The sequence below is a fragment of the Tachyglossus aculeatus genome, chromosome X1, assembly GCF_015852505.1.
Source record: "Tachyglossus aculeatus isolate mTacAcu1 chromosome X1, mTacAcu1.pri, whole genome shotgun sequence".
Lineage (NCBI taxonomy): Eukaryota > Metazoa > Chordata > Mammalia > Monotremata > Tachyglossidae > Tachyglossus > Tachyglossus aculeatus.
In genome coordinates this window covers 118,177,130-118,303,403 of record NC_052101.1, presented here as the reverse complement: position 1 = coordinate 118,303,403, position 126,274 = coordinate 118,177,130, and the positions used below count along the sequence as shown (strand labels likewise).

The 126,274-nt window shown below is 45.1% G+C and overlaps 4 protein-coding genes and 2 pseudogenes across 8 annotated transcripts; 4 read left to right on the top strand and 2 right to left on the bottom strand.

Annotated features, from left to right (window-relative positions):
• Positions 1–12,612: 12,612 nt before the first annotated feature.
• RAB8A (RAB8A, member RAS oncogene family) lies at positions 12,613–33,728 on the bottom strand. Its single transcript, XM_038773064.1, has 8 exons — positions 33,454–33,728; positions 29,185–29,245; positions 24,883–24,943; positions 23,412–23,489; positions 21,583–21,672; positions 18,640–18,705; positions 15,296–15,346; positions 12,613–14,247 (listed from the first exon to the last, which is right to left on the bottom strand). The coding sequence occupies exons 1-8, from the start codon at positions 33,575–33,577 to the stop codon at positions 14,155–14,157; spliced, it is 624 nt and encodes a 207-aa protein (XP_038628992.1). The 5' UTR covers positions 33,578–33,728; the 3' UTR covers positions 12,613–14,154.
• Positions 33,729–38,516: 4,788 nt separating this feature from the next.
• On the top strand, positions 38,517–38,664 carry LOC119920197 (annotated as a pseudogene).
• A 4,522-nt stretch (positions 38,665–43,186) lies between these two features.
• On the bottom strand, positions 43,187–77,182 carry TPM4 (tropomyosin 4). 5 transcript variants are annotated; one of them, XM_038771926.1, is made up of 9 exons: positions 76,858–77,181; positions 62,110–62,235; positions 55,352–55,485; positions 52,692–52,809; positions 51,682–51,752; positions 49,785–49,860; positions 48,505–48,567; positions 48,353–48,422; positions 43,187–43,692 (listed from the first exon to the last, which is right to left on the bottom strand). In XM_038771926.1, exons 1-9 carry the CDS (start codon positions 76,969–76,971, stop codon positions 43,610–43,612), a joined length of 855 nt encoding a protein of 284 aa, XP_038627854.1. In that variant the 5' UTR covers positions 76,972–77,181; the 3' UTR covers positions 43,187–43,609. The 5 variants fall into 5 exon arrangements, with proteins under 5 accessions (XP_038627854.1, XP_038627856.1, XP_038627858.1 ...); XM_038771927.1 differs by lacking the exon at positions 43,187–43,692 and adding an exon at positions 46,974–47,251 and having other exon boundaries at positions 76,858–77,182; XM_038771928.1 differs by lacking the exons at positions 62,110–62,235; positions 76,858–77,181 and adding an exon at positions 61,044–61,265.
• A 17,864-nt stretch (positions 77,183–95,046) lies between these two features.
• LOC119949943 lies at positions 95,047–96,759 on the top strand (annotated as a pseudogene).
• A 6,267-nt stretch (positions 96,760–103,026) lies between these two features.
• LOC119919862 (olfactory receptor 1G1-like) lies at positions 103,027–103,962 on the top strand. Its single transcript, XM_038740646.1, has one exon. The coding sequence runs from the start codon at positions 103,027–103,029 to the stop codon at positions 103,960–103,962; it is 936 nt and encodes a 311-aa protein (XP_038596574.1).
• Positions 103,963–114,338: 10,376 nt separating this feature from the next.
• Positions 114,339–115,274, top strand: LOC119919814 (olfactory receptor 1G1-like). The gene has a single exon (XM_038740557.1). The coding sequence runs from the start codon at positions 114,339–114,341 to the stop codon at positions 115,272–115,274; it is 936 nt and encodes a 311-aa protein (XP_038596485.1).
• Positions 115,275–126,274: the final 11,000 nt, after the last annotated feature.

Here is a 126,274-nt window from a genome sequence, read left to right as displayed (position 1 = left end):
AGCACTCTATAAATATGATTGATAATAATAATAATGATGGCATTTGTTAAGTGCTTACTATGTGCCAAGCGCTGGGGAAGATACAAGGTGATCAGGTTATCCCACGTGGGGCTCACAGTCTTAATCCCCATTTTACAGATGAGGTAACTGAGGCACAGAGAAGTTAAGTAACTTGCCCAAGGTCACACAGCTGACAATTGGCGGAGCTGGGATTTGAACCCATGACCTCTGACTCCCAAACCCGTGCCCTTTCCATTGAGCCACGCTGACTGTTTTGCTGCAGTGGTTGGGGGAGGGAAAGAGAGCAGAGATGTTTAACTCCAAACTGGGGGTAAACCAATCCCCCCCCTTTTTTCTCCCTTCGGGCACTGATCATAACTATTTTTGTGAATGAGGATGGATAGAAGACCCTACTTTAAGTTTCATCTGCTCTGGAACTTTTTACCGGGAAATAAATGTGGTTCTCAAAACTCAAATTTAGAGAGAAAATTTTCTTACACAATCATACTTTGAACAGCATAACAGTCATTAAGAGAATTTATTTATGAAGCCTAACATATCTAATTTTAGAAAAAGAGGTTGTGAAGAATTGAGAGAAAAGCACATTCTACAGGGCCCTCAGGAGGCAGGGTTTGCAAATATCCTGAGTTTTGTATTTGAATGTTTGGCTTCCTGGTGAAGACATTTCTTACCCACAGAACTTCAGCAAAATACTGGCCTACTCCTACCCCCATTGGCACCTCCCTGTGTTCACTGTTGAGGAAACAAAAGCCGTAGATTGCAGAGAACATCTGGACATCTTAGTAACCCGGTGCAAAAGGGTATAGGGGATACTGAACAGCCGGCCATTTCCCCTGGAGTTAAATGGCCTGATTGGAGCTGGAAAAGAACACTTTCCTCATTGGGTACCGGACTTTTAAAAGGGTCTATAGAAATGCGATTGTTCATTGATGACGTTCTTTCCAAAGGGGTGTCTATTACTTCTGCCAAAGGACTACTTGCATTACTCCTCTCCAGGTCTCTGTGATGGTACTCGGGCTTCTGCCCAATCACTGCAGAGGAAGAGGAGAATACAGTCGGGAGATAACTGTGTCCAACCCGATTTGCTTGTATCCCCCCAGGATTTAGTACAGGGCCTGGTAATAATAATAATAATGATGGCATTTGTTAAGCACTTACTATGTGCAATGCACTGTTCTAAGCACTGGGGAGGTTACAAGGTGATCAGGTTGTCCCACGGGGGCTCACAGTTTTAATCCCCATTTTACAGATGAGGTAACTGAGGCACGGAGAAGTTAAGTGACTTGCCCAAAGTCACACAGCTGACAGTTGGCGGAGCCAGGATTTGAACCCATGACCTCTGACTCCAAAGCCCGTGCTCTTTACACTGAGCCATGCTACATAGTAAGCACTAATACCACACATTATTATTATGGCCAGAGGTACCACTGGGGGTGGCAGGGGAGGGACTCACGCATGGAGATGGTTGAGAAATTTTGCCTTCTGTTCAGCTATCCCAACTTTGGTTGGTAGAACCCATAAAGCTCCCATTTGTGGCCAGGATGTGGTGGGGGTAAGCTAGGCTCCCTTTGGGCAGGGAATGGGTCTTGTGGCGCTTATTTGGACTTCCCAAGCACTTAATACTATGTGTTCCAATCAGTAAGAGCTCAGCTAACACCTTACTACTCCAGGGATGGTGCCCACCAACTTTCTCGTCTTCTCCACACAGTGCTCTGCCCAGCTCGATCAATACTATTAATGATGACGATAATACATAATTACGGTTCTCGCTAAGCGCCACCCCAAGGACTGGACCAAGCGCTAGGGTAGATACGAGATAATCAGATTGGTCACAATCCCTGTCCCACATGGGGCTCACAGTCTAAGTAGGCAGGAGTAGGACTTACTCCCCATTTTACAGATGAGCAAACTGAGGCCCAGAGAAGAAGGTGATTGATACTACTGTAGCTGTGATTGAGGTGCCGAGCCTTCCTCCTGCAGCAGCCAGTGGTCCAGTGTAGTAGCAGGGGAGGGGGGGAAGCTGTGTTCCTTGCTGTCACATTCCCTGCTGTCAAGCGCCTAGTATTCATTCATTCATTCAATCATATTTATTGAGTGTTTACTGTGTGCAGAGCACTGTACAATTCATCAACAGATAATAATAATAATAATTTTGGTATTTGTTAAGCACTTACTATGTGCAATGTAATGTTCTAAGCACTGGGGAGGATACAAGGTGATCAGGTTGTCCCATGGGGGGCTCACAGTATTAATCCCCTTTTACAGGTGAGGTAAGTGAGGCCCAGAGAAGTTAAGTGACTTGCCCAAAGTCACACAGCTGACGATTGTCAGAGCTGGGATTTGAACCCATGACCTCTGACTCCCAAGCCCAAGCTCTTGCCACTGAGCCACGCTGCTTCTCTTAGAGACAATCCCTACCCAACAACAGACGGCAGAACCGGGCCCCGGGGCTGGGAGATGCCGCGCACAGACCCAGAGACCCTGATGAAACACTGTGGCGGTGGTCCAAAGCGGTGGCGGCTCAGGCCCTTGGCGGGCACCACGGGCAAGAAGCGATGAGGGAAGGGCGTCGTCCGCAGGTCGGAGCCACCTGTGTGCTCTGTGGGGCTACTTTGGACCGCAGGGGCAACAATGCTGCTTGAATCTCCCTCCTCGAACCACAGCGGAGCTCAACCCAGATCACGGTTTGGAGCCAGGGAGGGGAAGGAACAGTAGGGGGGAAAAGCGCCCTCGGCATTCATTCATTCAATCCTATTTATTGAGTGCTTACTGTGTGCAGAGCACTGTACTAAGCGCTTGGGAAGTACAAGTTGGCAACATATGGAGACGGTCCCTACCCAACAGTGGGCTCACTGGCACAATCTCCCCAAGGGACGGTCTCTATGGTGTGTCCCCAGTTTAGCCTGACTAGAGGAACAACAAATTTCTGTCAATACACGACGTGTCATGTCAGTTTGGGAGCACAGAGCTGACGGCAGATGCTTACCTGTTTCTGAGGTTTATACTTCTTAGGTGTGTTACCCACACTATATGTACACACCTTATCATCCATCTCACTTCCAGTCATATAGGACTTGCATTCTTATTAATCAATCAATCAATCGTATTGAGCGCTTACTGTGTGCAGAGCACTGTACTAAGCGCTTGGGAAGTACAAGTTGGCAACATATAGAGACAGTCCCTATCCAACTAGTCTGCTGCTTTACAGCTAAAGAATTAGCGGTGTTACACCGAGTCCAAAAGGTGAGTGACATCAACCCGGACTGATCGGACACTCAGAAATGATAAGCTGCTCAAAAAAGGATAAAATACCTTAAAATCCCAGACTGTCATCGCTCCGTCGATGCTGGGGTGCAAAACTTGCGGCAGTCCTGTTTGTCCACCTCATAAATAGACACTTGGGTGATGCTGTTCTGTTCTCGGTAGTGGGGCTCACCTCTGCCTCAGAGCCCAGGCTAGAGGAGGGCAAGGGAAACAGTAAGCGCTTAACAAATACCATTAAAAAGAGAGAGAGAGAGAGAGAGAGAGAGAGAGAGAGAGAGTGTGTGTGTGTGTGTGTGTGTGTGTGTGTTTTGTGGGGGAGACAGTGGTTGTGATGTCCAGGGCCTGCCATGGACTAAGCAGTGGGAAGAAGTAGTGGAGGTAGGTTGAGTACTTTTGAGTGCTTATGGGTGTATGTATGTATTTGTGTGTGCACAAATGTCCCTCATTCATACTTAATTGGCCCCACAGAAACTGGAATGAGTTGCCAAAGAGAGTTGGTATCTCCATGGCATAGTGGACAGAGCATGGGCCTGGGAGTAGGAAGATCTCTGGTTCTCATCCAAGCTGGGTGACCTTGGGCAAGTCACTTCACTTCTCTGGGCCTCACTTACCTCATCTGTAAAATGGGGATTGAGACAGTGAGCCCCACATGGGACAGGGACCGTGTCCAATCTGATTTGCTTGTCTCCACCCCAGCGCCTAGTGCAGTGCCTGGCACATAGTAAGTGCTTAACAAATCCCACAATTAATATTATTAGGAAGCATGTCTACCAACTATGATACAGTAGTCTCCCAAGGGTTTAGGACAGTGCTCTGCGTACAGCAGAGAAGCAGCGTGGCTCAGTGGAAAGAGCACGGGCTTTGGAGTCAGAAGTCATGGGTTCAAATCCCGCTCCACCAATTGCCAGCTGTGTGACTTGGGCAAGTCACTTAACTTCTCTGTGCCTCAGTTACCTCATCTGTAAAATGGGGATTGACTGTGAGGCCCCCCCGTGGGACAACCTGATCACCATGTAACCTCCCCAGCGCTTAGAACAGTGCTTTGCACATAGTAAGTGCTTAATAAATGCTATCATAAACACCCAATACAATGGAATCACTTTCAGCAAGAGCTCCAGTTCCCTCTAGTGGCCGTAACCAGTGTTGCAGCTGAGTGAAAATTGCCAAAAGAGAAAATCTTGGATCACCGCTAGGAACCTAATTGATTTAAATGTCTGTCTCCCACTGTAATCTGTAAGCTCCTTGTAGGCAGGGATCGTGTCTGCCAACCTTATTGGATTGTACAGGGAAGCACTGTGGCCTAGTGGAAAGAGTGTGGGCCGAGGAGTCGGAGGACTTGGGATCTTAATCCCAGCTCAGCCACTTCATTCATTCAATCGTCTTTATTGAGCGCTTAGTGTGCAGAGCACTGGACTATGCGCTTAGGAAGTACAAGTCGGCAACATATAGAGACGGTCCCTACCCAACAACTGGTTCACAGTCTATAAGGGGGAGACAGACAAAACAAAAGATGTAGATGGGTGTCAAAATCGTCAGAATAGAATTACAGCTACATGCACATCATTAACAAAATAAACAGAATAGTAAACATGTACAAGTAAAATAAAGTAATAAATCTGTATAAATATATACAAGTGCTGTGGGGAGGGGAAGGAGGTAGGGCCGGGGGATGGGGAGGAGAAGAGGAAAAAGGGGGCTCAGGCTGGGAAAGCCTCCTGGAGGAGGTGAGCTCTCAGTAGGGCTTTGAAGGGAGGAAGAGAGCTAGCTTGGCGGATGTGTGGAGGGAGGTTTTCCAGGCCAGGGGAAGGACGTGGGCCGGGGGGTCAATGGCGGGACAGGAAAGAACGAGGTACAGTGAGGTTAGCGGCAGAGGAGCGGAGGGTGCGGGCTGGGCTGTAGAAGGAGAGAAGTGAGGTAGGAGGGGGCGAGGTGATGGAGAGCCTTGAAGCTGAGAGTGAGGAGTTATTGCTTTATTTGTAGGTTGACAGGCAGCCACTGGAGATTTTTGAGGAGGGGAGTGACATGCCCAGAGTGTTTCTGTCTGCTGTGTGACTACGGGCATGTCACCTCAGTTCTCTGTGCTTCAGTTCCCTCATCTGTAAAATGGGGATTGAATCCTACTCCCTCCTACTTGGATTGTGAGCCCCATGTGGGACAAGGACTGTGTCCAATCTGATTGTTTTGTAACTTTCCCAGGGCTTGGCACATAATAGTAATAATAATAATAATGGTATTTGTTAAGCGCTCACTACGTACCAAGCACTGTTCTAAGCGCTGGAGTAGATACAAGGTAATAATGTTGTCCCACGTGGGGCTCACCATCTTAATCCCCATTTTACAGATGAGGTAACAGGCACAGAGAAGTGAAGTGACTTGCTCAAAGTCACACAGCAGACAAGTGCCCGAGCGGGGATTAGAACCCGCTACCTCTGACTCCCAAGCCCAGGCTCTTTCCCCTGAGCCACGCTGCTTAATGACTACCATAATAATAAATCTTCTAAGCACTTAGGATAATGCTCTGTACACAGTAAGCGCTCAATACCATTGATTGAATCAACCAACGACTAGGGTTTCAATATACTTTATTATTGACAAATTAGCAAAGCGACAAATATCGGGTAGGAGAACAGCAACAATTGCCTGTATGTGCACGTGTGTTACGGTGCATTCAAGAATACTGAACATGGAGACGCACATGATGTCGCCAGTGTTTTGCAGGGTATGCAGCATGTGATGTCATGCTCGCCGCTGCTTGGAAGTATACCGAGTTCCCCCAAAGCTAGACCCCTGACCCCCTGCCATTTGTTCCAGAGCCACTGCGTTCCTTTCTCAGGTCCACGTGAACTCGGATGCCACTTCCCAGCCACGGAACTCGCCAGCCGAAGCCGAAGCAGGGGGAGGTTGAATGCTGAAAATAAAGATAGCGGACATAAAGGCGTCCATGCTGTATCTCTTCCGGCCAGGGGCCGGACCAGCTGCTCACCAGATTGTCTGGTAATGAAACCCTAGTGTGTGTGTAGCCCCAAAGTAATCCTATCTTCCCTTTCCTTTCTCTCTTCCCCTCTTCACCCCCTCCAAATCTTCTTGTACTCACCTTAAAGACCATTGTGCCTTGGGTTAAAATTGGAGAAAAATACCCATTAAAAAAAAAATGACTACAGTAAGTAGTGCAACGAAATGGGCACTAGTAAAACCAATCCCAGAACAGGACAGACACTCCCAATGGTTTACTCATCTCATTAAGTTGCATCTTTGAAGAAATGAAGATCACTATAAACTTTTCCCTCCCCAACCCCCAAATGGCAACACAATTTCTCTCCTCACTTAGGAGGTCGGGATCAAGTTTAGAGCATCAGGTTAGAGACCCCGTTGACAGGGCTGGAATCGTTGCACATTTTACCTTTGGATGGCAATTATCCTGGAAGGAGAAAACCACCCAGATCGCTTCCATGGCCATTGGAAAGGCTAATTATTAAGTCTACAGCAAAGTTGGTCGGTCTGGGTCCGTCTTCAGACTCTTGCAGCAGCAGGCTTTCTAAAGAATAAAATGCGTTAAACCAATTTTAGGGATGCGTTCTGCATATACGGATTTTTCTTTTGCTCTACCTGATAAGAACAAAGCTCTTTCCTGGCCTACGTTTAAACAGTATTAATATCCCAAGCATTTGGAAGACTCAGTTTTAAATCAGGGTTCGGCAGCCGCTGCCTCCATGGAAGCCCCAGCCACTTTCCCGATGTCTACGCTTCTGTGTCAACCGTCAAACAGAATCGTGCTGGCGTATAAAAATCTCCAAGTCCACTTGGGGGTTTTCGTTTTTTAAAAAAACAAGTCTGCCCAACCCTGAGGCTACCCAGACCACACACACGTTTGCTGGATCTTCACAGCACAAAAGAACGGTCAGACTGTTAAGCAGAGGCAGTCCGCAGCTCAGGACTGAATAATGACTGACGGCACTTTCGACGTTTCGGAATTCACACATCAGGTTTATAACTTCGGGTCGGATTCCATGACCCCCAGGTTTACCTGGTATTACATAACCCTGCTCCCTCTCTCCTTGCAGCTCTCTTGTTCTTCCTTTCCACACTCACCCCTCCTCACCCTTTGTGTCCCCCACCAGCCCTTCCCGTGGCCTGCAGTCCCTGCTTCCTAGGGCCACTAAGCTGGGGGATGGGTAGAGAGCTGGTTTGGCAGAAAAGGAGGGATCGCCACACAGTCCCTCATTCCCTGAAACTGGCAGAATCGGTGAAGGTAGCGGCAGCTATGGGGATCACGAAGCAGCCCCCTCCTCCTCCGCCAGCTTTCACTTTAGCTCCATCCAGAAGGGGCACAGTGGTGGCAGAGTAATAATAATAATGGCATTTATTAAGTGTTTACTATGTGCAAAGCACTGTTCTAAAGCTGGACCAGTGGCAGCACGGGGGCAGGAAAACGCCATGCCACTACTCTCCCCTTCTCCTCCCTCCCTTTCTCTGCCATAGCTGCAGGCACCTTGGGCCAGGGAGAGGGCTGGTGGCAGCAGAGGATGCTGCCAAATATCGATAAGACTCCAGAAAACCCAACAGCAGAGACCCCCGAGAAGATTGCAGCCGGGAACCTCTTCCCTTTCTGGTCCATACTTCACTCTGCTGCCCAGATCTTTTTTTCTACAGTGTCACCCTGGACACAGATCCTTAAAAAACCTCCAAACTGTTTCCCGCTTCTTTTGGCATCAAACAGAAAGTCCTGACCATTGGCTTCAAGGAACTCCTTAAGCACTCTCCTTCCAACTCCCATTTATTCATTCTTTTTCCACGACACCCTAGGTCGTACGCTTTCTGTCAAGCCAACCTATTCATTATGTCTCATTCCCTTCTCTCCCGCCACTTTCCCCAAAGAGTACGTCATCTCCTCCTCCAACTGCCACTTGGGTATTTCCGTATCACCTAAGCAATCGGGTGCTCACCGCCCCTCCCCTTGGCCACCTCATACCATTTATGTACATATCTTTATGCCCTATTACTTCCTCTTTGTAATTTAATTTTAGTGCCTGCCTCTCCGGCTAGATTTTAAGGTCCTTGAGAGCAAAGATCACACCTACTAATTCTTCTGTGTTCTCCCAGGCACTTAGTACAACCCTCCACAGACAGTAGCTGCCCAATAAATACCGTTCGAATCCCCTGAAAACTTCACCCCTGAAGCCATTTTCAAAAATAAAATGAAGTAAAATTTCCCTAGGCACTTTATATCATTTGTCGCTAGGGATAATGAACATTAAACAGTACTATATTAACTTGCCATGTGACTTTTGTCAATGATTGCTATTTACAATATAAATACATTACATAGCTATAGTATTCATCTATAGTTGCTTTTTTGACACAATTCTGGGTCATTTTGATAACAAATAGAGTATCCATCCGGCTTTGGTTCAGAAACCAATCCCCATTTATAACATGCTTCCTATGGGAAGACTGGTTCTGATTTACCATTTAAGACTCAGGTTTCAGGAATCAATTGTGATATCAGACCAAGGTCTGCCTGTAGTTGGTTAATTTGATTCATGCAGACAGCCCGATTGGATCATTCTAAACCTTAAAAGTGGGTATTATCTTCTCATCTTCCCACCCAAACCCTGGCCTCCCACTGTCTTTTCCATCACTGTAGATGAGATCACTACCCTTCCCGTCTCAGAAGCCTGTAACCTTGGCATTATACTTGACTCATCTCTCCGAGTCAACCCACATATTCACTCTGTCACCAAACCCTGCCGGGTCTGCCTCCACAATATTGCTAAAATCTGCCCTTGCCTCTCCATCCGAACTACTACTACACTGATCCCCCTCCTTCCTCTCCCCCTCATCCCCCTCTCCATCCCCCCGTCTTACCTCCTTCCCTTCCTCACAGCACCTGTATATATGTATATATGTTTGTACATATTTATTACTCTATTTATTTATTGTACTTGTACATATCTATTCTATTTATTTTATTTTGTTAATATGTTTGGTTTTGTTCTCTGTCTCCCCCTTCTAGACTGTGAGCCCACTGTTGGGTAGGGACTGTCTCTATATGTTGCCAACTTGTACTTCCCAAGCGCTTAGTAAAGTGCTCTGCACACAGTAAGAGCTCAATAAATACGATTGATTGATAATTGATTGATCTGAGCACTTCTAAGCCCACTTTGACTACTAATTACATCAGCATCCTCGCTGACCTCCCTGCCTCTTATCTCTCCCGACTCCAGTTACTTCGCTCTGCTGCCAGGTTATTTTTCTAAAAAACGAAAAAACAAAACATTCAGTCCACATCTCTCCACTCCTCAAGAATGCCAATGGTTGCCCATCCACCTCCACATCATTCAGAAACGCCTTACGATCATCAGCTTTAAAGCAATCAGCTTCCTCCCTACTTCACTGATTTCCTATTATGCCCCAGCCCACACACTCTGCTCCTCTAATGCCAGTACACTCACTGTACCTCAAACTCACCTCTCACCGCCGACCCCTGACCCCTTGCCCACGTCCTCCCTCTGGGCTGGAACTGCCTCCCCCTTCATATCTGACAGACCACCACTCTCCCCACCTTCAAAGCCTTAAGGTCACATTTCCCCTGTGAGAGCTTCCCCAACTAAGCCCTCATTTCCCCTATTCCCCTCTCCTTTCTGCATTGTCTGTGCACTTGGATCCGTACCTTTTAAACAGTTGACATTCACCCCATCCTCAGCCCCACCGCACTTATGTACCTACCCATAATTTATTTTAATGTTCACCTCCTACTCTAGGCTGTAAGCTCCCTGTGGACAGGGAAAAATGTTTTCTAAATCTGTTGTACCTTCCTCTCCCAACCACTTAACACGGGGCCCCACAACCACTAGGTGCTCAATAAATACCACTGATTGATATTTTGGCCTGAATCAATGATCTCCTTACACTCAAGCAACGTAACCAGGGAACTGACATGTCCACTTTGTGCTGTTTAGATACTGCCAGAATACAACAAACAAGAATTCACATTTTTTTTTTATAAACACAACTGGCCCACCAAAAACTGTCAATGATCCTAGGCAGGAATTTAGCTGCAAGGCTGCCATATGACATGTTGAGCTACTTTGCCACATCTGTGGCCTGATTTGTCACGCTCTGAACAAGAACACTCCCGCTCAGTTCTCTCTCTGCTCCGGCCTATTCAGAATGAACCCGCACTCACAATGGTGTTCCATTTGTCAAGGTTTCTCGTGAGAGTAGGTAACCCCAAATCAAGTGCCTTAAGGGACAGGACACCAAAGCAGGGTCCTCTTCCCCCAACCAATCACTAAGCCAGGAATCAGGTGACAAGAGACTTGCCTCGCTTCCGGACCTTGGCAGCACCTGAAAATTCATAGACACAAAACAAAACTCATAAGATTTTTGTTGCTGCAACCCTTTTGTCAACTGCTTTTCCCAAACCATTCGATAAGCTCATTAAAAGGTAATAAGCAGGCTTGACAAGTTCTCCCTTGGCATAAGAAGCTTGGCCGATATTACATTGGCAAAAAGTCAGGTTTGAGCATATCTGCTCAGTTGGTTTATAAAGGCAGAACAAGGAAGGTGTAAAACGGGATAAGGGGGTTCAAAGGTTGAAGAAAACTTTGGACGGAAACTTTTATGACTTGAAATCACCCAGGCCAAAGTCACGGTCTACAGAAGCATTAACAGATGTTATCCGAAGCCCAACTTCAGCAGTTTTTTCTCAGCTGCGTTCTGTACAATGCAATGAGCTCTCTTTGTATTTTATACCGGGAGTTTTACTCCAGACCCCTTGGGCTACTTTTCTGGTTCAGAGTTCCTTCACTAGAAAGAGGCTGCCATCTTGATAATGTATAGTCCTAGATTTCCACTCTCCACATCGACGGGTGGATCTTGTCAGAGGAAAACTATGCAGTCAGAGTCCCAGGTCACAAATGCACGAGATGACAACTCTAAGTTCTTTCGACTCTCGGCTCCTTCGTACAATTGATTGAAAACAAAATGCTGAAAACCAACCTCTCCACCGGTGAGAAGGCAAATAGTCCGATCGTTCCAAGACAGTGTAAGAGTGTGATTCTGCCATTAACTCAAAGCTCCTCTTTTTCGTTTCTCACCCTTACTTTGTAAAGCAGCTGGAAAACAGCAATGAAGACACCCAATCTATTCCCAGCAATGTGCTGGACACTATAATCATACAGAGTACTGTATTTCCAATTGCCCTCATCATCCTCCCGTCAGGTAGGGCAGAGCAGGGATTACCCGCATTTGACAGATTAGGATTCTAAGGCCAAGAGAGGGTGAGTGCCGTACAAGGGGTCAACCAACAAGGCTGGGACAGAGCCAGGGCTAGAGCTCTCATTTCCTCCTAGCCTCCTGCCCTTGCCACTAGTCCAAATGGCTTCCTGCCACTGTCACTAGCACCACACAAATGAAGCTTTTGCTAATCTAGCAATGCTACTTAGCCACACAGACCATAACATATCGTCTTTCGAAGCTAATTCTGCTCCCTAAAACGTGGAACACATAAAACGAATCCTGTTTAGAGGCAGGGTGTTCAAAATGTCTAACATACACAGTGGATCTGAAATAAGTGGGCCTAAGAACTTTTTTGGATCATCAAAAGCGTGGATAAGAGAACTGAATTGAGTTTGGCCATCTTGGAGAGGCACATATCCAACTTTGTTTGATTATCCAAACTAGCCAGCACTCAGTCAGCTTGCTATGCAGTCACTGTGGCCACTGCACAGAAGTCTCAAGTACATGTCAGAGTATTCCGAACATCACCGAAGAAATAAATGCTAGTAAGGAGCATTGACCAAAGACCTCAACCATTCGGGATGACCTAAATCATCACCTTGGCTTCCAACAATGCACACCCAGGAAAAATGTACTTTTGTTTAGATTGAATATAGCTGACTTTGCTTATGAAAAAAACCAAAACCACCTTTCTGGCTTCCACAGCATCCGAGCTGGGCTATGTTTGGGGTCGGAAATCAGGGTAGAAGTCATTCTGAGATAGAAAAAAAGTGGGTCATTCTCTTACTCTTTCAGACCTTGGAATCCTCAAGAGATGTAATGCACACTTATAAAGAATCTGTTCAGGTGCAGATTCCTGTACTCTCCCCCACACATAGTCTAGCTCAGAATTGGCTCCTGAATTATTTATTTATTTTTTTAATAAAAGAAACACTTTGGATAATTGACCAGAGGGGCAGGAGTGGGAGTGATCCCAAGTCACACACATAACTTCCCAAGCGCTCAGTACAGTGCTCTGCACACAGTAAGTGCTCAATAAATACAACTGAATGAAAATGAATAAAAGCAAACAACTGGGAGTAAAAGTGGATTTGCTTTAAAATGAGCTTTAATTTTTTTCCTTAAGTGCATTTATCAATGTAAACAGAGCATGTTAAAGAGTCCAGTGAATAACAGGATGTTGATATGTTTAATTCAGAAATCTTGAAACTATTATGCCAATGACTTAACTGAGACAGCAGTTACGTGTTGACATCACCTCCAACCTACTAGCTACAATCAATTTTACAGGCCCTAGACTAAAAGCCACTAGCTGTCTGTCATAACAGAACTTTTCTTAAAAAACAAACAAACCAAAAAACCTTCAGTTTTTTCACAGGTTGGATTTTTGTATTGGAATGCATTGGGTGTATACATTTTATACACAGGCATCTGTATTCTCTTTGTGAGCCATTTCAAGGTTCTTTCACTCTATCTATAAAGATGCACTTTGTTCAAATCACCTATACTTGCCATTTGAAATTTTCCATTGACTCATTTCATGGCACTAAGAATTTAAAAAATAAATCTCTGCTAAAAAGGATATCCAATTTGGCGCTATTGGTAATTAGCTGTGTAACATGTGCCAAGTGCGTTTGTCTACATGAGGGGAAATCATATCAATGCCACACAACCTTTAGGGCATGAGGGTAGAAGGTGAGAAGGCTGCAAGGGTCTTTTTAAGAGTTACCCATAAATCACAAGCAAAAGCAAACTCATAACGGATTTTCTTAGGAAGTTCCCCATTATAGACTGTTTTTCTCAAACCAGACCAGAATGTTCAAAAATGTCTTAAGTCTGTGAGTATTCTCCAGTGTGCATGAGGAATTTAGAAAACCAGCCAAAGAAGTTTGATCGGTCAGAGACCAAGGACGGAATCACGAAATAGTTATCGACCTGATTAGCAGGAGAAGAAACACCAAACGCTTTCTATAGGATCCGATCCATTTCTGCTGCACTTTAAACGGGTTTGCTTAACTCGGGAGATCATCCAGAAAACTCCTGGGTAGATAAAGAACTATTTGGAAAGATTTGGGTTGAAATAAGATTTTTTTTTCCCTCCAGTCTAACAGTAAGCTTCGCTGCTATTTAAGAGACCATTTCACGGATTGAGACACAGTAAAATGTGGTAACCAATACTTTGGACACTAACTTCAATGCACACATAGGTCCCGTATTGAAACACTGTTAATATTGGCATTTCAGTGTAGTGTCTTAGGACAGTTTGGGTCAGACTGGTTTTCTTGCTGGATGTGGGAGAGGTTACAGGTATTAAACCACCCCCTAGACAGAAACCTGACAGGAAAGATGGTACTGTACGTCACTTTGCAACTGCCTTTCTCTATTACTTAGATAGTGTGTGTGCCACATGGCAAACATGAACAGGAAAAATATTAAACTCAACTTATTCCATCTCCAAAGCTGAAAAAATCACACATACTAAAATAAACATTTTTCAATTTTTGTTCCAGCAATGACTGTAACATGGGACATTTTGAAAGGTGTTAAGTCCACAGATAGAGTAAAGCTCACTCAGAACAGGCACAGTCCAATTCAATTGAGCAGACACTCAGATTAAGGTAGCGTCCCTCACAGAAGAACGCATCGGAAAAAGCTGCTTTTCTTTTGCTGATCCGTTGTGATTCTGACTCCGTGGTTGCTGCCTTGTGGACTATTGCCTTCCTGAAGAGGCAAAGAAGTTTTCCAAGGTTATTTTGGGATGTGCAACACCACCTATTTTAGCACAATCAAGATCATTTCTCCTCTCCCCCTCACCTCCCCTCATTCCCACTGAAGGGGAAAATCTTTACAGAGAACGAAAACATTCCCTGCTCCGACCTCTGCCCTAATAACACCCTCTGCCTCCAAACAATCCACCAAAATCCAAACCCAGAAAGTCACACACTCGACAACCTTCTGGACTCCCTATCATTACCTACCGGCTCCCTAAAACCACAAGGCCACAGCCCAGGTTGCCCTAGTACAGTTGTGGCCCCGACTTCAAGAACCTCTGTATGCCAAGGAGGAGTGGGGTGTCAAGTGCATAATGCAAACTATGCAATAACTTCACTGAGGGGGATACTTGGTGCAATGTGGGTCCCAAATCCCAAATGACAATTGAGTTGTACGAAAGCTTAGAGGAGACAGTAGCTATGGTTGGTCTTTTTTTTTTTTTAACAGTATTTGTTAAGTGCCTAACTATGCGCTGGGATATTTACAAGTTAATCAGGTTGGACATAGCCCATGTCCCACATGGGGCTCACAGTCTTAATCCCCATTTGACAGATGAGGTAACTGACACAGAGAAGTGACATGACATGCCCAAGGTCACACAGCAGACAAGTGGTGGAGCCGGAATTAGAATCCAGGTCCTCCTGACTCTCAGGCCTGTGCTCTTTCCACTAGGCCATGCTGCCTCTTTTACATTTCTGACAGACAGGAAGCAAGATTGTTGGGCCAAACCAGGGTCTTTCCCTTAGCTTCCAGTGAGTTAAGAGAACAGAGTACCTCTGTCAGTAATTTTACAGAGGCAGCCTAGCTGTATCAAGTGCTAGCTCTCTTCCCAACTTAACCTTCCCCAGGTATTTGAAGAGCCCCTGAAGATTTACTGACAGGGAGTTCACTTCTACTGTTTCATCAAAGATGAAGACCAGTCACAAAAACAACACTTCCATCTGGCTTGATACTATGGAAAATTACAGAGGTTTTCTTATTGGGTTTGAATACTTACCAATTTTTTGTCCATTTTTGCTTTGATATCTCGTGCGAGAGTGTAAAACGCCTGTAACCATTAAAAAAAGTTAAAACCTATTAACACAGGCAGTTAAAAGTTTAGTTTTCATTGTTTGAACATATTTTACAAGACCCTGGGTTTGAGCCTTCTTATTTTGAAAGGTGAGTTCAACAATGAAGGGTTGTGGGGGAGGGGGAGAGGAAGACCAAGGTAGTGAAGATAGTGGCCATTTTCCTGTGTGTTTACAAACCTTTGCCTAAGGCAGCCCTAAAGGTAAATTCACATGGTTTTCAATAGAGACCAGAACCAAGCTCACAATATAGCAGTGAGAAGCAGTAAACTGGAGGAAGAACATCTCATCTACATGCATTAAGAGCTTCTGAAATTTGAACTTCGGTCTCCATACCCAAACTACCTTCTCTTGTTGCACAAACTGACACCCTCAACTCCGCCCTCTTCACTGAACTCAACTCCCTCTTTCCCCCGTCCCTCTTCTGATCTTGTACCAACCCACAGCCCTGAATCACCTCCACAGAACTCTTCACACGAATTGCGGTGTGCTGCTGGCAGAAATCCAGACACCTGGCTGACTTCATCCATCTCAACTTCATCCCCAGCTGGTTAAACTCTGTCTGCCAACATTATTTCTCCTCTTTTTTTATGGTACTTGTTAAGAGCTGCGTGTCAAACACGGTTCTCTATGCCTCACTTTCCTCATCCATAAAATGAGGATAAGATACTTGGCTCTCCCAACCTCAGACTGTGAGCCCCAGGTGACCCAGTGATTATGTCCGATTTGATTATTTTGCACCTGCCCCATTGCTTGGCCATATAGTAAGGGTATCGTGCCATGATTATTATTAATAATAATGACAACAATGCTCATTTTTGTCCAAGACACAGAGAAGTAGTCTTATTGAATTAGTGCTAGCATTACCACTTGGAAAACAGTTTAGGGCAAAAGCCATCTCAGTTTGAAGACACTGGAGCCTAAATCTGAAAAAGTGGTGGGCGATGCCAACAGAAACATCCCGGGGAAAATTTTCTGTCAATAATATCATAGTTTCTAGACAATTAATTAGTTCTTCCCAACTTTCATAGACAGCTGTTTAGCATCAAAAAGGACCTGGATAAAAACTTAAGAAATGCCATCAATGGCTCATTAAGCACTGGACAATGGCAGAAGAATGCTTTGGAGGAACAGTACGGCAATGGCTCATCTTGAAACCACCCCCCGAAGTTAGGGATGGAGAAGCAGTGTGGCTCAGTGGAAAGAGCCCGGGCTTGGGAGTCAGAGGTCATGGGTTCTAATGCCAGCTCCGCCACTTGTCAGCTGTGTGACTTTTGGCAAGTCACTTAACTTCTCAGTGCCTCAGTTACCTCATCTGTAAAATGGGGATTAAGACTGTCAGCCCCATGTGGGACTACCTGATTACCTTGTGTCCACCCAGCACTTAGAACAGTGCTTTGCACATAGTAAGTGCTTAACAAATACCATTATTATTATTATTATTATTATTATTATTACTATCCTTAACTTTTCCCTCTAACTCACTGGCTTTCCTATTAGTAACCCTTTACACACCAATTTTTTTTATGGCATTTGCTAAGCGATTACTATGTGCCAGGCACTGTACTAAGTGCTAGGGTAGATACAAGATAATTGGGTTGGCCACAGTCCATGTCAATCATTCATTCAATCGTATTATTGAGCGCTTACTGTGTGCAGAGCACTGTACGAAGTGCTTGGAAAGTACAATTTGGCAACATGTGGGGCTCACAGTCTTAATACCCATTTTACATAAGAGGTAACTGAGACCCAAAGAAGTGAAGTGACTTGCCCAAGATCACAGCAGACAAGTGGCAGAGCCAAGATTAGAACCCAGGTCCTTTTGACTCCCAGACCTATCCACTAGGTCATGCTGCTTCTCAATCCATTCATTTATCCCAAATTCTTTTGAACCTGCTGATACTTTTTCCCTGCATAGGCTCCTCTGGTAATGAACTTCAAATATTTGCCATTCACTGGATAAAGAAAGGTTCAAGCCAAAAGAAAACCTACCATTTGCAAGCTCTTTGTCCCAGTGTTGTGAGATTTAATGCACTACAGTTTTGCATTCACTTTGTCTACACCTTCATGACTTTGTACACTTCAATCACGTTCCCTCTTAGATTCCATCTTTTCAGACTGAAGAAGCCTAACACTTAGAGAAGCAGCGTGGCTCAGTGGAAAGAGCCCCGGCTTTGGGGTCAGAGGTCATGGGTTCAAATCCCAACTCTGCCAATTGTCAGCTGTGTGACTTTGAGCAAGTCACAACTTCTCTGTGCCTCAGTTACCTCATCTGTAAAATGGGGATTAAGACTGTGAGCCTCCCATAGGACAACCTGATCATCACCTTGTAATCACCCCAGCGCTTAGAACAGTACTTTGCCATAGTAAGTGCTTAATAAATGCCATTATTCTTATTATTCTTATTCTAATGTATCTTCATATGGAAGCCTCTTCACGCTCTGATCATCTTGTTGACCACCTCGATGCTTTTTCTGGCTCTTTTATGTCTTTCCTAAGATGTAGCCAACAGAACTGCATGCCATGGTCCAGGTGCAGATATACCAGTTTTATTTAGTAGTAAAACTATGTCTTGTTTTCCATCCAGTTCCTTGACGGATTGCTGATTATGGTCAGCGTTTGGTTGCCATTTCTGCCGCCGCTGCTGCACACAAACCAGTGATTGACAAGAAGGCAACAAGAACGCCAAGGTCTCTTTCTTGAGTTGAATTTGAAAGCTCCCAGACTCATCATCGTGAAGGTATAATTTGGATTTTTCCCTATGTGAAATTCCTTGCACTTGCTCACACTGTCATGCACCTGCCATTTAATAATGATGGCATTTGTTAGGCACTTACTATGTGCCAAGCACTGTTCTAAGCACTGGGGGGATACAAGGTAATCAGGTTGTCCCACATGGGACTCACAGTCTTAATCCCCATTTTCCAGATGAGGGAACTGAGGCACAGAGAAGTGAAGTGACTTGCTCAAAGTTACACAGCAGACAAGTGGCGGAGCCCATTTCTTGGTTCACTCACTCAACCTTCTGAGGATTGTGCTAAAGACACAACCCTGAGCTGAGGATGACAAATAAAATGTGAGTCTAATACATCAGAAAAAAACGTGTCCAGTTAGCATGATTTTTGAAGTGCTGACTGTGGTGTCACTTCAGTTAATTAAAAAGTCAGAAACATTAATTATTCAAAAGGCTTATGCTGCAGGGGAGAGTTTATGTAAAGCGGAGAAAATTGTGGTACAGAAAGGGTGACCGTATTTCCTATCTTGTACTTACATTCTCTACATTTATATTTGCCTTTGCACTGGTCTCCATGAATTTAATTCCATAATCAAGTGCTAGCTGGAAAGAGAAAACAAACACAGATAACATGTCAATTATGAAGCTTGATGAAGAATCACTCAAAACAGAAACCACATGTGGTGAGGAATTAAGAAACTAAGTTTCAGAGAGGCCATCAAGATGAATAAATATTTTAAGACTGAAATAATAAGTCCCTCAGAAGACTGAACCTTCAAATGTGGTGCTCCAATTGACTGTTTTTAGAAATAAAGACTAATAATAATAATAATTATAATAATGGTATTTGTTAAGCACTTATTATGTGCCAAGCATTGGGGGAGATACAAGGTAATCAGGTTGTTCCACATGGGGCTCACAGTCTTAATCCCCATTTTACAGATGAGGTAACTGAAGCCCAGAGAAGTTAAGTGACTTGCCCAAGGTCACACAGCAGACAAGTGGCAGAGCCGGGATTAGAACCCATGACCTCTGACTCCCAAGCCTGTGCTCTTTCCACTAAGCCACGCTGCTTCTGTGTGTTCGCACAAACATCTGCAGCTCAAAGAAATTAACTTTACTGATACACCCCAAAATGTGGATGATTTTAACCTCTCTCAAGGGAAGACAACTTTGAATTGACCTGATTCACTAGTCTTCACAACTCTTTGAAACAGTGAGGACAGTGGGCAAATGGGGGCATCCTCGCTAAAAACCATAAAGACTTTTCATGAAATGATTCAGCCATCTCTTCTTTCTGGTTGCCCATTTGAACCCTTTATGGGTTTTGCTGCTGTCTAGCTTCTCCCCCTCCCACCCCCTCCATCTCTCTCACTACTTGTCTCTTCTTGGCCATTCTGAGCTCCTTTCCTGATGTTCCTCTGCTCTACCTGAGCTCCCTCTCAGCTCTGCTTCTTTCAATTCGGGCTCTGATTTGAGCCTGTTAGAGTCCAAGCTAGGCTAGCCCCACCCATGGATGAGTGGAGGGGAAAAAAGCCAGGCCCCCTCTCAGGGGAAAAGCCGCTATGCATAGAATGTCAATCACTTACCTCGTGACAGCAGCTGGAGCCCAGACAGTTACAGGGGAGGATTTGGCCAAGGAAGAGGGCTATGGAAGTGGGGAAGAAATTCCAGGGCCATAAGAAGAGCGGGAATCAGCAAGGTGAGCTACCAAGCAAGGATGTGGACAACATGCCCACAAAGGAGTTGCTAAGGCAAGCATAACAGTGGGTTCAGGAGGTAGTGGGGAGGTCAGGTATTGGGGTGTTATGACTGCATGACATAGTAGGGAAGCAACACGGCATAGTGGGTAGAGCACGGGCCTGGGAGTTAGAAGGTCATGGGTTCTAATCCCGGCTCCGCCACTCGTCTGCTGTGTGACCTTGGGCAAGTCACGGTTCTAATCCCGGCTCCGCCACTCATCTGCTGGGTGACCTTGGGCAAGTCACTTCACTTCTCTGGGCCTCAGTTACCTCATCTGTAAAATGGGGATTAACACCATGAGCCCCACGTGGGACAACCTACCTTGTATCTACGCTAGCGCTTAGAACAGTGCTTGGCACATAGTAAGTGCTTAATGAATACCATAACTATTAATTATTGTTATTACTCCTGGGATTTAAGTTAGGAACAAGTTCCAGATCAGGAATATGGATGCTATTCCTGCGTCCAATTTCAGATTTTGTTGTGCAACTACTGTGATTGTTGAAATCTAAGTAAATACTGAGATGCAGCACGGCATAGTGGATAGAGCACAGGTCTGGGTTCTAATCCTGGCTCCGCCATTTGTCTGCTCTGTGACTCTGGGCAAGTCACTTCACTTCTCTGTGCCTCAGGTACTTCATCTGTAAAACGGGGATTGAGACTGTGAGTCCCACGTAGCACACGGACTATGTTCAACCCGATTTGCCTGTACCCACCTCAGGGCAGAGTACAGTGCCTGGCACATAGTAGGCGCTTAACAAATACTAAATACCGGTTAGCTGTTTATAACCAAAGAGCGGGGCGGAGTGATATCTGTGTGTGGAACCTGTAAATCTGGAGGCTTACTACAACAAGGGTCAAGTGGGCATTTAGTGTTCTTCTAAACCTCAGTGGCCAGTCCTTCAAGTGCAGAATTGGCTAGCTGAACTACCCGCTACTTTATTGGAGGGTGGGGTGGGGGAGAGGACAGGAGGGAGGGGTTCCAAATCTAAGAGTCACAGGATATAGTGACACCTCCTCCTGGGGCAATAGAGTTCCTATGCTGTCTGTTGAAAAGCAGATGGCACTAGGACCTGGGTGTTATAAACATTACAATGCCTAGTTAACTTTCTCAGGTACCTCCCTTCCTCTGCTGCCAACATAGGCTCAGCTGAGGTGGGACAGAGCTCACTGGAATCAGGGATAGAAATAAAAGTTTGACAAGTTGCAGCAGTCTGAGGTAACATCTTGACACGTAAAGGTTCTGAGGGAAGAGCAATTTCTTCCGAGCCACGTCAAGATATTTAAGAGATCTAAGCATCTTCTAGCCTCTAGTCAAATACAAAGATATCTAAATTCACTAATTTCTTAACCATCTTCTTTAACAAATGGATTTCCACTTCAAGCCAAATAAAAACTTTTTCCTGTTTGGCCATGTAACTCCTGGTCTACTTAATAAATTCATGAGATCAGGTATTGGGGTAGCAATAGGTTGAGAGAAGAACTGATGACTAGTGCTTAGAACAGTGCTTTGCACATAGTAAGCGCTTAACAAATGCCTCATTAATATATTCACCTTCTACAGAGTAGCATGCGGCAATTCTAAAATTGCAGTAATTCTAGTTTACTTTCCGCAAAAGAATATTATAGCAGATTTAGAAAAAGATGCCCATAAATGAAACACTTTCTAAAATATTGAAGTGAAGCCGAATCATTTCATTTTCAAATAAAACGATCAGGATAAGTCGCCATTACCACCTTTTCTCCTCGTTCTTTAGAAACTTGTCTTTTTTCATTCACATCGCATTTGTTTCCAAGTATCATCTTTTCAACATCGGCGGAGGCATGCTAGGGAGCGAGAGAGAGGGAGAGAGAGAGAATGAGTACAAAATACTCTAGTTGAGCATCCACTATTTAAAAAAAATAATAAAACAACTTTACTCTAGCACTAATACTGAATCCAAGGCCAACAGAGATGCAGAAAACAAGCAACCAAATAAAAATCAGAAGCCCCACATGCAAAGTTTGCCTTCAAATACCCAACTTTTTTTTTTTACCTATTTTATAATTTGAGAAACAGAGGCCCCACTGACTCCTCTATGTTTTAACAGACTCCTGAAGGGTACCTATGGCATACAGTATAGAAAGTTACTGCTGCCAGCTATAACACATAATAATTGTAGTGTTTGTTAAGTGCTTACTACGTGTCAAGCACTGTACTGAGCACTGGGGGAAATACAAGACGATCAGGCTCAACCCAGACCCTCTCCTCCATGGGGCTTAAGAGTCTAAGCATGAGGGAGAAGAGGTACTGAATCCCCATTATACAGAGGAGGAAACAGAGGTCCAAGGAAGTGAAATGACTTGCCCAAGGTCACAGAGCAGGCAAGTGGCAGAGTTGGGATAACAACAGAGGTCCAATGACTCCCAGGCTTGTATTTCTGCTAACATCCAAATAACAGAAAAACAAGGGTAGGAAGATGTGGTAATGACAGCACTTCAGTTCTGTTGATCATAGCAATAGACTACCCAGCATTTCCCCAAAGATTTATAACTGACTGAAGTCCTCCAGTTAAACCATAAACCAACACGACCTTTCAATTAGTCATCAATATTCAGAAGATACTTTGCACGGAGGTCATTTCTTTATGGTATTTGTAAAGCACTTTTATGTGTCAAGCACTGTTCTAAGCACTGGGATGGAAAAAAGTCTCTCAGGGGACAGTCCCTGTCTCACATGGGGCTCACAATCTAAGGAGGAGGGAGAACAGGTATTTAATCCCTATTTTACTTATGAGGAAACAGGCACAGAGGAAGTTAGGTGACTTGCCCAAGGTCACACAGCAGGGAATTGGCAGAGCAAGGATCAGAACCCAGTTCCTTTGACTTCCAGGCCTGGGTTTTGTTTTTTTTTGTCTAGGCTATGCTGCTTCTGGCCCAAGGATACGCCTGTAACAGCAATATGAATCTGCTGGAAATCTGTGCAGTAAGAAAGACAACAGTTCTAATGAATATTCACCTCAAAGCATATTTAATCTTTTTATTATACTGGCTAAGCACTTACTATGTGCCAGGCACTGTTCTAAGTGCTGGGGTGGACACAAGCAAATCGGGTTGGACACAGTCCCTGTCCTATATGGGGCTCACAGTCTTATTCCCCATTTTACAGATGAGGTAACTGAGGCACAGAGAAGTGAAGTGATTTGCCTGATGTCACACAGCAGGAAAGAGGCAGAGCGATTAGAACCCAGGTCCTCTGACTCCCAGGTCCATCCTCTTTCCACTAGGCCAAGCTGCTTCTTTTACTACCTGAAATTACTGTTACTGTACTGGAAGAAAGAAAAACCTCCAAACCCTAGAACTGATTTTTCATTAAAAAATAGGGGATCAAAGAATAGTTGGGGATTTCATAATGAAAACAGGGACCGGATGATCCCCATAAAAATTAGGGAATATACCAGAAGTCTTTTTTCCCCGTGAACTCAAAGAGGTTCTGAGCCTCATTTAAAAGACACTGTAAAGATTTAAGTTTGTAAGTTTTGAGGCGAGACAATTTTTAAACACCAAGAATTCTGTAACCAACTTACCTCTTCAATGTTCCGAATCCAATTCCGGATGTTATCAAAAGACTTCTCATTGGTGATGTCATATACCAACATGATGCCCTAAATCAGAGAAAAGGACAGCAACAAATTAATCTGATTGAAAGCTGCAATTTCTCAAGGATTTATACACATCCAAATTTAATCCATGTCTCTCATTTATTCAATAGTTTCTTGTCTGTTCAACCTTCACAACATTGCTAAAATCCACCTTTTCCTCTCCATCCAAACTGCTACCACGTTAATCCAAGCACTTATCCTATCCCGGCTTGATTACCTCATCAGTCTCCTTGCTGACCTCCCGTCTCTCCCATTCCAGGCCACGCTTCACTCTGCTGCCCATGTTTTCCCTCTCCTCAAGGACCTCCAGTGGTTGCCTATCCACCAGAAACTCCTCACCGTTAGCTTTAAAGCACTCAATCACCTCGTCCCCTTCTACCATACCTCGCTTTCTTACTACAACCCAGCCCGCACACTTGGCTCCTCTAATAATAATGCTAACCTCCTCAATGTACCTCGATCTCATCTATCTCGCCACCGCTGCCCACATCCTGCCTCTGGCCTGGAATGTCCTCCCTCTTCATATCTGACAATCACTCTCCCCACCTTTCAAGCCTTATCGAAGGCACATCTGCAAAAGGCCTTCGCCAACTAGGCCCTCATTTCCTCTTCTTCTCCCTTCTGCATTGCCCTTGCACTTGGATTTCCACCCTTTACCTTTATGTATAGATCTATAATTTATTTATATTAATGTCTGTCTCCCCCCATCCCCAGACTTTAAGCTCGTTATTGTCAGGGCACGTGTCTGCCACCTCCGGTATAGTGTACTTCCCGAGGGCTTAGTACAGTGCTCTGCAAACAGTAAGCGCTCAATAAATACAATAAGATTGACTGACTGACTTTGGGCAAGTCACAACTTCTCTGTCCCTCTGTTCCCTCATTTGTAAAATGGGGATTAATACTGTAAGCCCCATGTGGGACATGGATTGTGTTCAACCTGATTAGCTTGTACCTACCCCAGTGCTTAGTGCAGTGCCCGACACAGAGTAAGCGCTTAATACCATAAAAAATGGGGGTTTGTTGTATTCATAGGCTTAGATTCACTTTCTCCCACACTATAATACACTACTAACTCCCAGGCGCTAGACTGTGAGCCCGTTGTTGGGTAGGGATTGTCTCTGTTGCTGAATTGTACTTTCCAAGCACTTAGTACAGTGCTCTGCACACAGTAAGTGCTCGATAAATACGACTGAATGAATGAATATAACATTTTATGATCCCTTAGTTCTTTATCTTCCATGTTTTCCTCTGCTCTAAGGCCAGCTGCAAATGGGGGTTAGGGGTGTGCTTTGATGTAAGACTATCATATCCCCATTTATCCAAACCCTCATACAAGTTACACTGCAAATCTGGCCTGGAAGATAGTTACGTTTTTTTTAACAAAAATCGTAGTTACCATTGCCCCTCTGTAGTACGCAGTTGTGATTGTCCGAAACCGCTCCTGTCCAGCTGTGTCCCTACAAACATGAGAGAAAGAGATTTCTGTAGTTTTTAGGGACGTAAAGTTAGACTTATTCCAAAATTAGACATGAAGAATAGGAATTTCCTCCTGCCAAGTTTAACCGCTTTCTCGGGCACACCACACTTTAGAAAATAGATTACTCACTGCATACCCAGGGTCGTGCGTGTTAAGGCTACTCATGTACACCCTCGTTTATGATGAAGAAAGTCCGAAACTAACTTGCTACGCTAGCTGTGCCCAATTCACATGGCAAAATCCACACGGCTATTCCTGCAGAAATCTTGACTGTTGGTCACCTTGACAGTAAACCACAAAGATACACACACACACCCCTAATTGTACTGAGAAATCATTTTTTTAAAGCCTTCTTCATGCCACGATTTACCACACTTACTAGTTACGTATTAATCATACCGCAGAACCGCACTTCTGAAGTTTTCAGAAAGCAAGCCAAAATGCTATCTAATCTTTGTTTGTGGATGTCAGGCAATTGGGGGTCAGAAAGAATGTCAGAAAAAGGAAGGAGGAAATTTTGATCCGTCACGTCGGTAGGATCGGAAGGGTTTCTCCTGTCACGTCTCTCCCTCTATGTGTAGCAGGCAGCAGAACCACTAATGACAAAGACTTTTCTCCAGCTTCCTTAAAGTCTCTTCAAGCAAAAGGAAGTGCCAGCATCCGAACTAAAGCAATGAAGAGAAAACACCTAAAGCAAATCAATTACCACCGACCAAACCTACAGGAAAGTGTTCTTCAAAGCAAGCCGGTGCTAAAGCTTAAGGTTCAAAATTGCCCAAATATGATCAGTTTTCCTACAATTCGGGGGTGACCTCCTTGAAGAACCTCACATTAAGGAACATTCCCGTTACGGTACCTATGCCTTAATCGATGCTGCGGGCATTGTGCGCATTCGTTTCTTCTAACGTGTTCTTCCCAGACAGATGGCGCTTGATCGGAAGAACAATCCCTAATTCCCCAACAGCATTCTACCCAAAACTCCTCACAGACCTGATCGAACCCTAGCCCTAAAGGTCGAGAAAACACAATCGAGACTTGTATCTCTAGAATCCCCTGAATATAGTACAGTCAGTTCTTCTATAAATGTAGGGGGTTGTGTTCCGGAAGAACCCAGGATTACATAAGCCTCACGTTACAGCTGGTTACGTAGTTCTCTTTTGTGCTCAAAGATGACACCCCTGATTTTTTCATTAGTGGGGGAAGGTGGGACTGGGCCTTTCCAACTTTCTCATCCAGACACCCGTCGATCTACCCATCAACGATATTTATTCAGTGCTCACTGGGGGCAGAGCGCCGTACCAAGGGCTTGGAACGGTACGATACGATGGAATTGGTAAATATGATTCCTGCCCACCGGGAGCTTACAGTCTACAGGGGGAGACGGACATTAAGATAAATTATAGATAGGGGAAATAGTAGAGTACAAGGATGTGTACATCATAAGTGCTTTGGGGCAGGGGTGGGTATCCAGGTTCTTCAGGGGCACACAGCCGACCCAGTGCATAGTGTGCACAGGAGCACCGTTGACACAGGAGGAAGGGGGGCGGGGGGGGGCGAATAGGGGAAATGAGAACTTAATCAGGGAAGGCCTCTTGGAGGAGATGTGATTTTAGGAAGGTTTTGAAGGTGGGGAGAGCGGTGAACTGTCTGCTCTGAAGGGAGAGGGAGTTCCAGCCCAGAGGAAGGATGTGGGCGAGTGAACCAGTGTGGCCTAGTGGAGAGAGCACGGGCCTGGGAGTCAGAAGGACCTGGGTTCTAATCCTGGCTCCACCACTTGTCTGTGGTGTGAACTTGGGCAAGTCGCTTCACTTCTGTGCCTCAGTTACCTCATCTGTAAAATAGGGATTAAGACTGTGGGACGGGACTGTGTCCAACATGATTAGTTTGTATGTACCCCAGCGCTTAGTACAATGCCTGGCACATAGTAAACACTTAAGTACCATTTTTAAAAAAGGAGGGGGGAGGAGGGGGGGAGGAGTCGACGGCAGGATAGATGAGACTGAGGTAGAGAATGGAATAATAATAATACTAACAACTGTGGTATTTAAGCGCTTACTATGTGCCAGGCACTGTACTAAGCACTAGGGGGGCTACAAGCAAATCGGGTTGGACACAGTCCCTGTCCCACAGGGGGCTCACAGTCTCAATCCCCATTTTACAGATGAGGTAACAGGCACAGAGAAGTGAAGTGACTTTCCCAAGGTCACACAGCAGACAAGTGGCAGAGCCAGGATTAGAACCCACGACCTTCTGACTCCCAGGCCTGTGCTCTATCCACTAAGAGGATGGCATTAGAAGAGCAAAGCGTGCAGATTGGGTGGTAGTAGATCAGTGAGGTAAGGTAGAAAGAAGGGAGAGCTAGTTGAGTGCCTTAATGCTGTATGATACAAAGGTGGAGGCTTTTGAGTAGTGAGGAGATATGAACTCAATGGTTTTTCGGAAAAATGATCTGGGCAGCAGAATGTGAAGCAAGGACTGGAGCGGGAGAGACAGAAAGTAGGGAGTTAGGATGGTCGGCTAGGCGGCCAATACAGTAGTCAAGGAGGGATGTAAAAAGTGCTTGGATCAGTGTGACAGCAGTTTGGATGGAGAGGACAAGGTGGATTCTAGAAATGTCGTAAAGCTAGAACAGGATTTCATGACGGATTGAATGAGAGACATACGTCATGGATAATGCACGGTTACAGACTTCAGAGACAGGAAGGATGGTGGTGTTGTCTACAGTGGTGGGAAAGTCACGGGAAAGACGAGGTTTGGGTGGGAAGATGAGGGAGTTCTGTCGTGAACATGCACAGGTCAAAGGCTTGGGAGACAGGAAGGGTGGTGGTGTTGGCTACAGTGGTGGAAAAGTCACAGGGAAGACAAGGTTTGGGTGGGAAGATGAGGGAGTTCTGTTTTGAATACATCGTTTGAGGTGGCCGCGGGACATCTCTTTAGCCAGCATTCCACACTGTGTCACAGTGGTTAGGGTACTGATGTAGGATGTGGTCACAGAATAACATGGCTCCGTATATTCTCTCAGCAGTAGACGCTGCTGGGCCACCCAGTGGGGTTCACGTATTGGAAATGGACGGGGACTGCATATGGAAGTGTCAGTTGTGTATATTGTGAAAGAGTGAAATGGAAAAAGAGATGCTTAAGGTCACTCCAGTGAGGCACACAGAGGTTGAAGGATGAAGCCCACACAGAGAGAAAAACGGCTTACCTTGCATGCTGCCCTCCTACTGCCTGGATCTGAGTCTGGCTCCAGTTCCAGAGAAGTTGCCTCGTCCCTTTTGGATCCAGGCCCACCCCTCAAATCCCACCCGTCCCTCTGTGGGGTGAACCTCCCGACAAACCTGGTGTGAACATGCGAACAACCGCTCCACGTTAGCTAGGAGGTTAAGGACAGGGAGCCACCATTCCCCAGAAGCCCCGTTCCCCCCACCGGGCCCTTTTCCTTGAAGGGTATGGAGATTGGAGAGCCGTCACGAAAATCGAGCCGTGTGTCTTTTTAGAACCCCGGTCTTGACTGATGCCACATGTGTGTGCACAGTCATTTCTTCCAACAGCACATAATATTTTATCCAGACACACGCTGAGGGACAAACACACCCCCAATTCCTCAAGAGTGTCTTATCCAAAACACAGACCAAAAACACCTGTTATAGAAGAACTGATTGTTCGGGACTGATGCCTTGCGTACAAAGCACTATACTCAGAGTCTGGGGGAGTTGAATAAAAATGGAAGACAGTCCGTTCCCTCAAAGACCTTACAATCTAGCTGGGGGGAGACAGGTGACAAATTATTTAGAAACAGGGGGAGCAGGAGAAAGAACAAAAACTACACCTGGAAATAGCGGGAGAATGGAAAGATAAATGAGTGAATGAAAAAAGAACATAAACCACTAGGTACCAGAGGGCTACGGATTATTGCATAAACCTAAATAAGGGTGGCTGTTAAGCTTGACTGGAGATTAATCGGGGAACGTCTTTTAAGGATAAGAGTTCATCTGAAACAAGGCTCTCAAAGAAAATCTACTGTTCCAATGATAGACTGCAGTTGTTTACACAATCAGAAATGTTCAACATATTTAGGGAAAAAACACAATAAACAAGAAAATCTATAAGAGGTGTTTTAAAGCTTCCTGGAAGCTACATTTTGAACTCACTAGATAACAAATATTTTACATATTAAAAAGGTAGAGTATTAACCATACATAATAATTTTAAAAGGCTTACCATATCTGTAATTTAATTCTCTTGCCATCTAGCTCTATGGTTCTAATTTTAAAGTCAATTCCTGAAAGAAAAATGTTATACTCCTGTTAACAAGTTTTCAAAATTAACCACTGATAAAGTCGGGGGGGTGGGGGGGGGGGGAAGCTAAACAAACAGTGCCCACAGGCCCCAATTGTATCTTATAATGCCACATGAACCTCACTTCACACTTCCACTGAAATAAATCTCACAGCCATAACTCACTTGCTGGCCAAATTGTCCAATCAGCTACCAGTTTTCACAGTCCCTATCAAGATTTTCCAACAATTAGCAAGATACAACAGACCAACTCCAGTGCTAAGTATACTCAACAAATACATGTTGACTGACTGAACAAAACCATGGAGCCCAACAAACAATATGGAAAACTCCAAAAGGTGAAAAAAGTCACAAGAAAATCCAAACACATTTAGCCACATTAAAGGCAATCAATATATTCCTTTATGATACATTCCTTAAACATGCATTCTAGGATGTGACAATTAAATGTTAACAGTTTATTCTGTTAGTACTATTAATAAAATGTTCTTTATTTTTCAATTTAAACGTTATCATTAAAATTATCAGACCTGATAGCTGCACTCCTTGTAACACTAGGTCTCACCCCAGAGAAGCAGCATGGCTTCGTAGAAAGAGCACAGGATGAGAAAATCAGGAGACCTAGGTTTTAATCCCCTTCCACCCCTTGCTTGCCGAATGACCCTGGGCAAGTCACTTGACTTCTCTGTGCCTCAGTTTCCTCACCTGTAAAATGGGGATAAACTATCTGGTCTCCCTCCCGCTTCGACCGTGTGCCTTCATGTGAATTAACTGTACTGTACCTATCCCAGTGCTTGGCACGTACATGCTTTAACAAATACAGCCATGTTTATTATTTTCTTAGGTTTTACTAATCACGTACTCTTCTTATGGTATGGCATAGCGTTTTAGAAGACAAAAAGAATTACATGGCCCAATTCCAAGGTAACAACTGATGAAACACACCTTGAGAGAAAGAAAACGATTACTGAAAGGGAAACCTAATCCTTCCTCATCTGTAAAACACCAAATACCTATTTTCGGTCTTCCCTGTTGACTGAGAGTCCCATGTAGGATAGGGGCTGTGCCCAATCTGATTATCCTGTAACTACCTCAGTGCTGAGCACACAGTAGGCACTAAACAAATATCGCTATTATTATTACATGTTTGATAAATGTCAGTAGCACTCATGAAGATTCGGGAGTTTCTAACATTAACCTTTTTGGGAGAAACATGAAACAGTTCTTGGATTGAAGTCAAGTTATATTTTCGGACTAAGGAAGCCGCACCCGAAGGTACCAACTTTCATGAGGATTTGGGGGATGATGAAGGGGGATATTTTAGGTGGGGTGGGAAGAAATGGCCCTGGAAGGAACAGACTTCAAAGAGCTAATAGGCCTAAACCCCACAATTTTGGATCTTTTCAGCCCCGAACAATAATAATAATAATGATGGTATTTGTTAAGCGCAATGTACCAGGCACTGTATTAGGCGCTGGGGTGAATACAAGCAAATCCAATTTGGACACAGTCCCTGTCCCATGTAGGGCTCACAGTCTCAATCCCCATTTTACAGGTGAGGCAACTGAGGCACGGAGAAGTGAAGTGACTTGCCCGAGGTCACACAGCAGTCAAGTGGCGGAGCCGGGATTAGAACCCATGATCTTCTGACTCCCTGGCTTGATCCGCTATGCCATGCCGCTTCAATGGAAACTCTCAGATATTTTCAGACACCTGGGAGACTTTCCAGTCCTGGGCTCTTTCCACTAGGCCATACTGCTTCTCAACATGGTTCGTTTTCTCATCTTTGGATAATAAACATACTTCACCTAACTTCAAAATTGCTTGGGGTTTATTTTGTTGTTGTTTTTTTGGCTAAAGAGAAGAAGCTCTTCAAAGTGGCTAGTGGAAAGAGCACAGGATTTGGGAGTCCAAAGACCTAGGTTTCTAACCCTAGCTCTGCCACTTGAGTATGTCATTTAGCTTCTCTGTGCCTCAGTTTCTTCCTCTGTAAAATGCGGATTCAATACCTGTTCTCTCCCCTTTAAGACTGTGAGCTTCATGTGGGACAGGGACTGTGTCTGATCTGATTGTCTTGTATCTACCCCAGGGCTTGACACAGAGTAAGTGGTTAACGAATACCACTATTGTTATTATAAAGTGACCATGGTATTTTTTTCTGGAAATGGAAATGGAATAGCTTCCTGTCAGGAGCTAGTCAAGTTGTTTGTTTATTTTTGAATGATAAAAATCAGGAATCTTTTTAGAACAATACTGTACTTAGAGTACTTTAAAGTCATCCCACTGATGGGAGGTGAGAAGAGTCTAGGTTCCTCAGGTAAGATCAGGTTATTGTCTACCAATCTGTTTTGTGGTGGGTTTTTGGGGGTTTGTTTTTGCTTTTATCCTCAGAAGAGGCTGGCCCTTGAAAATGGCTGGGAATAAACAAGAAGCAGTACAGCTATTGGAAAGACGACGGGCCGGAGATCTGGGTTTTAAACCCAGTTCTGCCACTTTGCTGTGTGACCTTGGACAAGTCACTTAACTTCTCTGTGCCTGTCTCCTCATCTGTAAAATGGGGAGTAAAACTGTGAGCCCCATGTGGGACATGGACTTTTAGTACAGTGCCTGGCACACAGTAAAAAGCTTAAATACCATTTTTTTAAAAAAAAGGGGGGGGGGGGGGGAAACAACAGAACAACGTCCTCAATGGTTTGTCCTCTTCAGTGGGAAGAAGAGGAGTAGCACTCTCACATCCCCTCATCCCTGCCATCCCAGCCAAAGGTCACTCTGGGCTTTTGCACCTCATGTATCAAGGGGTGGGCCTAATGTCCAGGAACATCCTCTCTCCACCTCTTCTAACCAAGGATGGGGGCAACTGACAACCGACCCTCAGGACTTGGGGGGGGGGGGCGGGGGGGGCGTGCGCAGAGACAGCAACAGACACGGTGAAGAAGGGAGAGAGAAGGGGGAGAGAGAGAGAAGGGGGAGAGAGAGAGATGGGGGGAGAGAGAGAGAAGGGGGAGAGAGAGAGAAGGGGGAGAGAGAGAGAAGGGGGAGAGAGAGAGAAGGGGGGAGAGAGAAGGGGGAGAGAGAGAGAAGGGGGGAGAGAGAGAGAAGGGGGGAGAGAGAAGGGGGAGAGAGAGAGAAGGGGGAGAGAGAGAGAAGGGGGAGAGAGAGAGAAGGGGGAGAGAGAGAGAAGGGGGGGGAGGGAGAGAGGGGGGGGCGAGAGAAGGGGGGAGAGAGAGAGAAGGGGGGAGAGAGAAGGGGGAGAGAGAGAGAAGGGGGGAGAGAGAGAGAAGGGGGAGAGAGAGAGAAGGGGGAGAGAGAGAGAAGGGGGAGAGAGAGAAGGGGGAGAGAGAGAGAAGGGGGAGAGAGAAGGGGAGAGAGAAGGGGAGAGAGAGAAGGGGAGAGAGAGAAGGGAGAGAGAGAAGGGAGAGAGAAAGAAGGGAGAGAGAAAGAAGGGAGAGAGAAAGAAGGGAGAGAGAAAGAAGGGAGAGGGGGAAAGAGAAAGAAGGGAGGGGGGAGAGAGGGAAGGGAGAGGGGGAGAGAGGGAAGGGGGAGAGAGAGAAGGGGGAGAGAGAGAAGGGGGAGAGAGAGAGAAGGGGGAGAGAGAGAGAAGGGGGAGAGAGAGAGAAGGGGGAGAGAGAGAGAAGGGGGAGGGGGGGAGAGAGAGGGGAGAGAAGGGGGAGGGAGGGAAAGAAGGGGAGAGGGAGAGAAGTGGAGAGGGAGGGAGAGAAACGGGGGAGGGAGAGAAGGGAAAGAAGCGGGAGAGAACGGGGGAGAGAGGGAAAGAGAGGGAGAGAGAAGGAGAGAGTGACAGAGAGTAACAGAGAGACAGCGCGCGAGCCGGAGCAAGAGAGCGTCTATCGCGGGGCCAGGCGTTAAAGCGAGAGGTGCAGACTAGACTAAGGGGCGGGGGGCGCGGCCAGTGTGGGGCGCTTGGGAGGAGAAGAAGAGGGGGCTTTCCTCGAAGCCCCTTTCCTTTCCGCCCCGGGACCCCGGCGTCCCACCGGAGCCGAGGTGAGGTGGAGAGGGCTGGCCCGCCGGACGGACGGAGGGAGAGCGAAGAGTCCGCCGGCTCGGATCCCCCCGCCTCCCCGGCACCAACGGTCCAGCCGTTCTCTCGGCCCAGTTCCACCCCGCCCGGGGGTGGTGGTGGTGGAGGTGCCCGTTCTCCCGGTCCCTCTCGGGCCGAGCCGGCCCCGTTACCTATGGTAGAGATGAAAGTGGAGTTGAAGGCGTCCTCGGAAAAGCGGAACAAAACACAGGTTTTTCCAACCCCAGAGTCTCCGATCAGCAGCAGCTTAAACAAGTAATCGTAGGTCTTCGCCATATTACACTTTCTCTCCTCGACGGGAAGCGCCGGCGATGCTTCGACAGTGGCCGACGCCCCTGTCAGTCTAGGTCGCGACCGCCGGTGACTGGTGGAGATCGGGCCGGGCGTCACGGAGACAGTCGCCTATCCCTTGCCCCACTGCCCGGAGCCGGGAAAACGACGGGGGAGGGGGGAGAGGAGGTGCCAGACGAAGAGCCGCAAAACGAGGAAGCGACTGGGACCGTTCCCATTTGTCGGGGAAACACGTCAGTCTGATGTGACGCTCTGCGATTGGCCAGCGAGAACACTGAATGAAGAAACAGAAGGGCGAGGGCGGGACAGCCAATCGGAGGAGCCGCATCTCGAGACTCCGCCCCCTCCTCCCGGGGCTCCTCCCTCCGCCCCGTTCCCCTCTGTCTCAAAGGGCGGGACGGTGGCGAGCGGGACGCCCAAGTGGGCAATGTCTTCATCATCATCAATTGTATTTATTGAGCGCTTACTATGTGCAGAGCACTGTACTAAGCGCTTGGGAAGTACAAATTGGCAACATATATGAGACAGTCCCTACCCAACAGTGGGCTCACAGTCTAAAAGGGGGAGACAGAGAACAAAACCAAACATACTAACAAAATAAAATACATAAAATAATAAATAAATAAATAAATAAAATAAAATAAATAGAATAGCTATGTATGTCTTCTCTCCCTTATCCCGATCACAGTCTCCAACGCCCAAATCCCCGAGAAAGAGCTTGTGATGGGTGGAGAGGAGCCCGCGGAAGTTCGTTGGCTCGTGAAGGGGGGGCGGAGCCTTACTGGCCCCACCCACCGGGCATTTTGTCATTCACTTTTCAACCGCCCGCCGTCTCCCGTTCTCCGTTTTTGGTTTCGCCGGCCCGCGAGCGAGCGCGTTAGTAATCCTAATAAAGAGAATAATAATAATTGTGGTATTTGTTAAGCAGTTACTACGTGCCAGACACTGTACTAAGCGCTGGCGTGGATCCAATCAAATCGGGTTGGACCCGATCCCTATACCACGGGGGGCTCACAGCCTCAATCCCCATTTTCCAGATGAGGGAACTGAGGCCCAGAGAAGTGAAGTGACTTGCCCAAGGTCACCCAGCAGACAAGCGGCGGAGCCCGGATTAGAATTTATGACCTTCTGGTCCTCGGCCCTTCTGGTTCCGCCCAGAATCCAGGAACGGGCCGGAGGGGGTTGAGGATGCGGGGCGGGGATTGGTCAATCAACCCCATAGCGCGGTTTGGGGAGATAACAACGTAAAGCCGAGATCCCGTCCTCCATTCAGGAAAGCTCACTTCGGGCCTGGGAATCAGAAGGACCTGGGTTCTAGTTCCAGCTCCGCCACTTGTCTGTGGTGTGACCTTGGGCAAGTCACTTCACTTCTCTGTGCCTCGGTTACCTCATCTGTAAAAGACTGAACCCCAGACTAAGCCCCCCCTCTGCTCCCAAGACTGAACTCCTTGTCTTCCCTCCCAAACCCTGCCCTCTCCCTGACTTTCCCATCACTGTTGACAGCACTACCATCCTTCCCGTCTCACAAGCCCGCAACCTTGGTGTCATCCTCGACTCCGCTCTCTCATTCACCCCTCACAACCAAGCCGTCACCAAAACCTGCCGGTCTCAGCTCCGCAACATTGCCAAAATCCGCCCTTTCCTCTCCATCCAAACCATTACCCTGCTCGTTCAAACTCTCATCCTATCCCGTCTGGACTACTGCATCAGCCTTCTCTCTGATCTCCCATCCTCGTGTCTCTCCCCACTTCAATCCATACTTCATGCTGCTGCCCGGATTGTCTTTGTCCAGAAACGCTCTGGGTATGTTACTCCCCTCCTCAAAAATCTCCAGTGGCTACCAATCAATCTGCGCATCAGGCAGAAACTCCTCACCCTGGGCTTCAGGGCTCTCCATCACCTCGCCCCCTCCTACCTCACCTCCCTTCTCTCCTTCTACAGCCCACCCCGCACCCTCCGCTCCTCTGCCGCTAATCTCCTCACCGTCCCTCGTTCTCGCCTGTCCCGCCGTCGACCCCCAGCCCACGTCATCCCCCTGGCCTGGAATGCCCTCCCTCTGCCCAACCGCCAAGCTAGCTCTCTTCCTCCCTTCAAGGCCCTACTGAGAGCTCACCTCTTCCAGGAGGCCTTCCCAGACTGAGCCCCCTCCTTCCTCTCCCCCTCGTCCCCCTCTCCATCCCCCCGTCTTACCTCCTTCCCTTCCCCACAACACCTGTATATATGTATATATGTTTGTACATATTTATTACTCTATTTATTTATTTACTTGTACATATCTATTCCATTTATTTTATTTTGTTAATATGTTTGGTTTGTTCTGTCTCCCCCTTTTAGACTGAGAGCCCTCTGTTGGGTAGGGATTGTCTCTATATGTTGCCAACTTGTACTTCCCAAGCGCTTAGTACAGTGCTCTGCACACAGTAAGTGCTCAATAAATACAATTGATTGATTGATTGATTGCTCCCCCTCCCCTCCGGGTCTCCTGACTCGCTCCCTTTGCTCTACCCACCCCACCGCCGCCCCACAGCACTTGTGTATCTATGACTCTATTGATTTATATTGATACCTGTTTACCTGTTTTGATGTATATATGTTTGTAATTCTATTTATATTGATGCCTGTTTACTTGTTTTGATGTCCATCTCCCCCCTTCTAGATTGTAAGCCTGGTGTGGGCAGGAATTGTCTCTGTTTATTGCTGAATTGTACTTTCCAAGCGGTTAGTACAGTGTTCTGTACTATACAATCAATAAATATAATTGAATGAACGAATGAATGAATAAAATGGGGATGAAGACTGCGAGCCCCACGTGGGACATAGACCGTATCCAGCCCAATTTGCTTGTATCCCTCCCAGCGCTTAGTACAGTGGCACATAGTAAGTGCTTAACATTCATTCATTCATTCATTCACTCAATCGCATTTATTGAGCATTTACTGTGTTCAGAATACTGTACTAAGCGCTTGGCAGAGTACAGTACAACAATATAAATTCTGCTAAGTAGTCTAGAATAGGGGAGCCCCTGGGTCAACCAACATGCTCTCTGCCTACATCTGTGAATCACTGATCAATCAATCAATGATATTTATTTATTCTCCTCAACGCGCTATCCAACCTTGGCTTCACAGACTCTGTCCTCTCCTGGTTCTCCTCTTATCTCTCCGGCTGTTCATTCTCAGTCTCTTTTGCAGGCTCCTCCTCCCTCTCCCATCCCCTTACTGTAGGGGTTCCTCAAGGTTCAGTTCTTGGTCCCCTTCTGTTCTCGATCTACACTCACTCCCTTGGTGACCTCATTCGCTCCCACGGCTTCAACTATCATCTCTACGCTGATGACACCCAAATCTACATCTCTGCCCCTGCTCTCTCTCCCTCCCTCCAGGCTCGCATCTCCTCCTGCCTTCAGGACATCTCCATCTGGATGTCTGCCTGCCACCTAAAACTCAACATGTCCAAGACTGAACTCCTTGTCTTCCCTCCGAAACCCTGCCCTCTCCCTGACTTTCCCATCACTGTTGACGGCACTACCATCCTTCCCATCTCACAAGCCTGCAACCTTGGTGTCATCCTCGACTCCGCTCTCACGTTCACCCCCACATCCAAGCCGTTACCAAAACCTGCCGGTCTCAGCTCCGCAGCATTGCCAAGATCCGCCCTTTCCTCTCCATCCAAACCGCTACCCTGCTCGTTCAAGCTCTCATCCTATCCCATCTGGATTACTGTATCAGCCTCCTCTCTGATCTCCCATCCTCCTGTCTCTCCCCACTTCAATTCATACTTCACGCCCCTGCCTGGATTGTCTTTGTCCAGAAACGCTCTGGGCATGTTACTCCCCTCCTCAAAAATTTCCAGTGGCTACCAATCAACCTACGCATCAGGCAAAAACTCCTCACCCTCAGCTTCAAGGCTCTCCATCACCTCACCCCCTCCTACCTCACCTCCCTACTCTCCTTCTACAGCACCAGCCCACACCCTCCGCTCCTTTGCCGCTAATCTCCTCACCGTACCTCGTTCTCGCCTGTCCCGCCGTCGACCCCCGGCCCACGTCACCCCCCTGGCCTGGAATGCCCTCCCTCCGCACATCCGCCAAGCTAGCTCTCTTCCTCCCTTCAAGGCCCTACTGAGAGCTCACCTCCTCCAGGAGGCCTTCCCAGACTGAGCCCCCTCCTTCCTCTCCCCCTCCTTCCTCTCCCTCTCCCTCTCCTCCCCCCCCCCACCCCCCACCGCCTTACCTCCTTCCCCTCCCCACAGCACCTGTATATATGTATATATGTTTGTATGTATTTATTACTCTATTTATTTATTTATTTTATTTGTACATGTTTATTCTATTTATTTTATTTTGTTAATATGTTTTGTTTTGTTCTCTGTCTCCCCCTCCTAGACTGTGAGCCCACTGTTGGGTAGGGACCATCCCTATAAGTTGCCAACTTGTACTTCCCAAGCGCTTAGTATAGTGCTCTGCACAAAGTAAGCGCTCAATAAATAAGATTGAATGAATGAATGAATGAATGAATGAATGAATTTAGCGCTTACTGTGAACTACGTTCTTGGGAAAGTACAATATGGCAGAACTGGTAGACGCATTCCCTGCCCACTGTGATCTCACAGTCTAGTGGGGGAGACGGACACTAATATAAATCATTAACGAAGCACAAAAAACAGTTTGAATGTTGAACAGTGCAAAATGGGAGGTAGGGCTACACACAACTGTCAGACACCTTTAACATTTGTGTGCATCACCCTCAACCCCACACCACTTTTGTCCATAGTCCTAATTCATTTTATTTCCACTAATGTCTGTCTCCCCCTCTAGACTGGAAGCTCTCTGTGGGCAGGGAACATGTCTACCCACTCTTGCAGGCTCCCAGGCACTTAGTGTAGTGCTCTGTAAGTGCTCAGTAAATACCACCGATTGATTATCATTGTGTCGTATGAAAAGAGAGAAGGTTAGCACTCCCCTTGAGAAGGACAGAAGGGGTCCTAGTGGCCTTTACACCACACAAGAAGCAGTATGGCCTAATGGATAGAGCATGGGCCTGGGAGTCAGAAGGTCATGGGTTCTAATCCTGTCTCCGCCACATGTCTGCTGTGTGGCCTTGGGCAAGTCACTTAACTTCTCTGTACCTCAGTTACTTCATCTGTAAAATGGGGATTAAGAGGCCCAGGTGGGACAGGGACTGTGTCCAACTTGATTATTTACTTGTAGCCAAACCAGTGCTTAGTACAGTGCCTGGCACATAGTAAGCACTTAATAAATACCACAATTATTATTATATACAAGTAAGGCATTGCCACCTACTTCATAGCATCCAACCAGGCTTTTCCCCCCTCTAGAGTAAGCTCGTAATGGACCAGGAATATATCTACCAATTCTGTTATGTGGTACTCTCCCAAGCACTTAATACAGTATTCTGCACATGGTAAGCCTTCAATAAGTACCCTTGATTGGTTAGTACCCACAATCTTCCTGGCACCCTCCAAAGAATTGCATACAAAACAGCATACTAAACAACGTGAAAGTCATCGCCCTCGCCCAGGGGCCTTGCAGTATACAGCAAGAATAACGAATGAGTCAGAAGCAAATTCGAAACAGAATATTAAGCAAGTGGAAGTAATCCAGGCAGGGGACTCCCTAGACTTTTCATTTCACGCATTCTCCTCCCCAAGACTATAAACTCATTTTGGGCAGGGAACACGTCTGCTAATTCTGTTATATTGTACTCTCCCAAGCGCTTAATACAGTGCTCTGCGTGTAGTAAGGGCTCAATAAATACCACTGACTGACTGAATCATAATCATGATGTTTTGTTGCAAGAATATTTCACATGTGGGTTTTGCTATAGCAACGATTATCTTTCCACAGAAACGTTCTGGGCATGTCACCCCCCTCCTCAAAAATCAGTAGTTGCCTATCAACCTCCATATCAAGCAAAAACTCCTCACTATTGGCTTCAAAGCTCTCCAACACCTCGCCCCCTCCTACCTCATCTCCCTTCTCTCCTCCTGCAGCCCAGCCCACACACTCCGCTCCTCCGGTGCTAACCTTCTCACTGTGCCTCGTTCTCACCTTTCCCACCGTAGACCCCTGGCCCACGTCCTACCTCTGGCCTGGAATGCCCTCCCTCGTCAAATCTGCCAAACTAGCACACTTCTCCCCTTCAAAGCCCTACTAAAAGCTCACTTCCTCCAGGAGGCCTTCCCGGACTAAGCCCCCATTTTCCTCTGCTCCCCCTCCCCATCGCCCCCACTCCCTGCCTCTGCTCTACCCCCCCTCCCTGCCCCAAAGCACTTGTGTGTATATATGTACATATTTATAATTCTATTAATGATGTGTGTATATATAGCTATAACTCTATTTATATTGATGCTATTCATGCCTGTTTACTTGTTTTGATGTCTGTCTCCCCCCTTCTGGACTGTGAGCCTGTTGTGGGCAGGGATTGTCTCTATTTCTTGCTTAATTGTACTTTCCAAGTACTTAGTACAGTGCTCTGCACACAGTAAACGCTCAATAAATATGATTGAATGAATGAATGAGTTGTATGGAAGTAATCAATCAATTGCATTTATTGAGCACGTACTGTGTGCAGAACACTGTACTAAGTGCTTGGGAGACTAGAATAGAGAATAAACATAGAAGTCTCTTGTAACAAATACCCTAAAAGAAGCAAAAAAAGGGAATACGATCTCTGACCCCAAGGATTTTCAATTTAGTGACGGAGACAGACATTGAAATAAATAACAGGTAGAGGAAGAAACCAAGTATAAGAATATGTAGATAAGTCCTGTGAGGCTGGGAGTGGGGTGAATATCAAAGTGCTGTGGACTCAAGGGCATAGGTGAAGTAGTAGGGAGGGAAATAGGGAAGGGAGGGGAGAGGTTTAGTCAGGGGAGGCTTCCTGAAGGAGATGTGATTGTAGTCTCAATAAATACCATTGATTCATTGACTGATTGATAGTAGGGCTTTGAAGAGGGGGAGAATGGAAGTCTGACTCCAGGCTTGAGGACTTTTATGAAAGTTCTGCTATTGGTGAGGGGCAAATGCAAATTCAGAATTAGGACTCTTGAGGATTAGTAATTAGATTGCAAGATCCTTGAGGGCAGAGACTGTGTTTCTATGATGTTGTGCTCTCCTGAATCCTTAGTAGAGCATTCTGCTCACTGTAGGACTACAGAAAATACAACTGTATTGATTGAATAATTGAGCGATCTTTCTCAAGATAATGTGCCAGGAAAAAAAAATCCATGTAGGTAGACTTGTAGGGTTAGAAAAGTCTCAAGTCCTCAGACCATTTATTTGGTAGTCGATGAATATCTATTGATGGTCCATAGTGTGCAAAACTCCGTTAAGTGCTGGATCGTATATTTTGGGTGTGCAATTTGGGTTGTGCAAAAGCCTAGGATGGTGGATAGATGGTCCTCAGAGATTTAAGATCTGTCTCAATTGACAGCAATTGCCACGAGGATGGTCTTTTGGTACCATCTCCTGTGCTAGGTCCTAGTGGTTTCTGGGATAATAGTGATGGTGTTTGTTAAGCGCTTAACTATGTGCCAGGCATTGTACTAAGCGCTGGGGTTGATACAAGCAAATCGGATTGGATACAGTCCTTGTCCCACGTGGGGTCTAAGTCTCAATCCCCATTTTACAGACGAGGTAACTGAGGCCCAGAGAAGTGAAGTGACTTGCCCAAGGTCACACAGCAAACAAGTGGTTAAGCCGGAATTAGAACCCTTGACCTTCTGACTCCCAAGCCTGTGCTCTATCCACTACGCGGTTGTCAAAGATAAACCCCCCTCTAGATACAAACTCCACTCGGCTTCAAGGCTCTCCATCACCTCACACCCCTCCTACCTCACCTCCCTTCTCTCCTTCTACAGCCCAGTCTGCACACTCCGCTCCTTTGCCGCTAACCTCCTCACTGTGCCTCATTCTCACCTGTCCCGCCGTCGATCCCCGGCCCACGTCCTCCCCCTGGCCTGGAATGCCCTCCCTCTGCACATCTGCCAAGCTAGCTCTCTTCCTCCCTTCAAAGCCCTACTGAGAGCTCACCTCCTCCAGGAGACCTTCCCAGACTAAGCCCCCCTTTTTCCTCTCCTCCTCCTCCTCCACTCCCCATCGCCCCCCGCCCCCCGCTTGGCCCCATCCCCTTCCCTTCTCCACAGCACTATTTATTACTCTATTTTACGAATGAAGTATATATAGCTACAATTCTATTTATTCTGATGGTATTGACACCTGCCTACTTGTTTTGTTGTATGTCTCCCCCTTCTAGACTGTGAGCCCGTTGTTGGGTAGGGACCGTCACTTTATGTTGCCGATTTGTACTTCCCAAGTGCTTAATACAGTGCTCTGCACACAGTTAGCACTCAGTAAATACGATTGAATGAATGAATGAATGAATGATGTACCATGGCATTTAGTTCTACCGTGTGCCAAGAATCACGTTCAGGCCTCTGCCCACAGTGGATGCTCAATACATGCTGTTGATGAGGAACACCATAGGAGTAGAAACATTCACTTCAGGAAATTGTTCGTTTTAGATTTAGAAACACATTAAAAAACCACCACCACAGAGCTTCATACAAACAACCACTATAAAATTAGTTTATGTAAAAATTTATTAGACCAAAAGCTAGAAAAGGTGATACTATTACATATGATACACTTATAGGAATCTAAATGAAAATAATTGGTTTCATTCATCTTCACATTTTGCAAGTGTATTTCCTGGGTAGTGTAATGCTTAATAAATAGGAATCAGGGACATGAGATTATGATGCTGAAAGTGGGGCAGTTTATAAACAGAACTGTAAACTTGAGGCTCTGATGTTTACCCCACATTTCTTATAATGGGCAATTATTTATCACTGAGCTGTAAACTGAGGAAGCAGAGATTAACAACACCAGCCAGACACGGTGCAGTCTTTCAGAGTCTCCACTTCCAGTTGAATCAGGAATTACTTGGTCATTATTGACTTGGTCCCAAAGTAGGAGTAACAACCCCAAATTAAACTAAATTCTACAGCAGGAAGACTAATGACAATAAGCAAAACCAATTATATTTTCATTGATATTAGAGACAAGCAAAACACCTCCTGATTCTGCTTAATGAAATTAGAACACTTTTCCATCCCTCGATTTCTTTTAACTAGCATCCTAATAACGTAGCTATTTCCAGTATCATTTTTAAGATTATTTAAATTACAGATGGAATGCAGTAAAGTCATTTAACAATCATTTAACCATAACCATGACAGGCTGCCGTACCCTTCCTGTACGTATGTTAGCTGTGCAGGTTTCTGTAAGGAGCAGGCAAATATTTTTCATGATTTGGGAGGAGACTCGGTTTCTACTCAGAGACAGAATGGTAGAATGGTCTTTCGTTAAGCATGAATCGAGAAGATGGCTGGCTTATTTATTTAGCATTCTCATAGTGACATTCACTGGATGTTTGCATTGGATAGTGGAGCATGGACAAAGGCCAACAGGATTAGGTGTTTTATGACTTCGAGATGATCACTGGATAGTCTCCACCCACTTCATGAGATGGTTTTGGCCTTGCTGCATAATTGACCCAGGATGGCCCAGAATACGTGTATTTCTTAGCCATGTTTCATAAATCCACCTAAATGTGACCAGGTACCCCAGCGAACTCTCTCTCTGCCAATGGGGAAAGAATGGTGCTGTTTTACAAACGCTGATAGTTTCCACATTTTTACAGTAACATAATGCCCTCAATCTTGGAGGATTTGTACTATGTTACATACCCCTGCCTACCTAAGAAAGAAATGCAATTTAAGGATAAAAATAAAGCTGACTAGATGCTATTGTGTGCATGTGCAAGAAAGAATTAGATTTAACTGGTGGCCATAGCCTCTCTGATAGCAAATATTTGGTCACATGTTCATAATTCAAAATTTCCAGGAAAAAGAAAATGCAATAATAGAAGACATTTGGTACAAGAGAAGGGAATGACAGAGAGTTCTTCAGTTTCTGTTGAGAGTCTTCCTGTTGGCTTATATACAATTGAGTTCGTTTAATGTTTGATCCAGTGTCTGATGTAATCCCACGTTCTCTTCTTTGGCTTGGGCAAGTTTTTCTGGTGAAGATTAAGAGTGAAAAACAATCAAATAGATTTTTGTTATTCTATTTTTTAACGACCACCGCTTGTAAATCACAGCCACTGTGAGACATGAAAGCATAAAATGTACTTCAACTATTATCTGTAATCATATGTTGCCCTTTCGTTACAGAACTAAGAAGTGATTTCAAACCAATTCCTTTTCAATCCAGCTATGAACCGATTTCACTTTTCTTTCAAGGTTAGTTATTATAAGGAAAATCCATGGGATTTTCATCTGAAATTACAATTCTATTTTCTATGGTTTGCTTTGAAGTGAGAGTCAGAATTTTAATCATTATTCATTTCACTACCTAGATACAGCCATATTTTATTTCACTGTATATATAATTACACTCCATCTCTATTTCAAGCCTGGGAAAATACAATTTTAAAATGTCTTAGTCAAGCAATATCATGTATGAGATTTTTAACTACCTTATGGTCATAAAGTACACTGTATTTTCAGACAGTGCTATGTTCAAATGATTTTTTTAAGAACAGGATTCAATAAAGTAGCAGTTTGGAAAAGATTACAGCTGAGGGATGTAGAAATAATGTAAAGAACACACCTTGTGGAGCACACTATGACATTTCTGAAGCAATTCTCTACTATATTTGTAATTCTAGAATAAATTCCATTTGCTTACAAAGTTTGCTGAGTTCACCCTCTGTTTTAGGCTAGGGACCCCAGGTGAAATAAAGAGTCTGTCCAATCTGATTTGCTTGTACTTTCCCCAGACTTTAGCATAGGGCTTGGCACATAGTAAGTACTTAATAAATACCATCGATATCATTACTATTATTACTGAACAAGATTTTGGAGATACTTTCACTTTACATGCTATGTCTGGTACAGTACTGTATTTTGCTCTTGTTGCTCTGAAATTAAGTTTTGGTGCTTGCTGATGTTTGGCTACTGAATAGCAGCACCCATAAGTATAATTTCCTACTGCTAATTTCGCAAATAAATTCCTATCTAAATGCTTAATAGTGTAGAACAATTGACTATGCATTGTTGTGCAGTTATTTTAAAGGGTGAGCACTTCAGATGTCTGGGAAGATTCTGAGGATAAATCTCCAGGAGCTGCAGAGCTGGTTCTACTTCCCGTCATCAAAAAAAAAAATCATTACGGGGATTAGGTGATACGTTCAAAGATATAGGAGGTAAAAAGACTGTAGCCATTGGAAGGGTGGTTAGAGAAGTAAGAGATTTATTTTGGAGTGTGTGTAGAGGATGATCGGGGAAGTAAAAATGCCTAGTGGGAGAAGGCATAACATTTTGACAAAATCTGCAAAGGGCAAGAGGAGAATTCCTTCTTTGACCTGAATCTACACAGGCAAATCCAACCTCCGGTGTCCGGCTAGAGTTAGCAGGGATTGCTCCGTGCAGACAAGACTAGGATTTTGGGGCGAGACTCCTCTCATCACAACACCCACGTGACTGGCGGATGGTATTTTAGGTTTTTCTACCCACCCCCTCTCCCCAGCTCTTGAGTGGCCTTGGGGCATACCCCGGAGTCCAGGAAGGCTGGTGGTAGGATGGAGGTGAGAAGAAGCCTGGTTTCTTACTGCCCAGATCAGAAGAGACCAGACAAGATAGCTACAGCAGCAGCTACTGTTGTTTCTCTTCTTTACCCCCATGTGAAAAAGTAGGGTGAGAGGCAAGAGCTGTTTTGTTGTTGTTTTTTATAAAGAGCTTTTTTAAAAAATAAAACAAAACAGTGTATTTCCTTTTCCCGCCCTGGCCCATCTAAATAGCAAATTCTTATAAATCCTAAGCAAATAAGAAGAAAAGAATCGGCACCTCTGGGCAGTAGCTGTCAGACAGGTAATCTCCTGGGTGAATCAGGAGCCCTGAGGGGGTAATCTTGGTTGGGGGGGAGATCCCTGTCCACATGATCTAATGATTTTTAGTCATCCCATGGCAAAGTGTGATAGATAGAATTAGTAGTGATTCCTCCTTGGTTTGAAAATGAGGCTGATAATGTTAGCTTCATTAACCAATATAAATTCTGGACTGTTTTCAAGTAGCTGTTTGTTTCGCATTATGTGATTTTGGCCACTAACTATTATCTGCCAGTACTGCTCGTTCCTACTAAATAAAGAGAAATACTAATATTTTGGCTTGCTAAAGCAGCAAAGGGTCGGGAATATTTTTCCATTAAGTTACTGAGCCATGGGCAACAATCTGGATCTATTCAGGAACCAAAGGGAGAAGAAAGTCTCCCAAACACCCCCCACTTTTCTTCCCTTGGTAGCAGCATATTCATTAATTTCTAGTGGGTTTGCTTTCTGGGGCTCTGTGGAGTGATTCATTCATTCAATCGTATTTATTGAGCGCTTAGTGTGTGCAGAGCACTGTACTAAGCGCTTGGGAAGTACAAGTTGGAGTGATGTGGAGAGGTAAGGCTTCAGGGTAATCTAGGGAAGCTGTTTTGCCTTTCCATCATGGTTTCTAAATGGATTAATGTCCAAGTCAACTTTGTAAAATGCCTGGAGAGCCTTAGATGCCAAATTAACAAAAATTATAACAAGATTATAATAAGGAAACTAAAATGAAAAGCGGAGACAAAAATGCCATTGAAAATGTCACTCTTCGTGTAGTTTACGCCTACTTTCTGATCGGTGCGATCGTAACTGCCCAGAACTGTAGAAGCAAAACCATTTGTGGCATAAGCTCGTTGTGGGCAGGGAATGTGTCTGTTTATTGTTGTGTTCTCCTCTCCCAAGTGCTTAGTACATTGCTCTGCACACAGTAAGCGCTCAATAAATACGATGGAATGAATTTCCTTAAAATGACACTACATATGAGGATGCAGCCCCACTAAATTACTGCAATTGGTGGCTTATGTGAAAATGTCTTATTATTTTACTTAAGACCAGCAGCAAGGCTTCAATCCCACTTAAAGAGAAAGCGCTAATTTTCTCTTACTCTGTGAGTTGAGAGAGAAAAGCTGAGCTTCACTTTGAACTAGGTATTGCTAATAAGGTCAGTTCTCCTATAACAGGGAGTGTTCCTCTAAAACCTCATGTTCCCAAAAACATGTTGTAATACATGAGTATTACATACTCATACTGATACTGCATTGCATTCAGTGCGCAATATTCAGAAAGATGCACGTTGTCAGAAGAATATCCCCTAATCCCTTAACTGTGTTTTATCCAAGACACATAATGAAAACACCCATTATGGCAGACCTGACTGAATTTTAAAAATGGTAAATGGACAAAAAGAAAAGAAAAAAGGAAAAAGCATAAAAAACCTAGATTGTTACTTTTATTTCAATAACAGGTTTACAGAAACAGTTGGAGATGAAAGGTACTAGAAAACCAAGAAAATGGAGGCTAAGCTCCTGGCTGGTTAGATCAACAAGAAACCCAGTCACAGTGAGAAGGCAGAATATTACTAGGAAAAAGTGCACCAAAGCAGAAGCAGAAAAAGGAAATGCCCGTTAGAGAGAGGTCATGTCGTTGAGAGCGTGGTCGAGCTCTTCACTGATAGCTTTGTACTTCAGCTTCTGAGCATACAGCTCATCTAGAGATCAGAGGCCATAGTCGGACAGGTTGAGAGTTCACAGGAAGAGGCGCAGGAAACAGAATGAGCGGTTGGGATGGAGTGATAATGGATGAGCGGTGGAAAAAAAGTGGGAAAGAAATGCATAAATGAGTGAAAAAGAACAGATGTTTTCCGTAAGCAAAACTGGAAAAGTTCATGAAAAAACCTCTCCACCATTTGGAGGTGGAGATGAGAGAAATTTACTAGGTATCTAGGGAGGATACGCACCATCTAAGCAAGAGCTTCATGAATTTGAATGGTGTCCCTAAATAAGTAATTTTCTTTGAGAGAGAATGGATGAACCAAATCTGAAGGCCCAAGGCCTGTCCTGGTCTTTTCCACTGACTCTATTTCAGTTGGTAACCTGTCAAGTAGAAGCAGTATGGCCTAGTGGAAAGAGCACGAGCCTGGGAGTCAGAGGATCTGGGTTCTAATCCTGCTTCCGCCACTTATCTGCTATGTGACCTTGGGCAAGTCACTTCACTTCTCTGTGCCTCAGTTCACTCATCAGCAAAACGGGGAGTCAATATCTGTTCTCCCTTTTTCTTAGAATGTGAGCCACATGTTGGACCTGATTATCTTGTATCTACCTCAATTCAACATTCAACATTACAGTATACAGTACTTGGCACAGAATAAGCACTTAACAAATACCACGATTATTAAGTCACCTAGCCTCTATGCACCTCAATTTACCTGTCAGCAAAATGGATAATAATACCCTCTGAGATTATTGATTCAGAGCACTGAGCTCTTTGGCATTACATAAATTCAAAGCAACACTAATTAATCAATTAATTATTGGGAAAAAGTAGGACATATCTACATTTAAACATGAACTCAAACACTGAAATAATTATATAATAGAAAAGCTTTAAGAAAAAAAGGCAAGAGTAAGCCTTGATGTTTATATCTCTAACTTTCAGATGCAAAAGTAACTCCAGATTTTTAGTTTCTCTCACAAAATGCCATCCCTCTGTAGACCACCCTTCAAATCACTACTGAGACTAAATCTAGAAAACAGTATTTTAATTGGTAAAAAGTTTTTTTTCCAAAAGCATCTAAATGGGAATTGCATACCTTCCAGATCATCAATAGTCTTCTCCAGTTTGGCAACTGTTCTTTCTGCAAACTCAGCACGAGTCTCAGCCTAGAAAAGACAAAAAGAATGCTAAACCCTGATACAAGTTCAATCGCTAAAGAAATAATGTCAGTGGGCTCAACAAACTAACCTCTTTGAGTTTGTCAGACAAAAGCTTGATTTCTTCTTCATATTTATCCTCTTTTTCAGAGTACTGTAAAATGAGAACATGGCATTTTAAGAGAAGGGGTAAAACCACAAAAAGATAAAAGTGTAATTTTTTGCACAGAGATAGAAAGAGGCTCCAGAGCTCCTGATTTTCTGAAGTGGTAAAGGAGCAGGACAGAATCATGTCATGTTGGAATGGAAATTCTTCTGCCTGCCACCAAGTGAAAGGAGGAATTTGCCAACTTGTCCTGAGGAGGCTTGCTCTCACCTATATTATAGTAGGCCCGGGGCTTTCCTTGAATAATAATAATAGTAATAATGAGAAGGATATTCTTCTCCTTTTCCTTCTTCTTCTTATTACTACAGGAGTAGTATTTGTTAAGCCCTTAACATTTGTTAAATGACTTGCCCAAGGTCACAGAGCTAACCAGTGGCACAGCCAGGGTTAGAACCCAGATCTCCTGACTCCTAGGTTCATGCTCTTTCCATTATGCCATGCAAGCTGCTTGCATACATATTTTGTGTATGGAGAGAAAACCTATCTAAGGGCAAAAGGGAACTAAAAGGGTTCCTAAGAGATTTTGGCACTAGTATGATCTCTAGTCCCCTTCCCTCCCTTGAGGCTGAGCATTTGAGTAATTCTGTCCAATTCCACATAAATGATATATGTCTGTGGAAACCCACTGTCCTTCCCCCGAGGGATGTGGAGAATGGGGCTCTATGATTCTGCTTTGTACTATCATGTGAAAGACCCATTTTGATTCTCTTTTTATCTTTTCTGGTTAGGAGAATGGTGTGATAACAGATGGAGTTGCACACTGATATGCAAGAGATGGACCAAGAGGAAGCAACAAAGGCAGTTTCAAATTTTAGTGTTATTTTAAGGGCACATCGTGGGGTTCAAATCGTAATTGGAAGTGACAGAATCAAACCAAGGACAACCGACCCTGATATTTCCCCCTTTTCTACTGATTTATTCTCAAATGACAGAGGGCTACCAGTACAAGTTTCACAAATTAGTATTGTTTCTATGTTTTGTTTTCTGGAAGAAGGAGGCTAATGGAATCTTGTCCACATTTTCTAGGCTCATAGACACCTTTGTCCCTAAGGATACGTTGGAATCCCTACGATTAACAATTTGACACTTCACCTGAATATAACTGTTGATGCTCCGATGCATTTTCGATCCTTAACCTATACAATAATATTCCTTTATGAACTAAATCCAAATCAACTACCAGCAAAACCGAGCTAATCACCAACCTTTTCAGACGCAGCCTCAAGGGATTTCAGATTGTTAGTTACATTTTTAAGTTCCTCTTCCAGGTCACCACATTTTCTGCATGAAGATAAGGGCAAATTAGCTGTTGCTGGATCTATATCGAGCGGGGAGGTGGGTTTTTTTTCAACATCTTAAAATACATAACTTGCCAAACTATTTTCTTGATCCAGAGCTCTGCATATTCATTAGTGAACAATTACGCTGTTTTTAATGGATTTCCTCAGCTGGGTTGCCACAAATTTGATCAAAATTGGCACACCACCCTCTAGACTGTAAACTCAATTTGGGCAGGGAATGAGTCTGTTTTGTTTTGTTGTCTGTCTTCCCCTTCTAGACTGTGAGCCCGTTGTTGGGTAGGAACCATCTCTATATATTGCAGATTTGTACTTCCCAAGCGCTTAGTACAGTGCTCTGCACACAGTAAGTGCTCAATAAATACGATGGAATGAATGAATGATTGTTGTATTGTACTCTCCCAAGCTCTTAGTACAGTGCCCTGCACACAGTAAGCGCTCAATATATACAATTCATTCATTCATCCATTCAATTCACTCGTATCTATTGAGTGCTTACTGCGTGCAGAGCACTGTATGGTTGACTGAATGATTAAGCAGTGGCAAGCAGATAGGTATTATGAGGGTTGTACCCAGTGCTCTTAGGCCTCTGCCAAGGTGAGCTAGGAAAGCAGAAATCTGTGATTGATAAATTCTAACTCTGGGACACGGAGGTGGAGAGTGTGTATTTTTTTTCCCAAAAGGTGTAAGCATTTGAGTACAGTCTGAATCTAGAAGGTAATGACCAGACCTTTCGCAAGAGAACTCCAACGAGAGTTATACTAGATGGGTGGGAGGACCAACTCAGAATGAATTCACAAAATAAAATCTCTTCAACCCATTTGAGAACTTTTTGCAGGTTAGGCATTCTGATCGGAGTGCTCCTTTTTTGATGTAGCCCCCTTCTGATACTGCCTCCCGCTCTTTCAGGGATACGTCAAAGTTTGCACTTGGATTTGTACCCTTTATTCACCTCTCCCTTAGCCCCACAGCCCTTATGTACAGAGCCATAATTTATATTAATGTCTTCCTTCCCCTCTAGATGGTAAGCTCGTGGTGGGCAAGGAACGTGTCTATCAACTCTGTTATATTGTACTCCCCCAGGTGCTCAACACAGTGCTCTGCACACAGTAAGCACTCAATAAATACCATTGATTGATTAAGTAGACAGGGCCAACAAAAGAGCAAGGAGCTGCTTTTAATCCCACTGACTCAGTCAACTGATCATGCCCTCAACAGACAATGTATATGGGCAAAATGGAGTCATCCAATGGGTCTTTTTCTCTTAGAGTTGCCGAGATTTCTTGGATGAACCTGGCTTCCATTTCCTAACTCTTTATTCCCTATTTCCCAACCTAAGTAAGAGCAGAGTCAATATGTGGGCTGGGCCACCCAGGGAAAGAACAACAAACAGTTGAATTTGCTAAAATATTGCACTGCCTGGATTCTAATCTCACTAAGTAGGTGGTATTGCACCATTCACCCACAGTGCAGTATTTGGTAACGCAGAGACTAAGATGAGACCACCACTTTTTGTGACCCTGATGACCTCTAGGCTCAGTGAAAGTTAGATTTAGTAGAAGACGGCCTATCAATCAAATCAGTGGTATTTAGTCGGCGCCTACTGAACGTTAAGCAAGACCCACATCTTTTCTACATTCCTTGAAATTGCTAGTGTAGTTGGTGTTCTGCTAAAGGAAAAACAGTATTGAGACCACCCTGAAGGAATGGGTTCTTTGGCTATTAAATGATCTCTTCTTCCCCACACTGCATTCCCCTTTCACCTCTCCCCAGCTATAACAACTCACTGGAAACCATCACTCACAGTTCTGACACCTCAGCCCGCTCTTCTGCACGCTCTAGCTCACCCTCCAGGATGACCAATTTACGAGCCACCTGCAGAGACAGGAAATAACAGTTGAGTTCACACACACCACACCACACACACACATACAAGTCCTCTTTATATGAGTATTTCCTCCCTTCCAAAAGTTCCCATCCCATAATCCCTGCTGAGGCATCAAAGGCTAAAGTGCTACGCAGTAGCTATAATAATAATGATAATAATAATAATGGTGTTTGTTAAGCGCTTACTATGTGCAAAGCACTGTTCTAGCTATCTGTAGGGAAGATCCTGATATAGGGCCTTCTCCTCCCTGAATTTGAAATTCCCCATGCTCCATGCTGACTCATAAATTGGAGCACCAAACTTTGATAACTTTAGGCCTTTGACTTAGATATGCCTTAGAATTGAACAGCTGGCTCCCTGAAGAAGTGAATCCGAAAGCAGGAATGAACAAAATACTAAACAAGAACTTGCTTTAAAAGATGATGATCATGATTATTATTGTTACCTTTGTTAAGTGCTTACTATGTGCGAAGCACTGGTCTAAGCGCTAGGGTAGATACAAGTTAATCAGGTTGGACACAGTTCCTGAATGACATGAGGCTTCACAGCCTAAGAGGGAGTACAATTTAATCCCCACTTTACTGCTGGGGAAGCTGAGGCCCAGAGAAGTTAAGTGACTTTCCCAAGGTCACACAGAAAGCTTTCGGCAGAGCCAGAGTTAGAACCCAAGTCCTGACTGCTGAGCCCGTGCTCCTTCCACTAGGCCACACCGCTTCTCTTAATATTACTAATGGTACTTGTTAAGCACTTACTATGTGCCAAACACCGTTCTGAGCACTGTGGTAGATACGAGTTAATCAGGTTGGACACCGTCCCTATCCCACCTGGGGTTCACACTTGAAGTGGAAGACTGTGAGCCCAAGGGTTCTCAATCAGAATCTTGATTTTCCACCACTCCTGCCCTCCTCACGCTTCCCAGACCTCACCTCCTCATATTTGCGGTCGGCCTCCTCAGCAATGTGCTTAGCTTCTTTCAGCTGCATCTCCTGAATTTCCATTTTCTCTTCATCCTTCATCGCCCGGTTTTCAATCACTTTCATTCCTCTGCAGAGAGCAATGGAATGGAGAGCAATGGTTACTACTGACTTCTTTTTCAGAGTGGAGTCGATTCCAAAAGGACAATACCTCATTACCAAAGGCAGTTAAATAATAATGATAACAATAATGGTATTTGGTAAGCACTTTCTATGTGCCAAGCACTGTTCTAAGCACAGGAGTAGATACAAGGTAATTGGGTTGTCCCCATTTTATAGATGAGGTAACAGGTGCAGAGAAGTTAAGTGGCTTGCCCAACATCACACAGCAGACAAGTGGTAGAGCTGGGATTAGAACCCATGTCCTCTGACTCCCTAGCCCACGCTCTTTTCACTAAGCCTCGCAACTCTCCCACTTTGAAATAAGCAGCCTCCAGTTTAGAGATTAGTACATAATAATAATAATAATGATGATGGCATTTATTAAGCGCTTACTATGTGCAAAGCACTGTTCTAAGCGCTGGGGAGGTTACAAGGTGATCAGGTTGTCCCACGGGGGGCTCACAGTCTTAATCCCCATTTTACAGATGAGGGAACTGGGGCCCAGAGAAGTTAAGTGACTTGCCCAAAGTCACACAACAGACAATGGGCGGAGCTGGGAATTGAACCCATGACCTCTGACTCCAAAGCCCGTGCTCTTTCCACTGAGCCACACTGCTTTGATATAGGTTCTGAGATGTTGGATTTCCAGTGGGGTGCCAAACTAAACCCAGCTAGGAACAATGCAAACTGCAGATTCCTTCCCATTTTCTTCCCAAATCAAGTTACTCAGGAAAGGATCAGGATTCTCAGCTTCCTCTTGCTCATTAATTACCTGCACTTTTTGCCTTCAGGACTGTACCAGGTGCTCTAAAGAGACACAGCTGGATCAATGAGTAACGAGTAAATACACAAATAAATTGATTTCCAACATGGTCTTTGTTTTCCTTTGGGGAGGTGCTATAAGTAAAACTTTACTCCTGTATGGTATGCTTTAGTTGGTAAAGGAGAAACTTTATGTTGGGTGTTTCTCAAGACAGTCAGCCCTGATACAACCCAATTCTTTATCTGAAACTACTGGTTTTGTAAGCATATAAATGTGAAGACTTTAGCTATGGTTTCTATCAGTGAATTTCTAACTCAACGCAATCATATGACAGATAAGCAGGGCAGATTGGCTAATGCAGTACATCCGACATTGTTATCACAAAAGGAATTCAATTAACACTAAAAAGACTTTTTCCTTCTGTGAGTCACATAATTCAGTCTCAGTTACTTAGAGCCAAGCTGGGCAAGAGAAGTATTCAACACAAAGAAATGGTAATTACTTCACACAGTTTGAACCAAACAATAGTTACACTAAGCAGGGCACTTTATTACATGAAATAGTTGTATATTTGAATGGCGAATACTTCTCTGAATATCTTGGCATCAGTTCCCACAGAAAAGACAAAGAAGAGTATCAACATAATAATTTACTCAAAACCTTTTAAAAATTGTACTTGCTTTCTCAACTCACAGTGATGGTTGACAGTTTTGGGCTTAAAAAATTTTTTTTTTATGGTATTTGTTAAGCACTTACTATGTGCCAAACACTGTTCTAAGCACTGGGGTAGATACAAGGTAATCAGGTTGTCCCACGTGAGGCTCACAGTTTTAATCCCCATTTTACAGATAAAGTAACTCAGGCAAAGAGAAGTTTTAACAAAGACAATCAAAAGATACTTGGAGAGGGAAATGAAAGGAAAAGCTAGAACTTTTAAACTAAAATTTGGAGACGACGTCCACTACTACCGATACAGCAAAAATACATTTTTTATGGTATCTGTTAAGCTCTATATGTCAAGCACGGGTCTAAGCGCTGAGGTAGATTCAAGTTAATCGGATTGGAGACGGTCCCTGCCTCCACATGGACTAAGTAGGAGGGCAAACAGGTATTGAATCCCCATTGGCAACTGAGGTGCAAAGAAGTGAAGTGACTTGCCCAAGGTCACACAGCAGGCAAGTGGCGGAGCTGGGATTAGAACCCAGGTCCTCTGGCTCCCAGGCCCGTGCTTCATCCACTAAACCATGCTACTTCCCTAGTCATTTATTTATTGTTATTTAGTCATTTTTACATACATTCATTCATTCAATCGTATTTATTGAGTGCTTACTGTGTGCAGAGCACTGTACTAAGCGCTTGGGAAGTACAAGTTGGCAACATATAGAGACTGTCCCTACCCAACAGTGGGCTCACAGTCTAGAAGGGGGAGACAGACAACAAAACAAAACATATAAACAAAATAAAATAAATAGAATAAATATGTACAAATAAAATAAATAAATAGAGTAATAAATCTGTACAAACATATATACATATATACAGGTGCTGTGGGGAGGGGAAGGAGGTACAGCGGGGGGGATGGGGCCACAGAAATACTGTGCCCTGGACCCGCGAGACCAAAAGGGTCCAAAGTGGGGGCCTACCCCGGCAACCCATGTCCCACCCAGGCCAGGGCGGGGAGAAGCTCCAGTACACCCCCCACTTGTTACAAGTCTCCTGAAATATTTTCTTCATGAACTGAACCTACCTCTCGCTTTCATCTGCCGCCTTCTCTGCCTCCTCCAGCTTCTGCAGGGCTGTGGCCAGCCGTTCTTGAGCACGATCCAACTCCTCTTCAACTAACTGGATACGGCGATTCAGAGCTGCCACATCGCCCTCGGCCTAAGCAAAGTTTACACATACATTCCGGTTAAATTAATGGGCTAGGATCCAATTAAAACGATCTCATCTAAGTAACTCTTTTCAACAAGTTAAGTTTGCACTACTGCAATCCAGCCCAGGAGCTCTGGAGACATGTGAACAGAATGTTCTGTTGGTAGGAATTGTGTTTCCACCAGAACAGAGATATACTCTGGAGAGAACATTTTAACCACCTGTGTATGCACTCTTTACCATCAGAACATGTAATCTTCAAGAAAGAAAAAAATTACCCTCGAATTATGGTTAGAGAAGGGAGAATGAACTATTGAGTTGGCAGGTAGTAGGTTCTGAAGAAAGACGGTTGAACGATAATGGTTTTTATACTTATCTAGCACTAGAACTTTTCCAGTTCTCATTTGTTGCCCATTTCCTAAGCTTTATGCATCCAAATGCCTAAGATAAGGTTTTCCACAACTTTTTTCTACAAAAATGAAACACTGCAATTAATAATCATTACAGGTCATATTGTGGGGTTCCTACATAATTCAGCTTTCTGCTACAAAGGAAAAATCCTTTTGACCTAATTGGGTTATATGGAAGATTGCTCATTGCTTTTGCTGACTGGAAAGTATCTTACTGCAAGGCTCATACATTCCATTTTCTCCAGTGCAACTTCCTCTTCAGAATGTAACAGTGTAATTTTATGTTTGAGGTTTTTAAAATATCCCCTGATTTGCCTGTGAGCTGGCAATGCAAAAGGTAACAATTTTTAAAAAGGATAAATGTGACAGCTACTGATAATAATAGTAATAATAATAGTATTAAGTGCTGGCTAGGTGCCAAACACTGCTAAGCACTAGGGTAGATATAAGATAAAATAAGATACACTCCCTGTCCTACATGGGCTGACAGTCTAATTAATAATGATATGGAATTTCTTAAGTGCTATATTAATCGCTGGCATAGGTACAAGATAATCAGGTTAGACACAGTCCCTGTCCCCCATGGGACTCACAATCTAAATGGGAGGTTAAACAGGTATTGAATCCCCACTTTACAGATGAGGGAACTGAGGCACAGAGAAGTTAAGTGACTTGCCCAAGGTCACATAGCAGACAAGTGGCAGAGCTGAGACTCAAATCCATGTGGGCCAGGGACTTGTGTCTGATCTGATTATCCTGTATCTACCCCAGGACTTAGCACAGTGTTTGGTATTTAGTAAGTGCTTATCACATATTATTATTATTATTTTTATTACTATTATTATTTTGTCACCATAGTCCCTGTCCCACATAGGGCTCAGTTCTTTTGGGTCCAGAATTACAGTTCCTCTGTTTGACACTACTGAGTCTGCAGTATTTTAAGCATATGGTTTTGGTCACCTTAGTAATCAAAAACTTACAGCAATTTAGGGAAGACCAACAGATGTTACTAAAGGGGAAAGAGGACTGAACCATGTGGCTAAAACAGAAAGATGGCATGTGAATAATTTTATTTGAGATTCAGTAAAGTCATGTAAGATATTAGAAACTTCAGGACAAGTCTTTTGGGATGGTGTAAAAGTCAAAGGGAAGAGGACCATTCAGGCAATACAGTTTGGTGTAGCAGGATAATAATAATAATAATAATGGCATTTATTAAGCACTTATTATGTGCAAAGCACTGGGGAGGTTACAAGGTGATCAGGTTGTCCCATGGGGGGCTCACAGTCTTAATCCTCATTTTACAGATGAGGTAACTGAGGCCCAGAAGTGAAGTGACTTGCCCAAAGTCACACAGCTGACAAGTGGCAGAGTCGGATTTAAACCCATGACCTCTGACTCCAAAGCCCATGCTCTTTGCATTGAGCCACGCTGCTTCTCTGTTAATGAGAACAGGATGAGTCTGTTAATGAAAAATACTGCCTATCAGGATACCTTTCCTAAGCCCCCTTGGCTGTAAACTCATTATAGGCAGGGAATGTGTCTCCTAACTGTTGTCTTGGACTCTCCCAAGCGCTAAGTACAGTGCTCTGCACATAGTAAGCGCTCAATAAATACCATCGATTGACTATAGAGTGACCTCTCAAAGTAAGCAGTGAAACCTCTAATAATTTCAAACCTGTCAAGTCAGTCGGTGGTTACTTAGCCAAGAAATACCCTGAACTGACAGAGATATAAACAAAGTCATCAAATAGCTCTTTGGGATCCCAATTTTCTACAAATCTATGACTAGTGGTGCTGTTTCATTGAAACAGATGATCAGCTACTTTTGGAAATGTCAACTGTGGGAATTGGGAGATGAATTTTTTTAGTCTACAAAAACTAGAACTCCTTCCATCATTCCAAAGCAACTGAAGCAGTTTCTTGGCCAAAAAAAAAAAATCGGTCAGTATGTTGTGTGCTTAACTCACTAGCTGAATAAAGGACAGAAATCCCTAAGAAAAGAAGATTTATTCATTCAATCATATTTATTGAGCACGTACTAGAAGGCAAGCCAACCTATGCATTTTAAATATTTTCCAATAAACAGCATTTTAGAAACTGCCTAAAGATAGCTAAAGAGGGCTGCTGAAAAACTGCTAGTTAAGGGCTAGTCATTTTTTTTTTTGGCTCCACCTCTTCCTGCAATCAAAGCTTTCCACATTCTACAAAGGATTTTCCTTATAAGGTAAAACAGACTCACTAGATACATGTGGTAGAGTCACAGAAGATGCTGGCTAATCACACAAAAATCTAAGTGAAACCAGCTGTTTGAATCCAGAGCCTGGAGTCAGCAGTCTATAAAATGCTTCGATCAAATAGCTTTCTCTGCAAACACCAGTAGTTTTTTACTGCTATTTGTCACAAAAAATCAGCCTCGGTCAGGCTAAAGTTTTAAATGAATTTTTAAAATATTAGCAAACTGCCTACAAATTTATTTCCTTTTAATTGGAACTTCAAATTCCTGTATGTTGGCTTTCAGTTAGGTACATTTTAAGCAAAAGTAAGTAATTCTTTAGAAAGAGGGCTTGCTGTGAGATCATGACCATGCTATGACAAGGAAAACAGGATTCTGGAAATTTAGGAACATTGTCTGTGTAAGAGTCCAAGGCACCTACTGGTTCAGTAATAAAGAATGTTTCCAAGTGTCTAGTGTTCTTAAAAGAGTGGAAATAGTATAGCCTCAGCATTACTGAAGGCTTTTGCCAGATTGGGCCCAAATTCAAACTCTTTAACAAAGTCCAGAAATTCATTTCTTTTTCCCTTCCTCATTATTATGTGCTTAGTACAGTGCTCTGCACACAGTAAGCCCTCAAAAAATACCACTGATTAGAAAAGCGATTAGTATGGTGCTCTGCACACAATGAGCGCTCAATATGATTGAATGAACTGTAAAGGAACAATGTAATTGCACATTGCCTATGTACCAATCCAAATAGCATCCCTCATTCACAGCTTTCAGCTATATGAAAACAAGGGCAGAAAAGACCCCTACCACAAGTGTTTTTCAGACCTCAAAGTATTTCCTTTGATATGAACTTTTATTTCAAGTCATATATTAGTCTTTGGGTTCCCACATTTTCTTGAGGAAATGGACAGAAATACATGAAATGGGCATTTTGACATGGACTAAAATGGGAAAATGATGACCAGTAGCATTGCAGGCAGTTCGGAAACATCAGCCAATTTAAATTTTGGGTCCTGGACAGTTGCAACAATTCCTAGAGTCAGAGGAATTTCTGAATTAGCTCAGGAGGCTGCAGATGCTGCAAACCAACAGGAAGCTGTGAAAATTCACACAAGTCGTAACAGATGGCTAAAGAGGCCAAAAAGAAAGCAGCCCAAAGCAATAAGTGATGCTCTTAAGGGGAGTGGTAGGAAAAAGGGTCTGAGCTAAACAAACAAACAGATAAACAAATAAATAGGTCGATGAAAACTCTACATGTGATCAAAGTAACTGAACTTGTGTGAATTCCTTCGGGAGTGATTGGATTTTTCAAAGACTTTCAAAATAAATCAATTATTTCTAACCCCCAGGATCATGGGCAACAAAGAGAGTTTGGGATTTTTCCATCATTCTGATGAAGTTGGGGCAGAATCAGACATGAAAAAAAACCAAGATGAAAAAACCCACCCTGCAACTCAGGCCTGAGTTCTAGATCAGCTCAGGCCTGACTCGATGGGAAGCGGGCCATTCCCTCTGAGTCATTTGCCCCACTTCCTGTGCTGCCTGACAAATCCTGGAGGATTTCCTGTACCAATGGGTGGTAAAGGAAAGGAGGGGGGAAGTGGGGGTGGCATTTCCCAGCTGCTCCATCCCCTTTCCTTTATGTAGGACGGGAGTTTCACCCAAGTGGTCGAGGGGAGGGGAGGGGTAAGGGTGTGGGGTGGGGGCATCAGACGATACCTTGTTTTCTTGTGCCGGAGCAGTTTTATACCCGTCGTTGGGATGTGGTTCGAAGATGACTACTGAATTTGGGAAGTCGAATGTGGGGGTGTAACCCAAGAGGTTTTTCTGGAACTCTGCTAGGCCTCAGCTGAGAAGCCCATTCCCCAGATTTCCCAGTCCGCCTGTCTTTGGACAGGTATCCCTCTGGAGGTAGGCCCCTCCGTCAGACCCACTGCGAGCAGTTTCCAGACCAGGCGGCAACCACCCTCCCAGGTTCTTGCTCTGGAAGCGGCCAGTTAATCCCCCCCCCCTCAAAGGCGCAAAGACCAGTCGAGGGGGGAGTCGTTCTCGGGGGGGCCCAGCCCAGAGGGGGGTACTCGGATGAATCATCTCGGCTTTAAGGTTAAAATTGCTGGAGTGGTCCGGGCTGAGGGATCCTGGATACGGGCAGAAGAAGGGACAAGAAAGGGGAAACTAAAGCTACCGAAGAAGCAGTGTGGTCTGCGTGGCTGATGGCCCTAGTCTTCAAGTGCGGGCTCCAAGCAGAAACATCTCCGACCTTCAGGGGGGAGCGGGAGGGGAGAGAGAAAGCCAGGGGAGAGAGAAAGCGGGGGAAGAGAGAAAGCGGGAGGAGAGAGCGGGAACGAGGAGAGGGAGGGGAGGGACGGAATGAAAGAGGGCGGGGGGCGGGGGGCGCGGAGGGTAAGAAAACGAGGGAGAAAGAGGAAACCACGAAAATGAGAAGGGAGTAAGATGAGGAAAGAAAAAGAAAGAAAGGAGGGAGGAAAGAAAAAGAAAGAAAGGAGGAAGGAAAGAAGGAAACAAAAAGAGAAAATATTTATTGAGCGCTTACTGTATGCAGAGCATTGAACTATGCGCTTGGGTGAGTACAATATAACAGAAAGAAAAGGAAAGTAAGAGAGAAAGAAAGAGAGAAAGGAAGGAAGGAAAGCGAGGGGAAAGGAGAAGAAAAAGAGGTAGTGTGCGTGTGTGGGGGGGGGAGAGAATGGAAAAGTGAGGGAGTTGAGAGGTAGAGACAGGAAGAGAAGGAGGGGCAGAGGAAGAATGGAGGAGAGAGGAAGAGAAAGGAGAGCCAAAGAGAAGAGGCGGGAGGAGAGCGAGAGCAAAAGTGGGGTAAAGAGGAAGAGAGGGGAAAAGAGAAAAGCCAGTGGAGGGGGGAAAGGAGGGCAGGGTGGGTGTGTGTGGGGGGGTTGGGGGTGCTATCTCACTTTCTCCCGCTGCTCTCGCTCGCTGTCCAGCTCCCGCTGCAGGCTCTGGGCTCGGTCCTCCGCCTCATCCGCCTGCTGCTGCAGCGCCTGGATTTTCCTTTTCACCGCTTCCAGGGAATTGAGCCCGGCCATGGGGACTGGGATTTGGGGGCGCAGGGCGCGAGGCTTCGGGGATTGCTGGCCCTGGCGGGACTGGCGCTGCCGGTTTGGACTGGGAAAGGAGCCGCCGCCCTGGTCCCCGGTCCCAGATCCCGGAGCTCCCGCCTCTTCCCCGCCCCCCGCCCGCCGGACCTCCCCCTTCACCCCTTCCCCCCCCTTCCCGTCCCCCAGTTTTCTCTCCCCCCCGCCCCCCCCCCGCCGGCGGGCCTGCGATTTTCAATGGGAGATTAGGTCACCGCAGCTGGAGGCCGGTGGCGTCAGCCCAGTGACGTCGCACCTCTGGCCACTACTGCCTGGAAAATGCCCCTTTTCGGGACTTATTTGGAGAAAGCGGGAGCGGGACTCCTCCTTCCCCGCCGGCCCCACCCGCAGGCAGCGGGAGGCAGGGCCGCCTGGGTCCGGGGGAAAGTACGGGGCCTCTTTACGGAGATACCGGGGGGCCGGGCCGGGGGGGGGGGGGGGGACTGAGTCAATCAATCGATTCCCGGGAGTTATTGAGCACTTACCGTGTGCAGAGCACTGGACTAAGCACTGCGGACAGGGCAATCCAACAGAGTTGGTAGCCACGATCCCTGCCCACAACTAGCTGACCGAACCCCCTCTTCCACTGTCAGAGCCCGCCTATTGAGGTTGAGGCAGGAACAGCCCCGAGGGGTGACCTAGGCCCGGGCGCATCCTCCGCCAGAAAACCTGACGCCCCTCTCCAGTGTGAACAGGGTGGGGGTGGGGGGACGAGATTTCGGTCTCCCCCCACCAAGGAGGAAAAAGTCCACACTCGGGACACGGAAATGTTCCCACCCGCTCCCCCTACTTCCCCGTGAGAGAGTCCCTGGAGTGGAATATTCACGGGGTTCCGTCCCCAGGTCCCAGGCCCCTGGCCAGCCGGCAAGTTGGCAGTTGTACGTACGTCAGTAGCTTTCTTCTCCGTCTCTTCCAGTTTCTCTTGAGCATCTTTCAGGTCCTCCGAGTATTTATCCAGCTCATCTTCAGTCGCCTTCAGCTTCTTCTGCAGCGTTACCAGCTCCTCCTCTACCTGGTTCATTCAAACGGAAAGAAAGTTTGCTAAGCCTTATTATTATTATTTTTGGTCAGCAAGAAGCAGTGTCTTTGGTTAGTTCAGTGATACCTTTGTTATTATTAGCAGATGCTGTGTCGTGGTGTTTACTTAAAGCGATTCCCCCGGGGCTCCATTTTTAATGGTCAACCAATCCAATTTGCCCCTTTTCTACAGTCACCCCTTGCTTGTTGATAATCATCATCATCATCCTAATTATGGTATTTGTGAAGCGCTTACTATGTGCCGAGCATTGTTCCAAGCGCTGGAGTAAGTACAAGGTAATCAGGTTGTCCCACAGGGGGCTAACGGATTTAATCCCCATTTTACAGATGAGGTAACTGAGGCACTGAGAAGTCAAGAGACTTGCCCAAGGTCACAGAGCAGAAAGAGGCCGAGCTGGGACTAGAGCCCATGTCCTCTGACTCCCAAGCCTGTGCTCTTTCTACTGAGGCACGCTGCTTCATCATCACCATATTTCTTAAGCACTTAACTGTCACGCGTTGTTCTAAGCACTGGAGTAGATACAAGTAAATTAAGATGGACACAGTCCCTGTCCCACATGGGGCTCTCAGTCTAGGTAGGAGGGACAACAGATATGGAATCTCCATTTTACACATGAGAAAACTGGGGGACAGAGAAGTGAAGTGACTTGCCCAAGGTCATGGGACAGGCAGCAGCATCGCGTAGTGAATAGAGGTCGGGCCTGGGAGTCAGAGGACCTGGGTTCTAACCCTGACACTGCCACCAGTCTGCTGTGTGACCTTGGGCGAATCACTTCACTTCTCGGTGCCTCAGTTACCTCATCTGTAAACTGGGGATTAAAACTGTGAGCCCCACGTGAGTCAGGGATGGTATCTGACTCGATTCACTTTTATCCACCTCAGCTCTTGGTACAGTGCCTGATGCATAGTAAGCACTTAGCAAATACCATCATTATTATTATTAAGTGGCAGAGCTAGAATCAGAACCCATGTCCTCTGATTCCCGAACTCATGTGCTTTCCATTAGGCCACACTGCTCCCCGTCCTTGATTAATTAATTAATTAATTCATTCAATCGTATTTATTGAGCGCTTACTGTGTGTAAAGCACTGTACTAAGCGCTTGGGAAGTACAATCATTGCCCTCCAATTTATTTCCTTAAACTCACCATTAAATACTGTGAAGAACATGGTTTTCTGAGAAAATTCCAAATCAATTTTGCATGTAGCTGGATTAATATTCTCTATGATTTACGATAAAGCTGAAATCATCTTTTCTTAAATGGTCAGTCAGTCAATTGTAGTTATTGATTGCTTACTGTGTGCAGAGCAATGTACTAAGTGCTTGGGAGAGTACAATATAACAATATAACAGACACATTCCTGCCCACAAGGAGTTTACAGTCTAGTGTGGGAGACAGACATTGATATAAGCAGCGTGGCTCAGTGACAGCTGAAGTGGCAGCTGAAGTGGCATGCTGAAGCAGCGTGGCTCAGTGGCAAGAGCATGGGCTTGGGAGTCAGATGTCATGGGTTCTAATCCCAGCTCCACCACTTGTCAGCTGTGTGACTTTGGGCAAGTCACTTCACTTCTCTGTGCCTCAGTTCCCTCATCTGGAAAATGGGGATGAAGACTGTGAGCCCCACGTGGGACAACCTTGATTAACTTGTATCCCCCCCCAGCGTTTAGAACAGTGCTTGGCACATAGTAAGTGCTTAATAAATACCAACATTATTATTATTATATAAATACATAAATTACATATATGTACATAAGGGCTGTGGGGCTGGGAGGGGAGATGAATAAAGGGATCAAGTCAGGGTGACGCAGAAGGGAGTTATAGAAAAGGAAAGGGCTCAGTCAGGGAAGGCCTCTTGGAGGAGATGTGCTTTGAAGGAGGGGAGAATAGTTGTCAGTCAGATATGAGGAGGGAAGGCGTTCCAGGCCAGAGGCAGAGGCATGGGTGAGAGGTTGGCTGTGAGATAGACAACACTGAGGTAAAGTGAGAAGGTTAGCATTAGAGGAGCAAAGTATGGACTGGAGTGGGGAGAGACTGGAGGTTGGGAGGTCAGCAAGGAGGCTGGTACAGTAATCAAGGTGGGATAGGATAAGTGATTGGATTAACTTGGTAGCAGTTTAGATAAGCACTTAGTACAGTGCTTTGCACACAGTAAGCGCTCAATAAATATGATTGAATGAATGAATGAATGAATGAATGGAGAGGAAAGAGCAGATTTTATTGATGTTGTGAAGGTCGAACTGACAGGATCTAGTGACAAGATTGAATGTGGTTGAATGAGAGAGATGAATCAATCAATCAATCGTATTTATTGAGCGCTTACTGTGTGCAGAGCACTGTACTAAGCGCTTGGGAAGTACAAGTTGGCAACATATAGAGACAGTCCCTACCCAACAGTGGGCTCACAGTCTAAAAGATGAATCGAGATTAATGCCAAGGTTACAGACTTGGGAGACAGGAAGGATAGTGGTGCTATCTACAATCATGGGAAAGTCAAGGGGAGGACAAGTTTTGGGTGGGAAGATAAGAAGTTCTGTTTTAGACATGTTAAGTTGAGGCGACAGGAAGACATCCAAGTAGAGATATCTTGAAGGCAGGAGGAAATGCTAGACTGCAGAGAGGAAGAGAGATCAGGGCTGGAGATGCAGATCAATAAATAAATAAATAAATAAATAAATAAATAAATAAATAAGTATGAATGAATGAATGAATGAATAGACTTGGGAATCATTCGCATTGAGGTGGTAGTTGAAGCCACGTGAGTGAATGAGTTCTCCAAGGGAGTGGGTGTAGATGGAGAATAGAAGGGGACCCAGAACTGAACCTTGAGGGACTCCCACAGTTAGCGGGTGGTAGGCAGAGGAGCAGCCTGTGAAAGAGATTGAGAATGAGTGGTCAGAGAGACAGGAGGAGAACCAGGAGAGGGCAGTGTCAGTGAGGTCGAGGTTGCATAATGTTTCCAGGAGAAAAGGTATTTATTACTACTACTTCTACTGTATGCCAACCATCAAACTAAGCACTGGGTAGATACGAGATAATCAGATTGGACCCAATCCACGTCCCCCATGAGGCTCAAAGTCTTAATTCCCATTTTACAGATGAGGTAACTGAGGGACAGAGAAGTGAAGTGACTTGCTGAAAGTCACACAACAGACATGTGGCCAAGCAGCTGGTATTAGAACCCAGGTCCTCTGACACCCAGGCCTGAAAACTTTCCACTAGGCAACCCTGCTTCTCAGTTAGAGTTCACTCTAAGTGGGGAGACAGACAAAAAAATATTTTCAACCAGAGTGGTCGTGATAAATTGAATAGACATATATACATTAGTATGACTATGGTAAGTAGCATGCCCTAGTGGATAGAGCATGGGCCTGGGAGTCAGAAGGACCTGGGTTCTAATACCAGTTCCGCCACTTGTCTGCTGTGTGACCTTGGGCAAGTCACTTCTCTGTGCCTCAGTTACCTCATCTGTAAAATGGGGATTAAGACGGTGAGCCCCACATGGGTCATGGCCTGTGTCCAACCTGATTATCTTGTATCTACCCCCACACTTAATACACTGCTTGGCACATAGTAAGTGCTTAACAAATACCAATAATAACAAAAAAGAAGCATGGCCAAGTGGAAAGAGCACAGGCCTGGGATTCAGAGGCCCTGGGTTCTAATTCCAGTTCTGCCACTTGCCTGCTGTGTAGTTTTATGCAAGTCCTTTAATTTCTCTTTTCCTCAGTTCCCTCATCTGCAAAATGGGGATTCAGTATCTGTTCTCGATCAGTCAATCAATCAATCAATCATATTTACTGAGCACCTACTGTATACAGAGTGCTGTACTAAGTGCTTGGGAGAGTACAATATAACAGACACATTCCCACCCACAATGAGCTTAAAGTGGAGAGGGGGAGAAAGACATAAATATAAATAAATAAATTACGGATTGTATATAAGTGCTGTGGGGCTGGAAGGGGAGATGAATAAAGGGAGCAAGTCAGGGTGAGGCAGAAGGGAATCGAAGAAAAAGATAAGAGGGCTTAGTCAGAGAAGATCCTCTTGAAGGAGATGTGCCTTTGATAAGGCTTAGGGGTGGGAGAGAGCAATTGTCTATAGGATACGAAGAGGGAGAATGTTCCAGGCCAGAGGCTGGACATGAGCAGGGGTAGGCGGCAAGATAGTCTAGATGGAGGTACAGTGAGTAGGTTGGCATTACAGGAGTGTGTGGGCTGTGTTGTAGTAGAAGAGTAGTGAGGTGAGGTAGGAGAGGGCAAGGTGATTGAGTTCTTTAAAGCCGGAGATAAGGAGTTTCTCTTTGATCCGGAGGTGGATGGGCAACCACTGGAGGTTCTTGAGGAGTGGGGAAACGTGGACTGAACATTTTTGTAAAAAGATGATCCAGACAGCAGAGTGAAGTATGGACTGGAGTGGGGAGAGACAGGAGGCAGGGAGGTCAGCAAGGAGGCTGTTACAGTAATCAAGGCAGGATAGGAAAAGGGCTCCTTCCTAATTAGACTGTGAGCTCTTTGTGGGACCTGATTATCTTGTATCTACCCCAGCGTTTAGTACAGTGCTTGGCATATAGCAAGTAGTTAACAAATACCATAATAAGGAGGAAAGTATAAATCAGTTCTTAAGTGTTCGAGTTGTCTGAAGGGATGATATGGCTCAGGGTGCTGGGAAATTAATTGGGGAAAGTTGGTAGGAGGAGGTGGGATTTTAAGAGGGATATGAATGTGGAGAGAGCTGGGATCTGTCTGTTGTGAGGAGGGAGAGAGTTCCATACTGAGGAGGAGAGTGTGAACAAGAGGACAGATGCAGGGGAATCGAGTTAGAGGCCGGAGAGGAATGAAGACATCAAGTTGGAGAAAAACAGGTGAAGAGAGCAGAGAGGTACAGGGCGTCCAGATGGCAGAGAGCGTCGAAGCTGATTTGTTTTATGCGATGAGACACAGAAAGTCAGAGGCGAGTTTTGAGGAGAGGAGAGATGGGGGTCTTGAAGAAGATGATCAGTTGCTAGCCTGTAAGCTTCTTGTGGGCAGGGATCACATCTGCCAACTCTATGGTACTGTACTTTCCCAAGTGCTTAATATAGTGTGCTGCACACAGTAACTGTTCAATAAATACCACTGATTGATGATCTGTGCAGCAGCACATAGTATGGAATAATAATAATAATAATAATAATAATAATAATAATAATAATAATGGTATTTGTTAAGCGCTTACTATGTGCAAAGCACTGTTCTAAGTGCTGGGGTAGATACAAGGTAATCAGGTTGTCCCACGTGGGGCTCACAGTCTTAGTCCCCATTTTATAGATGAGGTAACTGAGGCACAGAGAAGTTAAGTGACTTGCCCAAAGTCACCCAGCTGACAAGTGGCAGAGTTGGGATTTGAACCCATGGCCTCTGACGCCAAAGCCCGTGCTCTTTCCATTAAGCCACACTGCTTCTATAATGGAATGGAGCAGGGAGAGGGTGGGGAAGTGATCAGCAAAGAGGCAAATGCGAAAGTCTAGCTGAGGCAAACAGAGCTCGTACCAGGGTGATAGCAGTTTGGGTGAGCAGGAAGGGGTGGATCCATCTGTAGCACTTTTGTACATACCCTATTAGTTAAGCACTCACCTTCCTATCCCCTTTCCTTCTTCTTTCTAGTTGTAAATTGTCAGTCAGTCAATAGACTCCAACCTCTCTCAAGTCCACAACCATGGCATTTTCCTTGACTCCCCTCCTTACATTCAGTCAGTCACCAAATCCTCTCAGTTATTTCTTATGCACATATCTTTAAGTTACTACAACCCAGCCCGCATACTTCACTCCTCTAATGCCAACCTACTCACTGTATCTCGATCTTATCTATCTCATCTCTTGCCCACATCCTGCCTCTGTCCTGGATCACCCTCCCCTTCATATCCAACAGACAGTCACTCTCCCCACCTTCAAAGCCTTATTAAAATCACACCTCCTCCAAGAGACCTTCCCCTTTTAAACCCTCATTTCTTCTTCTGCCACTCCCTTCTGCGTCACCCTTGTGCTTGGATTTGCACCCTTAATACATCCCTCCCTTAGCCCCAGTAATTTATTTATTTATATTAATGTCTGTCTCCTTCTCTAGACTGTAAGCTCCTTGTGGGCAGGGAACATGTCCACCGGGTCTGTTATATTGTACTTTCCCAAGCACACACAGTAAGCGTTCAATAAATAGGATTGTTTGATGGTTGCTTCCTCTGACCTGTAGTTCATTTTAATGTCTGTCTCCCCGACTAGATTGTAAACTCTTTGAGAGCTGGGATCATGTTTACTAACTCTTTTGTGCTCTCCCAAGCACTTAATGCAGTGCTCTGCACAGAGTAAGCACTCAATACTATTGATTAATTGATTATTGAGTGTGCACTATGTGCAGAGCACTGTATTAAGTCCTTGGGAGAGTACAATAGTTAATAGACATGCCCTCAAGGAGCTTAGCATCTATCAGGGGAGACAGCTACTAAAATAATTTACAAGTAGGAAGAAAAAGAAAAGGAAATTTGTACAGCTTAAGCGCTTAGTACAGTGCTCTGCACACAGTAAGCGCTCAATAAATATGATTGAATGAATTGAATGAATGTAAGAATATGTACACAAATGCTACAAGAGGTTGTGAGTACACAAATGCTCAGATGGCACAAAAACGTTGAACTGTCTGTTTTCCTCTACTGCTAGCTCCTTGAGGGGAGAGATCTTGTCAACTAATTCTATTGAACTCTCCTTGCTGCATTAAAATGTTCAGAATATGAATCTGGAAGCTGGATTTAAAGACTTCCAGGAGATTCTTCCAGGCCTATGTCTCGGTGGTTAGGGACTACTCGATATCAACCTTGGGGAATTCATTAGATAATCATCTTCACTTGGGTGGGCGAGACCTGGTCCAGGGCAGCTCCAAGCAGATGTCACCGCCTATTCTCCCATAGCTCCCACAAATTATCTCTACTACCAGAGGAGAGAACCTTTTGGTCCAGGAGTTGATATTATTATTCGTAATAATAATGATAAAATGGTATTTATTAAGCACTTACTATGTTCCGGGCATTGTACAAAGCACTGGGGTAGATATAAACTACACAGGTTAGACATAGTCCATGTCCCACATGGGGCTCACAGTCTTAATCCTCATTTTACTGATGAGGTAACTGAGGCTCAGAGAAGTTAAGTGACTTGTCCAAGGTCACCCAGCAGACAAGCAGCCGAGCCGGGATTAGAACCCAGGTCCTCCTGACTCCCAGGTCTGTGCTCTATCTGCTAGGCCATGCTGCTTCTCTAAGCGCTTTACTATGTGTCAAGCCCTATTCTAAGCCCTGGGGTAGATAGATGTTAATCAGGCTGGACAGAGTCCCTGTCCCACATGGAGTTCACAATCTAAGTAATTCAGCACTTTTCAGAAGAAAGTAAAATAAAATACTGGTAATATAAGAACTTGAGCAAGAACATTAACCTAATGAGACTGCTAAGAATCTCAATTCTGTGTCAATAATAATATCTTGCACATTACTTTTCTCATTTTATACTCACAATACCCAGTGAGACAGGGAGAGACAGGTATCATCCCTATTTTCAGATGAAGACCTTGAGCAGTTAAATGACTTACTCAAGGTCACACTGCAGGCCACTTGTGGAGCTGGGATTGGAACTAAAGTCCTTTGATTCTCACGCTCTTTCCACTAGACCAAGATGCTTTTGAGTTTATCATTCACAAAACTGGAATACGATTAGAGCCAATGATTTAATGGAAATCCAGCTAGCCTACCTGGATTTAGTAGCCTTTAGTAGCCACTACAGTTCACAGCATCTATTACAGTACCAAATATTCTGTGGGTGCTCAATAAATATATGTTGGTGATTTTATTTTTAATAAATAATAATAATAATAATGGTATTCGTTAAGTGCTTACTATGTGCCAAGCACTGTTCTAAAAGCTGGGGTAGATACAAGGTCATCAGGTTGTCCCACGTGGGGCTAACAGTCTTAATCCCCATTTTACAGATGAGGTAACTGAGGCACAGAGAAGTCAAGTGACTTGCCCAAGGTCACACATCTGACAAGTGGCAGAGCTGGGACTAGAACCCACAACCTCTGACTCCCAAGCCCTCCAGTCCCTTTTCTCTAAGTTGAGTTTAAAGTAACAAATGGACAAAGATACACAGAGTTATTCCATTTCATCTTGTGATACAGGTTCTCTGTACCATAAAAATAAACTGTATCATACAGAGGGTCTATTTATATCACTTTGCAAGTGTGTCTGATGATCAACAGCCCAAAAGAATTTTCATTATCATGCTAGGTTTTTGCTGATAAAGTAACTGCTGTGCCTACCGCCTGTCCCATCTGTCATCAAACCTTGAGTATCACCTTGGTCTTATTCTTTTCCATGAATGTTCAGGACTCTGGAAAATGTGTGACTTAACTGGTCCTTGATCAGTTGTGTTAAAATAACTCAGATGAGCTGCGTTCATGTTCAAGTGTAAAAGTGTTTCTTCTCATCTCCTGATGCTTCTCAATTAATATTCCTAATAAATCATACTGCTTTTTATTTCCAAATTTTTCATCCAAGATACTCAAAGAGCTTCCCAGCTGTGACTTAATTTGCCTTGAAAATTTTCCTTGGTAGAGAACAAACGGCATCCCCATTTCACAGGTGGGGAAACTAAGGTTCAGTGTCTTGGCCAAGGTCGCCAGAGCGAGGCTGGGGTTTGCTATCTCCAGTCAGAGATCACAGATGGGTATATCCTCTAGACTGTAATATCAGCATGGGCAGGGAACATGTCTGCTTAATTCTGCTGTATTGTACTCTACCAAGAGCTTAGTACAGTTTTCTGCACACAGTAAGCACTCAGTAAATACTACTGATTGATTGATTGATCGATCATTTTAGTAAATGTAAAGACCTTCAGGTAAGGCTAATCTTTATTTATGCCCAGTCTTGAAAAGATAAAGTGGATGCAGCTTAAAAGTTGAGTCACTTTATATTTGGTCTCTGCATAGAAAGAAGATTGGGAGTTTTGGGTAAGCAAACTCTTGCTGTCTCAAAGTTTGAGGCCTGTGATTGCTTGGTATTGTAGGCAGACTGTTATGCTGGACCTTCAGAATTTTGAGCCTCATTTGGATTTTAGTCAATCAAAACAAAGAGTTCTACCCTGGCCCTTATAGGACCCTATAGATCATCATTGAGAAGCAGCGTGGCTCAGTGGAAAGAGCACAGGCTTTGGAGTCAGAGGTCATGGGTTCAAATCCCGACTCTGCCAATTGTCAGCTGTGTGACTTTGGGCAAGTCACTTAACTTCTCGGGACCTCAGTTACCTCATCTGTTAAATGGGAACTAAGATTGTGAGCCCCACGTGGGACAACCTGATCACTTTGTATCCCTCCAGCGCTTAGAACAGTACTTTGCACATAGTAAGTGCTTAACAAATACCATCATTATTACTTCCCACTCTTCATCCCCTCCGCCCTCCCTTCTTCCCCTCACCACAGCACCTATATATATGTTTGTACAGATTTATTATTCTATTTATTTTACTTGTACATATTTACTACTCTATTTTATTTTGTTAATATATTTTGTTTTGTTGTCTGTCTCCCCCTTCTAGACTGTGAACCCGTTGTTGGGTAGGGACCATCTCTATATGTTGCCAACTTGTACTTCCCAAGCACTTAGTACAGTGCTCTGCCACACAGTAAGCGCTCAATACATACGATTGAATGAATGAATGAATGAATTGTTTGTGAGGATCCAGGTCAGAACAGGAAAAACTCTAAAACAGGGTCTCCATAACACTAAACAAAGGAAAATTGGGTAGGAAGTGTTGAATGTGACCTTTTTCAGAGTTCAAAGTCAGATTAATGTTTGGACAGAGTGGCTGTGGGATTTTAAAGCACTTCATCTAGCCCAGTTTTTTTTTTTTTTTTTAGTTTTAGAACTGTTGGGGGTGGAATATACAAGGGAACAAAGTTATAGCAAGGGAAGGGAGGAAAAGTCTGTGAAAAACACAGCTATCCAAGGGTACTCCTATAGACCTGGCCTGGCCATTGCATTAAAAATACATGAGGCCTCTAAAATCTGTAGTAGGGATATTTTGAATACCAGTTCATAGCCTGTATCTTGCTCTCCCCATAGGAGGCAGTATGGTTCAGTGGAAAGAACACAGGTTTAGGAGTCAGAAAGACCTGGGTTCTAATCCCAGCTCTACCACTTATCTGCTGTGTGACCTTGGGGAAGTCACTTAACTTCTTTGTACCTCAATTACCTCATCTGTAAAGAGGGGATTAAGACTGCGATACCCACGAGAGACATGGATTATGTCCAATCTGATTAGTTTGACTCTACTCCAGTGCTTAGTACAGTGTCTGGCACATAGTAAGAAATATCATAAAAAAGTTATACTAGTTGAGATGTTTAATGAAGATCTTGCCAATGGTGAGACTGCATCCACAAGAGTGAGTGTCTTTGAGAGAGAGAATCTCTTGTACCCTTCCCACCTTCGTCCATGAAAAAGCAGGAGCTCACCTTTTCTGGCCCCTTACCGTTGAGGTGAACATTGCTCACATATCAGATATGTCTGACTGACAGCAGAGGACTTGAAGGGTTTTCTTTGCAATAGTGGTGATGGTTCACACTGAGTCATCCACACTCTCTTTACCAATCCCCCTGGGTCCAGGGGCATGGCTTTCGATATGGCTGGGAGTGAGAATGGGTGCAGTCTATCATCAGAGAACACGATATCTCTGAGACCTTATCAGCAGCAGAAACCATTGTGTCATTCTACTCCACACTGGTTATCTCTTGGTAAATGGGGTTCCAAGTGTCCTAGGGTCTCTTAGTCCTGGATATTTCAGATATTAGAGGAACTCAGGTCTGTACTCAAGAGTGGCAGAGAAAAATGGCCACTAAAGTCACCTAAGTGAACCAGTAGTTTCTGCTTGGTTCTCTATGACTGCGGCATAATCCGGAGGCTCCACTCTTAAATCACGCCTACACTGGAGCTGATAAACACTGAATTTCTAAACTCAGCATTCGATTTGGTTTGTGTGGCCCTGGTCTTTGTACCTTTTTTCCTCAGTGGTAAACTGGTCAGAGAGACTATTAAAAAAAAATGTGGTAGATTGGACCATCAAAAACCGACAGAAAAGATGGGCTGCGGAAATTGGATGAAGGGGCAGTGTGGACGCAGTCGAGAATGTTTTCTTTATAGCATCCATAATGCCTTTGGGAATTCTGACAAATACCTCAGATTTTCAGCACCATTATTCCTGATGAGAACGCTAAAAGTCCCTTTCCCCTCAGAGACGGTGAGACAGCAGTGGCTCACCCAGCTGCACTGTGTTCTCAGGATATGAGTCTGACTCCAATTTCCTGACCGATACTTTGAGGGCATCCTGAAACACTGAACTTAGAGGGTTTGTCCTGCAGTAACAGATCACAATAGTTCTGCTGCTGAAAGGACTCAATCGCCATTAATACCCTAGTTAGTGTAGAGAACGCATTCTTCTGGTCATGGTTTCAGGGACCATCAATGTAAAGGAAGCAAGTAAGGGATAATAAGCAATACAGAGCTACATTGTTTAGTAGTAATGCTACATTGTTGAAATAGTAATGGCACATTAGCATGAGCCCAGGAAGAGCTGGTCTGTAATGAAGTTTAGTCTTGTCTGCTCTTGTTTAAACATCTGAGAGTGAGTCATGCTTGCCCTCTTTGGAATTGGTTAAGGATGCTTGGCTCAGGTTTGCTTCCCTCTTGCAGCTTTCAAAGCAGTTGAAGAATGCAGTCTAGCTACCTGGCCTGTGAGGTCAGAGTCTTCAGTTTCCTTATTTGGGCAGATTTTGTCAAATATTCATGTGTGGCTGCTGGGTTTGAAAGAAAATGATCTACCTGTGAAATAATTTTTTTCTTAGAGGCGTAGAATGCTTTTGTCAACTGAACCTGTCTTGTATGAGGACCTGACTTGGGCTCAGGAAGTTGGGTGTGATTTGGTATCCACCTATTTACTCCCACTCTGGAAGCAGCATGGTCTAGTGGGTAGAGCACGGGCCTGGAAGTCAGAAGGACCTGGGTTCTAATCCCGGCTCCGCCACTTGTCTGCTATGTGACCTTGGGCAAGTCACTTCACTTCTCTGTACCTGACCTGTGAAATGGGGATTAAGACTGTGAGCCCCATGTGGGACAGGGACTGTGTCCAACCCGATTAGCTTGTATTGACCCCAGTGCTCAGTACAGTGCCTGGCACATAGCAAGCACTTAACAAATCCCATCATTATTATTATTATTATTACTGGATTGTGGTTCCTTGTCAGTTTTAGGAGATCACCGCAAAACAGAAGATGTGTGGAAAAGTTTTGTGGAATTTTGTGGAAAAGTCTGAGGAGCACTGGAGTGGATGAGGAGAAACGGATTGTTTTGCAGAGGAGTTTGAGGAGCAGACTGGAATTGGAAGGGAAACTTAACCATCTTGCTCGAAAGTCTGAGAACTTGAATTCCCGAGGCGAACTGAGTAATTTTGCGGAAAAGTCTGAGGAGCACTTCAATCCATACTTCATGCTGCTGCCCGGATTGTCTTTGTCCAGAAATGCTCTGGGCATGTTACTCCCCTCCTCAAAAGTCTCCAGTGGCTACCAATCAATCTGCGCATCAGGCAGAAACTCCTCACCCTCGGCTTCAAGGCTCTCCATCACCTCGCCCCCTCCTACCTCACCTCCCTTCTCTCCTTCTACAGCCCAGCCCGCACCCTCCGCTCCTCCGCTGCTAATCTCCTCACCATACCTTGTTCTCGCCTGTCCTGCCATCGACCCCCGGCCCACGTCATCCCCTGGGCCTGGAATGCCCTCCCTCTGCCCATCCGCCAAGCTAGCTCTCTTCCTCCCTTCAAGGCCCTACTGAGAGCTCACCTCCTCCAGGAGGCCTTCCCAGACTGAGCCCCTTCCTTCCTCTCCCCCTTGTCCCCATCTCCATCCCCCCCATCTTACCTCCTTCCCTTCCCCACAGCACCTGTATATATGTATATATGTTTGTACATATTTATTACTCTATTTATTTATTTATTTTAGTTGTACATATCTATTCTATTTATTTTATTTTGTTACTATGTTTGGTTTTGTTCTCTGTCTCCCCCTTCTAGACTGTGAGCCCACTGTTGGGTAGGGACTGTCTCTATATGTTGCCAACTTGTACTTCCCAAGCGCTTAGTACAGTGCTCTGCACACAGTAAGCGCTCAATAAATACAATTGATTGATGTGTGTGCTCATTTGGAATTTGACAATTTCAATCCATTGAATATTTCCATTTTGAGTTATTCTTCACTTGGATGAGCTTCCTCTGAATCATTTTTCTGGTCAATTTTTGTTTTCTTTTTTTCCTTTCAAATGCATTTTATGTTATATTCCAGATATTCAATAACCTCCCTGCTAAGCAGTGTTAGCGTCTTAAACTTTTTGATCATACACATTATAATTAATAATCACCCCAAGATAAAAACAACAAACCACTGGAAGCAAGGGAGATAACTAATAATAATAATAATAATAATTGTGGCATTTGTTAAGTGCTTACTATGTGCCAAGCACTGTTCTAAGCACTGAGGTAGACACAAGCTAATCAGGTTGGACACAGTCCCTGTCTCACACGGGGTTCACAGTCTTAATCCCCATTTGACGGATGAGGTAATTGAGGCACAGAGAAGTTAAGTGAGTTGCCCAAGGTCACACAGCAGACATGTGGTAGAGCTGGGGCATCTGCCTCCCTCATGAGGGCACCATAAGGCATCTAGAGCTCTTTGGAGGAAAGGTACTGGATGAGCTATTACTGCTGGTATCATTGTCAGCCACTACAATAATATCACAAGGGATGCCTTTCCTAGTAAGTTGCAGGAGGAAATTCAGCATTGGACTATTGAACTACAATTACTCTCTCCCCACTTCAAAGCCTTATTGAAGGTACATCTCCAAAAAGCCTTCCCAAACTAAGCCCCACGTTTCCTCATCTCCCAGTCCCTTCTGCAATGCCCTGACTTGTTCCCTTTGCTCTACTCCCCCACCCCCCGCCCCCAGCCCCACAGCACTTAGGTATATTTCTGTAATTTAATTTATTTATGTTGATGTCTGTCTCCCCATGTGGGCCCTGATTATTGTTTATCTACCCCAGCACTCAGTACAGTTCTTGGCACATAGTAAGCACCTAACAAATGCCACAGTTCTTCTTCTTATTTTAGCAGGTCTCAGAAAAAGGACTAAGATAGCCAGTCAGACAGCCAGACAGACAGAGACACACAGATACACTCACAAACACACCTAAATATACAGGGCGTACGTTGCAAGATGAGGCAGCCGACTCTTTCCCCAGTAGACTGTTCGGGATTTGATAATTTCCAGAGCTAATATCCAGGAGACCTGGTTATAATCTTCTGCTATTCTAGGGGAGTACCTAGTTGGGTCAACATTCCTGTTAGATCAGGGATTAGACTATTTCTCCCCCGCGCCGCCCCCCACAAGATATTCTCTCGGAATTCTGGTTTGTAAGAGGTGATCCCGGCTCCATCCAGGAACACAGATGGAATCCTTTTGCCAGAGCCACCCCGCTCACCTGTTTGCACTTGTCCTCGGCTGCCTTCTTGTCCGCCTCAGCCTGTTCGGCTCTGTCGATGGCATTCTCCTTATCCAGCTTCAGCATCTGCATCTTCTTCTTGATGGCTTCCATGGTGGTGGGAGGTTGGGTGGGTACCGCTCACCAGTGAAAGAATGCAGGAGGAAAAGGTGCCTTAAAACAGAAGGAGAAAGCCAACACCAAGCCGGACAGAGGCCAAGCACAGGGCCAGAAGCAGATGGCAAGTGAGTCCTGCAAGCGGGTAGAGATAGTTTTAAGCTCCTAAAGACCCTTTCGGGGTGTTTTGGATGCTGCCCAAATCCCCGGTGGCCCCTTCGATCCTTCTCATGCAGCCATCTAAGGAGCAATTTGGCCAGGGTTCACTGGAGGAAGGAATCCTCATCCCTCAGCCAATCTCCTTATTTGGGTGCCTGTGTTTTCTTAAAGGGAAAAAACCTGTTTCCATTTTTAACCATCTGACAGAGGCAAAAGTGTTGACATCTGAACACATATGCCAGTAACAAAGCTCATCAGCAACCCTGGAGATTAGCAAGCCATTAAATTCCCCTTAAGCTCTGGTTAAAAGTGTGTCTGGTTTTCCACAATCACTGGAAAGTTAAAGGTAAAGGTGGAACTAAAGGTCTGGATGTAACAGTGGGGAGCGTCTTGGAAATGATGGGTTCTCATCTTGGTTTTGCCACTGTGTCTGCAGTGTGACCCTGGCCAAGTCATTTCACTTCTTCGGGGGTCAGTTACCTCAACTGTAAAATGGGGATTATTACTGTGAGCCCCACGTGGGACATGGACTATGTCCAATCTGATTATCTTGTAACTACCCCAGCCCTTAGTATACAGTGCCTGGCACATAGTGAGAGCTTAAAAAATACCATTAAAAAAAAGATTCCAAAGAATGTTCAGGAGTTCAGAATCTGAAACCTAGACTGCAGGACCAAGAGTAAAATAGTCAAACATTATAGTCCTCATGTCCTGACTCCTTGGGGGAGTAGTTTCTCTATGGTTTCAAAAAGATTTTGCCTACGCATTTCCTGAGTGTTGCTGAGCTAAACTGTGGAATGGGAAGCTGGATCTCAAATTGAAATGCCCCCAGATTCTGGCCTGTGAAGTCCAGGCTAAGCGCCCTTTCCCCTGTTCATCTCCCCAATCTGACTCTGAGCTCCCCAAGTGTTCAGCGAATACCCCACCACCTCTACTTGCTGGGAAGTTTCGGTTTGGAAGGGTTGGATTGTCCCAAGTGATTCAAGGTAAGAGTAAGAGAGTACAATATAACAGAATTGGTAGACCCATTCCCTGCTCACAACAGGCTTACAATCTAGAGGACGAGTTTACATCCTATTAGGTAAGGTACTTCCCTCCGAATGAGCACTGTCATAAAGTCTGAAGACTTGAAAGAACCTGAGATTTCATCTTGAAACCTACCCTCCCCATTACTTTCCCGTCAGCGTAGACAGCACCACAACCCTCCCAGTCTTGCAAACCCTTTACCTTGTCTTTATCCTCGACTCATTTTTCTCATTCAACCCACACGTTCGATCTGTCACCAAATCCTGTCGGTTCAACCTTAACAACATGGCTAAAATCCACCCTTTCCTCTCCATCCAAATGGCTACCTCCTTGATCCGATCACTTATCTTATACCAACTTGAATACTGTTACCAGCTTCTTTGCTGACCTCCCTGCCTCCTGTCTCTCCCCACTCTAGTTCATACTTCACTCTGCTGCCTGGATCATTTTTCTACCAAATCATTCAGTCCATGTTTCCCCACTCCTCAAGAGCCTCCAGTGGTTGCCCAACCATCTCCACATCAAACAGAAACTCCTTACCTTTAGCTTTAAATCACCTTGCCCCCTCCTACCTTACCTCTCTGGATTCCTACTACAACTTAGCCTGCACTCTTTGCTCCTTTAACACAAAGCTATTAACTGTACCTCGATCTCGTGTATCTCACTGCCAACTCTTCACCCACATCCTGCCTCTGGCCTGGAACGACCTCCCCTTTCATGTCCAACAGATGATCACTTTCCCCTCCTTCAAAGCCTCATTAAAATCACCTCTCTCCAAGAAACCTTCCCTGACTAAGCCCTCATTTCCTCTTCTCCCACTCCCTTCTGTGTCACCCTTGCACTTGGATTTGTACCTTTAAATCCCCCCACCCTCAGACCCACAGCATTTATCTACATATCTGTAATTTATTTACTTATTTATATTAACGTTTGTCCCTCTAGACTGTAAGTTCCTTGTGGACAGGGAACATGTCTACCTGCTCTATTGGACTATACTTTCCCAAGTGCTTAGTACAGTGCTCTGCACACAGAAAGCTTTCAATAAATATGATTGAATGACCAATTGATTTGTCTGATTGGCATTAATATAAGTACATAGAGTATGGATAGTATGTAAGCTCTATAGTGCTGAGGGTGGGGTAAATAAAGGGTACAAATCGAAGCGTGAGGATGATATGAGGATGATATTTTCCTCTGATGATTTATTTTCCCTCCTCAGTTATCCATGCAGGATTCTATTTGGTCACCTGTTTTTCTAAAAAAAAAAAAAAAAAAAGTGGCACACATTTTCCCATGGCTTCTGCAATGGTGTTTTTTAATAGCTTCCAGGATCTTTGTAAATGAGTCTTTTTGTTAGCTACCCCTTTCAGCTTCTTCCTGAATAAGGTCTGTAGTTTTTCGTAGTTTCCTTTTCTAAAATAAAATATCTTTGTTGGGTTTTTCTGGGGGCGTTTCCCTCCCCGCTTCCCCCAAGAATGGATGTTAAATTTTACCGAGTTGTGATCACTACTGCTGAATAGTTCTCACACACACACACACACACACACACACACACACACACACACACACACACACACACACACACACACACACACACACACACACACACACACACACACACACACACACACACACACACACACACACACACACACCCCCCCCCCCCCAGCCAGATCCTGTCCACTACTCAGAATTAAACTACATGTGTTACCTTTCCTTCTTGGAGCTACAAGCACTCAGTACAATGCTCTGCACATAGTAAGTGCTCAATAAATACTATTGAATGAATGAACTAACAGTTTCAGAAAGCAGTCCAAAAACCTTACTCTCGTTTCTCTTCCTTACAAGTTAACTGGCCAATTCCCAATCACTTTCTTATTCTGTTGCCCTTTTCCTGACAAGCTTGCAAGAGGCTGGTGGGCTGTGTTATTCCAGCCCCAGGAGGAGCAAAGCAGGAAGGAAAGGAATGAAGGGAACTGTGGAGACCACGTGCCGGACTGAAACGGTGGCAGCAAGTAGAGGAAGAACATGGTAGGAGAGTAGAAATCCAGGTATGGAGGTTTAGTGGGTGGCTCTGAAAGCAAGGACAAGCACTGAGAAATTGGGTCCTCCCTCTAAGGAGCTAGCACAGAAACACGTGGAATGTAAGCGATTTCATTCATTCATTCATTCATTCATTCATTCATTCATTCATTCAGTCGTATTTATTGAGCACTTACAGTGTGCAGAGCACTGTACTAAGCGCTTGGGAAATACAAGTTGGCAACATATAGAGACAGTCCCTACCCAACAACAGGCTCACAGTCTAGAAGGGGGAGACAGACAACAAAACAAAACATGTGGACAGGTGTCAAGTCGTCAGAACAAATAGAATAAAACTAGATGCACATCATTAACAAAATAAATAGAATAGTAAATATGTACAAGTAAAATAAATAGAGTGATAAATCTGTACAAACATATACACAGATGCTGTGGGGAGGGGAAGGAGGTAGCGTTGGGGGGATGGGGAGGATGAGAGGAAAAAGGGAGCTCAGGGTGGTGATGGTATTGTTGAATCAACCCTGAACCCATCACAAGTGCTTAGTACAGTGCTCTGCACACAGTCAGCCCCCAGGAAATCCCACTGATTGATTGATTGGTTTGGGGAGGACTCCAACAGCACTATACCAAGACATTTTAGGGTCCAGAGCCAGGAGGAAAATGTGCATTCCTACGAGAGGTCGGGTTAGGTGCCGGTGAGGTGGGCAACTGATTGGAAGTGGTTTCTGCCCCAGCCCCACCCCCACAGCATGGCTTTGAGTCCATCTTTTCACTGCACTATCCCTCCCTAATAGCACAGGCTAAGCTTGGTGGTTCCGGCTAAGCTGACATTTTAGGGTTCCAGGGTCCAACAGCTCAGTTCTCCAGGCTTAGTCCCCCCCAACCCCTTTCCTCTCTTTTTCTGCCCTCTTGGCTTTGTGCCCAAGGCAGCCTCTCCACACATGCCACCCTCTGTGTCCGTCCTAGACTTCGATCATTTCTCTGCCTTAGGTTGGGCTTATTTACAATTGGTACATTTGGGGGAAAGGCTGGCAGGAACACATATCAATAATTATGATAATAATAGTATTTATTAAGCATTTACTATGAGTGCCAAAGACTGAACTAAGCACTAGGGTAGATACAAGATACTCAGGTCCCACATGGGGCTCACATTTTCAGTAGGAGGGAGCACAGGTACAGTTTCCCACTGTGCAGATGAGGGAACTGAGGCCCAGAGAAGTGAAGTGACTTACCTAAGGTCACACAGGAGGTGAGTGGCAGAGCTGGGATTAGAACCCAGGTCCTCTGACTCCCAGGCCCATGCTCTTTCCACTGACATTCCCAGTAATTCGTTTGGGGAAGCAGCTCTTCCCATTCTGCAGCACCCCCTAACATCTCTCCTTAATGGGAAAGGGGTGTCAGGACCGATGCTGTCTCTCTAGGTTGAAGCAGAGACATGTGGCTGCTTCAAGTAGAGGCTAAAGGAGGAAGTGGAAGAAGGTGGCTTTGGCCTCCACAGCTACATTGCTTAATTTCTTGTACAAGAAGGTGCTGGCATAAATTCATTCATTCATTCAATTGTATTTACTAAGAGCTTACTGTGTGCTGAGCTCTGTACTAAGCGGTTGGGAAAGTAGAATACTACAATAAACAGTGACATTTCCTGCCCACAAAATGGCCTAGTAGATAGAGGATAGCAGGCCTGGGAGTCAGAAGGACCTGGTTTCTAATCACAGCTCTGCCATTTGTCTGCTGTGTGTTCTTGGGAAAGTCACTTCACTTCTCTGGGCCTCAGTTGCCTGTGAGCCCCATGTGGGACATGGACTGTATCCAACCTGATTAGCTTATATTTACCCCAGTGCTAAGTACAGTGCCTGGCACATAGTAAGCGCTTAACAAACACCATGAGAAAAAGAGGTTGCTTTTGCCTCCACAGCTACATTTCTTAATTTCTTGTGCAGGAAGGTGTGGCATAAATAAAAGCAGCATGGCCTAGTGGATAAAGCCCAGGCCTGGGAGTCAGAAGGACCTGGCTTCTAATCCCAGCTCTGCCACTTATCTGCTGTGTGACCTTGGGCAAGTCACTTCACTTCTCTGGGCCTCAGTTGCCTCATCTGTAAAATGGGGCTTAAGACTGTGAGCCCCATGTGGGACATGGACTGTGACCAACCTGATTAACTTGTTTCTACCTCAGGGCTTAATACAGTGCCTGACGCATGATAAGTGCTTAACGAATGTCTTTTAAAAAATTCAAGGGAAGATGATTCAAAGGGGAGGAAAACAGATCATCATCAGCAGTTAGAGCTGCAATCTTCTCAAGGGTGAGAAGTGTCATGTCCCAGATTCTGGCTTGAGAAGGATCGTTGTAGGCTGGCATTGGCTGCAAACATGCTTCTTTCTCTACTTTTGGAAGCCAAAAATATTCCAGTAGTTATTACTCCAGCAAAGTCATTTCTTTATTCCTTGGCAATGTATTGTCACTGTCTGCCAGTAAACGCTCACAGTGCCCTCTCCTGCCTGGAAGCAGTACTACAACATTACCCATTTACAATTCCACAATTCATCAGAACAAATAGTTTTAAAGCTATATGCACATCATTAACAAAATAAATAGAATAGTAAATATGTACAAGTAAAATAAATAGAGTAATAAATCTGTACAAATCTATACAAATGCTGTGGGGAGGAGAAGGAGGTAGGGCAGGGGAATGGGGAGGAGGAGAAGAAAAAGGGGGCTCAGTCTGGGAAGGCCTCCTGGAGGAGGTGAGCTCTCATTAGGGCTTTGAAGGGAGGAAGAGAGCTAGCTTGGCTATTCAATCAATTAATCAATCAATAATTCAATCAGTCATACTTATTGAGCACTTACTGTGTGCAGAACACTACTAAGCGCTTGGGAGAGTACATTATGACAATATAATAATAATAATGGTGCTTGTTAAGTGCTTACTATGTGCAAAGCACTGTTCTAAGTGCTGGGGGGATGCAAGGTGATCAGGTTGTCCCACACGGGGCTCACGGTCTTAATTCCCATTTTACAGATAAGGTAACTGAGTCACAGAGAAGTTAAGAGACTTGCCCAAAGTCACACAACTGACAATTGGCAGAGCTGGGATTTGAACCCATGACCACTGACTCCAAAGCCCGGGCTCTTTCCACTGAGCCACGCTGCTTCTCTGATAGACAATATGAGATGATATGATCGACATATTCCCTGCCCACAGCGAGCTTACTATTGTTGGCCAAGAGCCAAGTATTTGAGGCCTCAACACATTTTCGCTATCTACAGAGTACCGAGTACCGCATTAGATGGGAGGCACTTTAATATCACGGGAATAATTAGAGAAGCAGTGTGGCCTAGTAGATAGATCAGCGTGGCTCAGTGGAAAGAGCACTGGCTTTGGAGTCAGAGGTCATGGGTTCAAATTCCAATTCCACCAACTGTCAGCTGTGTGATTTTGGGCAAATCACTTAACTTCTCTGTGCTTCAGTTCCCTCATCTGTAAAATGGGGATTAAAACTGTGAGCCCCCCGTGGGACAACCTGGTCACCTTGTAACCTCCCCAGCACTTAGAACAGTGCTTTGCACATAGTAAGTGCTTAACAAATGTCATTATTATTATTATTATTATTATAGATCAAGGGCCTGGGAGTCAGAAGACCTAGGTTCTAATCCTAGCTCTGCCACGGGTCTGCTGTGTGACTGTGGGCAAGTCACTTCACTTCTCTGGGCCTCAGTTACCTCGTCTATAAAATGGAGATTAAAACTGTGAGCCCCATATGAGACATGGACCATGTCCAACCTGCTTAGCTTGTATCTACCCCAGCATTTAGTACAGTGTCTGGCACATAGTAAGTGCTTAACAAATACCATAAAAAATAAATAAATGTGATGGAGTCTCCCATCACAAACAATGAATGGGCCTCATCCCAATCACGAATCAATCAATCAATGACATTAATTGAGTGCTTACTGTGCACAGAGCACTGTACTATAAGCTTGGGAGAGTACAACGTAACAGAAGACTTTGTGACTGAAAACCTGCCCAAAATAATGGTCTATAATGTGAGTGGCTGTGCAGTGCCACATGCACTCTCTTATCACTGCCAGTTGTGTTTCTGCTGGGGCAGTGAGTGCAACAAGTGCAACAAGAAGCAGCGTGGCTCAGTGGAAAGAGCCCGGGCTTTGGAGTCAGAGGTCATGGGTTCGAATCTCGTCTCTGCCAACTCTCAGCTGTGTGACTTTGGGCAAGTCACTTAACTTCTGTGTGCCTCAGTTACCTCATCTGTAAAATGGGGATTCACTGTGAGCCCCATGTGGGACAACTTGATCACCTTGTATCCCCCCAGCACTTAGAACAGTGCTTTGCACATAGTAACTGCTTAATAAATGCCATCATTATTATTATATTATTAACAAGTGGGTAGACAGGAAGGGGTGAAGTGCACTGCAAAGTGCAGATCTGGCTTCAAATGTTTCACCATGCTGAAGCGAGGAGAAATTCCCCCCCCCCATTCCGGACAATGTCATTACCTAATGCTGGGTACTTACACAGCATCCAGAATGGTATCATTAGATTTCACTTCATGTGTACACAAAGTAACATAAGGATGTCATATCCCCACAACGAGTATCTGCACGCCTGACTTAGCCTGCCCTTAAATCCAGAGCCATTGTGTTTCCCACTCTGATCCCTGTTCCCTCCTGGAATGTTTCTGGCGGGAGGGCACTTTCAAATTTTCGGAAGGACCTGGGTTGATTCGTTCATTCATTCAGTCATATTTATTGAGCGCTTACTGTCTGCAGAGCAGGGCATTAAGCACTTGGGAAAGTACAATACAGCAATAAAGAGAAACAATCCCTGACTACAAAGAGTTCACAGTCTAGAGGAGGGGAGACAGACATCAATACAAGTAAACAGACATCAATATAAATAAATAAAATAACAGATATATACATAAGTGTTGTGGGCCTGGGAGAGGGGGGAAGAGCAAAGGGAGCAAGTCAAGGTGATGCAGAAGGGAGTGGGAGATAAGGAAATATGGGGCTTAGTCTGGGAAGGCCTCTTGGAGGAGATATGACTTCAATAAGGCTTTTAAGGGGAGGAGAGTAGTTGTCAGGTGGATTTGAGGAGGGAGGGTGTTTCAGGCCAGAGGGAGGATGTGGGCCAGAGGTCGGCGGAGAGACAGGTGAGATGGAGGCACAGCACCAGAGAAGGTCAGCACCAGAGGAGTTAAGTATGCGGGCTGGATTGTAGAAGGAGAGATGGGAGGTGAGGTAGGAGGGGGAATGTTGATGGAGTGCTTTAAAGTCAATGGTGAGGAGTTTTTCTTTGATATGGGGGTGGATAGGCAACCCCTGGAGATTTTTGAGGAGTGGGGGTGACTGTTTCTGTAGAAAGATGATCCGGGCAGCAGAGTAAAGCATGGACTGGAGTGGGGAGAGGCAGAAGGTTGGGTTGTCAGGAAGGAGGCTGATGCAGTAATCTAGGCATGATAAGATATTCCCAGCTCTGTCACTTGCCTGCTGTGTGATCTTGGGCAAGTCACTTCCCTTTTCCGTGGCTCAGTTACCCCATCTGTAAAATGGGGGTTAAGACTGTGAGCCCCATGTGGGACACGGAGAAGCAGCATAGTCTAGTAGACAGAGCACAGACCTGGGAGTCAGAAGGCCCTGGGCTCTAATCCCAGCTCCGTCACTTTTCTGCTGTGTGCCTCAGTTACCTCATCTGTAAAATGGGGATTACTACTGTGAATGTTATAAGGGATATAGACTGTGTCCAACCTCGAATTTAACATGTCTAAAATAGAGCTTCTTATCTTCCCACCCAAACCCTGTCCTCCCCCTGACTTTCCCATAACTGTAGATGGTGCCACCATCCTTCGTGTCTCACAAGCCCCTAACCTTGGCATTATCCTTGACTCCTCTCTGTAATTCAACCCACATATACAATCCATCATTAAATGCTGTCAGTCCCACCTTCACAGCATCACTAAAATCCAGCCTTTGGCTACCACGTTAATCCAATCACTCATCCTATCCTGCCTTGATTACTGTATCAGCCTCCTTGCTGATCTCCCTGCCTCCTGTCTCTCCCCACTCCAGTCCATATTTCACCCTGCAACCCAGATCATTTTTCTACAAAAATGTTCAGGGCATGTTTCCTCTCTCCTCAAGAACCTCAAGTGGTTGCCCATCCACCACCACACCAAACAGAAACTCCTCACCATTGGCTTTAAAACACTCCATCACTTTGCCCCTTCCCACCTCACCTCGCTACTTTCCTACTACAATCCAGCTCACACACTTTGCTCCTCTAATGCTAACCGTCTCACTGTACTAGATCTCGTCTATCTTGTAGCCGACCTCTAGCCTATGTCCTGCCTCTGGCCTGGAACACCCTTCCTCCTGATATCTGACAGACAATGACTCTCCCCTACTTCAGAACCTTATTGAAGGCACATTTCCTCCATGAGGTCTTCCTTGACTAAGCCCTCTTTTCCTTTTCTTCAACTCCCTTCTGCATCACCCTGACTTGTCCCCTTTATTCATCACCCCTCCCAACCCCACAGCACTTATGTACAAATCTAGAATTTATTTATTTATATTAATGTTTGTCTCACCCTCTAGACTGTAAGCTCATTGTGGGCAGGGAATGTGTCTGTTTATTGTTATATTGTACTCTCCCAAGCCCTTAGTACAGTGCTCTGCACACAGTAAGTGCTCAATTAATATGACTGATTGACTGATTGACTGATTAGTTTGTGTCTACCCCAGTGCTTAGAAGAGTGCCTGATACATTGTAAGCCCTTAACAAATACAGTTAAAAAATACAAAACTCAATACCATAGAAAAATGTACCTGTTCTCTCTCCTACTTAGGCTGTGAGCCCCAGGTGGGGTCTGATTACCTTTTACAGTACAGTACAGTGCTCGGCACATAGTAAGAACTTAACAAATACCACAATTATTATTATTAATAATAATAATACTAATTACTGTTACTATTAACAAGGCTGTGCCATAGCATCATAAGCTGGACTAGATATACAAGTTTATCAGGGTAGACACAGTCCCTGTCCTACTTGAGGCTCCTAGTCTAAGAAGAAGGGAGAACAGGTACTGAATCCCCATTTTGCAGATGAGGGAACTGAGGCACAGAAAAGTGAAGTGACTTATCCAAAGTTGCAAAGAAGACAAGTGGTAGACCTTGGATTAGAACCCAGGTCCTCTAACTCCCAGGCCAGTGCTCTTTCCAATAAGCCATGATGCTTCTCAGTTCAGTTCATTCTACAGGATTTAAATATGGCCAAGTACCCAGCATGACCTGGAGAAACAGAAGCTATCAGTAGGCAGCAACCAAGGTGACCAGGCACAGATACATGCTAATTCTAATAAGAAGCAGATGGCTTAGTGGAAAGAGCACAGGCTTGGGAGTCAGAGGTCTTGGGTTCTAATCTTGGCTCTGCCACTTGTCAGCTGTGTGACTTTGGGCAAGTCACAACTTCTCTAAGCCTCAGTTACCTCATCTGTAAAATGGGGATTCATTCATTCATTCAATCGTATTTATTGAGTGCTTACTGTGTGCAGAGCACTGTACTAAGCGCTTGGGAAGTACAAGTTGGCAACATATAGAGATGGTCCCTACCCAACGGGGGCTCACAGTCTAGAAGGGGGAGACAGAGAACAAAACAAAACATATTAACAAAATAAAATAAATAGAATAAATATGTACAAATAAAATAAATAAATAGAGTAATAAATACATACAAACATATATACACATATACAGGTGCTGTGGGGAGGGGAAGGAGGTAAGGCAGGGGGATGGGCAGGGGGAGGAGGGGGAGAGGAAGGAGGGGGCTCAGTCTGGGAAGGCCTCCTGGAGGAGGTCAGCTCTCAGTAGGGCCTTGAAGGGAGGAAGAGAGCTAGCTTGGCGGATGTCGGGAGGGAGGGCATTCCAGGCCAGGGGGATGACGTGGGCCGGGGGTCGACAGTGGGACAGGCGAGAATGAGGCACGGTGAGGAGATTAGCGGCAGAGGAGCGGAGGGCGTGGGCTGGGCTGTAGAAGGAGAGAAGGGAGGTGAGGTAAGAGGAGGCGAGGTGATGGAGAGCCTTGAAGCCAAGGGTGAGGAGTTTCTGCCTGATGCGTAGGTTGATTGGTAGCCACTGGAGATTTTTGAGGAGGGGAGTAACATGCCCAGAGTGTTTCTGGACAAAAACAATTCGGGCAGCGGCGTGAAGTATAGATTGAAGAGGGAAGAGACAGGAGGATGGGAGATCGGAGAGGAGGCTGATACAGTAATCCAGATGGGATAGGATGAGAGCTTGAACGAGCAGGGTAGTGGTTTGGATGGAGAGGAAAGGGCGGATCATGGCAATGTTGCGGAGGTGAGACCGGCAGGTTTTGGTGACGGCTTGGATGTGAGGGGTGAACGAGAGAGCGGAGTCGAGGATGACACCAAGGTTGCGGGCTTGTGAGATGGGAAGGATGGTAGTGCCATCAACAGTGATGGGAAAGTCAGGGAGAGGGCAGGGTTTGGGAGGGAAGACAAGGAGTTCAGTCTTGGACATGTTGAGTTTTAGGTGGCGGGCAGACAGCCAGATGGAGATGTCCTGAAGGCAGGAGGAGATGCGAGCCTGGAGGGAGGGAGAGAGAGCAGGGGCAGAGATGTAGATTTGGTTATCATCAGCGTATAGATGATAGTTGAAGCCGTGGGAGCAAATGAGGTCACCAAGGGAGTGAGTGTAGATCGAGAACAGAAGGGGACCGAGAACTGAACCTTGAGGAACCCCTAGAGTAAGGGGATGGGAGGGGGAGGAGGAGCCTGCAAAAGAGACTGAGAATGAACGACCGGAGTGATAAGAGGAGAACCAGGAGAGAACGGAGTCTGTGAAGCCAAGGTTGGATAGTATGTTGAGGAGAAGGGGGTGGTCCATAGTGTCGAAGGCAGCTGAGAGGTCGAGGAGGATTAGGATAGAGTATGAGCCATTGGATTTGGCAAGCAGGAGGTCATTGGTGACCTTTGAGAGGGCAGTTTCTGTGGAATGTAGGGGACGGAAGCCAGATTGGAGGGCATCGAGGAGAGAGTTGGCGTTGAGGAATTCGAGGCAGCACGTGTAGACGACTCGTTCAAGGAGTTTGGAAAGGTATGGTAGGAGGGAGATGGGGCGATAACTAGAAGGTGAGATGGGGTCAAGAGAGGGATTTTTTTAGGATGGGAGAGACATGGGCATGTTTGAAGGCAGAGGGGAAGGAACCAGTAGAGAGTGAGCGGTTGAAGATGGAAGTTAAGGAGGGGAGAAGGGATGGAGCGAGAGATTTCATGAGATGAGAGGGAATGGGGTCAGAAGCACAGGTGGCCAGAGTAGCACTTGAGAGGAGGGAGGAGAGCTCCTCTGAGGATTCTGCTGGGAAGGATGGGAGAGTAGTGGAGAGCGTTGAGAGCCGGGGGGTTGCAGAAGGTGCGGGGGAGTGACTTTGGGGAGCTCAGACCTGATGGATTTGATTTTATTAATGAAGTAGGAGGCCAGATCTTTGGGGGTGAGGGAAGGAGGAGGGGGAAGAACCGGGAGCCTGAGAAGGGAGTTGAATGTACGGAAGAGCTGATGGGGATGATGGGCATGGGTGTCAATAAGGGAGGAGAAATAGTTTTGTCTGGCAGAGGAGAGGGCTGAGTTAAGGCAGGAAAGGATAAACCTGAAGTGAACGAGGTTGGCATGGTGTTTAGATTTTCTCCAGCAGCATTCGGCAGCTCAAGCATAAGAGCGAAGGAGGCAGACAGTGGCAGTGATCCAGGGCTGTGGGTTAGTGGACCGAGAGCGGCAAAGGGAAAGGGGAGCGAGCGAGTCTAGCTGAGTAGAAAGGGTAGAGTTGAGAGCAGTAATCTGATCATCAAGATTGGGTAGAGAGGAAAGGGAGGCGAGGTGGGGTGTGAGTCGCTCAGAAAGAATAAGACTTTGAGCCCCACACAGGACAACCTGATTACTTGTATCTACTCCAGTGTTTAGAACAGTGCTTGGCACATAGTAAGCACTTAACAAATACCATTGTTATTATTATTATTATTATTATTATTATTATTATTATTATTAATTCCATCCAGATTCTGGAACAATTCAGCAAATTAATTCAAAAATATTGAAAAAAAAAGAAGACACTGACTCTAAGAGTTGGAATTCTGGGAAACTGAGGAAAAATAATCATGGTACTTGTTAAGGACTTAGTTTGTGCCAAGCACTCTTCTAAGCATTGGGGCCCTGTCCCACCTGGGACTCACACTCTTAATCTCCATTTTACAGATGAGATAACTGAGGCCCAGAGAAGTTGAGTGACTTGCCCAAGATCACACAGCAGGAACCAGGATTAGAACCCAGGTCTTTCTGACTCCCAGGCCCGTGCTTTCTCCACTAGGCCATGCTGCTTCTCCTGGAAAAGGGAATAATTTTGTCTGCACATTAGGAGAGGGGCTGCTGCACAATAGCACAACTGCACAACACTCAGTTGGATTCTGGCTGGACAATTTCAAGAGCTGGCGACTTATGAGACAAAATCAAAGTGAAGTCGGAGACTAGTCCTGACTGCAGAAATAAAAGCGCCTCTGAGGGTGGAGATTAACTGGAAATGGGAGCATCCCACAGGAAATGGCAATGCATTGAACCATGGCCTTGTATGGTAAAAAACTTGCCTGAAGAAAAACTGTCTGGGGAATTCTCTGAGGTGGGAAATGATTACAAAGCAGACAACTTGAAGCTTACGCAACCAGTCTGCTCACAGAAACACAGAGAAACTAGAAAGTTGGGTTGTTTCTAAAGCTCTCCTTTAATACACCCATCCCTAGTGTTCTACCATCTCAGTGCTGTCCCTGAGACAACTCTCTGGACCTCTATTCCTCAGGGCCAAAATACCTGTATTCTTTCCACCTCTCCACCACCCCCTGTAGCTCTGAGGGCCCCATAGTCCTCTTGCTTTGGGGATTCCAGTTAGAGGAGAATCTGACAAGGCTTTTCCAACTGGGGAAAAAGGGAGGAGACCAGGGAGAAAAGTAGTGAGTGGGTAATTTAGCTGAAAAGAAAAAAATTCCTGGAACCAGAGAAACTATGAAAGCAGAAATATCACAGGATTCAATCCATCAATGAATCAGTAACACTTAGTGAACCCCTGCTGAATGCTAGGCACTGTACTAAGCACTTCTGTTTGGGGGAGGACGTTGGAGGGAGCAGAATTCAGGCAGACCAAAGGCACTTGCTGGCATATGCCTCTAGCCTCCCTCTTCAGCTTCACCCTGCAGTTTACTCCCCCCAAAAGCAAAGGAGGCTGGGGGGCAAGTGGTAGCGGAGGAAGAGGAACAGTGTGGCCTAGTGAAAAGAACACGGGCCTGAGAGTCAGAGGACCTGAGTTCTAATCTCTGCTCTGCCAATTGTCTGCTGTGTGACTTTGAGCAAGTCACCTAACTTCTCTGTGCCTCAGTTCTGTTCTCCCTCCTACATAGACTGTGAGCCCCATGCAGGACAGGGACTGTTTCCAACCTAGAAAACTTGTATCTTAGAACAGTGTTTGACACATAGTAAGTGCTTAACAAATACCATAAAAAACTTCCCTGTTCCCTCCAGTTGTAGTGACACTCGGCATAGCGTTGGTCTAAATGGACCATTATTCAAGCTCAGCATAAGCATGTCTATGCTGAGCTGAAGAAGCAGCATGGTGTAATGGCTAGTACAGTGTTTCAGTGCTTAGTGTAGTGCCTGGCACGTAATAAGCGCTTAACAAATACCATAATGATGCTGGAGCCCGGACCTGGGAGTCAGAAGGTCTTGGGCTCTAATCCCAGCTCTGCCACTTGTCTGTTGTGTGACCTTGGGCAAGTCACTTCAGTTCTCTGGAGGAGCAGCGTGGCTGGAGAAGCAGTGTGGCTCTGTGGAAAGAGCACAGGCTTTGGAGTCAGAGGTCATGGGTTCAAATCCCGGCTCCACCAACTGTCAGCTGTGTGACTTTCACCCTGGGCTTCAAGGTCATGGGTTCTAATCCCGGCTCTGTCACTTGTCTGTTGTGTGTCCTTGGGCAAGTCACTTCACTTCTCTGGGCCTCAGTTACCTCATCTATAAAATGGGAATTGAGATTATGAGCCCCACGTAGTATAGGGACTGTTTCCAAACCCATTTGCTTGTATCCACCCCAGCACTTAGTACAGTGCCTGGCACATAGTAAATGCTTAACAAATACCATCGTCATCATTATTATTATTAACAGCACAATTTAGCTCTTCAAGAGGAGAGGAGTATGACATGGTGAATTTGATTCCTCAGTAGTCGAGGGCTCTGGGTGTGGGCTATTCTGGCTCTTTGCTTCTCCTTCCTCAAGCTCTCTGCTCTTCAGCCATATCACTGAACACGGTATCCTCTCCTGGAAGGAGGGCAGGGGAAGTGAAAGAACGTGTTGTAAAATGGGGGTGGAAACTATGGGATTAATGAAGAATTTTGATTAGCTGAGGATTTCTGGGATCTGCGTATGCCTGTCTGATCTGACCTCAGATGATCAAGAGTCAGCTATCAGACATTGCTAATAGAGACAATACTGTGAGATTCTGAACAGAGCAAAATAATCCAAGAGCTTCACCCAGGATAGCTTCACTGGCCTTCTTAAAAGTCCATTTCCTCCAAGAGGTGGCAGATTGAATAGGTGGGTCCCTTCTGCATCATCTTTGCACTTGGATTTGTGACCTTTGGACACGAAATTTTCCCCATCCCCAACCCCACAGCACTTATGTACACATCTTTAAATTACATATTATAAAGCACTCTTTCATATTAATGTCTGTCTCCCCCTCTAGACGGTAAACTCGTTACGGTTACGGAACATGTCTGCTAATTCTGTTGCATTGAACTCTCCCAAGAATTTAGTACAGTGCTCTGCACATAGTAAGCACTCAATAAAAACCACTGATTGATTGAGGCCTTCCCTGACTAAACTCTCATTTCCTCTTCTCCCACTCCCTTCTGTGTCACCTCACCCCACCCACAGCCCCACAGCATTTATGTCCAGATCCGGAATGTATTTAAATTGATGTTCGTCTCCTTCTCTGGATTCTAAGATCATTATGGGCAGGGAACATGTCTACCAACTCTGTGGTATTGTACTCTCTCAGAGCTGGTAGACATGATTCCTGCCCAGAAGGAGTTTACAGTCTAGAGCAGGGAGACAGATATTCATATAAACTATAAATATGTATGTAAGTGCTGTGAGGCTGAGGGTGGGGTGATTAAGGGTGCAAATCCAAGTGCAAGGGTGACACAGAAGAGAGAGGGAGTAAAGAAAATGAGGACTTAGTCAGGGAAGGCCTCTTGGCGGAGATGGGATTTTAATAAGGCTAATGGGGGAGACGATTTCCTGATGCCTGTTCTGATACAGTGGTTTGCACACAGTACGTGCTCAATAAAAACGATTGAATGGATGCTTATCTACTTTGTTGCAATATCATTATTACCATTATCAAATGTCGTCGAGCTGTTTCCGATTCATAGTGAGTCTAAGGATATATTTTCTCCAGAATGTCCTACCTTCTGCCATAATCCGTAACCTTGTTGACAATTCCTCTGTTATAAATTTTAGGGTACCAATGAAGAAAACCGTATAGATGCTTTTTATTATTGAGGGAAATTGTAAGTTTTTTCATTTTTTTCCCCAAAACAATTGCTGACCAGCCCCCAAAATCAGACGCTTTAGGATTTGGCCTAGTGGACATGCATGTAAGCTCACTGTGGGCAGAGAACACATCTACCGATTCTGTAATATTGTACTCTCGCAAGAGCGTAGTACTGTGCGCTGGGCATTCATTCATTCATTCAATTGTATTTGAATGAATAGTAAGTGCTCAATAAATACCATTGATTAATTGATCGATTGATATCAGGAATCAGCGTTGGCTCGAGTTCAATCAGTGGCACCACACCTAGCAGGAGAGATATCTGTTCCTTATGATATTAGCTCCACTCTGTAGGACCAACAGCTATGATCATTTCCAAGTGGATTTGTTAGTTTCCCCTTCCCCACCCAAGATCAAGGGTTCTGATGTGGATGAGTCAGCCTGGTGGAGGGAGGAAAGAAGGAAGGAACATCTCCTCCAAGAGGTCTTTCCTGACTAAACCCTCATTTCCTCTTCTCTCACACCCCTCTGCGTTGCTCTCGTACTTGGACTGGCTCCCTTTCTTCACCCCTCCCTCAGCCCCATGGCACTGATGTGCATATCTGTAATTTCTTTATTTATATTAATGTCTGTCGCCCCCTCTAAACTGTAAGCTCATTGTGAGTCAGGGAATGTGTCTACCAACTCTGTTATATTGTACTCTCCCAAGTGCTTAGTACAATGCTCTGCACACAGTAAGTGCTCAATAAATATGACTGATTGATCAATTGATTGAAGAAAGAAGGAAGGGGAAAGAGGTTCATACTGAGGCTCTCTTCCCTGCCACACTCAGTATGATGCGTGAACTGGAAGGGGGAAAGTTAATTTGTTTTCTACTGTTGAATCTTAGTTTTATGCTCATTTGCCTAGCATAGCCGTGCCTCCACCTACTTGATAATTTAAGATTTGTTTTTCATTTGTGGAACATTTCTAAATGAATAGGACAGTTGTCTAAGAAAAATATGAATGGGAATTTTACGAACTGGGTGTGGGGATCGTGCCTACCAACTCTACTGTGTTGTATTTTCACAAGAGCTTAGTACAGCACTCTGCATATAGTAGGTGTTCAATAAATACCGTTGATTAATTGCTAACCAACTGGAAATTTCTCTGGAAAGCTACTTTTGAGGTTCATTTTCATGTCTTCCCTGAATGTGTCTTCCGGCAGATACGGAAAGCCCCATGGAAAGGGAAAATCAAAGTGCTGTTTCTGAATTTGTTCTCCTGGGGCTCTCAGACTTTTCAGCAGAAGCAGCTGCAGGAGTTGTCTTCTGACAGTTCCTGTGGATGTGCTCGATTGGGTTGCTAGGAAATCTGCTCATCATCCTGACCATCAGATCTGTCTCACATCTGCGCACCCCCATGTATTTCTTCCTGAGCCACCTGTCCTTCATCGATCTCTGCCTCACGACCTCCACAGTTCCCAAGATGCTGTTCAATATCCAGACCCGGAAGAAAACCATCTCCTATGCTGGCTGCCTGACCCAGATGTACATCTCCATTTTTCTTGGACCGACGGACATTTTCCTCCTGTTGGCAATGGCATATGACCGCTACGAGCCATCTGCCACCCTTTACATTACTCTCTGATCTTGAGCCCACAGCTCTGTTTCTTTCTGGTGGCCGGGGCCTGGTTTGTCACTTTTCTCCGTGCCCTGTTGCACACTGTCATGACCGCTAGGCTTTCTTTCTGTGGAGGCAGTGAAATCCCTTTCTGCTGTTGTGATCTCACTCCCTTAATCAAGATCTCTTGTTTTAAACACCAGTGTCAATGAAGTGGTGACCTTCCCTGTAGCTGGGTTGGTAGGAATGACTCCCCCAATCTGCATCCCTGTTTCCTACATCCAGGCTCTGTTACAGGTCTGCTGTGTGACCTTGGACAAGTCACTTAACTTCTCTGGGCTTCGGTTACCTCATCTGTAAAATGGGGAGTGTGAGCCCCATGTGGGACAGGGGCTGTGTCCAACCTGATTAGCTTGTATTCATTCAGTGGAAAGAGCCTGGGCTTTGGAGTCAGAGGTCATGGGTTCAAATCCCGGCTCTGCCAATTGTCAGCTGTGTGACTTTGGACAAGTCACTTAACTTCTCTAGGTCTCAGTTACCTCATCTGTAAAATGGGAATTAAGACTGTGAGCCCCCTGTGGGACAACCTGATCATCTTGTAACCTCTCCAGCGCTTAGAACAGTGCTTTGCACATGGTAAGCGCTTAATAAATGTCATTATTATTATTATTATTATTATTATTCAGTCATTCATTCAATCATATTTATTGAGCGCTTACTGTGTGCCAAGCACTGTACTAAGCACTTGAAAAGTACAATACAGCAATATATACCCCAGCACTTAAAACAGTTCTTGGCACGTAGTAAGCACTTAACAAGTAGTATAATTATTATTATTATCTGCATGATCTCTGCTCTGCTGAAGCTTCCTTCTGCTAGGAGAGAGCGGAAAACCTTCTCCAACCTGAAGCTTCCCACTTGATTGTGGTCATGCTGTTTTTTGGAGGTGGACTGGGGGTACATTTCCACCCCACATAATAATAATAATGATAATGATGGCATTCTGTTAAGCACTTACTATGTGCAAAGCACTGTTCTAGGTGCTGGGGTGGATACAAGGTGATCAAGTTATCTCACGTGGAGTTCACAGTCTTAATCCCCATTTTACAGATGAGGTAACTGAGGCACAAAGAAGTTAAGTGACTCAGAGTCACACAGCTGATAAGCGGCAGAGCTGGGATTAGAACCCATGACCTCTGACTCCCAAGCCCGTGCTCTTTCCACTGAGCCACACTGCTTCACACCCACCCACTCCAATCACAAGGACTTAATAGCATCACGTACACAGTGGTCACCCCCATGCTGAACCCACTCATCTACAGCAGGGTTTAGTGGTTGGGAAGCAGCATGGTGTAGTGGATAGAGCATAGGCCTGGGAGTCATAAGGTCATGGGTTCTAATCCTGACTCCACCACTTGTCTGCTGTGTGACCTTGGGCAAATCACTTAACTTCTCTGTGTCTTAGTTACCTCATCTGTAAAAAATGGGGATTAAGAGTGTGAGCCAATTGTGGGACAGCAGCTGTGTCCAACTTGATTAACTTGTATCTACGGCTGCCTTCAGGTGGTAAAAAAGATAATGGGTGGCCACAGGGCGGCAGATGGCAGAGGTGACAGTGAGTCTCCTGAAACACTCAAGGTGGCCAGTATTTGGCACATTCAACATAGCCCCCGATCCAACTATCTCATCAAGATGACAGCCAGGTTTGCACAGAGACCCCGAAACTCCCCTCCCCGATACTGTGCGTGCAAAGCAGACATCTTTGTCACATTTGTCAGTGATAACTGCATTTGGATCTGTGACCTTTGGGCATTTGGTATTCACCCCACCTTCAACCCCACAGCACTTATGTACATAGCTATAAATTATATATTACAAATGATTTATTATTTATTATATATTACAAATTATTTATTTATATTAATGTCTGTCTCTCCCTCTAGTAACCTTGTTGTGGTCAGGGAACATGTCTGTCAACTCTGTTGTATGGGACTCTCCCAAGCACTTAGTACAGTGCTCTGCCCATAGTAAGCACTCAGAGAATACCATTGATGATGATGATGACCATAAGTCATCCATCCCTCATCATCTGTCCCTTGAAATAAAAGTCTCTGTCACAAGGTTTGCTTGTTTTAATTTTTTTTTATTTGGGCTCTGTGAGATCCATTTGGGGGTGTCAGAGATTAAATGGCTCTGTGCTGGGTGGATGGGTAGCCGTGAAGGGAAGGATCAGTGGGAGCAGGAGAGCAGAAGGTGAAGAGAGCTGGGATCTTGGTAGGAGGTGGGCACAGAACACCTCCTGGTGCCCAGCAGGGGCACTGGCCCCAGAGTTCTCTATCAGGCCTTACTGTAGTGACCGACTCTTGAACAGCTGCCACCCCTTTTTTCCCTGATCGAAGCTGGGCACCAGCTGGTACTCTGAAGAGGAGCAAGAAGTCCAGGGGACTCAACTTTGCACACCAGAGTCCAGGTTGCCAGAGAGATCCTCTTCCCCGGATAACTCTGAGGTCAGGGCCAGGCAGGTTTGGGGGAGGTTGTAGAGCAGAGCAGGGGGGAAACAACAAAATGCCATTGTTAATAAACCTCATCAGTAGTGTTACCTCATCAGTAAAATGGGGATGAAGACTGTGAGCCCCATGTGGGACCACCTGATCACCCTGTATCTTCTCCAGCATTTAGAACAGTGCTTTGCACATAGTAATTGCTTAACAAATGCCATCATTATTATTACTGTGTGCAAAACATTGTACTGAGCCTCGTGGAAGAAAATGTAAGCTCACTGTAGGCAGGGAATGTGTCTGTTTATTATTATATTGTACTTTCCCAAGCACTTAGTACAGTGCTATGCACACAGTAAGTGCTCAGTAAATATGACTGAATGAAAGTACAATAAAGGAAGAGCAAAACATAGTCTCTGGATCTCAGGATGGGTCACAGTCTAAAATGGGGGCCAGGAAGGTTGGTGACAGGCACATGAGAAAAGATTGAATATTGTACAGCAAGATTATTAGTATTATTATGGCATTTGTTAAGTGCTTCCTATGTGCCAAACACTGTTCTAAGCTCTGGGGTAGATACAAGGTAATCAGGTTGTCCCACGTGGGGCCCACAGTCTTAATCCCCATTTTATGGATGAGGCAAATGAGGCACAGAGAAGTTAAGTGGCTTGCCCAAGGTCACACATCAGACAAGTGGTGGAGTCAGAATTAGAACCCATGTCTTCTGGCTCCCAAGCCCATGCTCTTGCCACTAGACCATGCTACTTCTCTAAGATAAAGGAAGATAAAACAGCATAAGACTCTAAGGGCAACAATAAATAGGAAAAGAACTGCAGAATATTGTGGCTGGAGGAGCAGAGTTTGAGGCTTCTCCTCACACAGGCAGCTCTGTCCAGAGTCCAGCAAGCATCACAGACTCAGGCTGCCCCGGCCCCAGCCTTCCCAGAGTTCCAGAATGTGTGATGGCAACAGTAATGTTGCTACCTCAGTCTGCCTCTGCCCAGCTATGGGAAGCTGAGTCAGGAGCCCTAGATGGCTTGGTGGGAGGGCAGCATGTGTTCTGGGTGGGGGGCCTCGATGATCTCTTGATGGTCCTTGATTCTCTGACTCTATGCCTGTGCCTCAAAATTTACCTTGAATTCAGAGCAGAAGAAGACGCAGCATGGCCTAATGGAAGGTGCACGGTCCTGGGAGTCAGAGTACCTGACTGCCTCTGAAACCAGTAAGAAGGACCTGGGTTCTAATTCTTGCTCTGCCACTTGCCTGATGTGTGCTCTTGGGCAAGTCACTTCACTTCTCTGTGCTTTAGTGACCTCATCTGTAAAATGGGGATTCAGTGCTCATTCTCCCTCCTTCCTAGACTGTGAGCCCTATGGGGGATGACTGTATCCAACCTGAGTTTCTTGAGTTTACTCCAGTGCTTAGCATAGTGCTTGGCACATAGTAAGTGCTTAATAAATAAATAAATAAATAAATAATGGCGAGATGACCGCAGCAAGAAATCACAGCAACTTTCTCTAGTCCGAGTTAATGAGGATGAACAACTGACATGGGGATCGATGATTCCAGAAACAGCCTCATTAATAGTAATAATAATAATAATAATAATGATGGCATTTATTTCATTCATTCATTCATTGAATCGTATTTATTGAGTGCTTACTGTGTGCAGAGCACTGTACTAAGTGCTTGGGAACTACAAGTTGGCGACATGTACAGATGGTCCCTACCCAACAATGGGCTCACAGTCTAGAAAACCTATTAAGACTTAAGACTTATTAAGCGCTTACCATGTGCAAAGCACTGTTCTAAGTGCTGGGAAGGTTACAAGGTGATCAGGTTGTCCCGCGGGGGGCTCACAGTCTTAATCCCCATTTTACAGATGAGGTAACTGAGGCACAGAGAAGTTAAGTGACTTGTCCAAAGTCTTCTCATTAGTAGAAGATAGTCACCTTTTCTCCAAAGAACTGAACCCAAAGGGCAAGGAAGTGCAGTTTAGACCATTACACAGTTACTTCTAACAAGGAGCTTGGGAGATTATATCCCAGAGTTCAACAGCAACTCTGTAAATATTCCCCGTGGGACCTCCAAATGGCCCTCTCCTGCCCAGAGAGAGTTCCGGCTGCCCAACTGAGACTTGTTCCATGTCTCCTATGACTTCTGATTATTTCCCCAGTGGTTAATTCAGTCATTGACCTGCTGGGTTAAGTCCCTCCTAGTGATATTTCTGGCAGTGGAAGACCCTCATCCTCCTGGTTGACGGTGTTTGAGATGGGCAGACCTGGAGGGTAAGTTCTGCTTAAGGGTAGTGAGGCACATGCTTTTGGAGATGTTTCTTAACCAAGCCAAATGCAAGGTGTTCCATTTCTTCCAGTCCTGTTATGGACAAAAGTCAGGAGAGAGGGAACATTAGAAATCAGAGGGTAAAGTGGGTTCCCATCATCAGTGGTATTTACTAAGCACTTATTGGGTGTAGAGCACTGTACTAAGCGCTTGGGAGAGTACGATACAGCAGAGTTGCTAGATACATTCCCTGCCCGCAACAGGTTTACAGTCTAGAGGGTGTTATGGTTCACTTAGTTCTCTCAAGTCTGGTTTTGTCCTCTGGCAGATTAAAATCCTGGAATTTTAGAGGGAACTAAGACCCTCACAGCACACTGAACTTCATTAACAATCAATTTCATCTTGTGCTTCTCCTTCTCCCTGGGTTCCCTGCTTTTGGCCATTTATTTTCCACCTGAGTATTCTTTCCCAGTGCTTAGTTCAATGCTCTGCACACAATAAACACTTAATAAATGCTACTACTACTATTACTACAATTGTCAGTTGATTCCCTTCTGAGAGGAAGGGCAGGGAAAGTGAAAGGAGGTGTCATTGGGATGCGGGGGGTAGGGAATATCACTAAAGGGAGTGCAGAAATGCGAGGGGTCAAACCTGTATACCTGGGATGGAAGAAGAATCAATCAGTGTAGCTTACTGAGGACTCACTGTGGGCAGAGCACTGTGTTAGCTGCTTGGGAGAGGGCAATACAACAGAAATGATGGACATGTTCCCTGCCCACAGTGAGCTCACAGCCTAGAATGTATAATTGTGAGGATAAACCACTGCTCATTCCAGCTAGCTAGAATCTGTAAGCTCCTTGTGGGCAGGGATCATGTCTACCAAATCTATTTTATTGGACTCTCCCAAGCGCTTAGTCTAGCTCACACAATAAGTGGTCAATAATTGATTGATGGATCGAGTTGAAAGGAAAACTAGACGGTTGCCCCCATTCTGATGTTTGAACAGAGGAAACAGGTGACTCAGAGGAGGTTTAAAGTTCTGGGACTATCTGTAACCTTCAGGAACTGCAAACCCAGAAATGCTGGAAGATTATAAATGTATCCAGGACACGGAGGGAGTCCTGGGGTTCCAGTGTAGAAGCTGACTGAGTGGAGGGAAGGAGAGAAACAGGAGAGAAACTGCATGGCCTGGTGGAAAGAGCATGAACCTGGGAATCAGAGGACCTGGCTTCTAATCCGGGCTCTGCCACTTGTCTGCTGTGTGACCTTGGGCAAGTCACTTAACTTTTTTATGCTTCATCTGTAAAATGAGGACTAAATCAACTTAACCCCTACTTAGACTGTGAGTCCCAAGTGGGATAGGGACTGTGTCCAAACTGGTTATCTTGTATCTACCCCAGTGTTTAGTACAATACTTGGCATATAGTAAGGGCTTACCGCATCCAATAACAGTTATTATTATTAGGGAAATAAACATTTTTTAATCAACTTCCCACTCTGCAAGTGACTCTGATACTTCATCTAATCCACCCCCTGCCTCCTGGCAGAAGAGCAGCTAAACCACCTCAAATAGTCATATTTGTATCCTGTTTGTAAGGACCTTCAGCAACCAATTCAAAAGGGAATTCTTTCCTATGTACAGCAGAAATCCTTTGAGTTGCAGCTTAAATACATTTCCTTTTGCTCTCTCATGAGTGGAGATGGAGAGCAGCTCTCCTCAGGCATATGTATACTAAACTTCCTTCTTCTTAAAGATCATCTTATGTTGCTCCGCAGACATCCTGCTAGTCTGCGGTGTGAATAATCCCAGTCCTTTTCACTGTGATTATTCTCCTGTCATTATCTTTGGGTTCCCTTCTGAATCATCTCCAAATTCTTCATATCCCTCTTTGGTCCAGGAGTCAAGCACCAAGGCAACATTCACATGTGAGTCAGGTGAACTGGGAATGATAATGGGAAAACTATTTTTTTTTTGTTCTTCCCAGTAGAGCAATATTAAGGATGTAATCATGAGAGCTGGAGATTTTACAGATTTTACAGATGAGGAAACTGAGGCCCAAAGATGTGAAGTGACAGACCCAAGGTCACACAGCAGGCCTGCGGCAGAGCTGGGATTAGAACCCAGGTCCTCTGACTGGGAGGCCCCGTGCTCTTTGCACTGGGCCGCATTTAATGGGAGGCTTCCCAGAGGGTGGACATTTTTTGGACAGGATCCCAATTTGCCTCCTCTCCTCCTTCTGTTGATGAGCAATTTATTCAGTAATGGAACTATTGATCAGTTAACATTAGTCAGGTGAATGTTCCAATTCAATGTTCAATTTTAGATGATTTGTAATGTGTCAGGTTTGAGGAGCTGTTCTTGGGCTGAAAGAATAATAATAATAATAATGATAGCATTTGTTAAGTGCTTACTATGTGCAAAGCACTGTTCTAAGCTCTGGGGGAATACAAGGTGATCACGTTGTCCCACCTGAGGCTCACAGTCTTTATCCCCATTTTGCAGATGAGGTAACTGAGGCTTGGAGAAGTTAAGTGACTTGCCCAAGGTCACACAGCAGACGTGGGGGAGCCGGGATTAGAACCCATGACCTCTGACTCCTAAGCCCGTGCTCTTTCCACTGAGCCATGCTGCCAGCTTCCTCATTATTGTTTGCTATTTCTTTCATGGATATTCAGGGTCCATACAGAATTTCATATGGAAAATCACCTTCCAAAATATGCTTCTCTGGTGAAGTCACAGCTGATCTCTCTTTAACTGATTTTATTTCAAATGCCCACATTTTTGCCACGTTTTTCTTCCAACAGATATCTGAGACAGATGGAAAGGGGAAACCATAGTATCTCTGAGTTCATCCTTTTAGGATTTTCTGACAATTCAGAGCAGCAACAGTTCACCTTTGGGCTGTTCCTGTGGATGTACTTGATTGGGTTGCTAGGAAATCTGCTCATCATCCTGACCATAAGATCTGTCTCACATCTGCACACCCCCATGTATTTCTTCCTGAGCCACCTGTCCTTCGTCGATCTCTGCCTCACGACCACCACGGTCCCCAAGATGCTGCTCAACATCCAGACCGGGAAAAAAACCATCTCCTATGTCGGCTGCCTGATCCAGATGTTCTTCTTCTTTTTTCTTGGACTGCTGGACAGTTTCCTCCTGACAGCAATGGCGTATGACCGCTACGAGGCCATCTGCCACCCTTTACGTTACTCTCTGATCATGAGCTCCCGGCTCTGTGTCTTCCTGGTGGCCGGATCCTGGTTTACCACTTTTCTCCATGCCCTGTTGCACACTTTCATGACGGCTCGGCTCTCTTTCTGTGGAGACAACAAAATCCCTCACTTCTATTGTGATATCATCCCGTTGCTCAAGCTTTCCTGCTCTGACACTAGCATTAATAATGTTATGATTTTCACGGTAGCTGGACTGGTAGGAATAGTTCCTCCAATGTGCATCCTTGCTTCCTATGTCTGCATCGTCTCTGCTCTGCTGAAGCTTCCTTCTGCCAGGAGCAAGAAGAAAGCCTTCTCTACCTGCAGTTCTCATCTCACTGTGGTCACGCTGTTCTATGGTGCTGGCCTAGGGGTGCATTTCCATCCCACAACCACCAAGTCCAACCACGAGGACTTAGTAGCATCTGTGATGTACACAGTGGTCATTCCCATGCTGAATCCGTTCATCTATAGCCTGAGAAATGAGGACATGAAGGGGGCCCTGAGGAAACTCTTCTCAGGAAAACAGTCATTGCTCTAAAACTCTGAGTTCCGTTCCTGGGATTTGGTGCTTTGACCACAAGCACAGCCACCTAGGATTTCGGGGGTGGATTTTCAGTGACCTCTGATCTCTGTGATTCCAATTGATCTGTGAATAGCTATTATGTTAGTGCAAGATGTAGTTCATTGATTCATTCAATCGTATCTGTTGAGTGCTTACTGTATGCAGAGCACTGTACTTAGTGTTTGGAAAGTACAATTCGGCAACAGATAGAGACAATCCCTACCCAAAGACGGGCTCACAGTCTAGAAGAGGGGGACAGACAACAGAACAAAACAGTAGATAGACATCAATAGCAAGAAAATAGATAAATAGAATTATAGCTATATACACATCATTAATAAAATAAATAGAATAATAAATATGTACTAATAAACACCAATGCTGTGGGGTGGGGAAGGGGGTTGAGCAGAGGAAGGGAGTAGGGGGAGGGGAGGAGGAGCAGAGGAAAAGGGGGACTCAGTCTGGGAAGGCCTCCTGGAGAAGGTGAGCTCTCAGTAGGGCTTTGAAGGGGGGAAAAGAGCTTATTGTTTATAGTTTATAGTTTACAGTTATTGTCAGGTTCTTTTTTATGGTATTTGCAAGGTACTTATTATATGCCAGGCACTGTATTAAGCACTGGGGTAGATATAAACTAGTCAGGTTGGACATAGTCCCTGTTGCACATGCAGCTCACATTTTACAGATGATGTAACTGAGGCACAGTGATGTTACTTGCCCAAGGTCACACAGCAGACAAGAGGTGGAGCTGGAATTAGAACTCAGGTCCTTCTGACTCCTGGGACCATGCTCTCTCTACTAGGCCATGCTGCTTCCCTTGACTTAAGGAAGAAGCTGACACTTGTGCAAGGATAAATTTTCTGTCAAATTCCAGAGATTTCTAAGAATTGGCATCTGGGGCTTCACTTGGAAAGATTAAAACTGTTTTTCCCTAAAATCATTAATTATCATTTTGACTAGGGCTTGTTCGATGGAGTCTAAGACAGAAATGGCACTTCACTCCATGAGAGTAAGACAAGACATTTCAATCTCATTCCAGACCCAGGCTAACAGCAATAGTTGTACAATTAGTTGTGCATCATTTTCAGTTTTTTAACTTAGCTACGTGAGAGCCTCAGGACAAGGAGTGGGAGTGGAAGCTGGCACATCTTAGAGGTAAGGAGGAAAGGGCCATGGAGAAGGGGTAAAGGTAGCTCAAGGGGCAGACAGAAGGTGCAAGGGACAGGCAAAATGGTAAAGAGGATTGGGAGAGGAACTGAGTATTGGGGGAGGAAAGGGACAGGGAACCAGGAAAGGGATAGGGAGGGAGGGAGGGAGGGAGGGAGAGAGAGAGAGAGAGAGAGAGAGAGAGAGAGAGAGAGAGAGAGAGAGAGAGAGAGAGAGAGAGAGGGAGAGAGAGAGAGAGAGAGAGGGAGAGAGAGAGAGAGAGAGAGAGAGAAGGGGCAAAAGGACAGTGAGAGGAGAACAGGAGAGCAGAGAGATTGTCAAGAAGGGAGAGAAAAGGGGAAATACAGGGAGAGCAGAAAGAAGAGAGACTGTCTTGTCTTATGCTGTCAAGTCATCTCCGACCCATAGCAACTCCATGGACACACCTCCCCCAGAACGCCCCATTCTCCACCTGCAATCATTCTGGTAGTGTATCCACAGAGTTTTCATGGTAAAAATATGGAAGTGGTTTACCACTGTCTCTTTCCGCACAGTAAACATGACTTTCAGCCCATGACTCTCTCCCGTGCTGCTGCTGCTGCCCAGCACATTTGAGTTTTGACTTGTTACAGATTGCCTTCCACTCACTATCCACTTCCCAAGCTAGGAATGGAATGGATAGGCCTCTGCTTGACTCTGCCTCCTGTAGCTGAGACTGGTAGAGTACTGGAAAATCTCCAGGTGCGATCCTGAATAGGGGGAGAGACTGTATGATTATTTAAAGTGGATAGGATCAAATAGGCCATTTTAAGCCTTGACCCTGGAAGCCCCACCCACAAGAAAGCCCAACGATTTAAGTGAAGAGTTGACAATAGCAATAATAATAATAATTATATGATACTTGTTAAGCTCTTACTATGCCAGAAACAGCATGGCCTAGTGGATAGAGCATGGCCCTGGGGGTCAGAAGGTCATAGGTTCTAATCCCAGCTCCACCACTTGTCTGCTGTGTGATGTTGGACAAGTCACTTCACTTCCCTGGGCCTCAGTTCCCTCATCTGTAAAATGGGGATTAAGACTGTGAACCCTACGTGGGACAGAGACTGTGTCCAGCTATCTACCCCAGCACTTAGGACAGTGCCTGGCACATAGTAAGCACTTAACAAACACCATCATTATTATTATGCACCAAGCACTGTTCTAAGCACTGGGGTCGATACAAGTAATCAGGTTGGACACAGTCCCTGTCCCACATGGGGCTCACACTCCTAATCCCCATTTTACAGGTGAGATAACTGATGCCCAGAGAAGTTAAGTGACTTGCCCAAGGTCACACAGCTGACGTGGCAGAGCAGGGATTAGAACCCAGGTCCTTCTTATTCCCAGGCCACATGCTCTAGCCACTAAGCCACACTGCTTCTCTAAGCCACACTCCAAGATCTCTTTCCTGGATCAATCAGTCAACCCATCAATTAATGGTATTTACTGAGCACTTATTATGTGCAGAGCACTGTACTAAGCTCTTGGGAGAGTACATTGCAACACAGTTGGTAGACACATTCCCTGCCCATAACAAGCTTACAGTCTAGAGGAGGAGACAGACATTAATAAGAATAAATAATTTGTAATATTTAATTTAATGATATATACATAAGTGCTGTGGGGTTGCGGGTGGGATGAATTTCAAGTGCTCAAAGGTCACAGATCCAAGTGTATGACAAATAACTCAAGGCCAATCACCGTGTGGTTGGAGAAGTAGAATGGCGTAGTGGATAGAGCATGGGCCTGGGAGTCAGACGGTCATGAGCTCTGCCACTTGTCCACTGTGTGACTTTGGGCAAGTCACCTCACTTCTCTGGGCCTCAGTTCCCTCATCTGTAAAATGGGGATGAAGACTGTGAGCCCCAAGCGAGACAACCTAATAACCTTGCATCTATCCCAGTGCTGAGAACAGTGCTGGGCACATAGTAAGCGCTTAACAAGTACCAACATCTTTATTATTATTATTATTGCCTCCTTCCATGCAGTAAAATTGAGTCTCCGCCCTCGACTCTCTCCCATGCCGCTGCTGCCCAACACAAGGGAGTCTTGTGGCGGATTGCCTTTCACTCACTAGCCTGGCCAAGTTATGAATGGAAAGGGTATGCCTCTACTTGACTCTACCTCCTGTAGTCGAGACTGGTAGAGTACTGGAAACTCTCCAGATGCGACCCTGAGAGGGTCTTGGGAGAACTTTACTCTTTAGGAACTTGCTATTAATCTGTCTTGATGGTTTGGATGCCATTTTTCAAAGCCTTGGTTGTATTTGTATATACTTTTGTAAACTATTGACACATACTTTTAGGTCTGTCACCTCATTAGAGTGCAAACCCTTGTGTCATTTGCTTGTTTTGTATTCCCAGGCTTTTGATACACAGTGGGCATTCAGTAAATACCACTACAACTATTCTTGCTAACATGAGTTAGGAGTACATCAGATGATAGTTAATCCAGCATTCGGTACCTTTCATTGCTGCAGTAATCCACTCACCTTTCAAGTCTGCTGTGAGACCTTGGGCAAGTCACTTTGCTTCTCTGTGCCTCAGTTACCTCATCTGTAAAATAGGTATTAAGAATGTGAGCCCCACAGGGGAAATGGACTATGTTAGCTTGTATCTACCCCAGTGCTTAGTAACAGTACTAACACTAATACATCCTAAGTGCTTAACAAATACCATTAAAAAAGCCCCACTGTCCACCAATGACATAAACAACAAAATGCCATTGTTAATAAACCTCATCAGTAATGTTACCTCATCAGTAAAATGGGGATGAAGACTGTGAGCCCCATGTGGGACCACCTGATCACCCTGTATCTTCTCCAGCATTTAGAACAGTGCTTTGCACATAGTAAGTGCTTTACAAATGCCATCATTATTATTACTGTGTGCAAAACATTGTACTGAGCCTCGTGGAAGAAAATGTAAGCTCATTGTAGGCAGGGAATGTGTCTGTTTATTATTACATTGTACTTTCCCAAGCACTTAGTACAGTGCTATGCACACAGTAAGTGCTCAGTAAATATGACTGAATGAAAGTACAATAAAGGAAGAGCAAAACATAGTCTCTGGATCTCAGGATGGGTGACAATCTAAAATGGGGGGCAGGAAGGTTGGCGACAGGCACATGAGAAAAGATTGAATATTGTACGGCAAGATTATTAGTATTATTATGGCATTTGTTAAGTGCTTCCTATGATCCAAACACTGTTCTAAGCTCTGGGGTAGATACAAGGTAATCAGGTTGTCCCACGTGGGGCCCACAGTCTTAATCCCCATTTTATGGATGAGGCAAATGAGGCACAGAGAAGTTAAGTGGCTTGCCCAAGGTCACACATCAGACAAGTGGTGGAGTCAGAATTAGAACCCATGTCTTCTGGCTCCCAAGCCCATGCTCTTGCCACTAGACCATGCTACTTCTCTAAGATAAAGGAAGATAAAACAGCATAAGACTCTAAGGGCAACAATAAATAGGAAAAGAACTGCAGAATATTGTGGCTGGAGGAGCAGAGTTTGAGGCTTCTCCTCACACAGGCAGCTCTGTCCAGAGTCCAGCAAGCATCACAGACTCAGGCTGCCCCGGCCCCAGCCTTCCCAGAGTTCCAGAATGTGTGATGGCAACAGTAATGTTGCTACCTCAGTCTGCCTCTGCCCAGCTATGGGAAGCTGAGTCAGGAGCCCTAGATGGCTTGGTGGGAGGGCAGCATGTGTTCTGGGTGGGGGGCCTCGATGATCTCTTGATGGTCCTTGATTCTCTGACTCTATGCCTGTGCCTCAAAATTTACCTTGAATTCAGAGCAGAAGAAGACGCAGCATGGCCTAATGGAAGGTGCACGGTCCTGGGAGTTAGAGGACCTGACTGCCTCTGAAACCAGTAAGAAGGACCTGGGTTCTAATTCTTGCTCTGCCACTTGCCTGATGTGTGCTCTTGGGCAAGTCACTTCACTTCTCTGTGCTTTAGTGACCTCATCTGTAAAATGGGGATTCAGTGCTCATTCTCCCTCCTCCCTAGACTGTGAGCCCTATGGGGGATGACTGTATCCAACCTGAGTTTCTTGAGTTTACTCCAGTGCTTAGCATAGTGCTTGGCACATAGTAAGTGCTTAATAAATAAATAAATAAATAATGGCGAGACGACCGCAGCAAGAAATCACAGCAGCTTTCTCTAGTCCGAGTTAATGAGGATGAACAACTGACATGGGGATCGATGATTCCAGAAACAGCCTCATTAATAGTAATAATAATAATAATAATAATGGCATTTATTTCATTCATTCATTCATTGAATCGTATTTATTGAGTGCTTACTGTGTGCAGAGCACTGTACTAAGTGCTTGGGAACTACAAGTTGGCGACATGTACAGATGGTCCCTACCCAACAATGGGCTCACAGTCTAGAAAACCTATTAAGACTTAAGACTTATTAAGCGCTTACCATGTGCAAAGCACTGTTCTAAGTGCTGGGGAGGTTACAAGGTGATCAGGTTGTCCCGCGGGGGGCTCACAGTCTTAATCCCCATTTTACAGATGAGGTAACTGAGGCACAGAGAAGTTAAGTGACTTGTCCAAAGTCTTCTCATTAGTAGAAGATAGTCACCTTTTCTCCAAAGAACTGAACCCAAAGGGCAAGGAAGTGCAGTTTAGACCATTACACAGTTACTTCTAACAAGGAGCTTGGGAGATTATACCCCAGAGTTCAACAGCAACTCTGTAAATATTCCCCGTGGGACCTCCAAATGGCCCTCTCCTGCCCAGAGAGAGTTCCGGCTGCCCAACTGAGACTTGTACCATGTCTCCTATGGCTTCTGATTATTTCCCCAGTGGTTAATTCAGTCATTGACCTGCTGGGTTAAGTCCCTCCTAGTGATATTTCTGGCAGTGGAAGACCCTCGTCCTCCTGGTTGACGGTGTTTGAGATGGGCAGACCTGGAGGGTAAGTTCTGCTTAAGGGTAATGAAGCACATGCTTTTGGAGATGTTTCTTAACCAAGCCAAATGCAAGGTGTTCCATTTCTTCCAGTCCTGTTATGTACAAGAGTCAGGAGAGAGGGAACATTAGAAATCAGAGGGTAAAGTGGGTTCTCATCATCAGTGGTGTTTACTGAGCACTTATTGGGTGTAGAGCACTGTACTAAGCGCTTGGGAGAGTATGATACAGCAGAGTTGCTAGATACATTCCCTGCCCACAACAGGTTTACAGTCTAGAGGGTTTTATGGTTCACTTAGTTCTCTCAAGTCTGGTTTTGTCCTCTGGCAGGATAAAATCCTGGAATTTTAGAGGGAACTAAGACCCTCACAGCACACTGAACTTCATTAACAATCAATTTCATCTTGTGCTTCTCCTTCTCCCTGGGTTCCCTGCTTTTGGTCATTTATTTTCCACCTGAGTATTCTTTCCCAGTGCTTAGTTCAATGCTCTGCACACAATAAACACTTAATAAATGCTACTACTACTATTACTACTACTGTCAGTTGATTCCCTTCTGAGAGGAAGGGCAGGGAAAGTGAAAGGAGGTGTCATTGGGATGCGGGGGGTAGGGAATATCACTAAAGGGAGTGCAGAAATGTGAGGGGTCAAACCTGCATACTTGGGACGGAAGAAGAATCAATCAGTGTAGCTTACTGAGGACTCACTGTGGGCAGAGCACTGTGTTAGCTGCTTGGGAGAGGGCTATACAACAGAGATGATGGACATGTTCCCTGCCCACAGTGAGCTCACAGCCTAGAATGTATAATTGTGAGGATAAACCACTGCTCATTCCAGCTAGCTAGAATCTGTAAGCTCCTTGTGGGCAGGGATCATGTCTACCAAATCTATTTTATTGGACTCTCCCAAGCGCTTAGTCTAGCTCACACAATAAGTGGTCAATAATTGATTGATGGATCGAGTTGAAAGGAAAACTAGACGGTTGCCCCCATTCTGATGTTTGAACAGAGGAAACAGGTGACCCAGAGGAGGTTTAAAGTTCTGGGACTATCTGTAACCTTCAGGAACTGCAAACCCAGAAATGCTGGAAGATTATAAATGTATCCAGGACACGGAGGGAGTCCTGGGGTTCCAGTGTAGAAGCTGACTGAGTGGAGGGAAGGAGAGAAACAGGAGAGAAACTGCATGGCCTGGTGGAAAGAGCATGAACCTGGGAATCAGAGGACCTGGCTTCTAATCCGGGCTCTTTCACTTGTCTGCTGTGTGACCTTGGGCAAGTCACTTAACTTTTTTATGCTTCATCTGTAAAATGAGGACTAAATCAATTTAACCCCTACTTAGTCTGTGAGTCCCAGGTGGGATAGGGACTGTGTCCAAACTGGTTATCTTGTATCTACCCCAGTGTTTAGTACAATGCTTGGCATACAGTAAGGGCTTACCGCATCCAATAACAGTTATTATTATTAGGGAAATGAACATTTTTTAAATCAACTTCCCACTCTGCAAGTGACTCTGGTACTTCTAATCCACCCCCTGCCTCCTGGCAGAAGAGCAGCTAAACCACCTCAAATAGTCATATTTGTATCCTGCTTGTAAGGACCTTCGGCAACCAATTCAAAAGGGAATTCTTTCCTATGTACAGCAGAAATCCTTCGAGTTGCAGCTTAAATACATTTCCTTTTGCTCTCTCATGAGTGGAGACGGAGAGCAGCTCTCCTCAGGCATATGTATACTAAACTTCCTTCTTCTTAAAGATCATCTTAGGTTGCTCCGCAGACATCCTGCTAGTCTGCGGTGTGAATAATCCCAGTCCTTTTCACTGTGATTATTCTCCTGTCATTATCTTTGGGTTCCCTTCTGAATCATCTCCAAATTCTTCATATCCCTCTTTGGTCCAGGAGTCAAGCACCAAGGCAACATTCACATGTGAGTCAGGTGAACTGGGAATGATAATGGGAAAACTATTTTTTTTTTTGTTCTTCCCAGTAGAGCAGTATTAAGGATGTAGTCACGAGAGCTGGAGATTTTACAGATTTTACAGATGAGGAAACTGAGGCCCAAAGATGTGAAGTGACAGACCCAAGGTCACACAGCAGGCCTGCGGCAGAGCTGGGATTAGAACCCAGGTCCTCTGACTGGGAGGCCCCGTGCTCTTTGCACTGGGCCGCATTTAATTGAAAACATTTTAAAGATATTATCTACAGGCTCAGTCACAGCACCAAAATGCTGGTCAGGGTGGGACTAGTGTATCTTGAGTTGGAATCAATCACTAAGGATGGGGGTGGGGTGGGGGGAGGAGAGAAGCAGAGAAAGAGGGAAGGAGAGGGAAGATTGATGACTCATCTGAATATTAAGGAGCATTAAGAAAGGAGAGACTATATAAAATTAAATTGCTCTAAGTCACTCATTGGAATCATCATAAGTCTCTAAGTCAAAGATCGGAATCATTGACAAATTCCAATTGTCCACATTTTTAGAAATGTTAATCAACCTTATCATTGTGGCATTTCAAAGCCTCATCTCCTCTATTCATTCATTCATTCATTCATTCAATCGTATTTATTGAGCATTTACTGTGTGCAGAGCACTGTACTAAACGCCTGGGAAAGTACAATGCAACACTGAACAGTGACATTCCCTGCCCACAATGAGCTTACAGTCTGGGAGGGGGTGGGGAGGGGGAGACGCACATCAGTGCAAATAAATTGTTACAGATATGTACATAAGTGCTGTGGGGCTGGGTGAGTCAGGGTGAGGCAGAAGGGAGTGGGAGATGAGGAAAAGTGGGCTTAGTCTGGGAAGGCCTCTTGTAGGAGATGTGCCTTCAACAACGCTTTGAAGGGGGAGGATAGTAATTGTCAGTTTTGAGGAGGGAGGGTGTTCCCGGCCAGAGGCAGGATGTGGGCGAGGGGTTGGTGGCGAGACAGGTGAGATTGAGGAATAGTGAGAAGGTTAGCATTAGAGGAGCGAAGTGTGTGGGCTGGATTGTAGAAGGTGAGAAGCGAGGTGAGGCAGGAGAGGGCAAGGTGATGGAGTGTTTTAAAGCCAATTGTGAGGGGTTTTAGTTCGATATGGAGGTGAATGGGGAACCATAGGAGTTTTTTGAGGAGTGGGGTGATATCGACTAAGCCCTCATTTTCCCTTCTCCCACTCTTGGTTTTACACCCTTTATCCACCACTTCCTCAGTCCTGCAGCACTTATGTACACGTCATCTGGAAAAGGGGGATTAAGACTGTGAGCCCCACGTTGGACAACTTGATCACTTTGTACCCTCCCCAGCGCTTAGAATAGTGCTTTGCATATAGTAAGCGCTTAATAAATGCCGCCATTATTATTATTATTATCCATAATTTATTTATATTGATGTCTGTCTCCCCTTCTAGGCTGTAAGCTCCTTGTGGGTGGGGAACACATCTACCAACTCTGTTATATTGTACTCTCCCAAGAACTCAGTGTGGTGCTCTGCACATAGCAAGTGCTCAATAAATATGATTGATTGATTGATTAATTCATTGGTTACGAGTCCCCTGTGCTTAGGCAGAGTAGGATGAAAAGTGAATAGTGAACAGCGAAGATGGACCCCAATCAATAGGGATTCCCTCTGGAGGCTTCCCAGAGGGTGGACAATTTTTGGACAGGATCCCAATTTGCCTCCTCTCCTCCTTCTGTTGATGAGCAATTTATTCAGTAATGGAACTTGATCAGTTAACATTAGTCAGGTGAATGTTCCAATTCAATGTTCAATTTTAGATGATTTGTAATGTGTCAGGTTTGAGGAGCTGTTCTTGGGCTGAAAGAATAACAATAATAATAATGATAGCATTTGTTAAGTGCTTACTATGTGCAAAGCACTGTTCTAAGCGCTGGGGGAATACAAGGTGATCACGTTGTCCCACCTGAGGCTCACAGTCTTAATCCCCATTTTACAGATGAGGTAACTGAGGCTCGGAGAAGTTAAGTGACTTACCCAAGGTCACACAGCAGATGTGGAGGAGCCGGGATTAGAACCCATGACCTCTGACTCCTAAGCCCGTGCTCTTTCCACTGAGCCATGCTGCCAGCTTCCTCATTATTGTTTGCTATTTCTTTCATGGATATTCAGGGTCCATACAGAATTTCATATGGAAAATCACCTTCCAAAATATGCTTCTCTGGTGAAGTCACAGCTGATCTCTCTTTAACTGATTTTATTTCAAATGCCCACATTTTTGCCACGTTTTTCTTCCAACAGATATCTGAGACAGATGGAAAGGGGAAACCATAGTATCTCTGAGTTCATCCTTTTAGGATTTTCTGACAATTCAGAGCAGCAACAGTTCACCTTTGGGCTGTTCCTGTGGATGTACTTGATTGGGTTACTAGGAAATCTGCTCATCATCCTGACCATAAGATCTGTCTCGCATCTGCACACCCCCATGTATTTCTTCCTGAGCCACCTGTCCTTCATTGATCTCTGCCTCACGACCACCACGGTCCCCAAGATGCTGCTCAACATCCAGACCCGGAAGAAAACCATCTCCTATGCCGGCTGCCTGATCCAGATGTTCTTCTTCTTTTTTCTTGGACTGATGGACAGTTTCCTTCTGACGGCAATGGCATATGACCGCTACGAGGCCATCTGCCACCCTTTACGTTACTCTCTGATCATGAGCTCCCGGCTCTGTGTCTTCCTGGTGGCCGGATCCTGGTTTACCACTTTTCTCAATGCCCTGTTGCACACTTTCATGACGGCTCGGCTCTCTTTCTGTGGAGACAACAAAATCCCTCACTTCTTTTGTGATATCATCCCGTTGCTCAAGCTTTCCTGTTCTGACACTAGCATTAATAACGTTGTGATTTTCACGTTAGCTGGACTGGTAGGAATAGTTCCTCCAATGTGCATCCTTGCTTCCTATGTCTGCATCGTCTCTGCTCTGCTGAAGCTTCCTTCTGCCAGGAGCAAGAAGAAAGCCTTCTCTACCTGCAGTTCTCATCTCACTGTGGTCACGCTGTTCTATGGTGCTGGCCTAGGGGTGCATTTCCATCCCACAACCACCAACTCCAACCACGAGGACTTAGTAGCATCTGTGATGTACACAGTGGTCATTCCCATGCTGAATCCGTTCATCTATAGCCTGAGAAATGAGGACATGAAGGGGGCCCTGAGGAAACTCTTCTCAGGAAAACAGTCATTGCTCTAAAACTCTGAGTTCCGTTCCTGGGATTTGGTGCTTTGACCACAAGCACAGCCACCTAGGATTTCGGGGGTGGATTCTCAGTGACCTCTGATCTCTGTGATTCCAATTGATCTATGAATAGCTATTATGTTTGCGCAAGATGTAGTTCATTAATTCATTCAATCATATTTGTTGAGCGCTTACTGTATGCACAGCACTGTACTAAGTGTTCGGAAAGTACAATTCGGCAACAGATAGAGACAATCCCTACCCAAAGACGGGCTCACAGTCTAGAAGAGGGAGACAGACAACAGAACAAAACAGTAGATAGACATCAATAGCAAGAAAATAGATAAATAGAATTATAGCTATATACACATCATTAATAAAATAAATAGAATAATAAATATGTACTAATAAACACCAATGTTGTGGGGTGGGGAAGAGAGTTGAGTAGAGGGAGGGAGTAGGGGGAGGGGAGGAGGAGCAGAGGAAAAGGGGGACTCAGTCTGGGAAGGCCTCCTGGAGAAGGTGAGCTCTCAGTAGGGCTTTGAAGGGGAGAAGAGAGCTTATTGTTTATAGTTTATAGTTTACAGTTATTGTCAGGTTCTTTTTTATGGTATTTGCAAGGTGCTTATTATATGCCAGGCACTGTATTAAGCACTGGGGTAGATATAAACTAGTCAGGTTGGACATAGTCCATGTCACACATGGAGCTCACATTTTACAGATGAGGTAACTGAGGCACAGTGACGTTACTTGCCCAAGGTCACACAGCAGACAAGAGGTGGAGCTGGAATTAGAACTCAGGTCCTTCTGACTCCTGGGACCATGCTCTCTCTACTAGGCCGCAGTGCTTCCCTTGACTTAAGGAAGATGCTGACACTTATGCAAGGATAAATTTTCTGTCAAATCCCAGAGGTTTCTAAGAATTGGCATCTGGGGCTTCACTTGGAAAGATTAAAACTGTTTATCCCTAAAATCATTAATTATCATTTTGACTAGGGCTTGTTCGATGGAGTCTAAGACAGAAATGGCACTTCACTCCATGAGAGTAAGACAAGACATTTCAATCTCATTCCAGACCCAGGCTAACAGCAATAGTTGTACAATTAGTTGTGCATCATTTTCAGTTCTTTAACTTGGCTACGTGAAAGCCTCAGGACAAGGAGTGGGAGTGGAAGCTGGCACATCTTAGAGGTAAGGAGGAAAGGGCCATGGAGAAGGGGTGAAGGTAGCTCAAGGGGCAGACAGAAGGTGCAAGGGACAGGCAAAATGGTAAAGAGGATTGGGAGAGGAACTGAGTATTGGGGGAGGAAAGGGACAGGAAACCAGGAAAGGGATAGGCAGGGGGAGAGAGGGAGAGAGGGAGAGGGAGAGAGAGCGAGAGAGAGCGAGAGAGAGAGAGAGAGAGCGAGAGAGAGAGAGAGAGAGAGAGAGAGAGAGAGAGAGAGAAAAGGAGCAAAAGGACAATGAGAGGAGAACAGGAGAACAGAGAGATTGTCAAGAAGGGAGAGAGAAGGGGAAATACAGAGAGAGCAGAAAGAAGAGAGACTGTCTTGTCTTGTCTTATGCTGTCAAGTCATCTCCAGCCCATAGCAACTCCATGGACACACCCCCCCCAGAACGCTCCACTCTCCACCTGCAATCATTCTGGTAGTGTATCCACAGAGTTTTCATGGTAAAAATATGGAAGTGGTTTACCACTGTCTCTTTCCGCACAGTAAACTTGACTTTCTGCCCTTGACTCTCTCTCGTGCTGCTGCTGCTGCCCAGCACAGGTGAGTTTTGACTTGTTGCAGATTGCCTTCCACTCACTATCCACTTCCCAAGCTAGGAATGGAATGGATATGCCTCTGCTTGACTCTGCCTCCTGTAGCTGAGACTGGTAGTGTACTGGAAAATCTCCAGGTGCGATCCTGAGTAGGGGGAGAGACTCTATGATTATTTAAAGTGGATAGGATCAAATAGGCCATTTTAAGCCTTGCCCCTGGAAGCCCCACTCACAAGAAAGCCCAACGATTTGAGTGAAGAGTTGACAATAGTAATAATAATAATAATTATATGATACTTGTTAAGCTCTTACTATGCCAGAAGCAGCATGGCCTAGTGGATAGAGCACGGCCCCGGGGGTCAGAAGGTCATGGGTTCTAATCCCAGCTCCACCACTTGTCTGCTGTGTGATGTTGGACAAGTCACTTCACTTCCCTGGGCCTCAGTTCCCTCATCTGTAAAATGGGGATTAAGACTGTGAACCCTACGTGGGACAGAGACTGTGTCCAGCTATCTACCCCAGCGTTTAGGACAGTGCCTGGCACATAGTAAGCACTTAACAAATACCATCATTATTATTATGCGCCAAGCACTGTTCTAAGCACTGGGGTCGGTACAAGTAATCAGGTTGGACACAGTCCCTGTCCCACATGGGGCTCACACTCCTAATCCCCATTTTACAGGTGAGATAACTGATGCCCAGAGAAGTTAAGTGACTTGCCCAAGGTCACACAGCTGACGTGGCAGAGCAGGGATTAGAACCCAGGTCCTTCTTATTCCCAGGCCACATGCTCTAGCCACTAAGCCACACTGCTTCTCTAAGCCACACTCCAAGATCTCTTTCCTGGATCAATCAGTCAATCCATCAATTAATGGTATTTACTGAGCACTTATTATGTGCAGAGCACTGTACTAAGCTCTTGGGAGAGTACATTACAACAGAATTGGTAGACACATTCCCTGTCCATAACAAGCTTACAGTCTAGAGGAGGAGACAGACATTAATATGAATAAATAATTTGTAATATTTAATTTAATGATATATACATAAGTGCTGTGGGGTTGTGGGTGGGATGAATTTCAAGCGCTCAAAGGTCACAGATCCAAGTGTATGACAAATAACTCAAGGCCAATCATCGTGTGGTTGGAGAAGTAGAATGGCGTAGTGGATAGAGCACGGGCCTGGGAGTCAGAAGGTTATGAGTTCTAATCCTGGCTCTGTCACTTGTCCGCCATGTGACCTTGGGCAAGTCACTTCACTTCTCTGGGCTTCAGTTCCCTCATCTGCAAAATAGGAATTGAGACTGTGAGCCTGAGGCGGGACAGGGACTGTGTTCAATCCCATTTGCTTGTAGTCACCCAACGCTTAGTACAGTGCCTGGCACAAAGTAAGCACATTACAAATGCCATAATTATTACTATTTCCCAGATGCATTAGTTTGCCAATGTGCCAATGTGCATAATGTGCATATGTATCAATGTGCCAATGAGACTCAAGTTGACTGCGCGGAAGGAGGCAATGGTAAACTGCTTCCATATTTTTACCAAGAAGACTCTCTGGATACACTACCAGAACGATTGCAGATAGGGGTGGGGCATTATTGGATAGATATGTCCATGGTGTCGCTATGGATCGGACACGACTCGACGGCATAAGACAAGAAAGTCGACTGACCAATGAGAAATAGACTTTGTAGTAGATGAGAGTTCATTTATCTCAAAGGGAGAATTTCCTTAAGGGACTAAACATTGAAGAAGGCCCCTGAAAGAGGTTATGGGGATCTCTAGAATTCCATCCATCCTGGGTGATTTGGGTATTTACATACAAGGCTTCTTCTAGCTCCATTATTTTCTGACTCCTGTCTCAAAATTTGTATTGAGTTCAGAGTTGAGATCATTCCAGTTTTTCTGGTGCTCCAAAGTAAAGGGACTATTGTTATTATTATATTTGTTATGTGCTTACAATGTGCCAAGCACAGTTCTAAGCACTGGGGTAGATATAAGCTTATCAGGTAGGACACAGTTCCTGTCCCACGTGGGGCTCACAGTCTAAGTAATTGGACCATAATCCGAAATGGCCATCAATGACTGCAGAAACAGAATTATTAAGAGAAAGGTCCTTTGGACTATATGCACCTTTCCTCCAAGTAAGCTACCCCAAAGGACAGGGAATGCGGTTTGGACCATTACTCAGATTTGTCTCTAACAAATCTGGCACACCAGCACATAGTAAGTGCTTAACATGTACCGTAACAAGGACTTTGGGGGATAGCGTCCCTGTATCCAAGAGAAACTGTATGCATTCCCCATGGAAACTCCAAACTGTCTCTCCTGCTTGGAGAGTGAAAACGCATGTTCTTGCTGCCCAGTTACATCAGCCCCCTTGCCCCTCCCCAAGCTCCTTTGGTCCCTATTTCCCCATTGGTTAATTCAGGGAAGGGTCTTCTCTCCTCAGCCCGTTCCTTCATGTGAAATTTCAGGAGGCAGAAGAGCAGCTGATGGTGTTTGAGCTCAGCAACTCTGAAAGGTAAGTGCTGCGTGAAAGCAGAGGGGACACACAATGAGCGTTTCCTCCAAGCAAAGTCGACTCCAGGCTGAGCCAGTCCCTCTGTATATACTTTCTCCCTCATATTCCTGCGCCAGTCCTATCGTTGATAGAAGTTGGGATAGAACCAGCACTGGACAATAGAAGACCGACTGCCAATTCAGAGGGAAACAAGACCTGCTCAGCACACTGAGCCCAATGAATAATCAATTGTCTCTTGTTCTTACTCTTAGGGTATTTGTTGAGCACTTACTATGCATCAAACACTGCTCTAAGTGCTGTGGTAGATATAAAGTAATAGGATCAGACACAGTTCCTGTCCCACATGGGGCTCACAGTCTATGGATTCTAGACTGTAAGGTCATCCTCTGGACTGTAAGCTCCTTGTGGGCAGGGAACATGCCTGCCAACTCCCCAAAACACCCAGCAAAGTGCTCTGCATACAGCAGGCATTCAACCAATACGATTGATTGATTGATAGGAGGAAGAACAGTCATTGAATCTGCACTTTACAGATGAGAAAACTGAGGCCTAGAGAAGCCAGTGACTTGCCCAAGGTCATGCAGCAGGCAACTGGCAGTGCTAGGATTAGAATCCAGGTCCTCTGACTCTCAGGCCATGCTGTTTTCAGTAGGTCACACTGCTCATCAGGATCGAAGTAGACTGTAGTATTCAAGTTCATCTGGCTGAGCACTTTTTCAAATAGCCGGCTAGGTGCCCTAAAATGGTTCCTGTTCTTTTCTTCTTCAGCAAACAGGCTTGCCTCAGCTCCTCAGGTCCATGTGTGTAAGGACTCTTGTTTTTCACCTTCTCCCTTTGGCCATTTCACTGACCATTGACCCCCCTCTAGGGGAGGGAGGGCAGGGAAAGCAAAACAGAGTGGGATTGGGACACAGCTAGAAATTATCAGCTAAAAAGAAGGTTTTGGATGATCTGTGGTTTATCATGAACTAGGTTATCTCTGTCCCCAAGGACCACAGTCAGTTGATGGTGGCCATACGGTGCCCTTCGGATTCTTGGCAGCACAGGGAGAATGGGTTAAAGGATTCAGTCTTCCTTCTTTTCTACTGCTTTTGGATCCCTCTCTTGGTCAGCAAATATTTACTGTTGTTTCTATCGATTTGCTTTTTTAGAGTTTTCTACACTCCCCACACCCTTCCCCTATCTTTCTATCCTCTCAACTCTCACCCTGTCTACCTCTATGTCCGTGTACCTGTCTCCAGCCTCGGTCTAGTGTTTAGCTTACTGTAAGCACTTAATTAATCTTATTGAATAATTGATGGCTTGATTAAGCAGCCATTGGTTAACCAGCCTTATGCTTCCCCCTTCTCCTTTTGCCTTTTAATCGGGACTTCTGAGAGTCTTTGAAGTATTAAGGTGCTGAAAAGGGTGACAGTCCCTGTCACTTTCCTTTCTTGTCTCCCTGATGTCCATCTTCAACATGGTCTAGATCCCCTGTAGCAGGTATTTTTTGTAGTATTTTTATTTTCCATTATTAGGATTTTTTGGGAGGGTAAGGCAAGAATATTGGCAGGCAATAGGAATTTTAATTGCTAATTTTTTTAGTGCATTGTATTCTTCCAGTTTCCTTAGGGTCTGAGAGACCCATGACTGGTGTTAATTATCGTTCATTCATTCATTCAATTGTATTTATTGAGCGCTTACTGTGTGCAGAACACTGTACTAAGCGCTTGGGAAATACAAGTTAGCAACATATAGAGACAGTCCCTATCCAACAATGGGCTCACAGCCTAGAAGGGGGAGACAGACAACAAAACAAAACATGTGGACAGGTGTCAAGTCATCAGAACAAATAGAATTAAAGCTAGATGCACATCATTAACAAAATAAATAGAATAGTAAATATGTACAAGTAAAATAAATAGAGTAACAAATCTGTACAAACATATACAGCAGTGCGGCTCAATGGAAAGAGCCCAGGCTTTGGAGTCAGAGGTCATGGGCTCAAATCCCGGTTCCGCCACTTGTCAGCTGTGTGATTTTGGGCAAGTCACAACTTCTCTATGCCTCAGTTACCTCATCTGTAAAATGGGGATTAAGACTGTGAGCCCCCCGTGGGACAACCTGATTATCTTGTAACCTCCCCAGCACTTAGAAAAGTGCTTTGCACATAGTAAGTGCTTAATAAATGTCGTCAATATATACACAGGTGCTGTGGGGAGGGGAAGGAGGTAGGGTGAGGGGGGATGGGGAGGAGGAGAGGAAAAAGGGCGCTCAGGGTGGTGATGGTATTGTTGAATCAACCCTGAACCCATCACAAGTGCTTAGTACAGTGCTCTGCACACAGTCAACCCTCAGGAAATCCCACTGATTGATTGATTGGTTTGGGGAAGACTCCAACAGCACTACCAAGACATTTTAGGGCCCAGGGCCAGGAGGAAAATGTACATTCCTACCAGAGGTCGGGTTAGGTGCTGGTGAGGTGGGCAACTGATTGGAAGTGGCTTCTGCCCCAGCCCCAACCCCTCTGCATGTGTTTGAGTCCATCTTCTCACTGCACTATCCCTCCCTAATAGCACGGGCTAAGCTTGGTGGTTCCGGCTAAGCTGACATTTTACGGTTAAAGGGTCCAACAGCTCAGTTCTCCAGGCTTAGTCCCCCCCAATCCCTTTCCTCTCTTTTTCTGCCCCCTCGGCTTTGTGCCCAAGGCAGTCTCTCCACGCATGCCACCCTCTGTGTCCGTCCTAGACTTCAATCATTTCTCTGCCTTAGGTTGGGCTTATTTACAATTGGTACATTTGGGGGACAGGCTGGCAGTAACACATATTAATAATTCTGATAATAATAGTATTTATTAAGCCCTTACTATGAGTGCCAAAGACTGAGCTAAGCACTGGGGTAGATACAAGATACTCAGGTGCCACATGGGGTTCACATTTTAAGTAGGAGGGAGCACAGGTACAGTTTCCCACTGTGCAGATGAGGGAACTGAGGCCCAGAGAAGTGAAGTGACTTACCTAAGGTCACACAGGAGGTGAGTGGCAGAGCTGGGATTAGAACCCAGGTCCTCTGACTCCCAGGCCCATGCTCTTTCCACTGACATTCCCAGTAATTCGGTTGGGGAAGCAGCTCTTCCCATTCTGCAGCACCCCCTAACATCTCTTCTTAATGGGAAAGGGGTGTCAGGACCGACGCTGTCTCCCAAGGTTGAAGCAGAGACACGCGACTGCTTCAAGTGGAGGCCAAAGGAGGAAGTGGAAGAAGGTGGCTTTGGCCTCCACAGCTACATTGCTTAATTTCTTGTACAAGAAGGTGCTGGCATAAATTCATTCATTCATTCAATTGTATTTATTGAGAGCTTACTGTGTGCTGAGCTCTGTAGTAAGTGGTTGGGAAAGTAGAATACAACAATAAACAGTGACATTTCCTGCCCACAAAATGGCCTAGTAGATAGAGGACAGCAGGCCTGGGAGTCAGAAGGACCTGGCTTCTAATCACAGCTCTGCCATTTGTCTGCTGTGTGTCCTTGGGAAAGTCACTTCACTTCTCTGGGCCTCAGTTGCCTGTGAGCCCCATGTGGGACATGGACTGTATCCAACCTGATTAGCTTATATTTACCCCAGTGCTAAGTACAGTGCCTGGCACATAGTAAGCGCTTAACAAATACCATGAAAAAAAGAGGTTGCTTTGGCCTCCACAGCTACATTTCTTAAGTTCTTGTGCAGGAAGGTGTGGCATAAATAAAGGCAGCATGGCCTAGTGGATAGACCATGGGCCTGAGAGTCAGAAGGACCTGGCTTCTAATCCCAGCTCAGCCACTTGTCTGCTGTGTGACCTTGGGCAAGTCACTTCACTTCTCTGGGCCTCAATTGCCTCATGTGTAAAATGGGGCGTAAGACTGTGAGCCCCATGTGGGACATGGACTGTGACCAACCTGATTAACTTGTATCTACCTCAGGGCTTAATACAGTGCCTGACGCATGATAAGTGCTTAACAAATGTCTTTAAAAAAATTCAAGGGAAGATGATTCAAAGGGGAGGAAAACAGATCATCGGCAGCAGTTAGAGCTGCAATCTTCCCAAGGGTGAGAAGTGACATATCCCAGATTCTGGCTTGAGAAGGATCGCTGTAGGCTGGCACTGGCTGCAAACACGTTTCATTCTCTACTTTTGAAAGCCAAAAATATTCCAGTAGTTATTACTCCAGCAAAGTCATTTCTTTATTCCTCGGCAATGTATTGTCACCGTCTGCCAGTAAACGCTCACAGTGTCCTCTCCTGCCTGGCAGCAGTACTACAACATTACCCATGTACAATTCCACAATTCGTCAGAACAAATAATAATAATAATAATAATAATAATAATAATAATAATAATAATTGGCATTTATTAACCGCTTACTATGTGCAAAGCACTGTTCTAAGCGCTGGGGAGGATACAGGGTGATCAGGTTGTCCCACGTGGGGCTCACAGTCTTAATCCCCATTTTACAGATGAGGTAACTGAGGCCCAGAGAAGTTAAGTGACTTGCCCAAGATCACACAGCAGACATGTGGTGGAGTCGGGATTCAAACCCATGACCTCTGACTCCAAAGCCCGTGCTCTTTCCACTGAGCCACGCTGCTTCTCTAATACAAACAAATAGAAATAAACAAATAGAATTAAAGCTATGTGCACATCATTAACAAAATAAATAGAATAGTAAATATGTACAAGTAAAATAAATAGAGTAATAAATCTGTACAAATATATACAAATGCTGTGGAGAGGAGAAGGAGGTAAGGTGGGGGGATGGGGAGGAGGAGAGGAAAAAGGGGGCTCAGTCTGGGAAGGCCTACTGGAGGAGGTGAGCTCTCAGTAGGGCTTTGAAGGGAGGAAGAGAGCTAGCTTGGCTATTCAATCAATCAATCAATCAATCATTCAATCAGCTGTATTTATTGAGCACTTACTGTGTGCAGAACACTACTAAGCACTTGGGAGAGTACACTATAACAATATAATAATAATAATAATAAGGATGGTATTTGTTAAGTGCTTACTATATGCAAAGCACTGTTCTAAGTGCTGGGGGGATACAAGGTGATCAGGTTGTCCCACGTGGGGCTCACAGTCTCAATCCCCATTTTACAGATGAGGCAACTGAGGCACAGATCATGCCTACCAACTCTACTGTATTGAACTTTCCCAAGCACTTAGTCCAGCACTCTGCACACAGTAAGTGCTCAATATATTCCTTGAGTTGAAAGGTAAGCTAGACAGTTACCCACATTCTGATGTTTGAGCAGAGAAAGCAGGTGACTTAGAGGAGGTTTAAAGTTCTGTGACAGTCAGAAACCCCAGAAGATTATCAATGCATCCAGCACAGAGGGGCAGTCCCAAGATCGCCCTGTAGATGCTGATTGAATTTTTTTCATGGATTCCTAGGCACCCTAAGGGACTCTGATACTTCATCCCCCTGTCTCCTGGCAGCTAGACCAACTCAGACAGATGAACATTTATCTTATTTGAAAGGACCGGAAGGGATAGAACCCATCACCTCCCGCAATAACCCATTTGATTCTCTTCCACTGAAAACTTTATTCCCAGGCCCAGCACAAAGACACAGTGTTGGTCAGGGTAAGATTACATTTGGTGAAGAGAAATTTAATGATGTTTTCCTCTCCCTCCCTCATCTGTAATTTAGTTTAACTTCTACCTCCCTAACTAGATTGAAAGCTCCTTGAGAGCAGGCTTGGTGTCTACCAGCTCCCATGGCTCCTGCCGGCGTGGCTCAGTGGAAAGAGCCCGGGCTTTGGAGTCAGCGGTCATGGGTTCAAATCCCGGCTCCGCCAATTGTCAGTTGTGTGACTTTGGGCAAGTCACTTCACTTCTCTGGGCCTCAGTTCCCTCATCTGTAAAATGGGGATTAAGACTGTTAGCCCCCTGTGGGACAACCTGATCACCTTGTAACTTCCCCAGCGCTTAGAACAGTGCCTTGCACATAGTAAGTGCTTAACAAATGCCATCATTATTATTATTATTATCTCCCCATCTCCCTCCTAGCCATCCTTCCCCAAACTTCTGGAGCGAAAAGTCTACATGTGCTGTCTCCAGTTCCTCTTCTCCAATTCTCTCCTTAACTCCCTCCAATCTGGCTTTTGTCCCCTTCACTCCAGATAAACTGCCCACTCAAAGCTCACCAATGATCTTCTTGCCAAATCAAATCCTACTCCATCCTAATCCTCCTAGACCACTCAGCTGCCTTCGATACAGTTGCCGCCTCCTTCTCCCAGAAGCACTATCCAACCTAGGCTTCACTGACACCGTGCTCTCCTGGATCTCCTATCTCTCTGGCTGCTCATTCTCAGGCTCGTTCACGGGCTCCTCCTCTGCCTTCCACTCCCTTACTGTGGGAGCCCCTTAAGGTTCAGCTCAGGGTCCCCTTCTATTCTCCATCAACACCCACTCCCTTGGAGAGCTCATTCACTCCCGTGGCTTCAACTACCACCTCTTTGCAGATGATTCCCAAAACTACATCTCCAGCCCTGATCTTTCTCCCTCTCTGCAGTATTACATTTCCTCTTGCCTTCAAGCATCTCTACTTGGATGTCCCGCTGATACCTCAAACTTAACATGTCCAAAACAGAAATTCTTATCTTCCCACCCAATCACTGTCCTCCCCCTGATTTTCCCATCAATGTGGACAGCACCACCATCCTCTCTGTCTTAAGAGCCTGTAACCATGGCACTAATCTCAATTCAGCTC

What these genes read in the sequence shown, in the direction of transcription:
- RAB8A (XM_038773064.1), bottom strand. Translation starts at nt 33,577, where the DNA reads ATGGCGAAGACCTACGATTACTTGTTTAAGCTGCTGCTGATCGGAGAC. An exon ending in CGTACTACAGAGGGGCAATG is followed by an intron (nt 23,490 to 24,882) that starts GTAACTACGATT and finishes TCTCTGATTTAG; the next exon opens with GGCATCATGTTGGTATATGA. An exon ending in CTAAAGAACGAGGAGAAAAG is followed by an intron (nt 18,706 to 21,582) that starts GTGGTAATGGCG and finishes TTCTCTTTCCAG; the next exon opens with CTAGCACTTGATTATGGAAT.
- TPM4 (XM_038771927.1), bottom strand. Translation starts at nt 76,971, where the DNA reads ATGGAAGCCATCAAGAAGAAGATGCAGATGCTGAAGCTGGATAAGGAG. An exon ending in CGGAGAAGAAAGCTACTGAC is followed by an intron (nt 55,486 to 62,109) that starts GTACGTACAACT and finishes AACTTTGCTTAG; the next exon opens with GCCGAGGGCGATGTGGCAGC. An exon ending in CGGGCTGAGGTGTCAGAACT is followed by an intron (nt 49,861 to 51,681) that starts GTGAGTGATGGT and finishes ATCTTCATGCAG; the next exon opens with AAAATGTGGTGACCTGGAAG.
- LOC119919862 (XM_038740646.1), top strand. Translation starts at nt 103,027, where the DNA reads ATGGAAAGGGGAAACCATAGTATCTCTGAGTTCATCCTTTTAGGATTT.
- LOC119919814 (XM_038740557.1), top strand. Translation starts at nt 114,339, where the DNA reads ATGGAAAGGGGAAACCATAGTATCTCTGAGTTCATCCTTTTAGGATTT.